We start from the raw sequence: 144,179 nt of genomic DNA, 5'->3' as shown, positions 1-144,179 counted from the left end.
ATGAATCGAGCAGATAGTGTAAATCTGCAGGTTAATATCATTGCAGAGATGTCCGTCAACTTACTGAAAGTGCAGCTACTGGGAAGAAATTAACTTTATTCCTCCAGGAGCCGCTGGTTTTCAGTTATAGAGGCGACCCCTTCAGTGTCCGCTTAGTACTCAGTGAAGGGCACTTCAGTGAGACCTCTGCACTTTGATTGACAGATTATTCTGCAGAGCATTGGAGCAGAATGAGGTGTCAATAAAAGTGGCAGGCGTGCTCACGATATTGTGAGCGGTGACTGTAGCAGCTCTGAGTGCGTCTGTATGACTGAAAGCCGGCGGCTCCCACAAGGAGTTAAATTCATTTCCTCCCAGTAGCTGCACTTTCAGTATGGACAACTTTGCAATGTTTTACTGCACTTGGCCATTTGAATGATGTGGGTCTGCAATTCCATCACAGCATATTTGCAGTAATAGGTCATTGTTGTTTCTTCTGAATACTGTAGCCCCAATTACTAATTCTTGAAAACCCTTGGAAAAACCAATTGCACAAATCCACATGAAGTCACTAGAATGTACTCAATTAGTCTTTCGAATCTTCTGCAGAATATAAACTTGTGATTGCCATATTAATGGGTTTGCACAAAGTGAATCACATATTGTTCAAGTTTCCCAGTCTGAACAAATATCTAAAAATTCAAGACAAATGCAATTTGCATCATTTTGATTTGCTCACCTCGAAAAGATTCAATTTCTCCAGGCCGGTGATTTTCTCGACAGTCTTAATGAGCGGGCATGGTGCAATCAAACACTTCTGATTTATGAAGGGGTGCATGACTCGTCATTAATCTGGAACGTCTGACGAGTGGTCTGCGTCACAGTGTGCGATCCTAGAAATCTCACTCCAGTATGGGATTGGAGTGAGATTTCTGCCATAGGGCATCCAACAGCTCGTCGCGACTTAGACAACCTGTGCAGTCATGCCTCCACCATGCTTCTTCACGTCCAAGCTCCACACATTTCATCAGAGTTTGGAGAGACTCTGAGTTGCACCTAAATTTGGTGACTTCAAAACATTTACACTCCTTTTTGGGTGTATAACTTTGAATAATCAAGGCCATTGTCGTTATGAGTCCATGCTGATGGAAATATGAAGGAACTGTCATGGGAACACGTGGATGCACAGATTTGGAATTACCGTATTTTTCGGACCATAAGACGCACTTTTTTCCCAAAAATTTTTTTGGGGAAAAAGGTGTGCGTCTTATGTTCTGAATGTAGTCAAAATATAGATATTATGGTGCTTACTGTGGTGGTGTCGGGCAGTGGCGGTGATTGAGTGTGGTCGTACTGCAGGTAGCGGGTGGCAGGGCAGGGAGAGGTATTACACACAGCAAAATCAGCGGCTCTGTCATTAATGCACTACGCTGCGTTACGCAGGAGTTAGTGGGCGGTCCCGGGCCAGATCACATGCTACAGTGACGATACAAAAGAGGTATGGACAACTCAGAACAGCACAGCGTGCAGTCCCCCCGGCCCTGCCTCTTTTGTATCATCACTGCAGCATGTGATCTGGCCCGGGACCGCCCACTAACTCCTGTCTAACACTGCCATAGTGAATTCATAACAGCGCCGTTGATCCCTGATGATCCTCTCCCTGCAGTGCGACCCCGCTCCCACCAAACAACAAACAGTGAGGCAAGAATTACCCTAGTTAAAGCACATACAGCAAAACACTACCACTGTGGTGAACTATAACTCCTAGCATGCCATAGAAGCTGCAAGACATGCTGGGAGTTATAGGTCTCAGGGAAACCACATGAAATAAATGTAGGGTGAACTATAACTCCCAGCATGCCATAGGAGCTGAAGGACATTCTAGGAGTTATAATATATTTTACCACATTTTTTGCTGCAAAAGTTTTTTTTCCACCTCTAAAACCTGGATGCGTCTTATGGTCCGAAAAATACGGTATGTACAGTCTTTTATAATCCTAGAAACCAGTTGATCTTGATTGCAAATAGTTGCAAAAAATACACATACATATGTATGTACAGTATATATATATATACAGTACAGACCAAAAGTTTGGACACACCTTCTCATTTAAAGATTTTTCTGTATTTTTATGACTCTGAAAATTGTACATTCACACTGAAGGCATCAAAACTATGAATTACCACATGTGGAATTATATACTTAACAAAAAAGTGTGAAACAACTGAAAATATGTCTTATATTCTAGGTTCTTTACAGTAGCCACCTTTTGCTTTGATGACTGCTTTGCACACTCTTGGTATTCTCTTGATGAGCTTCAAGAGGTCGTCACCGGAAATGGTTTTCACTTCACAGGTGTGCCCTGTCAGGTTTAATAAGTGGGATTTCTTGCCTTATAAATGGGGTTGGGACCATCAGTTGTGTTGTGCAGAAGTCTGGTGAATAAACAGCTGATAGTCCTACTGAATAGACTGTTAGAATTTGTATTATGGCAAGAAAAAAGCAGCTAAGTAAAGAAAAACGAGTGGCCATCATTACTTTAAGAAATGAAGGTCAGTCAGTGCGAAAAATTGGGAAAACTTTGAAAGTGTCCCCAAGTGCAGTTGCAAAAACCATCAAGCGCTACAAAGAAACTGGCTCGCATGAGGACCGCCCCAGGAAAGGAAGACCAAGAGTCACCTCTGCTTCTGAGGATAAGTTTATCCGAGTCACCAGCCTCAGAAATCGCAGGTTAACAGCAGCTCAGATTAGAGACCAGGTCAATGCCACACAGAGTTCTAGCAGCAGACACATCTCTTCAACCACTGTTAAGAGGAGACTTTGTGCAGCAGGCCTTCATGGTAAAATAGCTGCTAGGAAACCACTGCTAAGGACAGGCAGCAAGCAGAAGAGACTTGTATGGGCTAAAGAACACAAGGAATGGACATTAGACCAATGGAAATCTGTGCTTTGGTCTGATGAGTCCAAATTTGAGATCTTTAGTTCCAACCACCGTGTCTTTGTGCGACGCAGAAAAAGTGAACGGATGGACTCTACATGCCTGGTTCCCACCGTGAAGCATGGAGGAGGAGGTGTGATGGTGTGAGGGTGCTTTGCTGGTGACACTGTTGGGGATTTATTAAAAATTGAAGGCATACTGAACCAGCATGGCCACCACAGCATCTTGCAGCGGCATGCTATTCCATCTGGTTTGCGTTTAATTGGACCATCATTTATTTTTCAACAGGACAATGACCCCAAACACACCTCCAGGCTGTGTAAGGGCTATTTGACCAAGAAGGAGAGTTATGGGGTGCTACGCCAGATGACCTGGCCTCCACAGTCACCAGACCTGAACCCAATCGAGAAGGTTTGGGGTGAGCTGGACCGCAGAGTGAAGGCAAAAGGGCCAACAAGTGCTAAGCATCTCTGGGAACTCCTTCAAGATTGTTGGAAAACCATTTCGGGTGACTACCTCTTGAAGCTCATCAAGAGAATGCCAAGAGTGTGCAAAGCAGTCATCAAAGCAAAAGGTGGCTACTTTGAAGAACCTAGAATATAAGACATATTTTCAGTTGTTTCACACTTTTTTGTTAAGTATATAATTCCACATGTGGTAATTCATAGTTTTGATGCCTTCAGTGTGAATGTACAATTTTCATAGTCATGAAAATACAGAAAAATCTTTAAATGAGAAGGTGTGTCCAAACTTTTGGTCTGTACTGTATATATATATATATATATAGTATACAGTGCCTTGTGAAAGTATTTGGCCCCCTTGAACTTTTCTACCTTTTGCCACTTTTCTGGCTTCAAACATAAAGATATAAAATTCTATTTTTTTGGGAAGAATCAACAAGTGGGACACAATTGTGAAGTAGAACGAAATTTCTGGGATATTTTACATCTTTTTCACAAATTAAAAACAGAAAAGTGGGGCGTGCAATATTATTCGGCCCCTTTACTTTCAGTGCAGCGATCATATTGAAATGGAAGGAGTATCAGACCACTGCAAATCTACCAAGACCCGGCCGTCCCTCTAAACTTTCATCTCGAACAAGGAGAAGACTGATCAGAGATGCAGCCAAAAGGCCCATGATCACTCTGGATGAGCTGCAGAGATCTACAGCTGAGGTGGGAGAGTCTGTCCATAGCACAACAATCAGTCGTACACTACACAAATCTGGCCTTTATGGAAGAGTGGCAAGTAGAAAGCCATTTCTCAAAGATATCCATAAAAAGTCTCGTTTGAAGTTTGCCACAATCCACCTGGGAGACACACCAAACATGTGGAATAAGGTGCTCTGGTCAGATGAAATCAAAATCAAACTTTTTGGCCACAATGCAAAATGATGTTTGGCGTAAAAGCAACACAGCTCATCACCCTCGAAACACCATCCCCACTGTCAAACATGGTGGGTGGCAGCATCATGGTTTGGGCCTGCTTTTCTTTAGCAGGGACAGGGAAGATGGTTAAAATTGATAGGAAGATGGACGGAGCCAAATACAGAACCATTCTGGAAGAAAACCTGTTGGAGTCTGCAAAAGACCTGAGACTGGGTCGGAGATTTATCTTCCAATAAGACACTGATCCCAAACATAAAGCAAAATCTACAATGGAATGGTTCAAAAATAAACGTATCCAGGTGTCAGAATGGCCAAGTCAAAGTCCAGACCTGAATCCAATCGAGAATCTGTGGAAAGAGCTGAAAACTGCTGTTCACAAACGCCCTCCATCCAACCTCAATGAGCTCCAGCTGTTTTGCAAGGAAGAATGGGCAAGAATTTCAGCCTCTCGATGTGCAAAACTGATAGAGACATACCCCAAGCGACTTGCAGCTGTAATCACAGCAAAAGGTGGCGCTACAAAGTATTAACTCAAGGGGGCTGAATAATATTGCACGCCCCACTTTTCAGTTTTTAATTTGTTAAAAAAGTTAAAAATATCCAATACATTTTGTTCCACTTCACGATTGTGTCCCACTTGTTGATTCTTCCCCCAAAATTTGAATTTTATATCTTTATGTTTGAAGCCAGAAATGTGGAAAAAGGTAGAAAAGTTCAAGGGGGCCAATACTTTCACAAGGCACTGTATACAGTGGTGTGAAGTTTTGTTTTCCCCCCTTACAGATTTCTTATTCTTCAAATTGAACTCAGCTTCCCAAAGATATGATAAACCTCTGTTAATTTATGTTTTAAGGAAGGAAGGGGGGGGCAATCACTTTTTCACACAGGGCCCTGTAGGTTTGGATTTATTTTTCCCTTAATAATAAAAATCTTCATTTAAAAAAGTGCATTTTTGTGTTTCTTGTCTTATCTTCTTTGTCTGATACTTAAATTTGTTTCATGATCTGAAATATTTAAGTGTGACAAATATGCAAAGGAATAAGAAATCAGGAAGGAGGCGAACACGATATATATCCAGAAATAAAAATTGTTAAATGCTTTGCAAACAGGAAAAGTGCAAAAGTAAAAAAGTCTAAGAAACTCAAACCTTCAATGTTGACAAATTCCCATTTCATAAAAATTCCGTAAATAGAAAAATAAAATTGTTTCTCTATCTGTCTAAAAAATCAGTAAAAGTTTTCAGTACAATAAAAGAACGTTTATTAACCCCTTCATGAAGTGACCATTGTATTGTTTTTTTTATCTTTTGTCTTTTCCTGGCCCTTCTTCTAAGAGCCACAGCTTTATTATTTTTTTATGTCAATAAGGTCATATGAGTGATTTCTTTTTCTATAGTTTTGAATGACACCATTCATTTAACCATATAATGTGCTGAAAAAACAGGAAAAAAATTCTAAGTGGACTAAAATGGGGAAAAAAAAACACAATTCTGCCGCTGTTTTTCTAGATTTTCTTTTTAGAACATTCATTGTGTAGTAATTTTTTACATCTGGATTTACCAGTTAACCCTGGATACAATATTGCTATGTGAATGATTGCTAATTGTGAATTTTTTCTCCAATGTTTGATGCAAAAAAATAAAAGATTGTTAAAAGCTTTGTAAAAAAAAATAGATATAATATTACACAACACAATATGACCAAACACAAATAATAGTGCGATGTAATATAAATAGCAAGTTGGACATTTTGTTTGGTCCTGATTCTTTATGTTCAATAAAAAAAAATAGGTTACTTAAAAAAAATACTGAGAAAAACATGAATTAAATATTTAAAATTGGACTTTTAATAAATGGAAAAATAAAACACTTCATAGAAGTCTTACCCAGTCGCACCTGGCTGAAGCCTCGCATGTCTTCATCATCTGCAGAGTCCAACATTTATAGGTTTCTATCTCCCAACAGAATTCTCAGTCCTCGGTCAGATCAGGTCTGATTTTTTTTTCATCATCTCTCGCTTCATATGAGGATTTGGATGACTTCAATACCCAAATATAGATTTTCCACCTGATTTGCAAAAATATCCTTTTTGTAATTAGTCATAAAGTAAATAATAGAAATGTAATCTTAGCATTGCAAAAAAAAACATGCAGAGCTTTATTTCTTTATTTATTTATTTTTATTAGTATTTTAAATTAGTTTTTTTTTATTCATTTTTGGTACATATTTTTATGCTAAATTTATTATTTATTATTTTTTTAAAATTGTTGTATAATCTTATTTTATTATATCCAAATTTTTTCATTCCTTTTTTTTAACCCCTTCACGACCGATGACGTATATTATGTCACCAGACGTGTCCCAGCCTTTGATGCAGGCTCCGGCTCTTTCCCTGCACTTGATGGCTGCCGAGATCCAGATGTGGTTGTTAACCAGTTAAATGTCAATAGCTAATGGCGGCATTTAACTCGCGCCGGCTGGAAGTGTGGCGCCCGTGTCTGCAGCACAATAAAATGCCTGCATGTGTGATATAGTTTTATATGTATTGCCAGCTATGGTGAGGACTGGTTTCTCTGCAGTTCTAATTACATCCACACATTGTACCTGATCCCTTACTGGAGGATTGTGCACTTTTGACTAAACCAAAAGTGTGCATGATCCCTGAAGGGGGGGAGAAGGTGCTTCAGTAGAGCAGTGAAGATGTGAGGTGAAGTAGCAACATGGAGGTCCAGGTGAAGAGGAGCAGCGTACTCTCTTCAAGGACAAGCTGCATGAGGCAGGGTATCAGTCTTTAGAACCACAGAAATTTACAGAGTCTGTGGCAAAACTGAGAGATTGCTCGTTCTTCATATAACAAGCAGTAAAGTGCTTTGCCCAGGAGCTCAGCAACGCATAGAATGAGGGACACTGCTGCAAGAGAAAGTAAATATTTTCCGCATGATTCGAGCTGCTTGCTCGCTGAAAGGGATCACAGATCCAATAACTGTTCACCTTGGACCCCTGGGGATCCACGGAATTGTTTACCAGAGATATGATTAGCAGCAGGAAGGCTACATTACATCACAACAGAGAAACTGAGCTCTCACTGTGCAGGTCTGACCAAAACCCTGTATGTGAATTGTATAGAATCTTCTGGAACTGTTTGCAGAACTTCAATAAAAGGAACAAACTGATTATTACCCCATCTAACGCTGATTATTCTCTGCTGCACAATTCCTGTTCCAACTCCTCCTCGGAGCCAGCCCTGGTTGGGAAGGGTTAATCATCTGGCACTGCTCATCACCGGCTAACTCTCAGGGACCTTCATCAGTGCCGGCCATACCAGGCCGAACATCCTAACTGGCGCCACAAACCTTTTAATTATTCTATTATTAACCCCACAATTGATAAAGACTTTGACCAGCGCTTGGACTACTGTGCACCAGTACCATGACTGCAGCAGCTGGCCGGGGCGGCACAGAAGCACGTCACAAGTCCCGCCAAAAAGAGGCCCTGTCATGTGATCGCGGAGTGCCAATGGGTTGTCATGACAGCTGAGGGTCTGCAGAAGACCCCCGTGCCTGTCATCACAATCCTCTTGTGAATGTTGGAGATTGTGATTTTTGCTATACAGTCATATGAAAAAGTTTGGGCACCCCTATTAATCTTAAGCTTAATGTTTTATAAAAATTGGTGTTTTTGCAACAGCTATTTCAGTTTGATATATGTAATAACTGTTGGATACAGTAATGTTTCTGCCTTGAAATGAGGTTTATTGTACTAACAGAAAATGTGCAATCTGCATTCAAACAAAATTTGACAGGTGCATAAGTATGGGCACCTCACCAGAAAAGTGACATTAATATTTAGTAGATCCTCCTTTTGCAAAAATAACAGCCTCTAGTCGCTTCCTGTAGCTTTTAATGAGTTCCTGGATCCTGGATGAAGGTATTTTTGACCATTCCTCTTTACAAAACAATTCCAGTTCAGTTAAGTTTGATGGTCGCCGAGCATGGACAGCCTCTTCAAATGATCCCACAGATGTTCAATGATATTCAGGTCTGGGGACTGGGATGGCCATTCCAGAACATTGTAATTGTTCCTCTGCATGAATGCCTGAGTAGATTTGGAGCGGTGTTTTGGATCATTGTCTTGCTGAAAGATCCATCCACTGCGCAACTTCAACTTTATCACTGATTCTTGAACACTATTGCCAAGAATCTGCTGATACTGAGTGGAATCCATGCGTCCCTCAACTTTAACAAGATTCCCAGTGCCGGCATTGACCACACAGCCCCAAAGCATGATGGAACCTCCACCAAATTTTACTGTGGGTAGCAAGTGTTTTTCTTGGAATGCTGTGTTTTTTTGCCACCATGCATAACGCCTTTTTGTATGACCAAACAACTCAATCTTGGTTTCATCAGTCCACAGGACCTTCTTCCAAAAAGAAATAGGCTTCTTCCAATGTGCTTTTGCATACCTCAGCCGACTCTGTACTTGCAGAAACGGCTTCTTTCGCATCACTCTCCCATACAGCTTCTCCTTGTGCAAAGTGCGTTGTATAGTTGACCGATGCACAGTGACACCATCTGCAGCAAGTTGATGCTGCAGCTCTCTGGAGGTGGTCTGAGGATTGTCCTTGACTGATCTCACCATTCTTCTTCTCTGCCTTTCTGATGTTTTTCTTGTCCTGACACTTCTGGCCTTAACAAGAACTGTACCTATGTTCTTCCATTTCCTTACTATGTTCCTCACAGTGGAAACTGACAGGTTAAATCTCTGAGACAGCTTTTTGTATCCTTCCCCTGAACAACTATGTTGAATAATCTTTGTTTTCAGATCATTTGACAGTTGTTTTGAGGAGCCCATGATGCCACTCTTCAGAGGAGATTCAAACAGGAGAACAACTTGCAAGTGGCCACTTTAAGTAGCTTTTCTCATGATTGCATACACCTGGCTATAAAGTTCAAAGCTCAATGAGGTTACAAAACCAAAAAAAGTGCTTTAGTAAGTCAGTAAAAAGTAGGCAGGAGTATTTAAAACAAGAAAATGATAAGGGTGCCCATACTTATGCACAGGTCAAATTTTGTTTGAATGCAGATTGCACATTTTCTGTTAGCACAATAAACCTCATTTCAAGGCAGAAACATTACTGTGTCCAACAGTTATTACATATATCAAACTGAAATAGCTGTTGCAAAAACACCAATTTTTCTAAAACATTAAGCTTAAGATTAATAGGGGTGCCCAAACTTTTTCATATGACTGTACATAGCAATGCTGAAGCCCTATGCATAGCACAGGCGATCAGAAGATCGCAGTTTCAAATCTCCCAAGACAGGGGTGGGGAACCTCAGGCCTGCAGGCCGTTTACTGTGGCGCCCCTGGGGGTTCGACCGCCACAGGGATGTTGCACTTCTCTAATGGAGTGTAGTGTTCCTCCTCTGAGGTAAGAACAGTGTGATGGTCAGGACCCAACCTCCACATTCAAAACCACATTTATCCACCAGAGGGGGCTAGAATGCCTAGGTGCTGCCCTCCTGGTTACAGGGAGACTGGGGAACCAAGAGTTAAGGGAACCATTTAGTGGGTGAGGGTGGAGGATTCACATTTTAGTGACACTGTAAAATTCATATTTAATAAAAAGCCATCTTGGTTTTTGGTCCTTGTTAGTCAAGTCTATTGGCTGTCATCTACTGTGATCTCCCACCCTGAAAGTGGATCCTGTGTGGACCTGCAGCGGATGGAGGCACAGCCCTCTTACCCCGGCCTTGGGACGAGGGGTAGGTTGCAGACAAGGAATGTCTCAGCCCGGTCAAGGACCATGACCAAGAAGGCCTGGAGCTTAAGAGTGTAGCTCCACCGCAAATGGATCCCGGGGAGGATGCAGACGGAGCGGTGTACGCCACCTGTTCTCGCCAACCTGATATATTCAGAGGGAGTCCGGCTGCGAGAGGGGTACCAGCCCCCGACGCCCGACCTTGCTACTCTATGTCCTGGTCGGGGAAGCCCGGTAGGCCCTGAAGATCCCACCAGGTTAACGGAAAGAGCAGAGCTGCCACCCGTGCCCTTTTTCTGAGAGGAGTTTAGAGGGAGACCCGGCCTATGCACACACAGACAGGACAGTACTCGGTCTGTAGTTTTAGGAACACTCTGGTGCGGGATCCTGATCGAACGCTGGACTTACTCGGAGGTTGTCGGACACTCGTCCTTGGTGACCGCAGAACTCCGCGGGGAGCATTGAGTAGCCTTCCTTCTGCCATCTCTTATGTGAGTAAAGCCTTGGAAGTTCACCCCTATGGCCTCCGGACTCTTTATTCTGCGTCACACCACACTATGCAGACTTTCTGGACTACTACCCCCGTCTTCGTGTCCCTCTGCCCTGAGGCCTTGCTCCGCCTGTGGGGAGTAGTAACAACGATGGCCGCCATACCACCATGCCTCAGCGGACTGCAGCGGCGCTGGTGGCCTTCACCTGGTGCCACAGGTGGTGTAGTCGTAATTAGCCACTCAACCCAGATAAGCCCATACCATCCTTTTAATTGTGACGGCACGGAGCAGGTCCGGGCCACGGCTGCACCCCATCTCTCCAACTTAGGATCCGACTCCGAGTCCACCATCTCCCAGGGTAGGGCTTCGAGGCATCACATTACGACCCTAGATGACCTTTTATCTGGCCCCAAGCCAGATTCCTGGGGACTGCAGTGCTTGGGCCGACAACTGTATTTTGATTGCCACCGGCCCATTAATTTCGTATTGCTCTGTGAGCACGCACAAGCAGTGTTCACTACTGAATGCTGAGGCGCATGCAATGAAAGATTAGGTCCTTACTAGTGATGGGCGAATGTGCTCGCCACTGCTCGGTACTCGCCCAAGCACCACTAGGTAAGCTCGGCTCTCGGTGAGTATTTCCGGATTGCTCGGGCGGGAACTTGGGTCCCCTCCCTGCATGTTTGGTGCTCTTTAGAGCGCTAATGAACATGCAGGGATTGCCTGCCATGCACTGTAATGCCATAGCCATGTTGGTTGTGGGCATTACAGTGACTGGATGGCCGCACAGCGTCATCAGGTCTATATCAGACCTGGCACCACCATGCTCGTCACAGTCTACCCCAGTATCAAGCAGAGTAGGGAGATCTGCTGCTGCATCAGGGAAAGATTTGCTTGTTTATAGTTAGTATAGGTATTCCACAACATATATCTATATCCATATCCATCAAAATGAACAGTCCTTCTGAGGACTAATCCAGCTGCATATTTTCAGCGATGAAGGAGATAGCAGGAGTTAGGCAGGCAGGCAGGCAGGGTATGTGGCAGACTGCATGAGGGTCCATTGAACGTCCTGTTAGTATAGGTATTTCACTATAAATATATATATATCCATCTGAACTAGCAGTCCTTCTGAGGACTAATCCAGCACAAGAGGGTCCATTGAACGTCCTGTCTGCTGCTGCTGTAATAATTACAGATATTTGTAGACATAGACACAGGTATCAGGGGTCAGGGCAAATTTTTTTTTATCTTAATCCTGGTTATTTGCTTAAAAAGCAATCCAGAGTACACCATTTTTCTGCTCCATTTGCTTGTTCTCACTGCAGAAAAAAAGCCCTATCTGTTCCTTATTTCAGTGATAAAAATCCAGAAATTTGAACTGAACGTGGAAAATATTGGCCTCCTTTTCCATTCTGTTGCAGTGTGTCGGTGAAGCTATTCACACTAGGTCTCTGTGTAGAATAATATTAGTAAATTACAGGCCTGCTATTAAAAAAGTGGTTCTCTGTCAGACATATCACCCATAAGACTGTTCAAAAATCTTACATTTCTTCTATTTTCATTCCGTTGCAGTGTGTCGGTGAAGCTATTCACACTAAGTCTCTGTGTAGAATAATATTAGTAAATTACAGGCCTGCTATTTAAAACCATGGTTTTCTGTGAGACATATCACATATAACTGTGTTCCAAAATCAGTCCTTTCTCGTGAACATGGAATATATTGTCCTCCATTTAAAATGGGCAAGGTGCGTGGCAAAGGACGGGGAAGTAAACGTGATCTTGCATGCAGAGGCCGAGGACGTGGACGTGGGCAAGGTGAAATTGTGCCACAACAAACACCCACGTCTTGTTGCTCGACCTTCCTGTCCCAATTCCTAGGGGACCACAGAACACAAATATTGAACACAGAGCAGTGTCAAAATGTTGTTGGTTGGATAGCAGATAATGCTTCCAGTCACTTAGCCACCACCACCTCCACCCTGTCTTCCACACGGTCAAATCTCAGTAGCCGTGAGTTTGGACAGCATAGTCCTCCCCCTGATCCTCCTTCCTCCCACCATGCCAAGTGTCCGGAGACAACTGATCCCACACTTGGACACTCAGAAGAGCTGTTCACTTTTCCATTTGTAGATTTGGGCCTTTCGTCCGGCCAGCTTCAAGCGAGTCAAGAGGAGAATGCGTGCAGCAATGCCCAAATATTGGAGTAGCCACGGTCACATGAAGGCCACAGTGGTAAAGTGCAATTACTGTCACAAAAGGTAGATGATGATGATGAGACACCATTGCCAGAAAGTCAGGGGGAGGACTAGGGTGCGGAAGTGGAAGACGAGGTGGTGGATGATAAAGTAGCTGATCCAACCTGGCAAGGAGACATACAGAGCTAGTACAGCAGCACACAGGGTGAGGGAGGCGTAGCACCACAACAGGCAGGAAGAAGCAGTGTGGAAAGGCGGGAAAGTGTTTCTCGTAACGCCAACACAACGGAAGTTGCCAGCACAAGAGCAAATACGCAGTCAATGCCCCACAGGCCACACTACTAAATTCACACATTTCGCGAATGCTTACGCTCGAAATGTTGCCTTTTAGGCTCGTCAAGACGAAAGCTTTCCGCAACCTGATAGCGGTGGCCGTCCCTTGGTACTCGGTCCCCAGCCGCCACTATTTCTCCCGATGTGCCATTGCAGCATTACACGAGCACGTGTCCCACAATATTAGTCGTGCCCTCAAAAACGCAGTTACCGGGAAAGTCCACCTAACCACGCACACGTGGACAAGTGCTTGTGGGCAAGGACAGTACATCTCGCTGACGGCACACTGGGTTAATATAGTGGAAGCCTGGACCCAGTTGGACCTTGGGATGGAACACGTCCTTCCCATGCCTAGGATTGCAGGCCCTGGGTCAATCAGGTTTGCCCCCACATTCTACAGCTCCTACACCTCCTCCTTCTCTTCAGCATCCGTCTCCAAAATGACCACATCAGTCGTAAGCTGGAAGCACTGCAGCACTGCCTTGGCAAAATGGCAACAGGCTGTGCTGAAGCTAATATGCTTAGGTGACAAACCACACAACGCTGAAGAGTTGTGGAAAGCACGGAAAGAGCAGGCAGATCTGTGACTGACACCGCTGACCCTTCAGCCAGGCATGGTTGTGTGTGACAATGGCCTGAACCTGGTGGTGGCTGTGAGGCGAGCTCACACACGTACCATTCCTGGACCATATGCTTAACCTCGTGGTTCAGCGGTTTCTCAAAACCTACCCGGATCTGCTGGATATGCTTGTCAAAGTACGCCGCCTGTGTGCCCATTTTAGTCAGCTACAGCTTCCGCCACCCTTGCCATGCTTCAGCAGCATTTGCAGCAGCGTTTGCAGCTTCCAGCTCACAGACTGATCTGTGATGTCCCCACGCGTTGGAACTCTACATTGTAGATGTTGGGAAGGATTTGTGAGCAGAAGAGGGCAGTTGTTGACTACCAGCATCAACAAGGTCATCGGTATTCAGTTCAGACTCCACACATAAGACCTCAGGAGTGGACATGGATGTCAGACATATGTACCATCCTCCAAAACTTGCGGATGATACATTGCATTGCAGGTGGAGCACGATGAGATGGAGCAAGGAGCCATACAGGGTGATTCCACACAGCCCAGCCTCATCTCATCCCAATGTGGATTGGGTGACAATGAGGAAGAGGAGGAGGAGGAAGAACAGGAGCTAGCTTCCTGCGTTATAGACGGTACTACCTGCACATCTGTCATACCGTCTGTTCAGCATGGATGGCCAGAGGACAGTGAGGAGGAGGAAGAGGAGGAGGATGAGGGGGAGAGCATGGTAATTCGTCCTCTTGGTGAGGACATGGAAGTCTTGCCTCTTATCAGTCTGGCACACATGGTTGAATTTATGCTACACTGCCTTTCCTGTGACCCTCGTGTTTTCCAAATTTTGGGTGACAGTCATTATTGGTTGGTGACACTTGTAGGCCCACGCTACAAGGAGAACTTTCTATCTCTTATTCCTTTGCAGGACAGGCCTAATAAAATGGGGCAGTACCAGAAGGCCCTTGTTGCGAAATTATTAAAAAAATTCCCATCTGAAAACGCTGGCGTCAGAGGTTACAGTTCGTTGGACAACCAAGGAGCACAGGCGAGAGAGACACAAATGCAATCCAGCAGCGGCAGGGGAACACTGTCAAAGTTATAGGACAGTTTTCTCAGACCCTCCCATAGCACAAGCCCTAAGGCATGGGGTACTCTCACAAGGAGGGAAAAATTTCGGAAGATGATGAGGAAGTACCTTGCCAACCCTACTAACATCCTCCGTGATTCCTCTGTGCCTTATAATTATTGGGTATCCAAGCTGGACACGTGGCATGAACTGGCTCTCTATGGCTTGGAAGTCCTGGCCTGCCCTGCCGCTAGCGTTTTATCAGAGTGCATTTTTAGTGCCGCTGGTGGAATTACAGTTGATACGCGCATCCGCCTGTCATCTGAAAATGCTGACAGGCGGACTCTTATAAAAATGAACAAGGGCTGGATTGGGCCAGACTTCTCAACACCACCGAATGATAGCAGCGAAACATAAACTCAAATACAGTGTCTTTTTTTTGGGAAGGTCTAACTCTATTCCCATGCACCTCTGTCTTCACACCCAGACATGGGTATACGCTTCCTGATTTTGTCTATTTGCTCTTGTCCTCCTCCTTCTCCGCATCCTCATTCTCCACCACCATATCACCACCATATGTACCATATCAACATATCTATGTCTCTTGCAAGGGGCATTGGAGTTCCTCCAAATTTTTGGCAGCCGTTGCATTCACTGCATAGGCAAACAGTATGGGAGACCCACTTCCTAATAATGGGAACATTGTTTTCAGGAGGCCCTCCGACCTCTACGTCTCTTGCAAGGGGCATTGGAGTGCCTCCAATTTTTCACAGCAATTGCAGTCACTGCATATGCAAACAGTATAGGAGACCCTCTCCTTTCTAATGGGAATATGTCATACTCGTTACTGTGGCCAAGTTCTATGTGTCTTTAAATTGTTATAGAGGTTTTTCCTAAATTTTGGCAGTCGTTGGACTCACTGCATACCCTTTAACTGAATAGCAGACCCTCTCCTTTCTAAAAATGGGAACATGTACTCGTTACTGTGGCCCAGATCTATGTGACTTTAAATTGTTAGTGGGGTTTTTCCTAAATTTTGTCAGCCGTTGGACTCGCTGCATACACTATAACTGCATAGCAGACCCTCTACTTTCTAATGGAAACAGATTTTTACTGTGGCCCAGCTCTATGTGTCTTTAAATTGTTACTGGTGTTTTTCCCAAATTTTGGCAGCCCTTGCAGTCACTGCATACGCAATAACAGTTTAGGAGACCCACTCGTTAATAATGAGAACAACAAAGCATAGCTGGCTGATGGCTCTCTAACAATAGCGATGGTCGACTGCTGGCCCTATAAGAATAGTAAGGGATGCCCGATGGCCCTATAAGAATAGGCTTTGTGACTTTCAGAGTCCCTCCATCATAAATGAAACAGGATGTATCTGATGATTTGTCACACACCATATGGCCAGATAAGGTTATAAAATGTTAAAATTACATTTCCCAGTGAATGCATTTGTCTTAAAAAATAACGTAAAAAATAAATAAAAAAAAATAAAAACATAGTAAGATCTTTCTTTAGTATAAAAACCAGAGTCGCCAATGTAACCTCAAAGTAATCACATTGTTCAGCTCCTGCACCTCCTCATCCAGTTCGGCTTCCATCTCCAAAATGACAACATCAGTCACAAGCTGAAAGCACTGCAGCACTTCCTTGGCCAAGTGGCAACAGGCTGTGCTGAAGATAACATGCTTAATGCTTATGTGACAAACCACCCACCGCTTCAGAGTTGTTGAAAGCTGTAACACAACAGCCTGATCTGTGGCTTTAACCGCTGAACATACAGCCAGGCATGGTTGTGTGTAACAAAGGGCGGAACCTGGTGACGGAGAAATGACAGCCAGAGTAGATATGGTTTCCCTCTATGCCAGTCCTTTCACCGAGCTAAAGAACATGGCTGTGGTGAAATACAACTCCCACTGAGAAGCAGTTTCAGACTGAAAAACATTGGGCCCACCAGAAGATTTGATTCCGAGGGCTCACCTCTCTCCCCCGCTCAAGAGCCCCATAGCAGCTGCAAAGTTTGCGCTATCATGGATTCTCCTAATGGAGAAGTGTAAGATAGGGGAAGGGGAAAGTACTCCTACTTTCCCCTTCCCCTATCTTACATGATTATTTTGGTGGTGCACATCTGTGGATATAGATCTGATGAGAATAGACTATTGTGGCCTGTGAGTGGGTGGCTGGCTACATACTTGCGCTTCCATTCCAAGTAACAGAAAATTAAGCAGATGGTGGCCTCTACCATCATCATGGCCTCACCTCAGCAGTATGAACTCTCCTGAAGGAGAAGCCTGGGCCCACCGGAGGAGTCTCCGGTTCTCTGGTGGGCTCGTCCAACCATACCGAGAAGCAGCCCTGGCTAAGAAAAGTGTGTGGGAAGGTTCCCGGACACTCTATGGCTGCTTTTTTAATGTGGATTGGACGTGCTTATTCATGTTATTTCTCAAACCGCATTGCAGATCAGGCCATTGCCCAACTCTGTAGTCATAAATTTAAAGGCTCAAAGAAAGATGTTTGTGTGTCGAAGCACCACCGACAAGTGTGAGCTGATGTTGGACTGGCTGCCATTTCTTCTGCAACAAGCTGCATTAGAGGAGTTCCTGGGAGAAATGACACCCAGAGTAGATACAGTTTCCGTCTATGCCAGTCCTTTCACTGAGCTAAAGAATATGGCTGTGGTGAAATACAACTCCCACTGAGAAGCAGTGTCAGACTGAAAAACATTGGGCCCACCAGAGGATTTGATTCAGAGGGCCCACATATCTCCCCCACTCAAGAGCCCCATAGCAGCTTCAAAGTTTGCGCTATCATGAACTCTCCTGAAAGAGAAGCCAGGGCCCACCCAGAGATTCTCTGGTGGGCCCTTCCAACCCTGACGAGAAACAGCCCTGGCTAATAAAAATATGTGGGAAGGTTCCCGGACACTTTATGTCTGCATTTTTAATGTGGACTGGCTCCGTACCATACCTGGCCACATTCATGTGCTTGTGTTTAGGCGGTCCTTGCCAGTAAGTACACTGGGGAGGGCACGGGTAATGTTCTGGGACCCGCGCTTATGGGTGGCGGAGACAATACCAGGAAAAATAGTGGCGGCTGGGGACCGAGTATGGACATCTGGCTGCCGCCGCCATGAGGTTGTGAAAAGCTTCAGCCTCCACGAGCCTAAAAGGCCACATTTCAAGTGGAAGCAGCTGCCCAGAAATCTGTCAGTTTACTATTGCGGCCTGGGGGTGGGTGGCTGGCTGGCTGCATACTTGCGCTTGCATTCCAAGGAATGGGGTAGGGACAACTGAACGCTGCACTGGGACAAGGACGTGGACGGTGATTTTTGCAAGTCTGCAGCTACAGGTGCATGGCGGGAGGCATCTTCGCATGCGCCAAGGATCACTTATGATGGGCACACTTTTAGGCAGTGACCTGGGAGTCTTAGATGCACTTCCCCATGCTGTTCCCATGTCTTTTCAGCACTGTATGCATATGTCTGATGATGTGTCACACACTACATGGCCAGAAAAGGTTGTAAAATGTTAAATTGACATTTCCCAGTGAATGCATCTGTCTTGGTTGAAAGCAATGCAAAAGTGCAAAAACGCATCAAAAACGCTACGTGTGAACATAGCCCAAGGTGTGGAGTAGAGTTGAGCCACCCCCGTAGTGTTCGGGTTCGGTACGGTTCGTCGAACACCGGTGTGTTCGCCGAACTGTTCTTCGAACTGTTCGTTGAACACCGTCGAACACCGTTAAAACCAATGGCAGGCAAACAAAAACACATAGAAACACATAGAAAACACCTTCAAAGGTGTCCAAAAGCTGACAAACTGGTCAGAAGACACAACTAACACATGGAAAAGTGACAAGTACATATAGTCATGCGAAAAGAAAAGAGGTGGAGAAGTAAAAGGAGGGGGAGACACAGATATAGGCATGTCATGCCCTTCTAAAATCAAGAAAGGCTGGAGTAAAAATCTAAAATCAGCCTACCAACACCCAGACGTCGTGACAAGAAAATTAAAAAAAGAAATATCTTTAGGTAGAATGGCGGTTCCATTCAGAACACTTTCCATACAAGACGTAGTGGTATCCCCGTTGTGAGTTGTGCCAAAAACGGAACCCAATACATTCGGACTAATCCACCATTTGTCATATCCAAGTGGCAGGTCAGTAAACGACAACATCGACGCGGAACCAAGTACAGTAGTATATACTGTACATCCTTTGACAAGACAAACAGGCGGGTCAAGAAGTTGGGAAGGGGCACCCTAATGGCCAAAACAGACATTGATGCGGCGTTCCAGTTACTTACTACCTGTGCCACCGAATAGTGTCCACCTATTGGGCTGCTTCTGGGAAGGAGCATACTATATAGATCGCTGTTTGCCCATGGGGTGTTCCAGATCCTGCTCACTATTTGAGGCGTTTAGTTGCTTCCTCGAATGGGTTGTAATGAACATTTATAAGGGGGCACATATTATCCATTACCTCGACAACTTCTTATGCCTGGGCCCAAAAGATTCGCCACAGTGTGAATACACGCGGTAATCCACGTGTGAGAAGGAGAGAGCTGGAGGGAGAGCGGACACCACAGAGCCGAGGGGTTAGATGGAGAACGGAAGAAGGAAAGAGGGCGAGGGAGGTAAGGGAGTACAGTGGAAGGCCGACCTGAGCTCCCCCACGTTCCTGCTGGGTGGGGAACAGCCCTGGGAAGAAAAGCCGCTTGCGCATCCCTTTGAGGTTACGGGCACAAGAGGGCAGAGGGACTACACTGGAGTGCGAAGCCGACATGGCCAGTCTGTTCCTGCCCGTGCGACCTCCGTGTCGCCGGGTTTGTGCTAGAGCCGCGGTGGACCCTGACAGCCAGCCCCCCTCTCCCAATACTGGTGCCTGTCCTCTGGTGGGTCGAGCCCCACCACGGTGGGGGGGAGTAACATCTGCAGAAGAAAGACCATCTTCCAGCCAAACTAAGATGCCTACTTCTTTTAGTGGACAATGTGATACGATCCCTTTCTTACGAACACACCCATCGCTACAAATTTCAGATGCACAAAAACAGCAGGTGCTTCAATGGATATCAAGTGCTCCTTCAAGAGGGCTCTCCTCCACCTCAACTTCAACATCACAAATACTCCAGTCCTCAGAGGTGTCACCCCAATCGCACTTGCTTCCTCACAGCTCCAAGTCTCCATCTGCCCATCTGAGTATGGGGTAACACAGATGGTTGAGTCTGCACAGCTGTTTACTCATACTATAGCCTGGGAATCAGAGGTCGGCTCCAGAGCTTCTGTTAATCCAGACGAGGAAATGATCTGCACTGATACCCAGAATCTTTATGAGTCGGATCCAGGACCAGATGAAGAAGGTTCTGAGCATAATGTAGACCCTCGTTCCCAAACTGTAACTCCTGTTGGTGGAGACAATGATGAAGACGATGATGAGACTCAAATACCTGATTGGAGCGACAACTTGACTTTTCGGTCAGGGCAGGAAGAGGTTGGCTCTGAGGCTGACGGGTGTGAGAACGCACAGGGTGATGATGACGAGGTTGGAGATCCCACTTACTGTCAACCCACAGTCAGCCAGTCAATGAGGTCAGCAGAGGAGGTGGAGGAGGATGCTATTGACGAAGAGGTTAGGTTGAGCCTTCCTGGACAGAGACGTAGTACTGGAAGCACATCAACAACTGCATCCTCAAACACAACTCTGCCTCTGACCACAAGTCGTGGTGGCTCTTCAGGTCGCATGGGCTCTAAGCCTTGCATAGCCTGGGCATTTTTTCAGATCGATAAGGATGACCCAACTCGTGTTATCTGTAACATTTGTCACCAAACGCTAAGTAGAGGCCAAAAAATCCATAGTTTGAGTACTTCATGCATGAACTGTCACATGGATATGAAGCATAAGTTGCAGTGGGAAGCTCACTGTGCTACAATGCGGCCTAGCGGGCCGGGCCAACCACCGTCTGCCCCATCTTGTGCATCTGCGGCCTCTTCATCCTCTGTGACTGGGGGGACAGCAGTCACATATGTTTTTGGACACAGACCTGCCACCTCTTTACCCGCAACAGCCAGTGTGATTGGCAGGTCATCATTTCATTTGGAAGTGGAAACACCAGCTGGTGTTGAGCGCTCTCCGACATCGAGAGCACCACCTTTGGATCATGGCAACCTAACTTTTCCGCCTGTATCTTCCTCACAGACCGGCAGTTTGCCGGGGACACCCTACTCAACCCTGTCTAAGCACAACAGCCAGCCCTCGGTCCCTCAGATGTGGACAAGTAAAAGACCATTTCCTCCTAGCCATGACAAAGCTAAGAGGTTGAATTTCACCATCTGCAAGCTGTTGGCTACAGAAATGCTGCCTTTCCGCCTGGTGGACACAGAGGATTTTCGAGACCTTATGTCCGTCGCAGTGCCCAAGTACCAGATGCCCAGTCGGCACTACTTCTCAAAGAAAGGTGTGCCTGCGCTCCACCAGCATGTCGCACACAACATCACCGCTTCTTTGAGAAACTCTGTGTGTGACAGGGTGCATTTCACCACAGACACTTGGACGAGTAGGCATGGACAGGGGCGTTACAAGTCGCTGACTGGGCACTGGGTAACTATGGTGACAGCAGGACAAGGGGCTGCTGTCCAATTCTTGCCGTCCCCACGAGTTGTGCGTCAATCCTCTTTATCTAGAAGTTCCTCCACTGCTTCTGCCTCCTCAACCTCCTCTCGGTCCTGCACCTGCACCCAAAGCCTGTCTGGTAATGCCACCCGCTTTCTAACTGCGCAGAAGGAATTCTGCACACCTCCTTACTATGCTGGCAGTAGGGCTCAACGGCATTAGGCGGTGTTTACTTTGAAATGTCTGGGAAATGTGAGTCACACAGCTGAGGAGTTGTGGTCAGCTCTGGAGACCCAGTTTCATGAATGGTTGTCTCCACTGGACCTGCAACCAGGGAAGGCCGTGTGCGACAAGGCTGCAAACCTGGGTGCGGCCCTTCGCCGGGGCAATGTCACACACGTGCCTTGTATGGCTCACGTGTTGAACCTGGTTGTCCAGCAATTTTTAGCCCACTATCCCGGACTAGATGGCCTTCTGCAGAGGGCACGGTCGCTCTGTGCTCACTTCCGCCATTCGCATCCCGCAGCTCAACGACTTACATCTCTACAGAAGTCGTTGAGCCTGCCAGTTCACCGGCTGAAATGCGATGTGCCGACACGGTGGAATTCAACTCTGCACATGTTGCAGCAACTGTGGCAGCACCGACAAGCCCTGGTGCTATACGTTCTGACGTATAGCCTGGGTCAATGAGATCCAGAGGTGGGGCAAATAACGCTGCAGGAGTGGTCTCAGATCAGGGACCTATGCACCATTCGGCACAGTTTTGAAATGGCGACGAAGATGTTTAGTGCTGACGATGCCATTATCAGCATGACTATTCTTGTGATTTACATGCTGGAGCACACGTTAAAAAGAATTCGGAGTCAGGTGGTGGGACAAGAGGAGGTGGAGGAAGTAGAGGAGGAGTCGTATGCGGAAGGGATAACATCTCCAAGGTCCAGACGGTCGGCAGCACCAAGGCGGCAGGCATGTGAGGGTGGGGGAGAGGGATTAACCAGCGTGCATGTTAGCAGCCAAACTGTTGAGGAAGGTGCAGGAGCCGAGGAAGAAGTGGAGGACGAACTGGCGATGGGCATGGAAGACTCATCAGATAAGGGAGACCTTGATCACATTTCTGTTGTGCGAGGTTGGGGGGAGAGGGCAGAGGAAGGAAGCATGATTCTTACCTCGCTACCAACACAACAAGGACTTGGTCCTCCTGGATGCGCAAGACACATGAGTGCCTTCTTGCTGCACTACCTGCAACATGACCCTCAGATTGTCAGAATTCGAAGTAATCCCGACTACTGGGATGCCACACTCTTAGATCCCCGGTACAAAAGTAAATTTGCCAAAATAATTTCTGCCATAGAAAGGGATTCAAGCGTGCAGAAGTATCAGCAGAGGCTGTTGCAGAATCTTACATGTGCTTTTCCACAAATCACCAGTGGTGCATGTAGTGAATCTCACAGTTCTAACTTGCCAACCGTGGGACTGTCGAGTCTTCATTAGTGTTGAGCCACCCCCGTAGCGTTCGGGTTCGGTTCGGTTCGTCGAACACCGGGATGTTCGTGGAACTGTTCGTCGAACACTGTCGAACACCGTTAAAACCAATGGCAGGCAAACAAAAACACATAGAAACACATAGAAAACACCTTCAAATGTGTCCAAAAGCTGACAAACTGCTCAGAAGACACTCTCTTTAAAAAAGCCGGTCGGCTATTCAGCAGCGGCATACACCGGTACCCGACAATTTAGACAAGAAAGAATAGAGCATCACACATAGATTAGATAGATAGAAACATGTCAGTCACATATATAAGAAGTACAGTGATAGTGCTGATTACTGTACTTGTCATTTAGTGTTAAAATAAAGGATTTATTAAAAAAAAAATTGGCGTGGGGTTCCCCGTAATTTTAGTCTCTAGCGGAGGTTAAGCAGACGGCTGGGGCCGATGTTTGAAGCCTGGGAAGGGGGTAATACCCACGGAGCTTCCCAAGCTACTAATATCAGCCCCCAGCTGAATACCTAGCCTTTACTAGCTATTAAAATGGGGGACCCCCCAAAAAATGACGTGGGGTCCCCCCTATTTTAATAGCTAGCAAAGGCTAGGCAGACAGCTGGGGGCTGATATTAATAGCCCAGGAAGGGTGCCATGAATATTGGCCCCCTCCCAGGCTAGAAACACCAGCCGTCAGCCGCCCCAGAAATGGCGCATCCATAGGATGTGCCAATTCTGGCACTTAGCCTCGCTCTTCCCACTGCCCTGTAGCGGTGGCAGTGGGGTAATAGGGTTGGGGTTGATGTCAGCTTATAATGCCAGCTGACATCAAGCCCAGGTTAGTAATGGAGAGGTGTCTATAAGACACCCCCATTACTAACCCCTTAGTCAAAGTTGCTAAAAAACACAAACACCCAGAATAAAGTCCTTTAATTGAAATAAACACACAATTCTTTATTGTTCTAAATTAAACCATACCTACCATCACGCCCATTCCGGCTGAAGCCAACGATCTCCTGCAATAAAAGTAAAATAATAAAGCAACATCATCCTTACCTTTCCGTGGTTCCCACGACAGCTTCAGCTCTGCTACATTCACATGACAGGCTGGATCGTAGCCGAACGCTGCCATCCAGCTTGCCATGCGGCAGACACTGAGAAGCGCAGGCATGCTTGCGCTCCTCAGTGTCTGGCTGTGACGGCATAAAGATGAGCCGAGGTCATGTCCAATGAACTTAGCTCACCTCATGCACGTCACTGACACCGTGGGAAAATTCTCCTGCGCATGCGGTGAGTGCAGGATAATTTTCCCACGCTGTCAGTGACGTGCATGAGGTGAGCTCATGTCCAATGAACTCGGCTCACCTCAAGCATGTCACTGACAGTGTGGGAAAATTCTCAGCGCTCAGCGCTTGAGCAGGAGAATTCTCCCACGCTGGGATGGCATTGAGATGACAGGCTGGATTGCAGCTGAGCGCTGCCATCCAGCTTGTCATGCTTCAGAGACACTGCAGAGCGCAAGCATGCATGCGCTTCTCAGTGTCTATGAAGGATGGCATGCTGGATGGCAGCGCTCAGCTGTGATCCAGCCTGTCATCTCAATGCCATCCCAACGTGGGAGAATTCTCCTGCTCAAGCGCTGAGCGCTGAGAATTTTCCCACGCTGTCAGTGACGTGCATGAGGTGAGCTGAGTTCATTGGACATGACCTCGGCTCATCTTTATGCCGTCACAGCCAGACACTGCAGAGCGCAAGCATGCCTGCGCTTCTCAGTCTCTGCGGCATGGCAAGCTGGATGGCAGCGTTCTGCTGCGATCCAGCCTGTAATGTGAATGTAGCAGAGCTGAAGCTGTCCTGGGAACCACGGAAAGGTAAGGATGATGTTGCTTTATTATTTTACTTTTATTGCAGGAGATCGTTGGCTTCAGCTGGAATGGGGGTGAGGGTAAGTATGGTTTAATTTAGAACAATAAAGAATTGTGTCTTTATTTCAATTAAAGGACTTTATTCTGGGTGTTTGTGTTTTTTTTTAACTTTGACTATGGGGTTAGTAATGGGGGTGTCTTATAGACGCCTCTCCATTACTAACCTGGGCTTGGTGTCAGCTGGCATTATAAGCTGACATCAACCCCAGCCCTATTACCCCACTGCCACCGCTACAGGGCAGTGGGAAGAGCAAGGCTAAGTGCCAGAATTGGCACATCCTATGGATGCGCCATTTCTGGGGCGGCTGACGGCTGGTGTTTCTAGCCTGGGAGGGGGCCAATATTCATGGCACCCTTCCTGGGCTATTAATATCAGCCCCCAGCTGTCTGCCTAGCCTTTGCTAGCTATTAAAATAGTGGGGACCCCACGTCATTTTTTTGGGGGTCCCGCATTTTAATAGCTAGTAAAGGCTAGGTATTCAGCTGGGGGCTGATATTAGTAGCTTGGGAAGCTCCGTGGGTATTACCCCCTTCCCAGGCTTCAAACATCTGCCCCAGCCGTCTGCTTAACCTCCGCTAGAGACTAAAATTACGGGGAACCGCACGACAATTTTTTTTTTAATAAATCCTTTATTTTAACACTAAATGACAAGTACAGTAATCAACACTGTCACTGTACTTCTTGTATATGTGACTGACATGTTTCTAGCTATCTAATCTATGTGTGATTCTCTATTCTGTCTGTTATAAATTGTCGGGTACCGCTGCTGAATTGCAGGCCGGCTTTTTAAAAGAGACGGTGCATGAAAACACTAATATTTTTTTTAATAAATCCTTTAGCACTAAATGACAAGTACAGTAAGCAACACTGTCACTGTACTTCTTATATATGTGACTGACATGTTTCTATCTATCTAATCTATGTGTGATGCTCAGTTCTTTCGGTTCTAAATTGTCGGGTACCGGTGTATGCCGCTGCTGAATTGCCGGCTTTTCATGTTTCACTGTGAGCACTGTTCCCATCGATTTGGGCAACCAATGTAATGCCACAACCACCATGGCTGTGGCATTACAGTGAGTGGCAGACAATCTCTGCATGATTGGTGCTCTAAATAGCGCCAGACATGCAGGACACGCTTTTGGTGCACGAGCAGTTATCGAAAATAACCTCGAACAGCCGAATTTTTTGCAAATCGTTCGCGTTCGTCGAACGACTCGAACACCGCCCAAAACAGCTCGAATTTGAGATTGGCGAACAGTTCTAGTCGAACACCGCTCATCTCTAGTCTTCATCACTCAAACCATAACAGTAACACAGTATCTGCTGGTAACAGCAATTTTGTGGAATCGCTTCACCACTTTTTTAGACCATCCTTTGCAAGGCCACAGGAGACAAGAAGTCTGACACATAGTCAACGCCTAGAGAGGATGGTACAGGAGTATCTCCAAGTGAACATCGAAGCCATGACTGTGTCACTGGACCCTTGCTCATTTTGGGCTTCCAATCTGGAAAAATGTCCAGAGCTCGCCACTCACGCCTTGGAGATCTTGTCATGCCCTGCAGCCAGCGCTCTCTCTGAACGTGTGTTCAGCGCTGCTGGTGGTGTGCTGACAGATAAGCGCACGCGGCTGTCCACTGAGAATCTAGACAGACTCACGTTCATGAAGATGAACAAATCATGGATCCGCAAGGACTTTTCTACCCCTGTGTCATCCTGGGGAGACTAAAAGCTTGAGGATTTGGTAAAATCACCTCATCAACCATTTTAAGCAACTCTGGGGCAATTGATGCCACTTAAGTGGTGTCTGTGCCACAATTTTTGGAAGAAATGGAGACTCTTTTTGGAGTCCCCTTGCTGTGTTTTACGTGACTTTGGCATCGTCAATTCCAGGTGGGTTGGGTCGCTCCCCCCCCCTTTTAACCGTAAGAAACTACATACACTATGGCTTAGGGTAACACAGATGGTTGAGTCTGAAGAGCTGTTTACTCAGAGGTCTGCTCCAAAGCTTCAGTGTCTGCTAGTCAGCGTAGTAGCCCAGCTCTGAATCAAGCTGCACCGCCTGTGTATCTAATAAGAATTTTTAACTGCATCTAGCCTAGGCAGACTGTGGGGACCCCCAACCAAACCCAGACGCTCAGCCCCCCTACCGCCCCCCTTTCCTTGACAATACAATAATGTAACTCTTACAACTGGATGGGTGAGGATCGGTCACAGCTTTATTAACTCTTTATACTCATTCCATTAGAAAGGCATTTTATTTCTAAAATAATTCAGCTTGTTGCAGCATGCCCTGTGTCTCCACACCGGCAAGTTGGCCAACAAGTGAAACTCTCCAACATGTCCTTTCTATTTCCAGGCCACGGAGGATCCTGCTTACTCGTATGCAGGACTCTGACCCCCATCCATTACTCTTAACGTTTGTTCCACTCCATCCTGGAGTCCTGTCCAGTCCAATATCCATTAAGTGAACACCGTCGGGCCGTATGAGGCCTGCTTTATCTCCTTCCAGTTGTCGGTGTCGTATCACTACACCGCCTCTGTCTCTTCTAAATTTTGCCATCCGAATATTTATTACCCGCCTTGTCCGTTCGATGGCCGTGATGTCTCGCGCACCTTGCCATACCGCTATCGGCACAATCTCTGACCATACTATAGTTAGTTTTGTGAAAAATCCTCTGAAGCGCTCAGTGTCTAGTTTTATTATTGTGATGACCTAGGTCGTTTCCCCCTGCCTGTATAACTAAGATGACCGGACCTCTTGCCTCTCTCCCTACCTTGATTACCTCTATTAGTACCTGTGGCCATTGCAGGCCTCTAATACCTCTCCAGTTGAAATATGTGTTATGAAACTCTAATTTCCTCCCGCCTGGGCGGACTTTCGCCCTTTTTTCTGCCCAATATATATACGAGTGGCCTATCACCCACACTGTTGGCTTAGCATCACCTGTAAAAGAAACAAACCACGTTAGGATAACAAGTCCGGTCTTATGTATCTCGCCAAACACGTGGATCGCCATCTCCCTATCCTCTGAACTTCCGTTTCTGACAGTCCTGCTCTTGCTGCTTCCGTGGCCGCGCCAATGCGGAATGAGTGTGTCCCGTAATCTTTGGGGTGGTTCCCTGCTGATGTTAGGCATTTATTAAATATAACTTGGAACTTGTATCTTGATAATGGCATTCCATCAATGTGTGATAGGAAGAAATTACTTTGTGATCTGATGGTTATATATGTTTTTACTATTGTTACCCGACTCAGTGTACCGTTTGTGGGTTGTAGAAGTACCCAAGTGCCCCTGCCCGCTGGAACCGTTTTCGATTTGCGTATGCGTAGACGTAATGCATTATTGGCTATGACTACGTCCTGGTGTAATAAGCCTCCACTGGTGATAATTTTGGATTGAGGGACTAATTCGCTTATGCATAGCGCCCCGAAGAAGGCGATCGCAAATGCAGTAGACAGTAGTGTTGCTTCAAATTGTGAGTGTCATGTTAATGGTGTTAGGGATATGATGTGAGAAATCAGTTTTAGTGACACGGGACGGGATGTCTACACTCCTGACTTGGCTAATCCCTTTTCCACCCTTTTATGGATTGTCTGATGATGAATCTCTTTGTCACATCTCCCCAATTCAGTAGTTGAAAGTGAAATGCTACTCCGGTCAGACACCGCTGCGCTGACGCCCCTGATATGCCCCTCATCATTAGCTGGTGGAGAAATTCTATGGTGACTTGTAATCTGGCTTGTTCACATTGGTCAACCCGTCTGCCTGCTACTAGTCGTGTCCACTCTTCCCATGCCTTACCGTATGCTTGCCACGTCGACGGGGCAACTGTCGCTCTGATTAATGGCATCAACTATTCGCCACTAGATCCCATAGGGAGGGTGGGCAACTGTTGCCCGATGGGTGGGCGTTGGGGAGGAGCTCTGTGAAAATCTGCCAATTGAATTGTGATAAAGCGTTAGCAGCAGCATTAGACCCCTCAGCATAGTGGCTAACGTGGACCCATACATTGTGCTTTAGGCACAGGATTGCTAGCCGGCGTAGTAGGCCTAGCACTGGGAGAGACGATGATGCCATCTTATTAATGCAGTGCGCTAGGCTGGTGTTTTTTGTTATGAAGCGTATATTTTTGTTAGCCAGGCGCGCGCCCCATATTTCTATTGCTACCACTATTGGGAAGAGTTCCAGAAGTGTCTATTCTTTTGTTAACACTTGTTCTGCCCAATACGGCCATAAGCTTGTGCACCATTGGTTATTTAGTATCGCTGCATATCTGTACAGATGGGCTACTCCAATGAGTAACAGACACTGCTACAGGCCCAAAAGGTTTTACTTGGCTAGATGCAGTAAAAATTTGTTATTAAATACAAAGGTGGTGTAGCTTGGTACAGATGGGCTACTACAATGAGTAACAGACACTGCTACTATGCCCAAAAGGTTTTACTTGGCTAGATGCTGTAAAAAATTGTTATTAAATACAAAGGTGGTGTAGCTTGGTACAGATGGGCTACTACAATGAGTAATAGACACTGCTACAGGCCCAAAAGTATTTACTGGGCTAGATGCAGTAAAAAATTGTTATTAAATACAAAGGTGGTGTAGCTTGGTACAGATGGGCTACTCCACTGACTACCAGAAACTGCTACTATGCCCAAAAGGTTCTACTTGGCTAGATGCAGTAAAAAATTGTTATTAAATACAAAGGTGGTGTAGCTTGGTACAGATGGGCTACTCCAATGAGTAACAGACACTGCTACAGACCCAAAAGTATTTGCTGGGCTAGATGCAGCAAAAAAATGTTATTAAATACAAAGGTGGTGTAGCTTGGTACAGATGGGATACTACAATGAGTAACAGACACTGCTACAGGCCCAAAAGGATTTACTGGGCTAGATGCAGTAAAAAATTGTTATTAAATACAAAGGTGGTGTAGCTTGGTACAGATGGGCTCCTCCACTGACTACCAGACACTGCTACTATGCCCAAAAGGTTTTACTTGGCTAGATGCAGTAAAAAATTGTTATTAAATACAAAGGTGGTGTAGCTTGGCACAGATGGGCTACTCCAATGAGTAACAGACACTGCTACTATGCCCAAAAGGTTTTACTTGGCTAGGTGCAGTAAAAAATTGGTGTTAGATACACAGGTGGTGTAGCTTGCAACACAGATAGGCTACTCCACTGACTAACACACACTGCTAGAGGCCCAAAAGGATTGGCTTAGCTACATTTAGCCAAATGCTGTGAAAAACACTTGCACAGCACTGGCACAGACCTGCATGGCAAAAAGTGCTAAGAACTGCTGTAACCTAGCCCTCAAAAGGGCTGCAATTACAACTAGTCCCTACTCCCTAATCCTATCTGTCTATTTAAGAGCAAATTCGCTTGCAATTCACACAGTTACAAAGTATAGCACCCACAGCAGCAGCAGCGGTGCCGTCTAACACTCAGCTGCAGCAGTGAGAAAATGGTGGCGCTGGGGAAAATGGCTGGGTCTTATAGGGCAAGGACATGTGACATACACAGCCAATGACACATGCCCTTGCTTGTGTGAAAAAAAAGCACTTCGCTCCGTGTGTGCGCTGCTGATAGGCTGACAGATTGCACCTCCTCACTGTAAATGTGGTAAAGAAAAAAAAAATGGAGATCGGCATTATTTCTGCAGAGATCCATCCCCTGCCCCTCCCCCCACCCACTCTACACTGATTCTGTCTATTAACATTGATTAACAGTATTTCTGTGAAAAAATCCAGTTACGATTTTGGTGCACGGACAGTTATCGAAAATAACCTCGAACAGCTGGATTTTTTGCAAATGGTTCGGGATCGTCGAAAGGCTCGAACACCGTCCAAAACAGCTCGAATTTGAGATTGGCGAACAGTTCGAGTCAAACACCGCTCATCTTTGGTGTGGAGGAGTATTTTTGGTTTTGGTTATTTATTTTGCCTTCTATACAAGTCATTACCCTGGAAAGGATGTTCCTTAACATATTTCCCAGAAAAATCCATTTTGGTTTAGTTTTTGCATGTTTTATTGTGAGTCCGTAAAAGTGACGTAACACTCTGACAACGTTGTTGACAGCAGTGACCTGGAAGTCAGAAATGCTTCTAGGGGTCTTCCCCATGCTGATCTTATGTCATTTGAGCAATGTTCCCATCGATTTGGGCAATTTTTAGGCCCTTTGAAGACCGCCGGGGGGACGCCGGAACAATGCTCGAGTTTCCCATAGACTTACATTGGGCTCGTTGCTCGGGTCGAGCACCAGAGTAGTCCAATGTGCTCGACTCGAACAACAAGCACCCGAGCATTTTAGTGCTCGCTGATCACTAGTCCTTACACCAGTATCAGTGTCAGGACGTACTTTGTAGGCAGAGTTACCGTGCAATTTGTACGGCCCCCGAGGGATGGTATAAGTATCCAAATGGCGCTTGGCAGAAAAAAATTCCCCACCCTGTCCTAAGATGACCACTGAACACAGTAAAAAGAAAAAAAAAGTTTTAAAAAAAAATAACAAATTACAAAAAAACACAAAAGATCAAATGACCCCCCATTTGCCCCATTCAAAATAAAACAATTACATCTTTTTTATAATACACATATTTGGATATTTGGTATCGCTATCAAAATATATAGTAAATTAATTTGATCGGTAAACAGCGTAACATGAAAAAAATCAAAACGCCAAAATTACTTTTTTTGGTCGCGACAACATTACAGTTAAAGGCGATCAAAACATCGTGTCTACCCCAAAATGGTTTCAATAAAAAGTCAGATCTAGCCGCAAAAATATCCCCTCACCCGGCCCCAGATCCCGAAAAATGGAGACACTAAGGGTCTTGGAAAATGGCGACAAATGCAAAAAAACTTTTTTTCCTACAAATTTCAGATTTTTTTTTCACCACTTAAATAAAAAAGAACCTGTACATATGTGGCATCTGAATACTCGGAATGACCTGGAGAATCATAATGGCAGGGCAGTTTTAACATTTAGTGAACATGGTAAATAAAAAAACAAAAAAACAATCGTGGAATTGCACTTTTTTTTAAAATTTCACCACAATTGGAATTGTTTTTCCATTTTCCAGTACTCTAAGTGGTAAAATCAATGGTGTCATTCAAAAGTAAAACTCGTTCCACAAGTAAAAAACCCTAATATGTCTATGTGGACAGAAAAATAAAAGAGCTATGGCTTTGGGAAGAAGGGGAGCGAAAATGAAGATGTCGCAATTCTTAAATTGCCAAAGATATCCCGATGTAGAAAAAGTGTAACACCTAACAATGTAAATTCACTGGCTTTGTTGTGTTACAGTAAACCCTTGACACCATTTTTTATATGTGTGTTCCCCCATTAATCGCTCTAAAAAGTTTAACTATTTTTTTCTCCCCTTCTTAGATTTTTTTTTTTTTCGTGTTTCCACGGCCGTACAAGGACTTTTTTGTGAGTCGAGTTGAAGTTCTGAATGGCACCATTCACTTTCCCATATAAAAGATTTAAAAACTGGAAAACAAAAGTGAGAGGAAATAAAGAAAAAATGAAAATGCAGACATTGTTTTGTTTCATGGCATTCAGTGGGCAGCAAAATCGACCGGGCAACATAATTCTTTAAATCAGTTCTTATAAGATATTACCAAACTTCTATATTTTTTTATATATTTATTTTTCTACTGGGATATGGATGTAATTCAATCTTATATGCTTTTTTAAAAAATGTGTAATAATTATCCAAACTTTTTTTTATTACCTTTTTACTCCTAGGGGACTTGAACTTCTTTAACAGGAATGAAGACCAATCACCTTTTAAAGTTATTTGCAAAGTATCATAACTTTTGCTGGACAAAATTATTAAAAAATGAAAGTTTAGTTAGGCTATGTGCCCACGATGCAGAAATGCTCTGGATTTTTTCCTGAGCGTTTCTGCATCTCCCTGGATTGTACATGCATTTTTCCTGCCAGGGACATGCGGAAGTGAAGCGTTCTTCACATGCGTTTCCGCATGCATGTTATCAAGCGCTTTTCCAAGCAATTTTAGCATCACTAGGAAAGTGCTTGTCAACTTGGTCACACTATATAAATCCATGCAACCGGCAACCGGCATGGATTTATATAGTGTGACCAAGTTAATAGTTAAAAAAAAAGAATAAAATGGTAAAAAAAAAAAACATTATACTCACCTTCCGATGGCCCCCGGTCTCTTCTCCGGTCTCCCCGGTGGATCGCGTTGGTGTAAAAGGACCTTCCATGACGTCATTTAGTTATGTGACAGGTCACGCGACCGCCAACGTCAGCCGTCGCGTGACCTGTCACATGACTAAATGACGTCATGGAAGGTCCTTTTATACCATCGCAAGCCACCGGGGAGCCAGGACGCATTATACAGGAGACAGGAGGACATCGGAAGGTGAGTATAATGTTTTTTTTTAATTTTAAATCCTTTTTTTTTACAGGTACTATGGTACCCGGGTCTGGATGAGAGTCTCCTCTTCTCCAGACCCGGGTACCATCCGCACAGCGAATCGCTTAATATCCGCTTGTGCACATGTAGTTATGCGTATATTAAGTGATTCAATGCAAGTCAATGGCGGCAGTTACCCTGCGTGTCCGCAAAATTAATGGACATGCTGCAGATTTTTCGGCAATGATAATCTGCAGTGGAAATTTCCGCAGCATGTGCACAGTTCATGCAGATTATCATTGGGGAACATGGCAGACCTTCTACCAAGTGTTTTTTAAGCATTTTTGCAGCAGAATTGCCGCTGCGGAAATGCTTAAAAAACGCATAGTGGGCACACAGCCTTACTCTTTAAGTAATGCAGTATCAATCAAAATTAACAATCTCATTTTATTCTTACCTTTTTTCAGCCGCTCCATTTTTCTAACTAAATCAGCCTTAAAGTAATTAGCAGTTTTGGAAGCTTTTACATAATACTTGTCTCGAATGATCTGTAAAATCTCGCAGACCAAGTTTTCCCTGGATAAAAGTTTTCTATACCTTTTGTCCTGGGAAAACTTAAACCATTAATGTTTGTCTACCGGTAAAATCCTCAAAGAATCAAGTGAAACGTGAGGAATAATGGAAATGAAGACTTAAAACGTAACCCAACAATTAGTTTCTTTAACCCATTGTAGTGTGCAGTAATTTTTGGCTTTACTCGTACACCCTAACATAGTCTTTTTCTTAAATGTTTTTTAGCAAATTTTTCTGAGGTTTTTGGATATTTAAAGAAAAAATATGCCAAAAAATAATATTTTTAAGCTTTTATTTTTAGTGTGGACATTCTCTATTAGTGTATGTGGAAGCAGAACCCACATGCTTTCTGTGTGAGTATGCATGGATACAAGACTCATAGATTTTCTCTATGACTCTGGTAGCAAAAAATCAACAACATAATAAAGATGATCGAACAGCTTAAAATTAAAATTCACTGTTTTTGGTGAAATTTCAGAAAAAGTGGCAGAGAATGAATTCAAGGCAAATCTCAAAACTATAAAAAAGTTTTTCAACTCCACTTCGTAATAGACGTATTGTCCTGGAAGGGGTTGAAAAACATTAAACACTCTCACAAAGCCCCTTATCTGTCCTAGCAGCTGCAGCTCCCTGCCGGCCCTCCTCTGGCTTCCCAGGCTGGAAGCACCAGTTAAGAGGAGACTGACGCCGGAGCGGGGGTCTAGGAAGCCAGTGAAGGAAGCGTGATGAACATCAATTTTTATTGTTTTTTAATTTTTCTTTTTTTTTTTTTTTGCAAAAATACAAACAAACAAATTTTTGGCTGGATTTTAACATGTTGGATTCCCAGAGATTCGCATTCACTGGAATCCATGAATATTGGGAAATTCTAAATGAATTTTTTATAGTTAAGAATCAAATTGCTCATCCTTACTATCTATAGATCAAAGAGTAAAGTCTATTCTATTCCTGCTGCACACCGACATTTTATTAATCAGGTAGGTTTAGTTAACATTTTTAATAGGCTACATTAACTCTCTGTTTCCCTGTTAATCTTCTTCTCCCATTGTTGCTCCTCATTCCTCTGCCAATTCGTTTGACCAAATCTTCAAATATCCCCCCCCCCCAATGTAATCTCCAGTTCTGGTATTACAAATGGACTTGGAGTACATCAACACGTCCCCAACGATCTTCCAATTTTGCACGTGGGTTCAATGCTTAATTTCTCAATGCTGGCATATTGGATTACTACAGGACAGGTACCATTTTTAATGTTGTGGTAGGAACTAAACAGCCATTTCCCTAATTCCAGGTTCTCTTTGAAATATTTCTAGCTGAATGAATTCAGGAATCCGGCCTACAAAGTTGGCTTCGTCTAAGAAATGAAGAAGTTCACCTTCCTCATATGTTTCTGGAACACTTCATCTCGTATTCCATAAATTAAAGGATTGATAAATCTGGGTAGGCACAAGAAAAAGAAAAAGTTGGTTATGGGTATGAAGAAGAAATATTTAGTCAAATATGTATCAGTTAATGAGGATGTATAAGACATCATACAAAGTCCGAGTTGGAGGGCGTGAAGAAGGATGGTTTTATCTGCCTTGAATGACGAAGATTTCCCTGAACCGATCTTCCGAGCCACCACCATAACATTGATGTACGTGTAGAAGATAACGAATCCTACCAAGGAGAGACCGCTAATCTCATTAAATGACCTTAACTTAACTTGGAAATCATTCATTACAAATGCTGGCCATACACATACTAAGCTGGCAGAGAAGAAACCTTTCGGCATTGAGTAACACATGGCGATAAAGTCAAGGAGCTGCGGAGCAAGACTCACAATCCACATGATTCCTATGGCCAAAAGTGACCTTTGCACATTGCAGACTTGTGCATGTCTTAATGGATAGCAAATGGCAAGGTATCGTTCCAAGGACATGATGGCCAAGTTGTAGGGCGTAACCAGAAATGCACTTGCAGAGAATGTGACCAGAGCATAACAAATGGGCACGGGGATGTATACAAGAAAGATAGTCATAGGAAAGAGGAATATTAGCACAAATATCATCAAGGCATCATTTATGAGCATGTGGATGAAGAGGACGTAGCGAGCGTTCTCCCGAACATGGGGGCTGGTGAAGAAGGCGTGTAAGATGACAGTCACAAAGTAGATGAAGACACAGAAGGACAAGAACAAAATGGCAAGGAAGGTGTTCCTTACGATCTGCCTCTCTAGACTGATCACCTTGTTGCCGTCTGCTGTGAAGTTGACCATTATCAGAATAGTGGAGGAAATCCTTTTGGTTGAAGCTCCCCTAATGAAAAAAAAGCACAGATTTGAACTAATCAACAAGTAAAAGTTCTGCAATGGCTTCCTGACTACATTTGCTTGTCTACAGATTGTTACGCACACGCCCGGACTGACTGGCGTGAGCGTGGTTAGTGATCCCACTGGACCATGAACCGAGGAGTGCCTGGAGGGGTGTAACTAAATATCAACTCGGTCCAACCAAGGTCACACGGTGGCTCAGTCGACTCCATGAACCAGGGAGGAACCGAGCAGAGGGACCAGGTGCTACTCCAGGTCAGACCCCGGTCACAGCTGTTGACGCACACCGGGGAATGCAGGAACAGGCAGGTTAGGCTGGCATACAGACAGGTGGGTACTGGCAGACACGGCTGGTATGAAGACGGGTGAGTATTGGCAGGCACGGCTGGTATGCAGACAGGTGAGCACTGGCAGGCACGGCAGGCATGCAGACAGGTGGGCAATGGCAGGCACGGCTGGCATGCAGACTGGCGGGTACTGGCAGGTAGGAAAGCAGGCAGGATAGGGACCAGTACAGACTGGGACATAGGAACGGTGTCGCAGGTGCGGTGGACAGCAGAGCAGAGTGAAACCACAGATGCGGTGTACAACAGAGCAGGGTGAAACCACCAATGCAGTGAACAAGCAGAGCATAGCGAAACCGCCAGTGCGATGAACAAACAGAACAGAGCGAAACCGCAGGTGCGGTGAACAAGCAGAGCGGAGCAAAACCACAGGTGCGGTGACCAAGCAGAGCGGAGCAAAACCACAGGTGTGGTGAACAAGCAGAGCGGAGAAAAACCGCAGGTGCGGTGAACTAGCAGAGCAGAGCGGAACCGCAGGTGTGGTGAACAAGCAGAGCAGAGCGGAACCGCAGATGCAGTGAACAAGCAGAGCAGAGCGGAACCGCGGGTGCGGTGAACAAGCAGAGCAGAGCGGAACCGCAGGTGCGGTGAACAAGCAGAGCAGAGCGGAACCGCAGGTGCGATGAACAAGCAGAGCAAAGTGGAACCGCAGGTGTGGTGAACAAGCAGAGCAGAGCGGAACCGCAGGTGCGGTGAACAAGCAGAGCAGAGTGGAACAGAAGGTGCAGGCAGACAGGACAGGGCTCTGTTCACATGGAACAGACTGGAAAATACAGGAAGATAGTTAGAACACAGGAGGTAGAGACGGAGGCAGGGAAACGGGACAAGCAGAACCAGATACACACAAGGGACTTACAATGAAGTAGTGAGTGGACACAAAACTCACAAACAGAAGTACAGAGACAATGAGTTGGAGTTAGGTGCATGTTCAGACACTTCAGGAAAAGGGAAGGTTTGGACATAGAGACAAACAGGTAACGCGCTAGGACACTGTTCAGACAAGAACTGAACCAGGAACAAGATACAGGAACGAGCCTGGGAACTCAGCCCCCAGGGTGGCGGAAATAGACTAGAAGTCACAGATACAGACAACAGGCATGGGTATACAGCCCCCAGGGTGGCGGAACAGAAAAGATACAGGACAGGACCTGGCAACTAAGTTGCATAGAACACACTGAATGGAAGTGTTGCTCAGGCACCTCCTACTGGGTGGAGGGGGTTTAAGCATCCAGTGACTCACAGCAATAGGCTGGGGATGCATTAGGACTGTGCACACTGCAGCTTTAAGAATCAGGAAGCAACAGCACCGCCACTCTAAGCCAGCAGACAAGAGACATACAAACAGCAGGTACTGGAGCAAAGTGTGCAGCCTGGTCTGATAGGTAAGATTGCGGTCTTGCATGGTGGGAGATTGTAAGCCATGCAAGCACACCGCCAGGAATGTTACACAGATAGTGGCAAAACTGTTGCTGTACCTTGTCTTATGGTGAAAAAATTTATGGGCAACATACAAGTCAGGGAGGCTGGAAATCTTGTGATTGGTGCGCAACATTTTGTCCTATAGATAAACATTAAAGTTGCACAGAATTTATGGCAATAACAGAAATTGCAGACAACCAAATGGCCCCTGGAGACATCAGACTTTATCATATTTCCTAGTCCATACTTTCTAGGCAGATAAAATGGCTCCATCACATTTTTTCATACAGATCTTCTTTTAGCAGACCACGCTTCAGAACACCGTTTTCAATGCAATTTTCAGCCGTCATCTTGCACAGTTTTCCTTGCCCATGACTATTGTTTTGGCCCCTAATCTCCCTTTCTGAGGCCAATTACATTTGCATTCTCCATTTATAAGTCAGTGATCTCTGACAATACAAGATCATATGCAACATTGACGTTCATCTAAAATAACTAAAATATAAACACAATAATGTTATACTGTACTATGAGTTAGAGTTTGAGATACACGCCTAAGTTTCAGGAACTACCAGTAGTGGGTGAATGTTTGGGTGGGCAGCGTGACCAGGTCTGCAGGATATTGCTGTTATTGACAGGTGAGGGTGAGAAAGACGGTGACCAACAGAAATTGTTCACTGAGCAACTGAGATAGTGACCCTACATGGAAGACTGTTTAACCATCAAGCTTATTGCCTTCCTGAGACAAATGACAACCATTTATGCCGCCATCATTCCATCTTTCCTGTGTAGGAAATCGTCAGTTACATCCTGTATTGTACCCCAGAGCTGCACTCACTACTCTGCTAGTGCAGTCACTGTGTACATACATTACATTACTGATCCTGAGTTACATCCTGTATTATGCTCCAGAGCAGCACTCACTATTCTGCTGGTGCAGTCACTGTGTACATACATTACATTACTGATCCTGAGTTACATCCTGTATTACACTCCAGAGCAGCACTCACTATTCTGCTGGTGGAGTCACTGTGTACATACATTACATTACTGATCCTGAGTTACATCCTGTATTATACTCCAGAGCTGCACTCACTACTCTGCTGGTGCAGTCACTGTGTACATACATTACATTACTGATCCTGAGTTACATCCTGTATTATGCTCCAGAGCAGCACTCACTATTCTGCTGGTGCAGTCACTGTGTACATACATTACATTACTGATCCTGAGTTACATCCTGTATTATACTCCAGAGCTGCACTCACTATTCTGCTTGTGCAGTCACTGTGTACATACATTACTGATCCTGAGTTACATCCTGTATTATACCCCAGAGCTGCACTCACTATTCTGCTGGTGCAGTCACTGTGTACATACATTATATTACTGATCCTGAGTTACATCCTGTATTATACTCCAGAGCTGCACTCACTATTCTGCTGGTGCAGTCACTGTGTATATACATTACTTTACTGATCCTGAGTTACATCCTGTATTATACCCCAGAGCTGCACTCACTACTCTGCTGGTGAAGTCACTGTGTACATACATTACATTACTGATCCTGAGTTACATCCTGTATTATACCCCAGAGCTGCACTCACTTTTCTGCTGGTGCAGTCACGGTGTACATACATTACATTACTGATCCTGAGTTACATCCTGTATTATACTCCAGAGCTGCACTCACTATTCTGCTGGTGCAGTCACTGTGTACATACATTACATTACTGATCCTGTACTGATCCTGGGTTACATCCTGTATTATACTCCAGAGCTGCACTCACTATTCTGCTGGTGCAGTCACTGTATATGACGCGCCCCTGGGCCTGTGTCGCGCTGCGATGCGCACGCGGGAGCTTACCCGGAGCCGGATCTCTTGAGGGTTGTAGTCTCGTGGCGGCGACCCGGTCCGTGCCCAGGGAGTCAAACTGAGCGGCGATGTACTAGCAGTAGATGGTTGGTGACTACGCCACCCGTTGAATGCAGCTATGGAGCTGCTGCTGCAGGGCAGACCGCTGAGGCCGGTGGAAGGATGGTGCAGCGTGGATGGTATAAACCCCAACGGGAGGGGTATGGCCTCAGGGCAGCCGACGTGGATGATGGGGGTAGCAGGAACCACTCAGAGACGGTGCGGTGTAGTTCAGGGTCTTTACTGGTGACAAAGAAAGACCCTCCCGGAGTACTTGCTAGTGATAGGGGCCTGGTCAGTCCTTGAGCAGATGGGATTTCCCCTGGCCAGGCGGAGTTGTAGGCCTTCCCAACTAACTGTACTCTTCTGGCTACCTTGCTAGAGGCGGGAATAAGTAGCCCACGTCCCTGAGTGTACCGTGTGGTGCTCACCCGTATGGCCGGTGACTCGGGGCCTTCTAATGGCTTCCGCTCCACGATGGCGGTGCTGGTCCCACGCGTGTGACCGTGCCTTCGGGCTTCTGGGCCAGAGGACCTGAAATCCTCTGCCGGACGGTTTCTGCTGCTGGGTAGGAGTTAGTCCCCACAGCCTCGGACTCCGGGTCCGGTTAGAAATCTTCTCAGTCAGGGCGAGCTCGGCAGCTGCCAGCCCCTGACTCGTTGTAACACTGCTCCCCACAGAGCTCCTGATGTTTCTTGCTATGCTGCTTCTCTTCTCTACTCTTGTTCTGTCTTCTTTCTCACTCACTCTGCCTCAGCCCCGGGTTTATATAGGGGAAGTCCTTCCCCTCCCAAGACTGGGCAGGAGGTGTGGCATGCACAAGATCCCTGACCAAAGGACCTCCCACCTGCTCTCAGACGTAATATCTCTATCACTGTGGCAACCAGACCCCTGGGGTGTCACATATACATACATTACATTACTGATCCTGAGTTACATCCTGTATTATACTCCAGAGCTGCACTCACTATTCTGCTGGTGCAGTCACTGTGTACATACATTACATTACTGATCCTGAGTTACCTCCTGTTTTATACCCCAGAGCTGCACTCACTATTCTGCTGGTGCAGTCACTTTGTACATACATTACATTACTGATCCTGAGTTACATCCTGTATTATACCCCAGAGCTGCACTCACTATTCTGCTGGTGCAGTCACTTTGTACATACATTACATTACTGATCCTGAGTTACATCCTGTATTATACCCCAGAGCTGCACTCACTATTCTGCTGGTGCAGTTGACGCGCCCCCTGGGCCATGTTGTGTAGCGTTGCGCACGCGGGGAATACCCGGAGCCGGATCCGATAGGGGTAGTAGTCCTCGTGGCGGTGACCCGGTCCGTGCCCAGGGTGTCAAACTAAGTGGCGTTATTGGTATGATGGTATTAGTGTCCGACTACGCCACCCGTTGAATGCGGCTATGAAGCCGCCGCTGCAGGGCAGTCCGCTGAGGCCGGTGGTATGGATATGCAGCGTGGATGGTATAACCCCCAACGGGAGGGGTATGGCCTCAGGGCAGAGGATGAGAATGATGTTGGGAGAGATGGCGTGAATGTCCCAGCACTGATGGTGCCGGTGCGACGAGGAATCACTGAGACGTGCAATTGCAGTTTTCACAGCTTTACTCACAGTTCTTTATCAGGTCCCTTGTGCACAGTTAGGACCACCCGAGCCGTGCTGCGTCCACCAGGTGCGGGACTCGGCCAACTACCAGGCAGTTCCAGAGCGTGGTCCTGAGCTCCCCTCTCTTCCTTCCTACTGGCCGTCCCCACCAGGGACCCACCTTTGTCCGGCTCCCTCGGGCCTTCTGGTGGTGAAACCTTTCCCGGTTTCCCTGACCCTATATGGTATGCCTTCCTGGTGGATGTGGTGAGGGGTCGCACCAAAACTTGACCACGACCTCCGGTTCCTGGCTAAGGATGATTTGCCTCCACCAGTTTGGGATCCGGTACCCTGTTCTGCCAACCCTTCACCCGATATTCCGTGGGATCTTAGGGTTCCCTCTTTTCTTGCGTCTCTGGGCCTTTCATGGTGTTTCTGTTCCTTCCTCCTCTTACTTCTCTCTCTCCCTCTCTCTGCTTCAGGCCTCCACTCCAGGCCTGGCTCTGGAGCTGGGCCCAGACTGAGCCACAGCTCCCTGTCAGCCCTCTCTGGCTGAGCTCCTCTCTTCTTCTCCTCCTCTCTGGACTCAACCACGATCTAAGATGGTGCCCACCTTATATACCTCCTTCTGACACCCGAGCCCAGGTGACCAGCAACCAATGGGCTCCTACCTATGCCCAGAGTCCCTCCCCTGTCTGCTCCTACACCACTAGGATATTCCTCCCCCCTCCCCACTCCAGCCAGGGACAGACGCTGTCGTACCTGCACATCTATCTGGTGGGAGTACCGTTGATCTGTCCCCCGGAAATGGGGTGAGTGTAGTGCATGCAGCTAACTGAGCTCCGTTCCACACTCCATCCTTACCCGGGAGTGGAATACCACACCTCTGGATCGAGGTGCAATACTCCTGTAGCAGCCGAGTCCTCGGGGTGCTACATTGTCACTGTGTACATACATTACATTACTGATCCTGAGTTACATCCTGTATTATACTCCACAGCTGCACTCACTATTCTGCTGGTGCAGTCACTGTGTACATACATTACATTACTGATCCTGAGTTACATCCTGTATTATACTCCAGAGCTGCACTCACTATTCTGCTGGTGCAGTCACTGTGTACATACATTACATTACTGATCCTGAGTTACCTCTTGTATTATACTCCAGAGCTGCACTCACTATTCTGCTGGTGCAGTCACTGTGTACATACATTACATTACTGATCCTGAGTTACCTCCTGTATTATACTCCAGAGCTGCACTCACTATTCTGCTGGTGCAGTCACTGTGTACATACATTACATTACTGATCCTGAGTTACATCCTGTATTATACTCCAGAGCTGCACTCACTATTCTGCTGGTGCAGTCACTGTGTACATATATTACATTACTGATCCTGAGTTACATCCTGTATTATACTCCAGAGCTGCACTCACTATTCTGCTGGTGCAGTCACTGTGTACATACATTACATTACTGATCCTGAGTTACCTCCTGTATTATACTCCAGAGCTGCACTCACTATTCTGCTGGTGCAGTCACTGTGTATATACATTACATTACTGATCCTGAGTTACATCCTGTATTATACTCCAGAGCTGCACTCACTATTCTGCTGGTGCAGTCACTGTGTACATACATTACATTACTGATCCTGAGTTACATCCTGTATTATACTCCAGAGCTGCACTCACTATTCTGCTGGTGAAGTCACTGTGTACATACATTACATTACTGATCCTGAGTTACATCCTGTATTATACTCCAGAGCTGCACTCACTATTCTGCTGGTGCAGTCACTGTGTACATACATTACATTACTGATCCTGAGTTACATCCTGTATTATACTCCAGAGCTGCACTCACTATTCTGCTGGTGCAGTCACTGTGTACGTACATTACATTACTGATCCTGAGTTACATCCTGTATTATACTCCAGAACTGCGCTCACTATTCTGCTGGTGCAGTCACTGTGTACATACATTACATTACTGATCCTGAGTTACATCCTGTATTATACTCCAGAGCTGCACTCACTATTCTGCTGGTGCAGTCACTGTGCACATACATTACATTACCGATCCTGAGTTACCTTCTGTATTATACTCCAGAGCTGCACTCACTATTCTGCTGGTGCAGTCACTGTGTACATACATTACATTACCGATCCTGAGTTACATCCTGTATTATAGTCCAGAGCTGCACTCACTATTCTGCTGGTGCAGTCACTGTGTACATACATTACATTACCGATCCTGAGTTACCTTCTGTATTATACTCCAGAGCTGCACTCACTATTCTGCTGGTGCAGTCACTGTGTACATACATTACTTTACTGATCCTGAGTTACATCCTGTATTATAGTCCAGAGCTGCACTCACTATTCTGCTGGTGCAGTCACTGTGTACATACATTACATTACCGATCCTGAGTTACCTTCTGTATTATACTCCAGAGCTGCACTCACTATTCTGCTGGTGCAGTCACTGTGTACATACATTACATTACCGATCCTGAGTTACCTCCTGTACTATACTCCAGAGCTGCACTCAGTATTCTGCTGTTGCAGTCACTGTGTATATAAGTCATATAACCGTAGAGCATGTAATAAAGATGACATGACGCAGAATGCAATTCATTGCAGCAGACTATGTGTAAGCAGGTGATGCTATGAAGACTGCAGAATGCAGTAAGTTTAATAGTCTTTAATAATACAATGTAGCACACAATCATCCCGTGTTGTGTAATAATCTCGGCTAATATATTTGTTTCTTTTCGGCTTCTTGGCCTCTTGCATTTGCAGCATTTCTGGAACATTTCTGATACCTCCCTATATTTTGCTCCAGAGTTGGGTGTTGCTGGCGGCCGCTCATCACCTTGTGATCAGATTCTTTTACTTACCGTACAACAATTACATAAATTTTCCCATTTCCAGCAATGATCTTCATACTGCACATGTAGAGAGCAGGACGCGGGAGGAGCGGAGATCTGAGCGCTATATATCTGCTCTCAGTCCCGGGTGGATTTTACAGGATGAGCAAAGTCACAGATTGGTTTTGACATCGGTATTTCTTCTCTTTACATTAGCGCAGTTACATCCCACGAGAGAATACACCCGTACAGTTCATGCATATACATATGTCCTTATGGGATAAGTGATTAGTGCTGCAAAAAGAAAGATAGAGAAAAAAAGACAGACATATAGATCGATAGATTAGTATAATTTTGGTACCATAACTTGATGGTTACGGACTCTTAAGGCATGCCAGCTTGGTGGTTGTAGTACACTCTTGGTATCACTATTGCTGATACATTTCAGTCTTTAGAATACAGAATGTGTAACTTCTAACTTGCTCTTTATTGACATTCTTTTTTTTAGATTTGGTAACAATCGTAAAACACATACTCTAAGTGCTGATACATCCAAGTGACTATGTCCCGCTCTGCTGCTCCACGGGGGTGGAAAGGGAGCAATCTAGAGGAGGGCATAAGAGACCGAGGAATGAGGAGGCAAGAAAATGGTGTGATACTGACCACATGTAGTACCAAGAGACCTCTGCATTGTGGAGCAGCAGGCCTTTTCAAGGGCAGATTGATAAAGTGGCTAACTATCTTAAACTCTACTTCCATGCCTAACTATACAGAGGACTGGTGGGACATCCCTCTCAGTGATCTTTCTCTTCAAGTCTTGGACTTTCTTTGACTCCCTGGAAAGAAGAATTCTACAATGTGCAGCCAACGCTCCTCCTGCCACAGCTATATCTCTCTCTAGATAACCTTGCCCAGATATTCAGCCATCTCACACTGATACTAGCAGGACAACCCTTTCTTCTAGCACTCTGCCATTGATCTCCAGTAGATGTTTACAGCAGGAGGAACACATTGCCTAAACTCTTCCTGTCCTGACCAGAAATGCTTCGGCGGCTGGCTTCTCAACAAATACCGCGTTTATGAATATTGGTGCACAAAGATGCACAGATACTGGGAAAGACTCTCTACATGTTGTGATTGTAGCATTGTCCCTATGCATTACACCTTAATGGCCCAGTGTGAACATGGCCATCCCAGCAACTTCACATAATCTTCAAAACTGGAAGGCAATCTGAAAAATTTGAGCTACTTTGAATATTGTATTACTGAAGTGTTGTCTTCTCTAAGGTTTGAGGCTTCTTCCCTGTCTCAGGAGAGAGTTGGAGCCACCATGCTTCATCCACCGACTTTGCTTCAGCATCGGAGTGGCCATCTATTGGAAATTTTGATAGTCTGCTCCCAAAGGTGCATGGTCACTCTCAGCATATTTCTATCAAATTTTCAAGCACATCTTTTACTTTGAGTAACTTTTGACTTAACTTTGAGCATGGCATAAAAGAATTGAGTTGACAAAATACTTCACAACCGGTAATATAATAGTCCACTCACATTGCAGCTTCTTAGTCTTCAGAGTAATCTTAAAGAAGTTGTGCACTACTTTATGTTAATCCCCCAATATATCCCCCGCCTCCCCTAAGCCTTTTTGTAAATACCTTCCCTTGCAGATAACGCCTGTGAGCAGCACTATCGGTAGCTAACCACAGGCATCACGTGACCCCGCGCTGACATCATGATAACTTCAGTGTGCATAACTATACACCTCCCTAAAGTCAGTACTCTGTAGAGCCTCCTCTTGCAGCAATTACAGCTGCAGTCACTTTGGATAAGTCTTTATGAGCTTTCCACATCTGGCCACTGGCATTTTGCCCAATTTTCAAGATAAAACTGCTCCAGCTCCTTCAGGTTAGATGGTTTCCTGTAGTGAACAGGAATCTTCAAGTCTGACCACAGATTCTCATTTGGATTAAGGTCTGGGCTTTGACTCAGCCACTACAAAACATTTAAATATTTCCCCTTAAACCACTCATTGTTGCTTTAGCAGTATGCTTTGGGTCATTGTCTTGTTGGAAGATGAACCTCCGTCCCAGTCTCAAATCACTGACAGACTGAAACTGATTTTGCTCAAGAATATCCCTGTATATCACACCATCTATTTTCCCCTGGACTAGGACTATTTTTCTTGTCACTGCTGCAGAAAAGCATCCCCACAGCATGATGCTGCCACCATGTTTCACTGTGGGCATGGTGTTCTTGGGTGATGAGCTGTGTTGGTTTGATGCCAAGAAGTAAAATTTTGGTCTCATCTGACCACAGCACCTTCCTCCATACATTTGGGGAGTCTCCCATATGTCTTTTGGCAAATTCAAAATAAGCCTTACAATTTTTGTGTGTAAGTAAAGGCATTTTTCTGGCCACTGTTCCATAAAGGGCACCTCTATAGAGTGTATGGCTTATTATGGTTGTATGGACACATACTCCAGTCTCTGCTTGTGAACTCTGCAGTAGAGATGAGCGTTGTTCTACTCGAACTGTTCGCCAATCTCAAATTCGAGCTGTTTTGGGCGGTGTTCGAGCCGTTCGGCGAACACGACCAATTTGAGAAAAATTCGGCTGTTCGAGGTTATGTTCGATAACTGTTCGTGCACCAAAATCATAACTGGATTTTTTCTCAGTAATGATGAAAATTAATGTTAATACGCAGTTTGAGTGTACAGCGGGGTGGGGGGAGGGGCAGGGGATGGATCTCTGCAGGAACAATGAAGATCTCCATTTTTTTTTCTCTTTCCCGCATTTACAGTGGGGTGGTGCAATCTGTCAGCCTATCAGCAGCGCACACATGGAGCGAAGTGCTTTTTTTCACACAAGCAAGGGCATGTGTCATTGGCAGTGTATGTCACATGTCCTTGCCCTATAAGACCAAGCCATTTTCCCCGTCGCCACCATTTTCTCACTGATGCAGCTGCGTGTTAGACGGCACCGCTGTTGCTGTGTGAGCTATACCTTGTTAATTTCAAGCCAATTTTCGCACAAATCTACAGATAGCTTGGGAGTAGGGAATAGTTGTGATTGCAGTCCTTTTAAGGACTAGGTTACAGCATTTCCTACGACTTTTATCAGGCAGGTCTGTGCTCTTAAATAGAACAGTTGTGGGAGTAAAGACAAGTTGTAATTGGAGTCCTTTTCAGGACTAGGTTACATGAGTTCCTATCAGTTTTTGCCAGGCAGGTCTGTGCCAGTGCTGTGCAAGTTTTTTTCACAGCATGTGGCTGAATCTAGCAAAGCTAATCCTTTTTGGCCTATTGCAGAGTGTGTTAGTCAGTGGAGTAGCCTATCTGTGTTGCAAGATATACCACCTGTGTATAGAATACCAATTTTTTTACTGCACCTAGTGAAGTAAAATCTTTTGGGCATAGCATCATTCTATTAGTCCATCTATACTGACCTCCATCAGGTTGCAAATTAAAACTAATTTTTATCTGCATCTACCTCTGAAAAAATATTTGGGCTTCTAGCGGTGTGTGGGACTTGGTCTATTAGTCCATCTATACTGACCTCCATCAGGTTGCAAACTGAATATATTTTTTTCTGCATCTACCTCTGAAAAAATATTGGGCTTCTAGCTGTGTGTGGGTCTTGTTCTATTAATCCATCTATACTGACCTCCATCAGGTTGCAAACTGAATATATTTTTTTCTGCATCTACCTCTGAAAAAATATTTGGCCTTCTAGTAGTGTGTCGGACTTTCTCTATTAGTCCATCTATACTGACCTCCATCAGGTTGCAAATTAAAACTAATTTTTATCTGCATCTACAGTACCTCTGAAAAAATATTTGGGCTTCAAGCAGTGTGTGGGACTTGTTCTATTAGTCCATCTATACTGACCTCCATCAGGTTGCAAACTGAATATATTTTTTTCTGCATCTACCTCTGAAAAAATATTGGGCTTCTAGCTGTGTGTGGGTCTTGTTCTATTAATCCATCTATACTGACCTCCATCAGGTTGCAAACTGAATATATTTTTTTCTGCATCTACCTCTGAAAAAATATTTGGCCTTCTAGTAGTGTGTCGGACTTTCTCTATTAGTCCATCTATACTGACCTCCATCAGGTTGCAAATTAAAACTAATTTTTATCTGCATCTACAGTACCTCTGAAAAAATATTTGGGCTTCTAGCAGTGTGTGGGACTTGTTCTATTAATCCATCTATACTGACCTCCATCAGGTTGCAAACTGAATATAATTTTTTTCTGCATCTAGCTCTGAAAAAATATTTGGCCTTCTAATAGGGTGTCGGACTTTCTCTATTAGTCCATCTATACTGACCTCCATCAGGTTGCAAATTAAAACTAATTTTTATCTGCATCTACAGTACCTCTGAAAAAATATTTGGGCTTCTAGCTGTGTGTGGGACTTGTTGTATTAGTCCATCTATACTGACCTCCATCAGGTTGCAAACTGAATATATTTTTTTCTGCATCTACCTCTGAAAAAATATTTGGCCTTCTAGTAGTGTGTCGGACTTTCTCTATTAGTCCATCTATACTGACCTCCATCAGGTTGCAAATTAAAACTAATTTTTATCTGCATCTACAGTACCTCTGAAAAAATATTTGGGCTTCTAGCTGTGTGTGGGACTTGTTGTATTAGTCCATCTATACTGACCTCCATCAGGTTGCAAACTGAATATATTTTTTTCTGCATCTACCTCTGAAAAAATATTTGGCCTTCTAGTAGTGTGTCGGACTTTCTCTATTAGTCCATCTATACTGACCTCCATCAGGTTGCAAACTGAATATAATTTTTTTCTGCATCTAGCTCTGAAAAAATATTTGGCCTTCTAGTAGTGTGTCGGACTTTCTCTATTAGTCCATCTATACTGACCTCCATCAGGTTGCAAATTAAAACTAATTTTTATCTGCATCTACAGTACCTCTGAAAAAATATTTGGGCTTCTAGCTGTGTGTGGGACTTGTTCTATTAGTCCATCTATACTGACCTCCATCAGGTTGCAAACTGAATATATTTTTTTCTGCATCTACCTCTGAAAAAATATTTGGGCTTCTAGCTGTGTGTGGGACTTGTTCTATTAATCCATCTATACTGACCTCCATCAGGTTGCAAACTGAATATAATTTTTTTCTGCATCTACCTCTGAAAAAATATTTGGGCTTCTAGCTGTGTGTGGGACTTGTTGTATTAGTCCATCTATACTGACCTCCATCAGGTTGCAAACTGAATATATTTTTTTCTGCATCTACCTCTGAAAAAATATTTGGCCTTCTAGTAGTGTGTCGGACTTTCTCTATTAGTCCATCTATACTGACCTCCATCAGGTTGCAAATTAAAAATAATTTTTATCTGCATCTACAGTACCTCTGAAAAAATATTTGGGCTTCTAGCAGTGTGTGGGACTTGTTCTATTAGTCCATCTATACTGACCTCCATCAGGTTGCAAACTGAATATAGTTTTTTCTGCATCTACCTCTGAAAAAATATTGGGCTTCTAGCTGTGTGTGGGTCTTGTTCTATTAATCCATCTATACTGACCTCCATCAGGTTGCAAACTGAATATATTTTTTTCTGCATCTACCTCTGAAAAAATATTTGGCCTTCTAGTAGTGTGTCGGACTTTCTCTATTAGTCCATCTATACTGACCTCCATCAGGTTGCAAATTAAAACTAATTTTTATCTGCATCTACAGTACCTCTGAAAAAATATTTGGGCTTCTAGCAGTGTGTGGGACTTGTTCTATTAGTCCATCTATACTGACCTCCATCAGGTTGCAAACTGAATATATTTTTTTCTGCATCTACCTCTGAAAAAATATTGGGCTTCTAGCTGTGTGTGGGTCTTGTTCTATTAATCCATCTATACTGACCTCCATCAGGTTGCAAACTGAATATATTTTTTTCTGCATCTAGCTCTGAAAAAATATTTGGCCTTCTAGTAGTGTGTTGGACTTTCTCTATTAGTCCATCTATACTGACCTCCATCAGGTTGCAAATTAAAACTAATTTTTATCTGCATCTACAGTACCTCTGAAAAAATATTTGGGCTTCTAGCAGTGTGTGGGACTTGTTCTATTAGTCCATCTATACTGACCTCCATCAGGTTGCAAACTGAATATAGTTTTTTCTGCATCTACCTCAGAAAAAATATTGGGCTTCTAGCTGTTTGTGGGTCTTGTTCTATTAATCCATCTATACTGACCTCCATCAGGTTGCAAACTGAATATATTTTTTTCTGCATCTACCTCTGAAAAAATATTTGGCCTTCTAGTAGTGTGTCGGACTTTCTCTATTAGTCCTTCTATACTGACCTCCATCAGGTTGCAAATTCAAAATAATTTTTTTCTGCATCTAACCCAGCCAATAGTTTTGGCCTAATACCACAGTTTGGCCACTCAGCTCTGCTCGGTTACCATCCATTGTTTTTTTGTGCAAACAACTCCAGAGTTGTGAATTAGTTAACCACCAAAATGAGTGGAAAAAGGCCTGCTGCTGGTGGAAAGGGGAATAGGCGTGTTGGGAAGGGGAAAAAAGGTTGTGTCCGTGGGGTAGGTGTTAAAGCAACAGTAACATCTGCAGAAGAAAGACCATCTTCCAGCCAAACTAAAATGTCTACTTCTTTTAGCGGACAATGTGATAAGATCCCTTTCTTACGGCCACGCCAATCGCTACAAATTCCAGATGAGGCACAAAAACAGCAGGTGCTTCAACGGATATCAAGTGCTCCTTTAAGTGGGCTCTCCTCCACATCAACTTCAACATCACAAATACTCCAGTCCTCAAAGGTGTCACCCAAATCGCACTTGCTTCCTCACAGCTCCCAAATCTCCAGCTGCCCGTCTGAGTATGAGGTAGAACAGATGGTTGAGTCTGCAGAGCTGTTTACTCATACTATAGCCTGGGAATCAGAGGTCGACTCCAGCGCTTCTGTGAATCCAGACGAGGAAATGATCTGCACTGATGCCCAGAATCTTTATGAGTCGGATCCAGGACCAGACGCAGAAGGTTCTGACCATAATGTAGACCCTCATTCCCAAACTGTAACTCCTGTTGGTGGAGACAATGAGGAAGACGATGATAAGACTCAAATACCTGATTGGAGCGACAACTTTAGTTTTTTGTCAGGGCAGGAACAGGTTGGCTCTGAGGACGACGGGTGTGATAACGCACAGGGTGATGATGATGAGGTCGGAGATCCCACTTACTGTCAACCCACAGTCAGCCAAGAGATGAGGTCAGCAGAGGAGGTGGAGGAAGATGCTAGTGACGACGAGGTCAGGTTGCGCCTTCCTGGACAGAGACGTAGTACTGGAAGCACGTCAACAACTGCATCCTCAAACACAACTCTGCCTCTCACCACAAGTCGTGGTGGCTCTTCAGGTCGCATGGGTGCTAAGCCTTGCATAGCCTGGGCATTTTTTCAGATCGATAAAGATGACCCAACTCGTGTTATCTGTAACATTTGTCAGCAAAAGCTAAGTAGAGGCCAAAAAATACATAGTTTGAGTACTTCATGCATGAACCGGCACATGGACATGAAGCATAAGTTGCAGTGGGAAGCTCAGTGTGCTACAATGCGGCCTAGCCGGCCGGGCCAACCACCGTCTGCCATATCTTGTGCATCCGCGGCCTCTTCATCCTCTGTGACTGGGGGGACAGCAGTCACACCTGTTTTGGGGCGCAGACCTGCCACCTCTTTACCCGCAACAGCCAGCGTGATTGGCAGGTCATCATTTTCTTTGGAGGTGGTAACACCAGCTGGTGTTGAGCGCTGTCCGACATCGATAGCACCACCTTTGGATGAAGGCAACCTAACATGTCCGCCTGCATCTTCCTCACAGACCGGCAGTTTGCCGGGGACACCCTTATCAACCCCGTCTAAGCACAATAGCCAGCCCTCGGTCCCTCAGATGTGGACAAGTAAAAGACCATTTCCTCCTAGCCATGAGAAAGCTAAGAGGTTGAATTTCACCATCTGCAAGCTCTTGGCTACAGAAATGCTGCCTTTCCGCCTGGTGGACACAGAGGATTTTCGAGACCTTATGTCCGTCGCAGTGCCCCAGTACCAGATGCCCAGTTGGCACTACTTCTCAAAGAAAGGAGTGCCTGCGCTCCACCAGCATGTCGCACACAACATCACCGCTTCTTTGAGAAACTCTGTGTGTGACAGGGTGCATTTCACCACAGACATTTGGACGAGTAGGCATGGACAGGGGCGTTACATGTCGCTGACTGGGCACTGGGTAACTATGGTGACAGCAGGACAAGGGGCTGCTGTCCAAGTCTTGCCGTCCCCACGAGTTGTGCGTCAATCCTCTTTACGTCAAAGTTCCTCCACTGCTTCTGCCTCCTCAACCTCCTCTCGGTCTTCCACCTGCACCCAAAGCCTGTCTGGTCATGCCACAAGCTTTCTAACTGCGCAGAAGGGATCCTGCACACCTCCTTACTATGCTGGCAGTAGGGCTCAACGTCATCAGGCGGTTTTTACATTGAAATGTCTGGGAAATGTGAGTCACACAGCTGAGGAGTTGTGGTCAGCTCTGGAGAACCAATTTCATGAATGGTTGTCTCCACTGGACCTGAAACCAGGGAAGGCCGTGTGCGACAATGCTGCAAACCTGGGTGCGCCCTTCGCCGGGGCAATGTCACACACGTGCCTTGTATGGCTCACGTGTTGAAACTGGTTGTCCAGCAATTTTTAGCCCACTATCCCAGACTAGATGGCCTTCTGCAGAGGGCACGGTCGCTGTGTGCTCACTTCCGCCGTTCGCATCCCGCAGCTCAGCGACTTACATCTCTACAGAAGTCGTTGGGCCTGCCACTTCACCGGCTAAAATGCGATGTGCCTACCCGGTGGAATTCAACTCTGCACATGTTGCAGCGACTGTGGCAGCACCGACAAGCCCTGGTGCAATACGTTCTGACGTATAGCCTGGGCCAACGAGATTCAGAGGTGGGGCAAATCACGCTGGAGGAGTGGTCTCAGATCAGGGACCTATGCACCCTTCTGCACAGTTTTGAAATGGCGACGAAGATGTTTAGTGCTGACGATGCCATTATCAGCATGACTATTCCGGTGATTTACATGCTGGAGCACATGTTAAACAGAATTCGGAGTCAGGTGGTGGCACAAGAGGAGGTGGAGGAAGTAGAGGAGGAGGAGTTGTATGCGGAAGGGCTAACATCTGCAAGGTCCAGAAGGTCGGCAGCACCAAGGCGGCAGGCATGTGAGGGTGGGGGAGATGGTTTTACCAGGGCGCATGGTAGCAGCCAAACTAGTGAGGAAGGTGCAGGAGCCCAGGAAGAAGTGGAGGACGAACTGATGGAAGACTCATCAGATGAGGGAGACCTTGATCACATTTCTGTTGTGCGAGGTTGGGGGGAGAGGACAGAGGAAGGAAGCATGATTGTTACCTCGCCACCAACACAACAGGGACTTGGTGCTCCTGGATGCGCAACACACATGAGTGCCTTCTTGCTGCACTACCTGCAACATGACCCTCGAATTGTGAGAATTAGAAATAATCCTGACTACTGGGTTGCCACACTGTTAGATCCCCGGTACAAAAGTAAATTTGCAGAAATTATTCCTGCCATAGAAAGGGATGCACGCATGCAGGAGTATCAGCAGAGACTGTTGCAGAATCTTACATGTGCTTTTCCACAAAATACCAGTGGTGCACGTAGTGAATCTCACAGTTCCAACTTGCCAACCGTGGGACCGTCAAGTGTTCAGCACTCAAACCGTAACAGAACCACAGTATCTGCTGGTAACATCAATTTTGCGGAATCATTTCACCACTTTTTTAGCCCATCCTTTGCAAGGCCACAGGAGACAAGAAGTCTGACACATAGTCAACGCCTAGAGACGATGGTACAGGAGTATCTCCAAGTAAACATTGAAGCCACGACTGTGTCACTGGACCCTTGCTCTTTTTGGGCTTCCAATCTGGATAAATGGCCGGAGCTAGCCACTTACGCCTTGGAGATCTTGTCATGCCCCGCAGCCAGCGTTCTGTCTGAATGTATGTTCAGCGCTGCTGGTGGTGTGCTGACAGATAAGCGCACGCGGCTCTCCACTGATAATGTAGACAGACTCACGTTCATAAAGATGAACAAATCATGGATCCGAAACGACTTTTCTACCCCTGTGTCATCCTGGGGAGAGTAAAAGCTTGATGATTGGTTAAAATCACCCTACCAAACGTTTTAAGCTTTCAAATTACTAATCATGTTTATCTGTATCTTGACTGGAAAATAATTTGGGCTTTGTAGCAGTGTGCAGCACTGATCCTATTAGGCCATCTATAATAAGCTCCACCAGATTTAAAATTAAAAATAATTTTTAGCTGCATCTAGCCCGGAAAATAATTTTGGGGCTCCGAGATGCGCAAGACACATAAGTGCCTTCTTGCTGCACTACCTGCAGCATGACCCTCATATTGTCAGAATTCGAAGTAATCATGACTACTGGGTTGCCACACTCTTAGATCCCCCAAACTTTTCGATCAACCTTTTCATTTTAATAAAGACCAAAAAAATGGTCATTTTTGAAATTATAAGCATTAGCAGGTTGTTAGAAACTGAAATCAAACAGTTTTCAACTCAAAACTTTATTCTAGGTGATGTTACATTTTCACATAGGACCCCTTGTTCGAAAGGAGCTTCTGAACTCTCTCGTCCATTGAATTTGTCAGGTTTTGGATGGTTTCTGCTTCAATTGTTTTGCATGAGGACAGAATACCCTCCCAGAGCTGTTGCTTAGATGTGAACTGCCTCCCGCCATCATAGACACTCCTTTTAATGATGCTCCAAAGGTTCTGAATGGGGTAGAGGTCAGGGGAGCATGGGGGTCACACCATAAGTTTGTCCCCTTTTATGCCCATATCAGCCAGAGATGCAGATGTTTTATGTGCAGCATGAGATGGTGCATTATCATGCAGAAAAATGATCTTGCTGTGAAATACACGGTTCTTCTTCTTGAACCATGGCAGGAAGTGCTGTTTGAGAAAATCCACATACATTATGGAGTTCATCTTTAGCGCCTTCAGGGATCCTAAAGGGGCCGACAATCTCTCTCCCCATGATTCCAGCCCAAAACATTACTCCACCTCCTCCTTGCTGGCGCTGTAGCCGTGTTTGCGTGGGGTGTCCATCAACCAGCCATCCTCCACTCCATCCATCTGGACCATCGAGCGCTGCATGGCACTCATCCGTGAACAAAACAGTTTTGAAATCAGTCTTCATGTAATGTTTGGCCCACTGGAGCCGTTTCTGCTTGTGTGAAGTGGATAGAGGAGGTCGACAGGATGGCGTATGCACAGCTGCAAACCTCTGAAGGACCCTGCATCTTGTTGTACGGGGGACGTTGGAGGCACAAGCAGCTTCAAAAACTTGTCTGCTGCTATGACAAGGCTTTTTTGCCGCTGCTCTTTCAACCTGACGTAATTGCCTGTAGGAAAGAGTCCTCAATTTGCCCTTATCAGCATGCACACGTGTGTACTGTGAATCAGCTACATACTTCTTGATTGCCAAGACACTTCATCCTGATCATCGCACAATGTTGATTGTAGTCATGCCTTGACCTAAACACTCCACAATTTGTTGCTTCTCAGCAGCCGACATATCCTTTTTCTTTCCCATTTTGGCAGAAAATGTAGGCTGCTTAATAATGTGAGAGAGCCTTCTTAAGTAGTCTTGCCTTTCATTGGACACACCTGCCAAACTAATTAGCACAGGTGTCTGCAATTGCTTACAGTGATATAAAGAGCCCTGACACACATCACCATCAATGAGTTTAACTGACAAACAAACAAATTATTCCCTTATCACTCCTAAACACTTTTTGCATAATAATTTGGAACGCGGTGTACATGTGCTTTTCCACAAAACACCAGCGGTTCACGTAGTGAATCTTACAGTTCTAATTTGCCAACCGTGGTCTGTATGGAATTGTTCAATAAAGGGCCCAAAATTAAGATAACATAGATGGGAGAGGTCTCTATGAATAGGAATTCCTAAGTATTTGATACCCTGTGAGGGCCAGGCAAAGGGAAAGTTGGACTGGATGGAATCCTATATGGATTTGGGGAGGGAGACATCGAGGGCCTCAGACTTCGCTGCATTGATTTTAAAATTTTACCATGTAACAAAGTGATCTATTTCAGCCATAACAGCATGGATGGATATATGTAATTGAGTGATATATACTAGGACATCATCAGCAAATAGAGAGCACTTGTACTCGGTGCCTCCCACCTCAATCCACCTAATATTGGGGTTATGGCGAATTGATGAGAGCAGGTGCTCCGTCACTAGGATGTATAAGAGAGGGGACAGAGGACATCCCTGCCTTGTCCCATTGGTGATTGTGAAAGGTGATGAAAATGTTCTGACGCGCCCCCTGGGCCTTGGGACACCCGGAGCCGGACCCTTTTTGGTGGATGCTGGTGGTTGTAGTCTTCGTGGCGGCGACCCGGTTCCGTGGCTCAGGGCGGTCAAACCAGTGGCGGAACTATTTATGTGGTTTTGATGTTTAAATGTCCGACTACGCCACCCGTGGATTGCGGTCAGAGTGAACCGCCGCTACAGGGCAGACCGCTGAGGCTGGTGTTGTGGGTGCAGCAGAGCGTAGCATAACTCCCCACGGGAGGAGTATAGCCTCAGGGCAGTGTATGCGGAGGATGGGGGTGATGGTGCAGGGCAGCAGCAGTAACGACACGGAGTCAGTGATGCAGTCCAGGGCCTTTACTCACAGTTCTTATTATCCAGACCACGTCTGCAGGTAACGGCTGCCCACGTCGTACTGTGCTCACCAGGTGAGGGGCTCAGACAACTCCCAGATAACTTTGGAGCACTTCACAGGACCCCCTTTGTGTGTCCTTTGTCTGGCCTTTCTTACCAACACTTCTGTCCGGCTGCCTCGGGCCTCCTCTTGGTAAACTTGGCGCCAGTTTCCCTGACCCTATGTGGTGCCTTCCTAGCGGGTGTAGCGAGGGGCTGCGCCACATAAAATGTCAGAGCCTCCGGTTTCTAGCTGAGGGTCGTTTCCTGCCTCCACTAGTTCGGGGACCGGTCTCCCCCTTTGGCCTGACCCCTCCACGCAGGTGGATTCGGGCGTGCGGTGGCGACTCGCCCGTCCGCACCCCTGGGATTCCTTCATTCCTCGTTCCTGGAGCCTTCTCCGCTCCTCTTCCTTCCTTCTCCCTCTTCCAGGCCTGGGCCTCTGTTACTAGGCCCGCCTCCGGAGCAGAGCTCATGCAGAGCCCCTGCTCCCTGCCACTTCTGCTCAGACTTCTCTGCACTGAACTAAGATGGTGCCCACCTTTTATACTCCCTTCTCAATGCACCCAGGAACTGCTTCCTCCCTGCTCCTGCACTACAGGGTTCCCCTTCCTCAGTGTTCCCTCCCCCCACTCCAGCCAGGGACAGGGACTGTCGTGCCCATCTCAGGGGCATATTGGTCGCCCTGCCCCACGGCAATGTGGTGTAATGCATGCAGGTGTCGGGTCCTGATCCACACTCCATCCTTACCTGAGAGTGAGATATCACACCTCTGGGTGAGGTGCAATACGTCTGTAGCAACCGAGCCCTCAGGGTGCTACAGTTCCATTTATCTTCAGCCTAGGTGACGTATTGCGATACAGGGCCGTGATTTTGGCTATAAAAGGGTCCCCTAGACCCCTACCCCAAGCTTTTTAAGAGAATCATATATGGCGTGCCAGGAGACTCTATGGAATGCTTTCTCAGCATCCAACGAGAGTATCTAATTACAAATTTTTAACTGCATCTAACCCAGGAAATACTTTGTGCCTAGTAGCAGTGTCTGCTAGTCAGCGGATTATCCCGGCTGTTAAGCAAGCTACACCACCTGTAGTTTAGACACTTAATTTTTTCAAAGGAAATGCTTCGGGACCATGGGATACTCAGTGAAGAGCATCAGGAGGCACCCCAAGGCATAGGGGCTGGGACTGGCAGTAGGATGCCTTGCGGTGGACAGCCGAGCTCGATCCTTATAAAAGCTTTTTAACTGCAGCAGCTTTAGTGGACGCTACTGGAGCTGGAATTACGCGGCTGCTGGCATGAGACTTGCCCTCCAATAGATCCTTGTAAATGGATTTAAAGTGTATTCATTCAAATTAGAGAGACAATTTAAATTAAAAAGCTTAGAGCTGCCTCCACCACAGGGGGGCTCGCTCGACCCACCAGCGGACAGGCACCAGTATTGGGAGAGGGGGGCTGGCCATCAGGGTTCACCGCGGCTCTGGCACAAACCCGGCGACACGGAGGTGGCACGGGCAGGAGCGGACTGGCTGTGTCGGCTTTTCACTTTTTGGATTTTAGAAGGGCATGACATGCCTATATCTGTGTCTCCCCCTCCTTTTACTCCTCCACCTCTTTTATTTTCGCATGACTATATGTACTTGTCACTTTTCCATGTGTTAGTTGTGTCTTCTGAGCAGTTTGTCAGCTTTTGGACACCTTTGAAGGTGTTTTCTATGTGTTTCTATGTGTTTTTGTTTGCCTGCCATTGGTTTTAACGGTGTTTGAAGGTGTTCGACGAACAGTTCGGCGAACACACGGGTGTTCGACGAACCGAACCGAACTCGAACACTACGGGGGTGGCTCAACACTACTCTGCAGCTCCCTCAGGGTTACCTTTGGTCCCCTGTGCTTCCTCTCTGATTAATGCCCTCCTTGCCTGGGATGAGAGTTTTGGTGGGCGCCCTCTCTTGGCAGGTTTGTTGTGGTACCATGTTCTTTCCATTTAATGATAATGGATTTGATGTTGGTACGGGGGATCATCAGAGATTGGGATATTTCTTTATAACCCAACCCTGACTTGTACTTCTCAATAACTGTGTTCCTGACTTGTTTGGAGATCTCCTTGGTCTTCATGGTGTTGTTTGGAGATCTCCTTGGTCTTCATGGTGTTGTTTGGAGATCTCCTTGGTCTTCATGGTGGTGTTTGGAGATCTCCTTGGTCTTCATGGTGTTGTTTGGAGATCTCCTTGGTCTTCAGGGCGTTGTTTGGAGATCTCCTTGGTCTTCATGGTGTTGTTTGGAGATCTCCTTGGTCTTCATGGTGGTGTTTGGAGATCTCCTTGGTCTTCATGGTGTTGTTTGGTCAGTGGTGCCTCTCGTTAATCGTGTTGCAGCCTCTGTGGCCTTTCAGGAAAGGTAAAGTGTATATACTGACAGACATGTGACACTTAGATTGCACACAGATGACATCCTCTCTCTAAGCATGGGACTTATGAAGGGAATTGCTTGCACCAGAAATTTTTAGGGGCTTCCAAGTAAAAGGGGTGAATACATATGCAATTTTTAGTTATTTGATCCCATAAATTTATGCCTATTTCTTCTCACCTCACTAACTTAGACTATTTAGTGCTGATGCATCTGACGTGCCCCCAGGGCCTTGGAGTACTCGGCAGCCGGGCCTCTGGCTGCTTGCAGGGGTTATCACAGGTGGCTGGCCCGGTCCGTTACCCAGGGCGGTCAGTTTAAAAGGGGAATATGACTATATGGGGTTTTTGGGATTATTCATGACGCCACCTGTGGTGTCTGGTGAGGATCACCAGCTCTGCAACTGTCCTCTGAGGCAGATGATGGGGCAGCTTGAGATGGAACGGCTCCCCACAGGTGGAGCGGGCCTCAGGGCAGTGGATGCAAATAAATGGAGGTGCGCTGGGCGTTGTAGTGCAGGGAGGAGAATGGCACCAGCGAAATAATGGAGCGGAGGCGGTTCAGTGCAGTCATCCAAGAATTACTCACAGTTCTTAGACAATCCACAGGCGCACTGTACTGGTGCAAGCCTCCCGCGTCGCGCTGCGTTCACCAGGCAGGGTTCAGTCCTTCCTCAGGCAGCTTGGGCGTGCTTGGCAGAACCCCACTTTCTTATGTACCTCTCTAGACCGACTTCACGCTGGGTCTTTACTCCCTCCTGCCCTGCGCTTCCCACTGTGAATCCTGTTCGGGTGCTGCGAGGTCCCCCCTGTCCGTCGGAGTTGCACAGACCTGCTTGACCTTACTTGGATTGTAGCGGGAGTTTGACTAATGGCTATAGAAGCCAGAAGACTCCGGTTTTTCCAGCTGAGGCCTGAAGCTGCACGACTGGGCCAGGTGTCGGTCCCCTTCTTGCGGCCTAGATCCTCCTGACACTTGACAGGTTCGGGGTGTACGGGTGCCGCCTGCACTCGCCGTACTCCCCTAGGATCCCTTCTGTAGAACGGAGCTTCCTCCCTGCTCCCCTCCTGGGCCTCAGTCCTGGGCCCTTGTAGTGGAGCAGAGCTCCTACAGAGACTCTGCTCCCAGACTGTTCCTCTGAACTGTCCCTACACCAACTCTGCTCAACTCCTGTTAAGATGTCTAACTTTTATATATCTACTGTATGAGTGCTCCCATGAACTACTTCCTCCACCCACACCCACTACTGGTTCCCCCTAACTTTGGTTCCCCCCACCCCAGACAGGGTCAGGGCTCAGCAGCTGCGCTCTGCATGTTGCCCCTCCAGCCGGCCTGGAGTAGTGTAGTGTTGGATGTAGGAGTTGGGGTTCCGTGCAGCACTCCCTCCTTACCTGAGTGAAGGGAGGCATCAGTACCTCTTTGGCGACCGAACCCTCAGGGGCGCCACACATCAAACACAAATCAGATTATAAAAATATTTAAATGCAGGTTGTAATGTAACAAAATAGGTAAAAAGCCAAGGTGGGGGGGGGGTGAATACTTTCAAAAATCATTGTAGAGGGGAAAAGATTAAAAAGAAAAAAAAACTCAGTCGCCTAACTGCTCACCTCTCTATATGCCCCCTGATGCCCACTGTCCGGTCCTCTGAGCCGTCGTTGCATCGCATTTCCAGCTATGAGCAGGCTCTGGGTCTTTTAGTGAAAAGAAGTCTTGGCTTAGAGTAAACACCGGGCCAGAGATGCGATGGAGGCTTGGAGGACCGGATAGCGGGCAGGGAGCAGTGGTAGCGACTGGAGAGGTAAACAGTGAGGTGAGCAGAAGTATATATGTGTAGCGCCCCGAGGGTTCGGCCGCTACAGGGGTATTGCACCTCTGCCAGAGGTGTGGTATTCCACTCCCAGGTAAGGATGGAGTATGGACCAGGGCTCAGTTAGCTGCATGCAGCACACACACCCCATTTCCGAGGGACAGCTCAACGGTGCTCCCACTAGACAGAAGTGCAGGCACGACCGACCATGTCCCTGCTGGAGTGGGGAGGGAGGGGTGGAACACCCAGTGCTGTAGGGGCAGATAGGGGTTGGTTCCTGAGCGTAGGTAGGAGCCCATTGGTTGCTGGTCACCTGGGCTCATGGTCAAAGGAAGGTATAAAAGGTGGGCACCATCTTAGATCGAGGTTCGTTCAGCCAGAGGAGAAGACAGGGAGTAGAGGCTCTGTAGGAGCTCTACTCCAGGAGGGCCTAGTGAGAGGCCGAGGAGGAGGTGAAGGGGAGCTGAGATTCTGGCTCATCTCAGCTCCAAGAGAAAGGAACAGAAAGGAACAGAACAGGAACTGCAAAGAAGGAGAGACAGAGAAACAGAAGGGCTCAGGAATAGAGATGAGCGTTGTTCTACTCGAACTGTTCGCCAATCTCAAATTCGAGCTGTTTTGGGCGGTGTTCGAGCCGGTCGGCGAACACGAACAATTTGAGAAAAATTCGGCTGTTCGAGGTTATGTTCGATAACTGTTCGTGCACCAAAATCATAACTGGATTTTTTCTCAGTAATGATGAAAATTAATGTTAATACGCAGTTTGAGTGTACAGCGGGGCGGGGGGAGGGGCAGGGGATGGATCTCTGCAGGAACAATGAAGATCTCCATTTTTTTTTCTCTTTCCCGCATTTGCAGTGGGGAGGTGCAATCTGTCAGCCTATCAGCAGCGCACACACGGAGCGAAGTGCTTTTTTTCACACAAGCAAGGGCATGTGTGATTGGCAGTGTATGTCACATGTCCTTGCCCTATAAGACCAAGCCATTTTCCCCGTCGCCACCATTTTCTCACTGCTGCAGCTGCGTGTTAGACGGCACCGCTGTTGCTGTGTGCGCTATACCTTGTTAATTTCAAGCCAATTTTCGCACAAATATACAGATAGCTTGGGAGTAGGGAATAGTTGTGATTGCAGTCCTTTTAAGGACTAGGTTACAGCATTTCCTACGACTTTTATCAGGCAGGTCTGTGCTCTTAAATAGATAGATTGTGGGAGTAAAGACTAATTGTAATTGGAGTCCTTTTCAGGACTAGGTTACATCAGTTCCTATCAGTTTTTGCCAGGCAGGTCTGTGCCAGTGCTGTGCAAGTTTTTTTCACAGCATTTGGCTGAATCTAGCAAAGCTAATCCTTTTTGGCCTATTGCAGAGTGTGTTAGTCAGTGGAGTAGCCTATCTGTGTTGCAAGATATACCACCTGTGTATAGAATACCAATTTTTTTACTGCACCTAGTGAAGTAAAATCTTTTGGGCATAGCATCATTCTATTAGTCCATCTATACTGACCTCCATCAGGTTGCAAACTGAATATAATTTTTTTCTGCATCTAGCTCTGAAAAAATATTTGGGCTTCTAGCAGTGTGTGGGACTTGGTCTATTAGTCCATCTATACTGACCTCCATCAGGTTGCAAATTAAAAATAATTTTTTTCTTCATTTAGCTCTGAAAAAATATTTGGGCTTCTAGCAGTGTGTGGGACTTGGTCTATTAGTCCATCTATACTGACCTCCATCAGGTTGCAAATTAAAAATAATTTTTTTCTGCATCTAACCCAGCCAATAGTTTTGGCCTAATACCACAGTTTGGCCACTCAGCTCTGCTCGGTTACCATCCATTGTTTTTTTGTGCAAACAACTCCAGAGTTGTGAATTAGTTAACCACCAAAATGAGTGGAAAAAGGCCTGCTGCTGGTGGAAAGGGGAATAGGCGTGTTGGGAAGGGGAAAAAAGGTTGTGTCCGTGGGGTAGGTGCAGAAGAAAGACCATCTTCCAGCCAAACTAAAATGTCTACTTCTTTTAGCGGACAATGTGATAAGATCCCTTTCTTACGGCCACGCCAATCGCTACAAATTCCAGATGAGGCACAAAAACAGCAGGTGCTTCAACGGATATCAAGTGCTCCTTTAAGTGGGCTCTCCTCCACATCAACTTCAACATCACAAATACTCCAGTCCTCAAAGGTGTCACCCAAATCGCACTTGCTTCCTCACAGCTCCCAAATCTCCAGCTGCCCGTCTGAGTATGAGGTAGAACAGATGGTTGAGTCTGCAGAGCTGTTTACTCATACTATAGCCTGGGAATCAGAGGTCGACTCCAGCGCTTCTGTGAATCCAGACGAGGAAATGATCTGCACTGATGCCCAGAATCTTTATGAGTCGGATCCAGGACCAGACGCAGAAGGTTCTGACCATAATGTAGACCCTCATTCCCAAACTGTAACTCCTGTTGGTGGAGACAATGAGGAAGACGATGATAAGACTCAAATACCTGATTGGAGCGACAACTTTAGTTTTTTGTCAGGGCAGGAACAGGTTGGCTCTGAGGACGACGGGTGTGATAACGCACAGGGTGATGATGATGAGGTCGGAGATCCCACTTACTGTCAACCCACAGTTAGCCAAGAGATGAGGTCAGCAGAGGAGGTGGAGGAACCGGCACATGGACATGAAGCATAAGTTGCAGTGGGAAGCTCAGTGTGCTACAATGCGGTCTAGCCGGCCGGGCCAACCACCGTCTGCCATATCTTGTGCATCCACGGCCTCTTCATCCTCTGTGACTGGGGGGACAGCAGTCACACCTGTTTTGGGGCGCAGACCTGCCACCTCTTTACCCGCAACAGCCAGCGTGATTGGCAGGTCATCATTTTCTTTGGAGGTGGTAACACCAGCTGGTCTTGAGCGCTGTCCGACATCGATAGCACCACCTTTGGATCAAGGCAACCTAACATGTCCGCCTGCATCTTCCTCACAGACCGGCAGTTTGCCGGGGACACCCTTATCAACCCCGTCTAAGCACAATAGCCAGCCCTCGGTCCCTCAGATGTGGACAAGTAAAAGACCATTTCCTCCTAGCCATGAGAAAGCTAAGAGGTTGAATTTCACCATCTGCAAGCTCTTGGCTACAGAAATGCTGCCTTTCCGCCTGGTGGACACAGAGGATTTTCGAGACCTTATGTCCGTCGCAGTGCCCCAGTACCAGATGCCCAGTCGGCACTACTTCTCAAAGAAAGGTGTGCCTGCGCTCCACCAGCATGTCGCACACAACATCACCGCTTCTTTGAGAAACTCTGTGTGTGACAGGGTGCATTTCACCACAGACACTTGGACGAGTAGGCATGGACAGGGGCGTTACATGTCGCTGACTGGGCACTGGGTAACTATGGTGACAGCAGGACAAGGGGCTGCTGTCCAAGTCTTGCCGTCCCCACGAGTTGTGCGTCAATCCTCTTTATGTCATTTTTCCTCCACTGCTTCTGCCTCCTCAACCTCCTCTCGGTCTTCCACCTGCACCCAAAGCCTGTCTGGTCATGCCACAAGCTTTCTAACTGCGCAGAAGGGATCCTGCACACCTCCTTACTATGCTGGCAGTAGGGCTCAACGTCATCAGGCGGTTTTTACATTGAAATGTCTGGGAAATGTGAGTCACACAGCTGAGGAGTTGTGGTCAGCTCTGGAGAACCAATTTCATGAATGGTTGTCTCCACTGGACCTGAAACCAGGGAAGGCCGTGTGCGACAATGCTGCAAACCTGGGTGCGGCCCTTCGCCGGGGCAATGTCACACACGTGCCTTGTATGGCTCACGTGTTGAACCTGGTTGTCCAGCAATTTTTAGCCCACTATCCCAGACTAGATGGCCTTCTGCAGAGGGCACGGTCGCTGTGTGCTCACTTCCGCCGTTCGCATCCCGCAGCTCAGCGACTTACATCTCTACAGAAGTCGTTGGGCCTGCCACTTCACCGGCTAAAATGCGATGTGCCTACCCGGTGGAATTCAACTCTGCACATGTTGCAGCGACTGTGGCAGCACCGACAAGCCCTGGTGCAATACGTTCTGACGTATAGCCTGGGCCAACGAGATTCAGAGGTGGGGCAAATCACGCTGGAGGAGTGGTCTCAGATCAGGGACCTATGCACCCTTCTGCACAGTTTTGAAATGGCGACGAAGATGTTTAGTGCTGACGATGCCATTATCAGCATGACTATTCCGGTGATTTACATGCTGGAGCACATGTTAAACAGAATTCGGAGTCAGGTGGTGGCACAAGAGGAGGTGGAGGAAGTAGAGGAGGAGGAGTTGTATGCGGAAGGGCTAACATCTGCAAGGTCCAGACGGTCGGCAGCACCAGGGCGGCAGGCATGTGAGGGTGGGGGAGATGATTTTACCAGGGCGCATGGTAGCAGCCAAACTAGTGAGGAAGGTGCAGGAGCCCAGGAAGAAGTGGAGGACGAACTGATGGAAGACTCATCAGATGAGGGAGACCTTGATCACATTTCTGTTGTGCGAGGTTGGGGGGAGAGGACAGAGGAAGGAAGCATGATTGTTACCTCGCCACCAACACAACAGGGACTTGGTGCTCCTGGATGCGCAACACACATGAGTGCCTTCTTGCTGCACTACCTGCAACATGACCCTCGAATTGTGAGAATTAGAAATAATCCTGACTACTGGGTTGCCACACTGTTAGATCCCCGGTACAAAAGTAAATTTGCAGAAATTATTCCTGCCATAGAAAGGGATGCACGCATGCAGGAGTATCAGCAGAGACTGTTGCAGAATCTTACATGTGCTTTTCCACAAAATACCAGTGGTGCACGTAGTGAATCTCACAGTTCCAACTTGCCAACCGTGGTCTGTATGGAATTGTTCAATAAAGGGCCCAAAATTAAGATAACATAGATGGGAGAGGTCTCTATGAATAGGAATTCCTAAGTATTTGATACCCTGTGAGGGCCAGGCAAAGGGAAAGTTGGACTGGATGGAATCCTATATGGATTTAGGGAGGGAGACATCGAGGGCCTCAGACTTCGCTGCATTGATTTTAAAATTTGACCATGTAACAAAGTGATCTATTTCAGCCATAACAGCAGGGATGGATATATGTGATTGAGTGATATATACTAGGACATCATCAGCAAATAGAGAGCACTTGTACTCGGTGCCTCCCACCTCAATCCACCTAATATTGGGGTTATGGCGAATTGATGAGAGCAGGTGCTCCGTCACTAGGATGTATAAGAGAGGGGACAGAGGACATCCCTGCCTTGTCCCATTGGTGATTGTGAAAGGTGATGAAAATGTTCTGACGCACCCCCTGGGCCTTGGGACACCCGGAGCCGGACCCTTTTTGGTGGATGCTGGTGGTTGTAGTCTTCGTGGCGGCGATCCGGTTCCGTGGCTCAGGGCGGTCAAACCAGTGGCGGAACTATTTATGTGGTTTTGATGTTTAAATGTCCGACTACGCCACCCGTGGATTGCGGTCAGAGTGAACCGCCGCTACAGGGCAGACCGCTAAGGCTGGTGTTGTGGGTGCAGCAGAGCGTAGCATAACTCCCCACGGGAGGAGTATAGCCTCAGGGCAGTGTATGCGGAGGATGGGGGTGATGGTGCAGGGCAGCAGCAGTAACGACACGGAGTCAGTGATGCAGTTCAGGGCCTTTACTCACAGTTCTTATTATCCAGACCACGTCTGCAGGTAACGGCTGCCCACGTCGTACTGTGCTCACCAGGTGAGGGGCTCAGACAACTCCCAGATAACTTTGGAGCGCTTCACAGGACCCCCTTTGTGTGTCCTTTGTCTGGCCTTTCTTACCAACACTTCTGTCCGGCTGCCTCGGGCCTCCTCTTGGTAAACTTGGCGCCAGTTTCCCTGACCCTATGTGGTGCCTTCCTAGCGGGTGGAGCAAGGGGCTGCGCCACATAAAATGTCAGAGCCTCCGGTTTCTAGCTGAGGGTCATTTCCTGCCTCCACTAGTTCGGGGACCGGTCTCCCCCTTTGGCCTGACCCCTCCACGCAGGTGGATTCGGGCGTGCGGTGGCGACTCGCCCGTCCGCACCCCTGGGATCCCTTCATTCCTCGTTCCTGGAGCCTTCTCCGCTCCTCTTCCTTCCTTCTCCCTCTTGCAGGCCTGGGCCTCTGTTACTAGGCCCGCCTCCGGAGCAGAGCTCATGCAGAGCCCCTGCTCCCTGCCACTTCTGCTCAGACTTCTCTGCACTGAACTAAGATGGTGCCCACCTTTTACACTCCCTTCTCAATGCACCCAGGAACTGCTTCCTCCCTGCTCCTGCACTGCAGGGTTCCCCTTCCTCAGTGTTCCCTCCCCCCACTCCAGCCAGGGACAGGGACTGTCGTGCCCATCTCAGGGGCATATTGGTCGCCCTGCCCCACGGCAATGTGGTGTAATGCATGCAGGTGTCGGGTCCTGATCCACACTCCATCCTTATCTGAGAGTGAGATATCACACCTCTGGGTGAGGTGCAATACGTCTGTAGCAACCGAGCCCTCGGTGCTACAGTTCCATTTATCTTTAGCCTAGGTGACGTATTGTGATACAGGGCCGTGATTTTGGCTATAAAAGGGTCCCCTAGACCCCTACCCCAAGCTTTTTAAGAGAATCATATATGGCGTGCCAGGAGACTCTATGGAATGCTTTCTCAGCATCCAACGAGAGTATCTACTTACAAATTTTTAACTGCATCTAGCCCAGGAAATACTTTGTGCCTAGTAGCAGTGTCTGCTAGTCAGCGGATTATCCCGGCTGTTAAGCAAGCTACACCACCTGTAGTTTGGACACTTAATTTTTTCAAAGGAAATGCTTCGGGACCACGGGATACTTAGTGAAGAGCATCAGGAGGCACCCCAAGGCATAGGGGCTGGGACTGGCACTAGGATGCCTTGCGGTGGACAGCCGAGCTCGATCCTTATAAAAGCTTTTTAACTGCAGCAGCTTTAGTGGACGCTACTGGAGCTGGAATTGCGCGGCTGCTGGCATGAGACTTGCCCTCCAATAGATCCTTGTAAATGGATTTAAAGTGTATTCATTCAAATTAGAGGGACAATTTAAATTAAAAAGCTTAGAGCTGCCTCCACCACAGAGGGGCTCTCTCGACCCACCAGCGGACAGGCACCAGTATTGGGAGAGGGGGGCTGGCCGTCAGGGTTCACCGCGGCTCTGGCACAAACCCGGCGACACGGAGGTGGCACGGGCAGGAGCGGACTGGCCGTCTCGGCTTCTCACTTTTTGGATTTTAGAAGGGCATGACATGCCTATATCTGTGTCTCCCCCTCCTTTTACTCCTCCACCTCTTTTCTTTTCGCATGACTATTTGTACTTGTCACTTTTCCATGTGTTAGTTGTGTCTTCTGAGCAGTTTGTCAGCTTTTGGACACCTTTGAAGGTGTTTTCTATGTGTTTCTATGTGTTTTTGTTTGCCTGCCATTGGTTTTAACGGTGTTCGAAGGTGTTCGACGAACAGTTCGACGAACAGTTCGGCGAACACACGGGTGTTCGACGAACCGAACCGAACTCGAACACTACGGGGGTGGCTCAACACTACTCAGGAACAAGAAGGTGGAAGGGACCCTAAGGACCCACGAGAATCCAGGGTGCAGGGTCAGGCAGATTAAGGGTACCGGATCCCAAGTTGGTGGAGGAGAAACTACCCTCAGCCAAAGACCGGTCGTCGTGATCATCTATTGGTGCGACACCTCATCAAACCTGCTAGGAAGGCACCATATAGGACAGCGGAGGACGGGGCCCACGTTTAACCGCACAGGTCCGCGGCAGCTGGACAAAAGTGGGTCACTGGTGAGGCAGGCCAGAGAAAGGATAAAAGGGGGTCCTGTGCCATGCTCCTGAGCTGCCTGGGAGTTGACCGAGCCCCTCACCTGGTGGACGCAACACGGCTCGGGCGGTCACTGCTGACAGAAGTGACCCGGAACAAACGAACTGTGAGTAAAGACCCTGGACTGTAACTTGTTGTCTGTGTGCTCCTTCGCGCCTCCAGCACTATCAGCACCGGGACTCGCACTAGCACTGCCATCACTCCCACCATTCACTACTCTGCCCTGGGGCCGCACTGTTCCCGTGGGGAGTCACACCATCCCAGCTGCACACGTCATCGGCCCCAGCGGACTGCCTTGCAGTGGCGGTTCCTAATAACCGCAATCCACGGGAGGCGTAGTCGGACATTATTTGAAACACGTAGCAGACTACCATTGGCCTGACCACCCTGAGCCGCGGGACCGGGCCGCCACTACTACTCCCAGCGTCTCCCTATTGCCCGGTTCTGCGTGCCCCACGGCCCAGGGGGCGAGTCATATGCTATATACTAAATATACTAAAATGCAGATATGGTTCTGTATATAGTTCTCTGTTTCTCTTTGCTTTCTGGAGACTGCAATGATCTGTATCAAGAGCTGATCAAAAGGATTTGTGCTGTCCTGGTCCTGTTCAGCCTTCTGTATCTGCTGAAACAGGGCATTCTTCAGCGGCTGGCATCCTGGGCATTTACTAGTCCGGCATTTACTAATTCCTGCAATGTCATATTATATCATGATGCGTAGGGTCTATTGACTTGGTTTCATGCAACGTCACTGTGACATTACAACATGGAACCTAGTAAACGGCTGGCCGAGGTTGCCAGCCTCAGAATTGAAGATTGTCCCGGTTAGACTGTCATGTAGAACTGAACTGGATGCCGGTTTGGGGCATCACAAATCTTTTTGCACAACTCCCTAAATAAATGTAACATTTTTTTTACATTATTATAATTGTTTTTATGTTTCAGATTTTTTATTTATTTCATTTTACAGTTTTTTACACTTTTATTTGAATGAAAATATACAGGCAACAGAATATCAGTCCCCAAGGTTGTGGTATCCCAAGGTCAAACTGGTCTATCAAAGTAGCAGAGGATCATCCGGAGAGCTTGGGCTCTAACACAACAGGACCGGTCATGTGTTCTGTATTCTACGGCAGTCATATTTGGATCAAAGTGAAATTTACTTTACATCTTCTCATTTACAAAAAGATATTCTACACATTAAATACTGCTTGTATACAGGAGAAGGAGGCTTCCATCAATGCTGATCTAAAGAAGAACCAGAAGTCCAATACTATACATACCACAATCTTACCCAAAACCGGCTACACATTAAATGGATCTTAGTTAACTTTTACTAACACATGTTTTTATACCAGTTTAAGGCTTCATTTAGACGGCCGTAAAACACGGTCCGAGGATGGACTTGCCGCAGGTCTCCTGATCCGAACTCCTGACTTTAAATTTATTACGAGATACAAGACTCTAAAAAATTGGAATGTTACAAACTTAAGTATCTACTGTACATTTGTGTCCTTTCATTCTGATTCTGCCTGATATACAGTGGGGGAAATAAATATTTGATCCCCTGCTGTTTTTGTAAGTTTGCCCACTGACAAAGACATGAACAGTCTATAATTTTAAGGGTAGGTTAATTTTAACATTGAGAGATAGAATATCCAAAAAAATCAAGAAAATCACATTGTATAAATTAGATACATTTTTTACATTTTGCAGTGAGAAATAAGTATTTGATCCCTCTGGCAAACAACACTTAATACTTGGTGGCAAAACCCTTGTTGGCAAGCACAGAAGTCAGACGTTGTTTGTAGTTGGTGATGAGGGTTGCGCACATGTCAGGAGGAGTTTTGGTCCACTCCTCTTTGCAGATCATCTCTAAACCATTCAGATTTTGAGGCTGTCGCTTGGCAACTTGGAGCTTCAACTCCCTCCATACGTTTTCTATGGGATTAAGGTCTGGAGACTGGCTAGGCCACTCCATGACCTTACTGTGCTTCTTTTTGAGCCACTCCTTTGTTGCCTTGGCTGTATGTTTTGGGTCATTGTCTTGCTGGAAGACCCAACCACATACCATCTTCAATGCTCTTACTGCGGGAAGGAGGTTGTTGGCCAAAATCTCGCGATACATGACCCCATGCATCTTTGCTTCAGTACGGTGCAGCCCCAAAGTATAATGTCTCCCCCTCATGCTTCACGGTTGGGACGATGTTCTTAGGGTTGTACTCATCTTTCATCTTCCTCCAAACACGGTGAGTTGAGTTAATGCCAAAGAGCTCAATTTTTGTCTCATCTGACCACAGCACCTTCTCCCAATAACTTACAGAATCATCCAGGTTTTCATTGGCAAACTTCAGACAGGCCTGCACATCATGTGTCTTCTTGAGCAGGGGGACCTTGCGGGCACTGCAGGATTTTAAACCTTTAAAGCGTAATGTGTTACCAATGGTTTTCTTGGTGACTGTGGTCCCAGCTGCCTTGAGATCATTCAAAAGTTCCTCCCATGTAGTTTTAGGCTGATCTCTCACCTTCCTCATGATCAAGGATACCCCACGAGGTGAGATTTTGCATGGTGCTCCAGATCGATGTTGATTGACAGTCATTTTGTATTTCTTCCATTTTCTTACTATTGCACCAACAGTTCTCTCCTTCTCACCCAGCGTCTTACTTATGTTTTTTTAGCCCATTCCAGCTTTGTGCGGGTCCGTGATCTTGTCCCTGAAATCCTTAGAAAGCTCTTTGGTCTTGCCCATGTTGTAGAGGTTAGAGTCTGACTGATTGAGTCTGTGGGAAGGAGTCTTTTATATAGGTGACTATGTAAGACAGCCGTCTTTAATGCAGGTAACGAGTTGATTAGGAGCATCTAACCGTCTGTAGGAGCCAGAACTGATAATGGTTTGTAGGAGATCAAATACTTATTTCTCACTGCAAAATGTAAAAAAAATTATCTAATTTATACAATGTGATTTTCTTGATTCTTTTTTTGGATATTCTATCTCTCAATGTTAAAATTAACCTACCCTTAAAATTATAGACTGTTCATGTCTTTGTCAGTGGGCAAACTTACAAAAACAGCAAGGGATCAAATACTTATTTCCCCCACTTTATAAGGTCTAACCATCCTTTGGAGACTACACCCATTTTGGAAAATGTTGCATATTTCTCCCTTTCTTTCATCCTCGCTTGCTTTCTATCTATCTAATATTAATTAGTGACTTCCATCCAACTATACAGAGAAGTTCATCTTCTTTATATATTTTTGGAACACTTCATCCCTTACACCATAAATTAAAGGACTGATAAATCTGGGGATGCACATGAAGAAGAAAAAGTTGGTTATTTGTATGAAAAAGAAATAATCCCGCAGATAAGCATTAGTGAAAGAATATGAGAGAGACATCATACATAGTCCGAGCTGGAGGGCGTGAAGAAGGACGGTTTTCTCTGCCTTGAATGCCGAAGACCTCCCAGATCTGATCTTCCGAGCTGCCATCATAATTCTGATATAGGTATAAAAGATGACCAATCCCACCAAGATGAAGATGGAGATATCCACAACTGACCTTAGGGTAGCTTGAAAACTGTTCATTGCAAATGTTGACCACTGACATATCAAACTGGTGGAGAAGAAATTCTTTGGCATTGAGTAACACATGGCGATAAAATCAAGCAACAGCGGAATGAGACTCAGAAGCCACATGAGTCCCATGACCAAAAAAGACCTCTGCACGGTGCAAACTTGTGCATGTCTTAATGGATAACAAATGGCAAAGTGACGTTCCAAGGACATGATGGCCAAGTTGTAGAGTGTAACTCTAAACGCACTTGCAGCGAATATGACGAGGGCATAACATATGGGCACGGGGATGTACACAATGTATCTAACTACAAAAAAAAGGAATATTAGCACAGAAAGTAGCAAGGTATCATTTATGAGCATGTGGATAAACAGGATGTAGCGAGAGTTCTCTCGAACATGAGGAGTGGTTAAGAAGACGTGTAAGATGATTGTCACAAAGTAGATGTAGACACAGAAGGACAGGAGCATTAAGGTAAGCAGGGTGCTCCTCACGATCTCCGCGGTTTGAATGTCCGTCATGTTGCTGACCTCAGTGAAGTTAACCATCATGAGAATAGTCCAGGAAAACCTTCTGGTTGAAATTCTCATGCTAAAAAAGAGGACAGTTATGACAAGAACAAGTAAGAGTTAGACAATAGTTACCTTTAATTTGATGGTCCTCAGGTTGCGGTAAGAATGCAACACTGCTTTTCTTGTTGAAATTTTGAAAGTAATGGGAGAAAGACAACTTGTGAACAAATGAAATGGACCCTAGAGATATCTGAGTCCTAGTGAGGAATTCTGCTTCTTCCATTGACTAAAAGTTTGTATACACGTTAGATTGCTGGCAAAGGGTCGCTCCACCTATGTCTCAACTATCTCCCAAATCCTTACTAAAATACAAGTGGCAGATAATTGCACTATGCCCATTTAAGATGACACTTCCTAGAACTGAGATTACATTTAAAACAGGCAAAAAAGCAGAATTTGTAGGGAGATTTTAGCTGTTAAAACTCCAAAATTTAGTTTTGGCTGCAAGTCAACGTCCCCAACCACCATTTACCATGCAAGAAGTAAAAGAGCCATTACATTATAAAGTGAGACTCATAAAGCGTCATCATAACTCATAGAACTTGTCTCCCCCTCCCCAGCAATGTGGTTCTTGGTACTTTTGTTACCTCTGCGCCCCATATAGGTTTTGGATCTGGGGGATTACAGTTGTCTAAAGCCGGAGACGTACATTAAAAATCACAGAGCCCCATCCAAAAAAAAGGTCTAATTTCCACCTCCCCCCTAAAAATATGTATATATATTACATATGTCTCCAGACTTTTATACACAAGCAAAAGGATATGCACTGTGGCGAGAACAGCCCCTGAAACTGTGATGAATAAATCTATGAGTGGGAAACAGAGCACACGATAGGGTGGTACCCTGCGGAAGGAGAACGGGTAAATGCTGGTTACGCTCACCTGGTAGAGTTGTGACCGGCACAACTCCTATGTAGGCATGAAGAAAAACAACGGCGGCTGCCCCGTGGCTGGTGGATGAGTTCTCCAGGAGATATTGGATCCAGTTGGGTGAACACGTAGGTGGGCTGCGCTGCTGGAGTAAATCAATTCTTCAGAGATGATGATGATGATGATGATGAAGAAAAGGCTTTTTATTCACAACGCGTTTCAATGTCGTACCCGCATCTTTATCAAGTGAAAGAACCAAATGTGCAAAACATGGCAACAGATAAGTTTTTAAAGGCCCAAAATGAAAGCCAATTACATAGGGAACACCCACAGGAACACTTAAACCAATAGGGAAATTGGGGGGGGAGGGAAATATCAACTGGCAATTTCAAATTTATTAAAGTTAAAGAAAAAAAATAAAAGGACCATAGTTATTAATGATAAAATCAATACATTCCTATCATAGGAGAAGTGGGAAAAGAACCCAGGATGGACCAGTGAATAGAAGCCAGAAAGGGAATATTTAACCGAGGCACCACCTGGGCAGATGATGGAAAGGGGAAAGAGGAAAGAAGGGAACTATATATATAAATGATAACATATTAATAAAGGACAAGTTCTTGAGGAGAAATGATTGGAGTTTAGTAGAAATGGGACCAGAATCCAGGATGGACCAGTCGATAGAAGCCAGAAAAAGGACATTTACCGAAGAAGCCACCAAGGTAGATGAGGGAGAGGTGATAAAGAAAAGGGAACTAAACAGATACTGTAAATGATAAAATGTAAATAAATGAATAAAGGAAAAAGTGTTGAAAAGAAAGTAGTAAAAAGAAGAGTGCAGGAGAAATGGGATTAGAATCCAGGATGAGTCAGTGAATAAGAACCAGAAAGAACAAAAAACAGAGGGGCCGCCTAGGAAAAGGAGCTAGAGGCACCAAACAACAAAATAACAAAATGCACATACACACAACCCCTGGCAAAAATTATGGAATCACCGGGCTCGGAGGATGTTCATTCAGTTGTTTAATGTTGTTGAAAAAAAGCCGATCACAGACATGGCACAAAACTACTGTAAAGTCATTTCAAATGGCAACTTTAGGGCTTTAAGAAACACTAAAAGAAATCAAGATAAAAAATGTGGTACTCAGTAAGGGTAATTTTTTTCAGACCAAGCAGAGGGAAAAAATTATGGAATCACTCCGTTCTGAGGAAAAAATTATGGAATCATCCTGTAAATTTTCATTTCCAAAACTAACACCTGTATCAAATTAGATCTGCTCGTTAGTCTGCATCTAAAAAGGAGTGATCACACCTTGGAGAGCTGTTGCACCAAGTGGACTGACATGAATCATGGCTCCAACAGGAGAGATGTCAATTGAAACAAAGGAGAGGATTATCAAACTCTTAAAAGAAGGTAAATAATCACGCAATGTTGCAAAAGATGTTGGTTGTTCACAGTCAGCTGTGTCTAAAATCTGGACCAAATGCAAACAACATGGGAAGGTTGTTAAAGGCAAACATACTGGTAGACCAAGGAAGACATCAAAGCGTCAAGACCGGAAACTTAAAGCAATATGTCTCCAAAACAGGAAATGCACAGCAAAACAAATGAGGAACGAATGGGAGGAAACTGGAGTCAATGTCTGTGATCGAACTGTGAGAAACCGCCTGAAGGAAATGGGATTTACATACAGAAAAGCTAAACATAAGCCATCATTAACACCTAAACAGAAAAAACAAGGTTACAATGGGCTAAGGAAAAGCAATCGTGGACTGTGGATGACTGGATGAAAGTCATATTCAGTGATGAATCACGAATCTGCATTGGGCAAGGTGATGATGCTGGAACTTTTGTTTGGTGCCGTTCCAATGAGATTTTTAAAGATGACTGCATGAAGAGAACATGCAAATTTCCACAGTCATTGATGATATGGGGCTACATGTCAGGTAAAGGCACTGGGGAGATGGCTGTCATTACATCTTCAATAAATGCCCAAGTTTACATTGATATTTTGGACAGTTTTCTTATCCCATCAATTGAAATGATGTCTGGAGATGATGACATCATTTTTCAAGATGATAATGCATCCTGTCATAGAGCAAAAACTGTGAAAACATTCCTTGAAGGAAGACACATAAGGTCAATATCATGGCCTGCAAATATAGTCCGGATCTCAATCCAATTGAAAATCTTTGGTGGAAGTTGAAGAAAATGGTCCATGACAAGGATCCAACCTGCAAAGCTGATCTGGCAACAGCAATCAGAGAAAGTTGGAGCCAGATTGATGAAGAGTACTGTTTGTCACTCATTAAGTCCTTTCCTCAGAGGCTGCAAGCTGTTGTTAAAGCCAGAGGTGGTGCAATAAAATACTAGTGATGTATTGGAGTGTTCTTTTGTGTGTTAGTTTTTCATGATTCCATAATTTTTTCCTCAGAATTGAGTGATTCCATAATTTTTTCCCTCTGCTTGGTCTGAAAAAAATTACCCTTACTGAGTACCACATTTTTTTATCTTGATTTCTTTTAGTGTTTCTTAAAGCCCTAAAGTTGCCATTTGAAATGACTTTAGTTTTGTGCCATGTCTGTGATCTGCTTTTTTCAACTACATTAAACAACTGAATGAACATCCTCCGAGCCCGGTGATTCCATAATTTTTGCCAGGGGTTGTATAAATAATATCAATGGATGAAAAAGAATAAAAAGTGTTAAAGAGCATGGAGTGGAATGATTGGAGCTTGGAGGACAGGAGAAACAGGATTTACCAGTGAAGAGAACATTTATCGGAAGAGCAATCGGCAGAGATGGTGGTAGGTTAGAAAAGAGAAAAAGGGGGTGAAAGTTGTGAAACAAGGAATAGGCGGAGAATTACAAGTGAGATAATGTTACAAAGACTCGAGAGAAGATGAGACAAGGACTCAGATGAAGGTGCAGTGAGAAGAGCTTGTATAGGACTCGAGTGCGATAAATATTGGCCTGAGATGGGGTTTTGGGCAGTGAATGGTGATAAGACATATTGTGATATATAGAATTAAAAATGGGGCTAGTAATACAAATGTACATTAAAATAACAATCAGAAGGGTAATAAAATACATAAGAAAGAAGATTTGTGACCCTATGGAGTAACTGTACAGAGATAAAAATATTGTGTGTATATAAATAGAATAATTAAATAAAATAAATAATTAAAAATCTCAGTAAGTCCATAGGGTTTAAGAGTGCTGATCCTGTATAGCCAATATATTTCTTTTCTCTTCAAGGTTTCCATAGGGTTTAGGAGTTCAAGGGAAATTGATTTAATTGATGTTATGGAGATGCCTGTGGCATTCTTACCGTGTACCAGCACTCAATGCCGGGATAAACCAAGCTTCATGAAACCTTTTACAATATTGGACGGATGAGAATTAAACCTTTGGTGTAGTGTCTGGGTGACATAAAGTTGTTTTTCTTTAACTTTAATCAATTAGAAATTGCCAGTTGAACTTTCCTCTTATTCCCGATTTCCTATTGCTTTAAGTGTTCCTGAAATTGTGATAACGGACAGGGTGGAGGGGACTCGGTGCTCCTTGGCCACCCAGACTCACTGGCCCCATAGAGAGTGGTGGTCTGGTGCTCTGGACGGTACGCCCCTGTCTAAAGCCCTCCTGTAATGGTTCTAAAACAATTCTACCTACCCCATTATCAGGTTCTTCTACTTACTGTACGAGGATTACATAAGTCTTTCCATTTACATCAACAAGCTGCATAATGTATTTATAGAGAGAAGGATACGGGAGGAGTGAGGGGCTGAGCGCTATATATCAGCTTCTCAGCCCCTGATGGATTCCAAAGGATGAGCAATGTCATAGATTAGTTTTCACAACGCAATTTTGTCTCTGAACATTATGGAAGTAATAACCCACAAGAGAATTCAGCCTTACAGTTGTTGAACCTAGATATATCCTTATGGAATAGGTGAGGAAATCTGCAGCATAAACACAGAAGGTAGATAAATAAATAGATAGCTAGACAGCCTTTCTTGACTTTTGATTTTTGCTGATGTTTTTTCCTCTAAATTCATCAAAATGACTTACGCGATTTATGAATTTTTCGGCAGAATATTACCTTTTTTTTCTGCCTTTAACTAGCTTTATGACTTGCTAGCGGGAAAAGTCTCACGTTTTGCAAAAATGTCACAAAAAAATGAGTCAAAAAAATCTAGCGTACTTCAAATCACTCTAAGAGAGGACTTGGAGTCAAGTTGAGTTAAATTTTGCCACTTTTTAGAGAAATTGCATTTCATGAATCTGTCTAGTTAAAAGAAAAAAAGGGATTGCTCTCAGTGGGAAAAATAAGACAAGCTTGTAGTTATGATACCTTTTAATGGCTAACAAAAATAAAATAAATGATGTTACTAGGCAAGCTTCTGGGACTTCTTAGGTCCCTTCTTCAGGCATGATATAACAAAATATCTTAAGAAACACAAATATATGCACAAAAAACAAACAAAAGAAGCCTAGATGCATGGCATAATCAATGGACATTTAAATAAACAAACAAACTGAGCTCAGAGAATGAATCTTTAATTGGATTAGATTAGTGGTGTGAAGTTTTATTTTCCCAATATCCATGTAAGATCAGAGACCTGGTGCCCTCCTGTCTCTTGAGCAGATTCCTCAGATTTTGTAGTGAGTTATAAATCCTGACAGATTTAGTCCTGTGAGAAGGGAATCAAAGACTCTAATCAGTTTGTATTCCCAAACCCTTCAATGTTTTTGTGATTTGAAGTTACCTTTTAATATGACTACTTTCATGTTGTTGATGTTGTGTCCTGGAGCACACAAATTTTTGGCCACCGGTAAATGTTTATTTTTGTGTCTGTAATCGTGTGGCATTGAGACCTCATCCTTGCTCTCAGTTTTTGTCTTGTTTCTCCCACATAGAGACCCCCAATAGGACATATAGTGCACAGAATTAAGTACACCACATTGGAAGAGGAACATGCGAATGTCCTACTGTGTGTTGGGATCTGATGAAAGGGTAGTTTTCCGGCAACTCGTGAAATTGACTTAAAAAATAGCCTTTATTTTGAAAAAATTAAAAACATGAGACCATAGTGCAAATAAAAGCGTACAGAGGCTACAGAGGTGTGTTGGGATCTGTATCCTGTCTTTGGTCTCTACATGAGTGCAGGTTTTGCAGCTCTTCACATTGCAAGGATATGTTCCTCTTTGTGTATGTGAGGGCATTGAACTTCGGATCATGATTTTCTTAAATTTGTAGGTTGCCTGTAGCATAGCAAGGGAGGGTCTTTGAATATTGTAGCAAATAATAAGAGAATAGAAAGGCAGCAACTCACCAATCCTGTTTCAATTAAAAGTCGTTAAATCCAGAAAAACTGCTGATCCATCAAGTGGTACATTGCAAGGCAAAAGTGAGCAGTGCGGGGAGAGGGGAAGTGGACGACGTCCGTTTCGCACCTGTGTGGTGCTTGTACAGGTCCAAGAGATTGGACAGCCCAGCTTCATCTCATCCCAACGTGGATTGGGTGACAATGAGGAAGAGGCGAAGGAAGAACAGGAGCTAGTTTCCTGTGCTATAGACGGTACTACCTGCACAACTGTCATACCATCTGTTCAGCGTGGATGGCCTGAGGACAGGGAGGAGGAGGATGAGGAGGAGAGCATGGTCAGTCGTCCTCTTGGTGAGGACACGGAAGTCTTGCCTCTTTGCAGTCTGGCACACATGGCTGAGTTTATGTTACGCTGCCTTTCCCATGACCCTCGTGTTGTCCAAATTTTGGGTGACAGTCCTTACTGGTTGGTGACACTTCTAGACCCACGCTACAAGGAGAACTTTCTATCTCTTATTCCTTTGCAGGACAGGCCTAATAAAATGGGGCAGTACGAGAAGGCCCTTGTTACGGAGTTATTTAAAAAATTCCCATCTGAAAACGCTGGTGGCAGAGGTCACAGTTCGTTGGACAACCAAGGAGTACAGGCAAGAGAGACACAAATGCAATCCAGCAGAGGCAGGGGAACAGTGTCCAAATTCTGGTACAGTTTTCTTAGACCCTCCCATCGCACAGGCCCTGAGGCGCGGGGTATTCTCTCAAGGAATGAAGTTACGGAAGATGGTGAGTGAGCACCTTGCTGACTGTACCAACCTCCTCCATGATTCCTCTGTGCCTCATATTTATTGGGTATCCAAGCTGGACACGTGGCATGAACTGGCTCTCTATGCCTTGGAGGTCCTGGCCTGCACTGCCGCTAGCGTTTTGTCAGAGCGGGTTTTCAGTGCCGCTGGTGGAATTATAACTGATAGGCGCATCCGCCCGTCAACTGTAAATGCTGACAGGCTGACTCTTATAAAAAATGATCAAGGGCTGGATTGGGCCAGACTTCTCAACACCACCGAATGATAGCAGCGTAACATAAACTCAAATACAGTGTCTTTTTTTGGGAGGTCTAAATCTATTCCCATGCACCTCTGTCTTCACATCCAGACATGGGTATACACTTTCTGATTTTGTCTATTTGCTCTTGTCCTCCTCCTCCGCATCCTCATCCTCCACCACCATATCACCACCATATGTACCACATCAACATATCTACGTCTCTTGCAAGGGGCATTGGAGTTCCTCCAAATTTTTAGCAGCCGTTGCTTCATTGCATAGGCAAACAGTATGAAAGACACACTTCCTAATAATGGGAACATTGTTTTCAGGAGGCCCTCCGACCTCTACGTCTCTTGCAAGGGGCATTGGAATGCCTCCAAATTTTTGGCAGCCATTGCAGTCATTGCATATGCAAACAGTATGGGAGACCTTCCCCTTTCTAATGGGAATATGTCGTTACTGAGGCCCACATCTATGTGTCTTCGAATTGTTAGTGGTGTTTTTCTTACATTTTTTGCAGCCGTTGGACTCACTGCATACCCTATAACTGAATAGCAGACCCTCTCCTTTCTAATGGGAATATGTTGTTACTGTGGCCCAGCTGTATGTGTCTTTAAATTGTTAGTGGGGTTTTTCCCAAATTTTGGCAGTCCTTGCAGTCACAGCATGGGCATTACCACTATAGGAGACCCACTCCTTTATAATAGGAAACATTTTTTTTACTGAGACCCTCCTCTATGTCTCTTCAAAGGGGTATTGGGTTGCGCCCAAATTTTTGGCGGCCCTTGCAGTGACTGCATACGCAATAACAGTATAGGAAACTCACTCATTAATAATGGGAACAACAAAGCATAGCCGACTGCGGGCCCTTTAAGAATAGTAAGGGCCACCTGATGGCCCTATAAAAATAGTCTTTGTGACTTTCAAAGTCCCTCCATCATAAATGAAACAGGATGTGTCTGATGATGTGTCACACACCGCATGGTCAGATAAGACTGTAAAATGTTAAAATGTCATTTCTCAGTGAATGCATTTGTCACGGTTGAAAGAAATGCAAAAGTGCAAAAATGCATCAAAAATGCTACGTGTGAACATAGCCCAAGGTGTGGAGGAGCATTTTTGTTTTTGGTTATTTATTTTGCCTTATATGCAAGTCATTACCCTGGAAAGGATGTCCCTTAACATATTTTCAGGAAAATCCATTTTGTTTTTGTTTTTGTATGTTTTATTGTGAGTCCGTAAAAGTGGCATAATACCTCTGACAACATTGTTGACAGCAGTGACCTGGGAGTCAGAAATGCTTCCAGGGGTTTTCCCCATGCTGTTCCCATGACATTTGAGCACTGTTCCCATTGATTTGGGCAATTTTTAGGCCCTCTGCAGACTGCCGGGGGGAGCCGCCAGAAAAATGCTTGAGTTTCCCATAGACTTACATTGGGCTTATTACTCGGTCCAAGCACTCAAGCATTCCAATATGCTAGACTCGAACAACAAGTACACAAGCATTTTAATGCTCACTCATCACTAATAAAGATGTCAGAAGAACAGATTTCTAAAGCGCGCACCCGCAGACCACTTTTAGCCGCCATTAATGCAAAGATGGATTAGCTGGGGGAGAAGGAAGCTGAAGACGTCATGGGGACATTCTTCCAGGAGCTAACACAGTTTCTAACCGGGTTGAAGTTGGAGGATAGAGGGGCGGCGCCAATTACCAAGAGCGGGAATCTCCGTCTGCAGACAGAACTACAGGAATTGAAGGAACAATTCAAAGCCTTAACAACAGCCCTGCAATTGACCAAAACCTCTGAATCAGTGACAGACTCTGACAGAACCTTTAGCTCGGGTTAGATAAATTAGGAAGACAGTCCTCTCTAGTACCACAAATCACCATAAAGAAAGAATTCAAGATCCTGGGACAGATTGGAGAGTGTGAGCAGAAAGAGAAACTGTCTTATATGAACTTGTTGCACCAGATCTATGCAGGACTACAGAAAGGCTACCAGCCAGATGAGATCGTTGAGGGGGTGGTGAAAACAATCAGCCCAGGACTGAACCTCCATAGTATGCAAGAAATGAAAAGTTAATTGACCTTGCAACAGGTGAAGATGATTTTAAAAGGGCACTATAAAGAAGAGAGTACTTCAGAATTGTTCCACCAACTCATTAACATCTCACAGAACAATAATGGATCACATTGTAGGTGACTGTGTAATGTTGTACCATCTTGGGTATATGCTTGGACTGTTCTATCTGTTTATTGTCCGCTTTGTGGTTCAATAAAGTATTGCCACGCTGTTTTACCCACACCCTGTGTTGTCTGAGTAGTGTTACGCCCACGGAGTGCCAGAGGGATGGCCGCCGGGGTCCCCTTGATACTGCACAGCTCACTTCGAATGTCGCGGATCTCGTGACATATCTCTCGCACCCAGTCGGGCTCATTGCGGGTTGATTCAGGAGTGACCACTTCATGGCTCCAGACTGTGGCAGTGAGAACAGGGATCTCTTTCTCCAAGACTCTAGCTTCAGTCCCGACCTCAAGGAAGCCTAGATCAGGGATCAAGCGCATTCGCTCCTTTAAGATCTGTTTCAGGGAGGGATCCCTCAGGCCAGCAATTAATTGGTCACGAAGCCCTTCATCTAATGGTTCTAGTTCTCGGCGCCGGTCTCGAGTCTTCTTGACGATATTGTCTGTCCCTTCCTGCAATGCATTAACATACTGAGTTATGGTATCATTTTCCTCTTGGACCGGCTAGAACAACCACGGACAAAGGTGCCCTAGGTCTGTGGTATCACCATGCATGTCCTCCAAGAATTTTATCACTTTGTCCACAGTGTCATGGTCCCTAGGTGGGCGGTACATAGGTCTGCCGGGCCTCCCCATCAAGGGCCAGGAGGGCCAGCTCGGCCTGGGCAGAAGGGGTCAGGGGATACATGAGCAGCATACTTCTCAGCCTCTCTAACCAGTCCCACATTGACACGCTGCTCCCCATAAACTTGGGAAGATTGCTGAGCATAGCCCCCAATGGTATATGTCCCTTACTGGACTCGGTCACGGACTGTTCCACCATCTCTGTGTCTTAATGTTGCATTCTGCCGACTATGACAAATGTAACACAGGTGCCGAAATGCACCACGAGGCAGAAACAGTCAGGGATTGATATAACTACTTTATGTATAACAATTATTTTAAAGGAGTTAGAAACAATGGAAATCAACAGTAACTTGAAATAATAATAAGGAGTCTTTCCGTAAGTAACAGTAAAGTTCTTTTCTGTAGTGCGGTACACCCAGTCGTGGGAGTCACCACGTAAGTTCTCTTTATCTCTAAATGGCCCTAGCGGGGGTCACCAGTTCTTCCCGCTAGGCCACAAGTCTCTTTCAGATATAGTCAATCAGATCCCATTTAGCCTCCCACGCAGCAGCCGGCCCCCTCCCAATCTGAAGTCCTAATCCCAATTGTCATGTCCTATCACTAGTGCACCTCTCCTGTCGCCATCTTCTCTCAGCTCTTCTCGGCTTGACTGTTGATGGTAGTCTCTCAGGTTTGGGGCAGGGGGGTCCAGACCTCGTCTCTTGACAGGCGAAGTCAGATTCTGGAAGCTTAAACAGCGAAGGGAGCAGGTCCTGGCCCTGCCCATCATATTCAGAACTCAGGGCACTTCTGTGAGGGGTCCGGAACATGTCAGGCGGTATCCGACGCTTAGGTGATGCGGGCCTCCTGCTGAGGTCTGTCACACTGGGCTCTGCAGCACCTCTAGAACATGTCTGTTCTGCTCTCTGACTTGGCGCCAAATCTGCCTGCGGTTTGGCACTCAGGGCTTTTATATTCAGGAAATCCCTCCTGTGGGTCACCTGATCAGGTCCGGAATCTGAATTTACTCCCCCTTCAAATCTTCTAGCACAACTTGGTTCTGCTTGATTTCGAATGGCCAGCAGACGGCAGTGTTTCCTCACTAATGGCACATCCTGCAAGGGTTCTTCAGAGATTTTACTGCATCCTATTACAACTTCAAGGATGGAGCTTATGGCTGTCACTGAGGTGAAGGGCAGCCATATTAATATATGTATTACTTTAATTTCACTGTGATTTTTTATGAAATGTATTTTGTACATTGATGTTCAGTTGTTATTCTCACTGTAACAGATGGTAATAAACAATTGAGATGGAAAATTTACATTTTTCCTTTAGTTTCCCAATAATTGCCCAATATTTTGCCCACAGAGATATTCTCCTAAATAAGACAAAACTGCACAGCAACTTTCTTAAATATTGTGGTTTCAGGTTTATTAATTTTTTGGATTGATGACAGCACTGGAGATGTTCAATAATAAGATTAATTATCAAAAATACAAATCTCCTAATAATTGTGCCCAGTGTAAAGAGACACAAGGAGACCAGTGCCTGAGTGTAAGGGACTGATAATGGATAATGGATGTATTAGGCTGTAAGGCTATGTGCCCACGATGCAGAAATGAAGCAGAAAATTTCTGCAGCATTTCTGCATCTCCCTGGCAGAAAAAACGCATGCAGATTGTGCATGCGTTTTTCCTGCAGAATACATGCGGATTCACATGAGTATCCACATGCGTTAACGCATGTGTTTCTGCATGCGGACTGACAAGCACTTTCCAGGCGATAGCATCACTTGGAAAGTGCTTGACAACTAGGTCACACTGTATAAATCCATGCAAACAGCATGGATTTATATAGTGTGACCGTAAAAATAAAAAAAATAAAGCTATACTCACCCCCGATGCCCCGCCGCGTGTGCTGTCGTGCTCCTTACTGGTTCCTTCCTGGCTTGCCGGCATCTCGCGAGACAGCCTGTGGTCACATGACCGCGACGTCATCTCAGGTCCTGGAAGGAGAAGCGCTGCAGGGGCCGCCGGACAGGTGAATATAAACTTTATTTTTTATTTTATTCTTTTTTTACAGGTACAATGGTACCCAGGTCTGGATGAGAGTCTCCTCTCCTCCAGAACTGGGTACCATCCGCACATTGAAATGCATATTATCCGCTTGTACAAATGTACAGACACAGATTCTATGCGTCTCAATGCAAGTTTATGGCGGCGCTTCCGCAAAATTAATGAACAGGCTGCGGATTTATGAGCGCTGCAGAAACGCTGCGGAAAAATCCGCAGCATGTGCATTGACATTGCGGAATGCCATTGGGGACCATGGGGTGCGGATTACCATGCGTTTTTGATGCGTTTCCACTGCGGAAATTCCGCAGCATAAACGCATGAAAAACGCATTGTGTGCACGCAGCCTAAGAGTAAGATTGCCAGTCATATAAGGGCAGCTCCTTGGGCAAGAAGAAGCAAGGATTATCGAAAAACGACCATTGTCCTGGTGTGTGCTGCAAAACCCCTGTTTGTCAAGCACCGTTTTCTAAAAAATAAAAGTTTGTTGCTTGATTTGGGAGTGTTATCCTGTTCTTACCATATTTTTGCGATACACATTGCAGAGAGAGGGGCTGAATCAAGAATTAAGAGAGAATGTGCAGTGATGTAATAAGAGTGAAACAAAGTTTGTGTTGGAGAGAAGTGCAAGCCCATCATCATTTCATATAACAACTGTCTATCACTGTTCAAATTGTTGCTTAATGGGAGAAAAATAGTAACCATTAAGCGCATTGCCTTCTGTGTACTTCTTCATTCCTTCCTCCATCTCTCTGCAATCAGGTGTACATTTCTCAATAAAGTGCCAACTTGCAAACAGTAACATGAGGGACCCGTCCCAAACCCTCAACGGTAGGCCCTGGGGTGGCTGCAGGGCTTAGATGATCCAGATGCTGGACCTCGTCTTCGGCCACCTCCAACGGGTTTTTGTTCTGAGGTACACGTTGTAGTTCTTATAAAACCAATAAGGGGCACCTGAAGAGGCGCAACTATCTACAAGAAGTGGCTGCTCCCAGTCCTCAGCCGGTTAGTCTTTGGACCCGTTCCGGGTAACTTTAAATGAAACTTTGAAACCTTTCAACTTTTGATTACACCCTTCCGGGCAACTGGATAAACCGTTAACTTGCAGTGTCTCTGAATACCCTGACGGGTAACTTATTTACAGTTAAAGTTCAGTTCAGTCCCATCTACTGCACTCAGTAGTGGTGCTCCCTGTGGGGAGGCTCTGGTTCATCACGGGCTGACCCAGCCGGGTCTTCAGCATGGTGGGACTCTGTCTCCACCCGATGGACATTGAGGGCATACCAGCCTCTTACTCCTCGGTGCCTGGTGTAGGACACGGTGTCCCCGGGATACAGGTCTCGATCTGGGTGTCCCTCTGACAGGCGGGACTCCACGTCCCTTCTGTTTACGAAGAGGTCCGTGTCTGACGGCGGGTCCCAGATGAACCCCCATCCCGCGTCCAAGTCGAACTTCACCACGGTCCCGGTAATTCTGGGACCACGAGCCGCTCGCTTGTGATGGAGGGTCCGGGCCTTCTCTTCCAGATTGCTGGCCTCAAGTCGCGCCCATCGCTCACGCCGTTGTTTCCGCTCCTTCTCAAACTTGAGCAGCTGTTGGTGGCAGAATTCCTTGTGGTGTGCTGCAGCTGCCCTGGTCTCCTGGGAGAACCCCATTAGATCTTCCCCTGAGTGCTCCCACTCAAATTGGGCCTCCTCCTCTGGTACCTGGGAAGCGGCGGCGGCGGGCTGTAGAGCGGACAGGAGTGAAGGCCGCTGGTCCTCCACCTCCACGGACCAGTCCCAGGTGGAGCGCCCGTACACCCCTTCGGGTGTCAGAGGGGGCGGCTCCTGCAACAGACATAGGAGCGGGCCGGCGTCGCTGGCTGGAGCTGGTTCCGGGGTCTGGAGGGTATTTGGAGCTTGCGCGTCCTGTTATGCGCATGGTGGGCACGTGGCGGTCTCGCCCTGATTTAAAGGGCCTGGCTCTGGCGTCGGGAGTGGGGCTGCTTCGGTGACGCCCGGGATCTGCAACTCCACCAGGGGGCCCAGGGGCAGGTCGACGCTTACAGCGTCCGGCACAGGAGGACTTCTCCTACCTGCTCCTGTGGTCGCTCCTGCGTCAGACGCGGTCTCCTGATCCCAATCCCGGTCCCCGGAGGCTGGGGCGTTGCCGGTGCTGGGCAGCGCTGCTGGCTGCCGGGCCGCCATTCTCTGCTCCATCTCCTTCTTCCAGTCCGCGATGGCATCTCGCTGCGCCCTGGCCATCCTCCGGCCCAGATCTTCCATGCCGGCGTGGAGGAACTCGGTATCCTTCTGGGGGAGCTTGGCCACCAGCTCCTCCAGGGTGTAAGGCGCTTCGGCTGGCAGCATGGTGCTGGCAGGGTCTCCGGAGCTGCCACGGTCCATCTCCTTTCCCGGGTGCGGCCTGCCTGGACTGGTCCAGACCACACCCCGTCTCTCAGTTTTCTTGCCTTCCCTCCCCTTTCGGGGGCGGTTCCAGGGCAGTCTGCTGTTGGTCACCTCAAAGGGCAGCCCCCCCACGTCGATGGACACATCCACATACATGATCACTGCTGGTTGGGGCGGGCTCCGCTTTTGGCGCTATTCTGGGACCTGGCCCATGATGGGAGGTGACTTTTGGTAGTTGTTTGGCTGACACATAATGGCGTCCATTCTTCAGGGGTGGACGCCACATTCAGTAGAAAACACAGTCTCTTAGGCACACAATACCCAATGGTAGCGGGTGGGTTACGTATCCTGCCGACTACGCCAAAGTTGACGCGCCCCCTGGGATTACCCGGAGCCGGGCCTAGTAAATGCTGGGGGTTGTAGTCACTGTGGCGGCGACCCGATCCGTGACCCAGGGTGGTCAAACCAGTGGCAGTCTATGTGTATAGGTTTATTAGTCCGACTACGCCACCTGTGGATTGCGGTTATGGAGAACCGCCGCTGCGGAGCAGTCCACTGAAGCTGGTGATATGCGCAGCAAGTGTAGTGCTGGCGCGGTAAGAAACACGGAGACAAGGTGATGCAGTCCCAGAGTCTTTACTCACGGTTATCAGTTTCCAAGTTACACTGCAGATCATAACTTCCCACGTCGTGCTGTGCGTACTCAGTGAGGGGCTCGGTCCACCCTCAGGTATCTCCAGAGCACTTTTCAGGACCCCGTTCTGTGTACCTTTCTCTGGCCTCTCTCCTTGTACCTCACACCTAGCGGCACCTCTGTCCAGTGTCCTCGGGCCTTGGCGGGCGACGTGTGTTCCATCCCCTGGCCCTATGTGGCTACCTTCCTGATGGCTGGTGTGGGCGGCCAGCTGACTTAAAGTGCTGCAGCCTCCGGTTCCCAGTTGAGCCCTGGAGTCTCTGCTGGTTGAGGGATCCGGTTCCCTTCTTCTGGCCTGACCCCCCTACCTCGTGGCAGCGGCGGGCGTATGCGTGGCAGCTGCACGGCCCGTACCCATGGGTTCCCTTCGGTTCCTCTCCTGGAGCCTTCCTGCTCCCTCTTTCCTCTCCTTTCTCCTTCAGGCTCAGGCCTCTTGACTAGGCCTGCCTGTGGAGCAGAGCTCGTACAGAGCCCCTGCTCCTACACTTCTCCTCACCACTACTCACTAACTAACTAACTAACTAACTCTGATCTAAGATGGCTACTCTCTTTTATATGCTCCTACTCCAGTGCGCCCAGGATCTACATCCTCCACCCATCCACTACCTAGTTCCCCCTCTCTAGGTGGTTCCTCCCCACTCCAGCCAGGGATCAGGAACAGTTGTGCTTCCCCACAGGAGCATTGTCGCCCTGTCCCCCGGAAATGTGGTGTAGTGGATGTAGTGTTAGGGTCCTGAGCCATACTCCTTCCTTACCTGAGAGTGAGATACTACACCTCTGGATGAGGTGCAATACCTCTGTGGCGACCGAACCCTCAGGGGTGCCACACAAGCCTCATTTTATCTACATGTGAAAATGTGTTGATCCCCAGTGTGCAGAATTATTAGGCAAGTTGTATTTTAGAGGATTATTTTTATTATTGATCAACAAGTTGGAGTGTTTTTTTTTTAGATTTGGCTATCTTAGGAGGATACCTGTTTGTGCAGGTAACTATTACTGTGCAGAATTATTAGGCAACTTAATAAAAACCAAATATAATCCCATCTCACTTGTTTATTTTCACCAGGTAAACCAATATCAGTGCACAAAATTTAGAAATAAACATTTCTGACATGCAAAAACAAAAACCAAAAAAATTAGTGATGAATATAGCCACCTTTCTTTATGATGACACTCAACAGCCTCCATCCATAGATTCTGTCAGTTGCTTGATCTGTTTTCGATCAACATTGCATGCAGCAGTCACCACAGCCTCCCAGACACTGTTCCGAGAGGTGTACTGTTTTCCCTCCCTGTAGATCTCACATTTTATAATGGACCACAGGTTCTCTATGGGGTTCAGATCAGGTAAACAAAGGGGCCATGTCATTATTTTTTCTTCTTTTAGACATTTACAGGCCAGCCACGCTGTGGAGTAGTTGGATGCATGTGATGGAGCATTGTCCTGCATGAAAATCATGTTTTTCTTGAACGATACCGACTTCTTCCTGTACCACTGCTTGAAGAAGTTGTCTTCCAGAAACTGGCAGTTGGTCTGGGAGTTGAGCTTCACTCCATCCTCAACCCGAAAAGGTCCCACAAGTTCATCTTTGATGATACCAGCCCATACCAGTACCCCACCTCCACCTTGCTGGCTTCTGAGTCGGAGTGGAGCTCTCTGCCCTTTACTGATCCAGCCTCTGGCCCATCCATCTGGCCATTCAAGAGTCACGCTCATTTCATCAGTCCATAAAACCTTTGAAAAATCAGTCTTAAGATATTTCTTGGTCCATTCTTGACGTTTTATCTTATGTTTCTTGTTCATAGGTGGTGGTTTTTCAGCCTTCCTTACCTTGGCCATGTCCCTGAGTATCGCACACCTTGTGCTTTTTGATACTCCAGTAACGTTGCATCTCTGAAATATGGCAAAACTGGTGGCGAATGGCAGCTTGGCAGCTTCTCGCTTGATTTTCCTCAATTCATGGACAGTTATTTTGTGCCTTTTTTGGCCAACACGCTTCTTGCGACCCTGTTGGCTATTTACCATGAAACGCTTGATTGTTCGGTGATCACGATTCAAAAGTTTGGAAATTTCAAGACTGCTGCATCCCTCTGCAAGACATCTCACAATTTTGGACTTTTCACAGCCCATCAAATCTCACTTCTGACCCATTTTGCCAAATGCAAGGAAGTTGCCTAATAATTAAGCACACCTTATATAGGGTGGTGATGTCATTAGTCAACACCCCTCCTCATTACAGAGATGCACATCACCAGATTTACTTAATTGGTAGTTGGCTCTCAAGCCTATGCAGCTTGGAGTAGGACAACATGTATAAAAAGTATCAAAGTGATCAAAATACGCATTTGCCTAATAAATCTGGACGCGGTGTATAACCGGAACATCAGGGTCCATTACATTCTTCATCAGCATTCCCTTCTTGTACATTTCTCTACTCTCACTTCTAATGTCCACCAGCATCATTTCCAGGAGATAGAGAGGTCCCTGCTGACCACAAGAACATATACTCTGCAGGTGAGAGAGAAGACCTCGCTGACCATAAGAGCTTACACTCTACAGGAGAGAGAGGACCCTGCTGACCATAAGAGCTTACACTCTACAGGAGAGAGGACCCCACGACCATAAGAGCTTACACTCTACAGGAGAGAGAGCACCCCGCTGACCATAAGAGCTTACACTCTACAGGAGAGAGAGGACCCTGCTGATCATAACAGCTTACACTCTACAGGAGAGAGAGGACCCCACCACCATAAGAGCTTACACTCTACAGGAGAGAGAGGACCCTACTGACCATAAAAGCCTACACTCTACAGGAGAGAGAGGACCCCGCTGACCATAAGAGCTTACACTCTACAAGAGAGAGAGGACCCTGCTGGCCATAAGAGCTTACACTATATAAGAGAGAGAAGACCCCAATGGCCATAAGAGCTTACACTCTACAGGAAAGAGAGATGACCCTGCTGAACATAAGAGCTTACAGCCTACAAGAGAAAGAGAACCCCGCTGCCAATAAGAGCTTATGCTCTACAGGAGAGAGAGGACCCCGCTGACCATAAGAGCTTACATTTTACAGGAGAGAGAGAATGGACCCCGCTGGTCTTAAGAGCTTACAACAAACAGGAGAGAGAGAGGATCCTGGTGAACATAAGAGCTTACACTCTACAGGAGAGAGAGAGGACCCCACTGACCATAAGAGCTTACACTCTACAGATGAGAGAAGAGAGGGAAGACCTCATTGATCATAAGAACTTACACTTTACAGGAGAAAGAGGAAAAGAGAGAGGGAGAGGACCCCACTGACCATAAGAGCTTACACTCTACAGGCGAGAGAGAGGACCCCGCTCACCATAAAAGCTTACACTCTACCGGAGAGAGAGCCTTACCCAGTGACTCTGGAGATGGAAAATGACTATTACGTATAAACTGTACTCCGCTGGGTACTGCTGTTCCGTGATGGCCTTAGTACTGCCCATCACTGTACAAGGTGCGATCATCCGCTTGATGTCATAGCTGCTGCAGGGCATTATTGAGAGTCCCACCCATGAACGCAATTGACGTTTGCCTGATTTTTGATGCTTCAGCAGTTTGGGAAATGGTGCCAAGGAAGGTTTTTTTCTGCGAACCCCAAAACTCTAAAATATTTGAATTTGTGTAAAACCATGAATTTCAGGAAATTCAACTTGAACGCTATCGTCCTCGAATCAATCTACCCAGCTCTAATGTCTATCAGTTTTGCTTCTTCTCCTTCAGCTGCCAGCACACTCTTCAACTTTTATCATCTCTTCTAAGTGTAGGGGATCAGCTCTTTTATTGGACATTGATTACACTGTGACTTTAAGGCATCATGCTCCCCTCTGAGTCTTGTGTTATGACTAGTCACCTCCTCCTGCTGTGGTTGGTATGTGCAGAGAGCAGAGAAGAACCAGGAAGTAGATACTTGTGTGTGTGTGTGTGTGTGTGTGTGTGTGTGTGTGTGTGTGTGTGTGTGTGTGTGTGTGTGTGTGTGTGTGTGTGTGTGAGACGTAACAGGGAGAGACTCCTGCAGATTTCTGATCACAGAGACTATAAAGAAGACACTGTTACTCTATGGAAAGAGAAGATTACGGACTATAGCAAGTTTTGTTGTTTGGGACTTTGTCAAGTAGAAGTGAAATTTATCCTTTTCCTGAAGAACATTTTCCCTGGAGATTGAGGATTTGAGATAACACATAACACAGCGTGTCAGCCATTTCTGTGAGAGTGAAACAAGATTTGCCTGCCGTCTGCAAGAAAGAGATCCCGTATACAAGAAAAGGACTAAACTGAATTCATCCGGCTCTTTCACCCCAGGAACAAGCGACAGGCCGCCACCTGTGCATCATCTGCGCAACCGTGAGTGACTCATCAGCGTCAACTGTTAGGGTTTAGCGTAGGTTGCTGTAGCTAGAGCGCTGTAGCAGTATGGCCCAACTAGCAGAAAGCCATATAGGTAGCTCAGAGTAGTTTGTGACAGTTGTTGTGCACTATTTGTTCTGAGCTTTCTTTGCCATAGCTAGAGCATAGTTTGTGATGACTTGTTCCAGCTATATCTTCCTATGTTCATGTTGATAATTAGAGATGAGCGGTGTTCGACTTGAACTGTTCGCCAATCTCAAATTCGAGCTGTTTTGGGCGGTGTTCGAGCCGTTTGACGAACCTGAACGATTTGCAAAAAATTTGGCTGTTTGAGGTTATGTTCGATAACTGATCGTACACCAAAATTGTAACTGGATTTTTTCTCAGTAATACTGTTAATCAATGTTAATACGCAGTTTGAGTGCACAGCGGGGCGGGGGGAGGGGCAGGGGATGGATCTCTGCAGAAATAATGCCGATCTCCATTTTTTTTCTCTTTCCCGCATTTACAGTGGGGTGGTGCAATCTGTCAGCCTATCAGCAGCGCACACACGGAGCGAAGTGCTTTTTTTTCACACAAGCAAGGGCATGTGTCATTGGCTGTGTATGTCACATGTCCTTGCCCATATTAAGGAGGCATTACCATTTTCACAGCTATGCAGAGTGGGTCGCATAGTTAGCGACGACGATACACGGAAGTCTAGGTTGGAGGAAATGAGGCTAAAATTCAAACATAGAGGATATCCAAATCATGTATTGTCATATCCACGACCTTTTCATCAGACAAGACAGTGTTTGGGTCCCAGGGTAGCTCTTGTAAATACATATCATCCCTTTATACATCTATTTCATCAAATAATTCGGAATCATTGGTCATTACTTGGTAGATCTTATCCAGATATTCTGGAATTTATGTCACCTCCCTTGATTTGTCACAAGAGGGCATCGAATCTCAGTAGTGTTGAGCGAACATGCTCGACACTGCTCGGTACTCGCCCGAGCATCACGCTACTCGGGATGTTCGGCGAGCACTGAGCATTTCCGGGTTACTCGGGTGGAAGCTCGGGTCTCCGCCCTGCATGTTTGGCGCTCTTTACAGAGCCAATGAACATGCAGGGATTGCCAGCCAGTCACTGTAATGCCGCAGCCATGTTGTTTGTGGGCATTACAGTGATTGGCTGGCCGCACAGCGTCACCTCGAGTATTTAAAACCGGGCGCCGCCATCTTGGACACAGTCGCTCCGGATCAGACAGTGTAGGGACAGCGCTGCTGATTTAGGGAGAGATATATCCTGCAAAATAGTTAGTGTAGGGTCTGTAAAGGCTGCCAGATCAAACAAACAGTCCTTCTCAGGACTAATATCCATCCCAGGTATATCAGGCAGGCAGGCTGTATAGGAGACGCAGTGGTTATACCAGCAAATGCTGCATTACAGTCCTGTGTGCTGCTCCTGTTGCTGAAATTGCTGGACTTAGCTCCAGGTCCCGGGGGCCAGGAAAAATCCTTTTTTTTCATCTAAATCCTCTTTTTTTTTTCCTCCTTCACAATGTACTAATACCCATCTTATTAACCTTTTGGGTCCCCCCCCCCCCCAAAAAAAAAGTGTGCCTCTGATTTTTCAGACACAAATATATCTGTTGAAAATAGTCTGGTGTAGGCCAGAGAAATAGAAGTGTGGTTTTGCAGTTCTATGGGTCATTTGTATCTAAAAAAAACAGTTTGAGTGTGTCGCTCACTGTTCAGCCGCAAATATATATATTTAAAAAAGTCTGGTATACACCAGTAAATTATTACTGTGGTTTTGATGTTCCACGGTAAAACATCTCTATTATCCTGTTTTTGGCATTTTTTGCTGTATAAAAATAATAATAGTGTCTCCCTGATTTTTCAGACACAAATATATCTGTTGAAAATAGTCTGGTGTAGGCCAGAGAGACAGAAGTGTACTTTTGCTGTTCCACGGTAAAAAATCTCTATTATCCTGCTTTTTGCATTTTTTGCTGTAAAAAAAAAAAATAATAGTGTCTCCCTGATTTTTCAGACACAAATATATCTGTTGAAAATAGTCTGGTGTAGGCCCGAGAAATACAAGTGTGGTTTTGCAGTTCCACGGTACAAAGCTCTGTATTATCCACTTTTGGGCCATTTGTATCTAAAAAAAACAGATTGAGTGTGTCGCTCACTGTTCAGCCGCAAATATATATATATTTTAAAAAGCCTGGTATGCACCAGTAAATTATAACTGTGGTTTTGCTGTTCCACAGTAAAAAATCTCTATTATCCTGCTTTTGGCATTTTTTGCCGTAAAAAATAAATAGTGTCTCCTGATTGTTCAGACACAAATATATCTGTTGAAAATAGTCTGGTGTAGGCCCGATAAATACAAGTGTGGCTTTGCAGTTTCACGGTTCAAACCTCTGTATTATCCACTTTTGGGCCATTTGTATCTAAAAAAAACAGTTTGAGTGTGTCGCTCACTGTTCAGCCGCAAATATCTCTATTTAAAAAAGTGTGGTATACCCCAGTAAACAATAACTGTGGTTTTGCCATCCCACGGTAAAAAATCTCTATTATTCAGGTTTTGGTAGTTTTTTCCGTAAAGAAAAACAGTAGTGTCTCCTGACTGTTGTGACACAAAAATATATCTGTTGAAAATAGTCTTGTGTAGGCCCGACATCCCAGTGTGGTTTCGCAGTTCCACGGGTCAAATCGCTGTACTATCCAGTTTTGGGCCTTTAGTATCTAAAAAAAAAGCAGTTTGAGTGTGTCGCTCACTGTTCAGCCGCAAATATCTCTATTTAAAAAAGTGTGGTATACCCAGTAAACAATAACTGTGGTTTTCCTCTTCCACTGTTCTAATCTACTCTTTATTACCCTTTTTCCATTGATAGTGCAAGTGTAAGCTATTTTACTTCATTTACAATGGGCAAGGCGCGTGGCAAGGGACGTAGAAGTGGACGTTCTGGTGATGGTTAGTGCAGAGGACGGGGCCGTGGCCAAGGTGAAAATGTGCCACAACCAACAGCCACATCTTCTCGCTCCCACTTCTTGACCGAATTACTAGGGAAGCACAGAACAACACCAGTATTGAGAACTGATCAGTGTGAACAGGTTATTAATTGGATAGCGGACAATACTTCCTGTTACCTGGGCACCACCACCTCCGGTCTGTCTTCCACACGGTCAACTCTTAATAGCCGTGAGTCTCGACCGCATACTCCTCCTCACCCTGATGCTCCTTCCTCCCACCATGCCGAGTGTCGGCAGACAGCAAGTGATCCCACACTTGGACACTCTGAAGAGCTGTTCACTGGTCCATTTCCATATTTGGGCCCCTCGCCTGATACGCTTGAAGTGGTGGAAGAGGAGATCCCATGTTGCGATGCCCAAATATTTGAACAGCCACGGCCACAGGAAGTCGACGTTGGCAATCTGTCACAAGAGGTGGACGATGACGAGACACAATTGCCAGGAAGTGAGGAGGAGGATCGTGGTGCGCAAGTGGAAGAGGAGGAGGTGGTGGATGATCTAGTAACTGACCCAACGTGGAAGGAGGACATGCAGAGTGAGGCCAGCAGCACACAGGGGGAGGGAGGCAGAGTACCCCAACAGGCAGGAAGAAGCAGTGTGGTGGCCGCAGACAGAAGGCAGGCAACCGTTCCCCGTAACACCAACACGAGGGACGTTGCCAGTACAAGCAGTAGGTCTTCCAGAGTCTGGAATTTTTTTAAAGACTCTGCTGATAACCCCAAAAAGGCCATATGTTCCACCTGCCATGCCAGCATCAGCAGGGGTGACAAAACTACCAGCCTGACCACCACCAGCATGATCAGGCACATGGCAGCAAAGCACCCGACTTTGTGGGGCGAAACCCAGGGTCCACGACCAGTGTCAGTGGGTGTCACCACTGCTTCTTCCACTGTTGTGTGTGCAATAGAACCCCCTGTTGTGTGTGCAAGGCAATCCCCTGTCCATACTGCATGTAAAGATGCCCCCTCCTCTCAGTCTTCACTTGTTATGGCAGTTTCTCAAGAAACAGCATCAACGTCCACGTCCACGTCCCACCGCAGCGATCAATTGTCCATATCCCAGACCTTTGAACGAAAGCGGAAATTCGCAGCTAACGCCCCACAGGCCACAGTCCTAAATTCGCACATTTCACGACTGCTTGCATTGGAAATGCTGCCTTTTAGGCTGGTGGAGATGGAATCCTTCCGCAATCTTATGGCGGTGGCCGTCCCTCGGTACTCAGTCCCCAGCCGACACTATTTTGCCCGGTGTGCCATCCCCGCACTACACAAGCACGTGTCCCAAAGTATCTGTCGTGCCCTCAACAACGCAGTTACTGGGAGAGTCCACCTGACAACGGACACGTGGACAAGTGCTTGTGGCCAGGGACGGTACATCTCTCTGACGGCACACTGGGTAAACATAGTGGAAGCCGGGACCCAGTCGGACCTTGGGACGGAACACATCCTCCCCACACCGAGGATTGCGGGCCCTATGTCAGTCAGAGTTGCCCCCACAGTGTACAGCTCCTGCGCATCCTCCTCCTCCTCCTCATGTTCAGCCTCCATCTCAGATATCACCACATCAGTTACAAGCTGGAAGCATTGCAGTACTGCCTCCGCCAAGCGGCAACAGGCTGTGCTGAAACTCATAAGCTTAGGTGATAAACCTCACACTGCTTGTGAGTTGTGGACAGCTGTGAAAGAGCAGGCAGATCTGTGGCTGAGACCGCTGAACCTACATCCCGGCATGGTCATGTGTGACAATGGCCGTAACCTGGTGGCGGCTCTGAGGCGAGGTGAGATCACACACGTACCATGCCAGGCTCATGTGCTTAACCTCGTGGTTCAGAGGTTTCTTAAATCGTACCCCGAGTTGCCAGATCTGCTCGTGAAAGTACGCCACCTGTCAGCTCATTTTCGCAAGTCGGCTACAGCTTCCGCCGCCCTTGCTGTGTTGCAGCAGCGTTTGCAGCTTCCGGCACACCGACTGGTGTGTGATGTCCCCACATGTTGGAACTCTACCCTCCACATGTTGCAAAGGATTTGTGAGCAGAAGAGAGCAGTTGTGGAGTACCAGCTGCAACAAGGCCATCGATATTCACGTCAGACTCCACACATAAGACCTCAGGAGTGGACCTGGATGTCTGACATATGTACCATCCTGACAAACTTTGAGGAGGCCACCAAGATGGTGAGTGGCGATGACGCCATCATTAGTGTCAGCATCCCACTTGTCTGTGTTTTGCAATGCTCTCTGCAGAGAATTAAAGAGGAGGCATTGCAGCCAGAGTATGATGAGATGGATCAAGAAGCCGTAGCGGGCGATTACACACAGCCCAGCCTCATCTCATCCCAACGTGCATTGGGGGACAATGAGGAAGAGGAGGAGGAGGAGGAGGAAGAACAGGAGCTGCTATCATGCGTTGTAGACGGTAGTACCTGTACAAGTGTCATACCGTCGGTTCAGCGTGGGTGGCCTGAGGACAGTGGGGAGGAGGAAGAGGAGGAGGAGAGCATGGTCAGTCGTCATCTTGGTGAGGACACGGAAATCTTGCCCGTTACCAGTCTGGCACCCATGGCTGACTTTATGTTACGCTGCCTTAACCGTGACCCTCGCGTTGTCAAAATGTTGGGTGACAGTCATTACTGGTTGGTGACACTTGTAGACCCCCGCTACAAGGAGAACTTTCACTCTCTTATTCCTGAGGTGGAGAGGTCTACAAAAATGGGGCAATACCAGAAGGCCCTTGCTGCAGAACTCTTAAAAAAATTCCCATCTGAACATGCTAGCGGCAGAGGTCACAGTTCGTTGCCCAACCAAGGCGTACAGGCGAGAGAGATGCAACTCCAATCCAGCAGAGGCAGGGGAACACTGTCAACGTTTTGGGACAGTTTTCTGACACCCGCCCAGCTTACAGGCCCTGAGGCGCGGGGTACTCTCACAAGGAGTGGAAAGTTTCAAAAGATGGTGAGGGAGTACCTTGCCGATCGTACCAGCATCCTCCGTGATTCCTCTGTGCCTTTTAATTATTGGGTATCCAAGCTGGACACTTGGAATGAACTCGCTCTGTACGCCTTGGAGGTCCTGGCCTGCCCTGCCGCTAGCGTGTTATCGGAGCGTGTTTTTAGTGCCGCTGGGGGAATTATAACTGATAAGCGCACTCGCCTGTCATCTGACAATGCTGACAAGCTGACCCTTATCAAAATGAACAAGGGCTGGATTGGGCCAGACTTCTCATCACCACCAAATGACAGCAGAGTAACATAAAGTCAAATCCACTGTGTTATTTTGGGAGGTGTATTCACATGCACCGCTTCACACCCACACATGGGTATACGCTTCCTCGTTTCGGCTGTTTAATCTTCTTCTCCTTATCCTCAGCCTCCACCACTATACCACCAGGGTGCCAGCATTGCAAGTTCCTCCGTCCTAATTTTTGGCAGCTTTTGCTGGGAAAGCATAAGCAAATACCATGGGACACCCACTCCCCAATAATGGGACTTATGTTTGTAATATGCTGTACTGCATGGCTCTTGTAACGGGCATTGCAAGTTGCTCCGTCCTAATTTTGGCAGCTTTTGCTGGGAAAGCATAAGCAAATACTATGGGAGACCCACTCCCCAATAATCGGACTTATGTTTGTAATATGCTGTACTCCATGGCTCTTGTAAGGGGCATTGCAAGTTGCTCCGTCCTAATTTTTGGCAGCTTTTGCTTACAAGGCATAAGCAAATACTATGGGAGACCCACTCCCCAATAATGGGACTTATGTTTGTAATATGCTGTACTGCATGGCTCTTGTAAGGGGCATTGCAAGTTGCTCCGTCCTAATTTTTGGCAGCTTTTGCTTGCAAGGCATAAGCAAATACTATGGGACACCCACTCCCCAATAATGGGACTTATGTTTGTAATATGCTGTACTGCATGGCTCTTGTAAGGGGCATTGCAAGTTGCTCTGTCCTAATTTTTGGCAGCTTTTGCTGGGAAAGCATAAGCAAATACTATGTGAGACCCACTCCCAAATAATGGGACTTATATTTGCAATATGCTGTACTGCATGTGACGCGCCCCCTGGGCCGTGTGTACACGTGTGTGGGATACCCGGTGCCGGGTCTCTGGGGTCTGTAGTCTCCGTGGCGATGACCCGGTCCCGTGGCTCAGGCTGGTCAAACCAGTGGCATTCTTTCTTAGGTTTTGAGGTTAATTGTCCGACTGCGCCACCCGTGGATTGCGGTCAGGGAGTACCACCGCTGCGAGGCAGACCGCTGAGGCTGGTGTTGTGTGCGCAGCATAGAATGGGATATCTCCCCTCGGGAGGAGTATAGCCTCAGGGCAGTGAGTGTGGATGATGGGGGTGATGGTGCACGAGCGCAGCAGGAACGACTCAGAGTCTTTGCAGTGCAGTTCAGGGTCATTACTGATGATTATAAGGTAGACCCTCCCGGGAGTACTGGCTAGCATAAGAGGCCTGGTCAGTCTGTGAGCAACAGGAGTTCCCCTGGCCAGGTGGAGTTGTAGGCCTCCCCGTCTGTCTGCACTCTTCCTGGCTACCTTGCTGTAAGCGGGTAGAAGTAGCCCACGTCCCTGAGTGTACCGTGTAGTGCTCACCCGTATGGCTGGTGACTTGGGGCCTTCTGTTAGCCTCCGCTCCACGACGGCGGTGCTGGTCCCTTGCTTGTGACTGAGCCTCCGGGCTTCTATGGCCAGAGGACCTGAAATCCCCTGCCGGCTGGTTTCTGCTGCTGGATATATAAGTCCTCACAGCTTCGGACTCCTGTGTCCGGTTCCTATTGTCTTCTGCCAGGGCGAGCTCTGCTCAGCTTCCAGCCCCTGGTCTTTAGCTCCTAGCTCCTACAGAGCTCCTTGCTGTTACTTTCTCTTGCTCTCACTCTGACTCTGACTGTTCTCTGACTCACTCAACCCCGCCCTAGATCCAGTTTATAAGGGCAGAATTCTCCCCTCCCAGGACTGGGGCAGGAGGATGTTGCATGTTTAAGGGATCCTGACCAGGAAACCTCCCACTTGCTCTCCGACGTAATATCTCTATTACTGTGGTGACCAGACCCCTGGGGTGCCACACATGGCTCTTGTAAGGGGCATTGCAGTTCCTCATAATTTTTGGAAAGCCTTCCATTCACTGCTTAGGCCAACAGTGCACGGGAGACCCAGTTGCTATAAATCAAAAAAAAGGTTTAGTTAACGCCCTCTGACCTCCATGTCATTTCCAAGGGGCATTGGAGTGGCTCGAAATTTTGGGTAGGCATTGCACTCACTGTATGCCCTATAACTGTGTAGCCGAACCGCTCCTTTTGTTACAGAAACATATCCTACAAGACATATCTGGTTGACTGGCCTGATATTGATGTGAATGGTCCCTGTTCCTCCTGCTCTTTCTCCTTTGCCACCACCTCATCCATCATTTATCACCTGAAGCTTTGTTTTAACGGGAGTCATAGAACTGGGATAGTAGCAGGAAAACATCCAGCAATCCTCGGAGGAGGTAGGATATGCGCAAAAACGCGGACCACCTCAGGCCTAGCCGCTACTACATACATGCGCTTGCATTCCAAGAAAACAAAGCAGATGCTAACTTCTATCATCATCATCATGCTCCTCACCTAGGCACTCTCAACTCCCCTGATGGAGAAGCCAGGGCCCACCTGAGGAGTCTGGTTCTCTGGTGGGCTTGTTCAATGCTGCCCTAAAGCAGGCCAGGCTAAGAAAAGTGTGGGGAAAGGTGACAGGAGAAATCAGGGCAGCTGGGGACCGAGTATGGACACCTGGGCGCCACCTGGCGGCTGGGGACCGAGCGTGGACACCCGGCCGCCGGGCGGCTGGGGACAGAGTATGGATACCTCGCTGCCGAAGCGGCCATGAGGTAGTGGCCAGCTTCGGCCTCCTCCAAACTAAAAGGCCCCATTTCAAGTGAAAGCTAGCAGTATGGTATTGCAGCCTGCGGGTGGGTGGGTGGTTGGCTGCATATTTTCGCTTGCATTGCAAGGAATGGGGGAGGTACAATTGAACACTGCCCTGGGACAAGGACTTGCACGGTGATAGTTGCAAGTCTGCATCTTCTGATGCGGCAAGGATCACTTCTGATGGGCACACTTTTAGACAGTGACCTGGGGGTCAGAGATGCTTCCAGGGGTCTTCCCCATGCTGATCCCTTGTCTTTTCAGCACTGTATGCATGTGTCACACAGCACATGGCCAGATAAAGTTGTAAAATGTTAAAATGACATTTCACGGTGAACGCATTTGTCACGGTTGAAAGCAATACAAAAGTGCAAAAACGCATGAAAAATGCTACTTGTGAACATAGCCCAAGGTGTGGAGGAGTATTTTTGTTTTTGGTTATTTATTTTACCTTATACACAAGTTTTTACCCTGGAAATGAAATTCCTTAACATATTTCACAGAAAAACCGTTTCAGTTTCGTTTTTGAATGTTTTATTGTGAGTCCGCAAGAGTGACTTAATACCTCTGACCACGTTGTTGACAGCAGTGACCTGGGGGTCAGAAATGCTTCCAGGGGCGATCCCCATGCTGTCCCCATGTCTTTTGAGCACTGTCACTATCGTTTTGGGCACTTTTTAGGCTTTCTACAGACTGCCGGGGGTGCTGCCGCAAAAATGCTCTGGTCTCTCATAGACTAACATTGGGCTCGTTGCTCGGGTCGAGCACCCGAGTATCACGGTAAGCTCGGCCCGAGCATCGAGCACCCGAGCATTTTAGTGATCGCTCAACACTATCAGTCGTCATCTTGGTGAGGACACGAAAGTCTTGCCCGTTACCAGTCTGGCACCCATGGCTGACTTTATGTTACGCTGCCTTAACCGTGACCCTCGCATTGTCAAAATGTTGGGTGACAGTCATTACTGGTTGATGACACTTTTAGACCCCCTCTACAAGGAGAACTTTCACTCTCTTATTCCTGAGGTGGAGAGGTCTACAAAAATGGGGCAGTACCAGAAGGCCCTTGCTGCAGAACTATTAAAAAAATTCCCATCTGAACACGGTAGCGGCAGAGGTCACAGTTCGCTGCCCAACTAAGGCATACAGGCGAGAGAGAAGCAACTCCAATCCAGCAGAGGCATGGGAACACTGTCAATGATCTAGGACAGTTTTCTGAGACCTGCCCAGCTTACAGGCCCTGAGGCGCAGGGCCTGTCTCACAAGGAGTGGAAAGTTTCAAAAGATGGTGAGGGAGTACCAGCGTCCTCCGTGATTCCTCTATGCCTTTTAATTATTGGGTATCCAAGCTGGACACTTGGAATGAACTCACTCTGTATGCCTTGGAGGTCCTGGCCTGCCCTGCCCCTAGCGTGTTATCGGAGCGTGTTTTTAGTGACGCTGGGGGAATTATAACTGATAAGCGCACTCGCCTGTCAACTGACAATGCTGACAAGCTGACCCTTATCAAAATGAACAAGGGCTGGATTGGGCCAGACTTCTCATCACCACCAAATGACAGCAGAGTAACATAAAGTCAAATCCACTGTGTTATTTCAGGAGGTGTATTCCCATGCATCGCTTCACACCCACACATGGGTATACGCTTCCTCATTTCGGCAGTTTTTTGCTCTTCTCCTTATCCTCAGCCTCCACGACCACTATACAACCAGGGTGACCGTGGTCCATGTTGCCAGCATTGCAAGTTCATCTGTCCTAATTTTTGGCAGCTTTTGCTTGGAAGGCATAGGCAAAGACTATGGGAGACCCACTCCCCAATAATGGGAATAATGTTTTTAATATGCAGTACTGCATGGCTCTTGTAAGGGACATTGCAAGTTCCCCCTTCCTAATTTTTGGCAGCTTTTGCTTGGAAGGCATAGGCAAAGACTATGGGAGACCCACTCCCTAATAATGGGAATAATGTTTTTAATATGCTGTACTGCATGGCTCTTGTAAGGGGCATTAAAATCGTCTTGTTAAGCTACTGTGACCTCCACGTCTCTTCCAAGGGTCGTTAATATTGTCTTTTTATTCCACTGCGACCTCCACCACTCTTCCAAGGGGCATTGATATTGTCTTTTTATTCCACTCTGACCTCCACCACTCTTCCAAGGGGCATTAAAAGCGTCTTGTTAAGCTACTGTGACCTCCACGTCTCTTCCACAGGGCGTTGATATTGTCTTTTTATTCCACTGTAACCTCCACCACTCTTCCAAGGGGCATTGATATTGTCTTTTTATTCCACTGCGACCTCCACCACTGTTCCAAGGGGCATTAAAACCGTCTTGTTAAGCTACTGCGACCTCCACATCTCTTCCAAGGGGCATTAAAACTGTCTTGTTAAACCACTCTGAACTCCACGTCTCTTCTAAGGGGCATTAAAACCGTCTTGTTAAACCACTCTGAACTCCACAGCTCTTCCAAGGGGCATTGACATGTTGTTTTTAATTACCTCTAACCTCCACGACTCTTGCAACGGGCATTGCATTTCCTCCTAATTTTTGTCAGCTTTTGCTTTTCAATGCATAGGCGAACACTAAGGGAGACCCACTCCCAAATAATGGGTAGAAGGTTTTTAATACGCTGTAATCCACTTCTGTTTCAAGGGGCATTGCAGTGCCTAATAATTTTTGGAAAGCCTTTCATTCCCTGCTTAGGCCAACAGTGTACAGGAGACCCAGTTGCTATAAATGGAAAAAAAGGGTTAAGTTAAGGCCCTCTGACCTCCATGTCACTTCCAAGGGGCATTGGAGTGCCTCGAAATTTTTGGTAGGCATTGCATTCACTGTATGCCTTATAACTGTGTAGCTGAACCGCTCCTTTTGGTACAGAAACATATCCTACAAGACATGTGTGGTTGGCTGGCCTGATATTGATGTGAATGGTCCCTGTTCCTCCTGCTCTTTCTCCTTTGCCACCACCTCATCCATCATTCATCACCTGAAGCTTTGTTTTAACGGGAGTCATAGAACTAGGATAGTAGCAGGAAAGCATCCAGCAATCCTCGAAGGAGGTAGAATATGCGCCAAAACACTGACCACCTCAGGCCTAGCTGATACTACATACATGCGCTTGCATTCCAAGGAACAGAAAGCTAAGGAGGTGGATGGCCTCATGATCATGAATAATTTACTCGTTGTGTAGGAGGCCGACCACTGCTGCTGTCTACCTTCTGAACTTTGTGTTAAAGCCTGATTGACCCAGGACCCGCAATCCTCTATGTCTGGAGGACGTGTTGCATCCCACTGTCCAACTGTGTCCCGGCTTCCACAATATTAACCCAGTGTGAAGGCGTCAGTGAGATGGACCATTCCTGGCCACATTCACTTGTCCACGTGTTTGTGGTTAGGCTGTCCTTCCCACTAAATGCACTGGGGAGGGCACAGGTAATGTTTTGGTATGCGCGCTTGTGTATAAGGCGCACCGGGACAAATAGGGGTGGCTGGGGACCGTTTATGGCCACCCGGCCACCCCCACGCGGCTGGGGGCTGTGTGTGGGCACCTGGCCGCGGGGCGGCTGGGGACTGAGTATGGACACCCGGCCGCCCCCTGGCGGGTGGGGACCGAGCGTGGACACCCGGCCGCCGGGCGGCTGGGGACTGAGTATGAATACCAGGCTACCGACGCAGCCATGACGTGGTGGCCAGATTCCACCTCCACATGCCTAAAAGGCCCAATTTCAAGTGCAAGCAAGCTAGCAGTATGGTATTGCAGCCTGGGGGTGGGTGGGTGGCAGGCTGCATATGACGCGCCCCCTGAGCCAGTGCTGTAGTGCGGCGCGCGTGCGCGCGGGGAATACCCGGAGCCGGATCCGATGGGGGTAGTAGTCTTCGTGTGGCGGTGACCCGGTCCGTGCCCAGGGTGGTCAAACTAAGTGGCAGTTACTGGTATGATGGTATTAGTGTCCGACTACGCCACCCGTTGAATGCGGCTATGAAGCCGCCGCTGCAGGGCAGTCCGCTGAGGCCGGTGGTACGGATGTGCAGCGTGGATGGTATAACCCCCAACGGGAGGGGTATGGCCTCAGGGCAGAGGATGAGGTTGATGTTGGGAGTGATGGTGTGGATGTCCCAGCACTAATGGTGCGACAAGGAAGCACGGAGACGCGAGGGTACAGTTCAGGGTCTTTACTGATGGTACAAGGCAAATTCCCCCGGGAGTACTGGCTAGTAGTTGGGGCCTGGTTAGTCTGCGAGTAAGCCGGAGTTCCCCTGGCCAGGTGGAGTTGTAGGCCTTCCCGTTAGTCTGTACCCTTCCTGGCTACCCTGCTTTCGGCGGTTACAAGTAGCCCACGTCCCTGGGTATACCGTGTGGTGCTCACCCGTATGGCTGGTGACCTGGGGCCTCCTGTTAGCCTCCGCTCCGGGATGGCGGTGCTGGTCCCTTCGTTGTGACTGAGCCTCCGGGCTTTTATGGCCAGAGGACCTGGAATCCCCTGCCGGATGGATTCTGCTGCTGGATATATCTTAGTCCCCACAGCCTCGGACTCCTGTGTCCGGTTTTAGTACTTTCTCCCAGGGCGAGCTCTGCACAGCTCCAGCCCCTGGCGCTTCTCCTTGGCTCCTACAGAGCTCCTGATGTCTGTCTGTCCCTGTTTCTGCGTGTCCAGACCAGACTCCGTCTCTGTCTGGAACTCCTCTCTCTAACCCTGCCTCAGCCTCAGTTTATGTAGGGGAAGTTCTTCCCCTCCCAGGACTGGGCAGGAGGTGTGGCATGCTTAGGATTCCTGCCCAGGAGACCTCCCACCTGCTCACAGACGTAATACTGCTATTACTGTGGAAACCAGACCCCTGGGGTGCCACATTCCCCCCTTGTGAAATTTAGTACTCCCGGACTAAACATATTTTTTTTAAAACATAACAGGGTATAAACAATAACAATTAAATACATGAGATGGTCACGGCGTGTCCGTAACCGGGAAGCAATAAGGGTGTCCATTTCACCAAAGAACAGGGAGCCGTAACCAGGTAGGGGTCTGTCCTGCCCCGAGTCTTTAACAGTCTTTAGTCCATTCCTGGGTTACGCTCCAAACATATTTACAACAGAGTTCCGGTTACTCACTGTCCATAACCTGTCAGTCCATATAAAGAAATCTGTAACTGAAAAACATAATTAGCAACGGCTACAACAAAACAGGTAAACATAAAATAGTTAAAGCAATTAGCCAACTTAGATTCTCCAACGTACGGGCATCTGGCCTCTGGTAACCCTAGTGGACCTACGGAGCTCACTAACTGGTCCTGCACTACAGGGTGTAGGAGGTGTTATGGGCAGGCTGGGCAGCTTTCTGCGCACTCTTTGGCTCACTAGGGGCACGACAGGCTCACTACTAGCAGAGGGTTGATCCTCCTGTACTGCTGGTGTGGACTCTTCTGCCTCTTGGGCCGGCTGCTCTTCCAGCTCTTCCGGTTCCTCTGTAGGCACTTGAGGGGCTGGCTGGAGAAAGGTGAGGACGGGTACCACGACAGCACCGTTTACTTGTGTCCAAGACCGGGGGAAGTCTCCGAGTACAGTCCTGATCATTTCTTCCCTTTCCTCTGCGGGTCGAGGGTTTTCTTGATCTTCTTCTTCAGGGTTTTGCAGCTGCTCGGGACACTTCTTCAGATGGTCTCTGGAGACAACGGCTGTGGTTTCTCCTCCATCCTTACTGATCACGCAAATCTTTGGGTTCTCATGGCTTGATGGCAGTACGGTGTACGGGTCCTCCTCCCACTGGTCGTCCAACTTGTGGAGCCGTCTTTTCCTCTTCAAGACCTGCTCTCCAGGTACCAGGGGAACAGCGGGAGCATACTGATTATAAGCCCTCTCTTGCCTTTCTCTAGCTTGAGACAGACTTCGCTCCACGCTCTCCTGCACTTTCCGATACTGCTGCTGCCGTCCTGTATCCCAGTCTGCCTCTGGCGAGGTGTCCTCGGGCGTCAGGACTCCCATATCCAGGTCGATAGGCAGCTTACCAGGTCTCGCTCTCATTAGGTAAGCCGGGGTACAGTTGGTAGAACCTACAGGGATGTGGTTGTATAGGTCCACCAGATCAGGCAGCTTCTCAGGCCACATACTGCGTTCTTCCAGGGGCAATGTTTTCAGGAGGTCTATCACCACCTGGTTCATCTTCTCGCAGAGTCCATTAGTTTGTGGGTGTTACGGCGTTGTTCTTATCTTCGTGCAGCCATACAGGTTGCAGAACTCCTGGAAGACTTCCGCTTCGAAGGCTGGCCCTTGGTCTGTCAGCACTTGGTCCGGGTACCCGTGTGGACGGCAGAAGTGCTGCTGGAAGGCTCTAGCTGCTGTTTGAGCCGTTAAGTCCTTGACCGGGACCACCACCAGGAACCGGGAGTAATGATCTACGATTGTGAGGGCGTAGACATACCCAGATCTGCTTGGAGCCAGTTTCACATGGTCCAGGGCTACCAGTTCCAGTGGCTGTCGGGTGATGATGGGCTGCAAGGGAGTCTTCTGGCTGGCACGGTCCTTCCTTCTTAGGTGGCACGGTCCACAGTCTCTGCACCACCTCTCGATGGCTCCTCTCATGCCTACCCAGTAGAACCGTTCACGCAACAAGAACTCCAGCTTCTTCCACCCGAAATGTCCTGCTCCGTTGTGGTACGCCTCCAGAATCATAGCCGCGTCTTGTCTGGGGACCACTACCTGCCAGGTCAACTCATGTGTTCGAGAGTTAACCATTCTCCGGCACAACTTCTCCCTGTAGAGGAACAGCCTACTTTTCTTCTTCCACAGTTGCTTAGTCTCCTCTGGGGCGTCTGGGTCCAGACTGGCATCGGCTTGGGTCAGCATTTCCTTCACCAGACGGACTGCGGGATCACTGTCTTGCGTCTCCGCCCAGTTGTAGTGGGGCAAGGGATTGAACGTCGCGGAGCGCCTGTCCTTCACACGGTGGGAATACAGGGTAATCCCATGACGGTGGAACACAGGGAGCTCAACTTCTTCCAGATCTTCTGGATCTTCCCCTACGTCCGGTAAGTTCGGCATTCTAGACAGGGCATCCGCGTTGGCATTGGAGCGTCCTGCCCGGTATTTGATGGTGAATTCAAAGTTGGACAGGCGAGCCATCCATCTCTGTTCCAGAGCACCGAGCCTTGCAGTGTCCAGGTGTGTCAACGGGTTGTTATCCGTGTACACGATGAATTTGGAGGAGGCAAGGTAATGCTTGAAACGTTCGGTCACTGCCCACACTACTGCCAGGAACTCCAGCTTGAATGAGCTATAATTCTCAGGGTTCCTCTCGGTGGGTCGTAGCTTTCGGCTAGCGTAAGCGATTACCCGTTCTTTTCCTTGCTGGTTCTGGGACAGCACGGCTCCTAGCCCGATGTTGCTTGCGTCCGTGTGGAGGATGAAGGGCTGGCTGTAGTCTGGATATGCCAGGATTTCATCCCCCGTGAGGGCCATCTTCAGCTGGCAGAAGGACTCCTCTTCCAGCTTTTCCCACCTGAAGGGCGGCTTCTGGTTTTTGGCTTTCCGAGATTGACCTATCAGGAGGTCCTGCATAGGGGCTGCCATTTTGGTGAAACCGGGAATGAATCTTCGGTAGTAGCCTACCAACCCGAGGAACTGCCGCACTTCCTTTATGCTGGAGGGTCTTGGCCAGTCCTTAATTACGGTGATCTTATCAGGGTCGGGAGCCACTCCGTCAGCACTCACCACGTGTCCCAGGTATTGCACCTTTGGTTTCAGGAGGTGACACTTGGAGGGTTTCACCTTTAGGCTGTAGTTTGCCAGAGCTTCAAACACTTCCGCCAGGTGTTTCAGGTGGTCCTCGTAGGTCTTGGAATAGACGATGACATCGTCCAGGTATAACAGGACCGTCTCGAAGTTCCGGTGTCCCAGACAGCATTCCATCAACCGTTGGAAGGTTCCTGGTGCGTTGCAGAGCCCGAACGGCATACAGTTAAATTCGCTGAGACCCATCGGGGTGGTGAATGCGGTCTTCTCCCGGTCTGCCTCTGCTACAGGAACCTGCCAGTACCCGCTAGTGAGATCCAAAGTAGAGAAGAAGTTAGCAGATTTTAATGCAGCTAAGGACTCTTCTATCCTTGGTAACGGGTACGCATCTTTGTGTGTGATACGGTTGACCTTCCTGTAGTCTACACACATTCTCATAGTGTTGTCCTTCTTTTTCACTAAGACTAGTGGAGCTGCCCAGGGGCTACAGCTGTCCCTGATTACCCCAGCCTCCTTCATGTCTCTAAGCATCCCCTTGGCGTGTTGGTAGTGTGCAGGGGGTACGGGTCGGTATCTCTCCTTTATGGGAGGATGGTCTCCCGTGGGGATGTGGTGTTCTACCCCCTTTACTCGCCCGAAGTCTAACGGGTGTTTACTAAACACTCTCTCTTACTCTTGAACCACCCGATAGACTCCTTGTTTCTGGTGTGAGGAAGTGGAGTCAGTACCCAGATGTAGTTGCTGACACCAGTCCTCCATTGGTTTCTTAGAGCCGTTACCTTCCTCTGGTTGAGATGCAGGCAAGGGTTCCACGGCCTGTACAGAATTCTGGTTTATGGTGAACAATTTAGCTAGCGTGGCATACCGGGGCAGGTGTACTTCTCTCTCACCGATATTTATGATGCGAACGGGCACCCTCCCATGGCGTACATCGACCACCCCCCGTGCTGTCAAAATGGTGGGCCTACTGTCTGAGTAGACGGGTTCTACCATTGCTTGGTAGTCTCTACCTCTTAGACCAATAGCTGCCCGGCACCAAATCATCATTTCACTTTTCGGGGGCATGGCAATAGGGAAAGGGTCACACATTCTCACGCTACCAATCTCACCACCGGAGAGTTCCCTTTGTTGCCGTCGCATCAGTGCCCGGATCTCTTTTTGGAGCACTCGCTGCTGGCCGGAGCTGGCGTTCTTGGCAACCTGCTGTAAAATGAGAATCACCTCTGCAAGACAATTTTCAATCACATTAGTTCCTAGAGTTATCTTTGGGTGACTCTCGCGCTTGTCAATGTCTGCAATGATCAGTCCCTGTGCTGCCAGTTCGACTTTACCGATTTTAATGGTCATCTCTTTAAATCCGATCTGTGGCACGGGCTGACCATTGCTGGCGATGATACTCAAGTCGTCGTCTGGGTAGCGGGTTATATCCGAGTCATTCCAGTACTGCTTGAAGAGCACGTACGGGATGGTGGTGACTTGTGACCCGGTGTCAAGTAGGGCACTCATAGGAATGCCATCCAGTACTACAGGTAAGATTGGACGTCCTCCCACGTATTTGTCACGCCAGTTCGATGGGCCTGGTGATCTTATTCCTAGGGGTTGGCCCTCTACCCCAGGTTGTGCCAGTTTAAAAGGACAGTACCTTGCCATATGTCCGGGTTAATTGCAGCGGCGGCAGATGGGTTGTCCGTCCTCGTTGTATCGGTCGCTGGGTCTTCCTCTGGCCGGTGGGGTCCTCCTTGGTCGGCGCCACGGGATATCCTCCGGTCCGGATGCCAGCTGGATCTTCCCTGGAGTAGAAACCTGTAAAGACTGCACAGTTCGGGTTAGCGCGGCAACGCTTTTAGTTAGCTCTTGGACCTGATGGTGCAGGTCTGTAGCCGGGTCATTGTTTAAAGCCTGCGCATCAGCTCCCACAGGCCCTGCCGACAAGGGCGCCGTCTCCTGGTGGTAAATGGTAGCAGGGCGTTTGTGGGTCACAGCGCCACCTGGTGCCGGTTCTCGGAGCACCCGGATGGCTCTGTCCTTGAACTGTGCAAAGTCCAGATGAGGGTTCTGTAAGGCCATTGCTCGCAACTGGGTTCGGTGGGCATTGCAATGTAGACCCTCTATAAATTGTTCAGTCAACAGCTTGTCTTCGTTTCCCACGCCGTCAGGGTCGACCTGCTTAATGGCTCTCAGGGCCTCTTGTAGGTTTAGTGCATAGTCCCTTATATTCTCATGTGCTCGCTGCTTGCACCCGTAGAATCTAAGCTTGATCTCGGCTGAGGTACGGGTATCAAAGGTGTCCTTCAGCCGGGCTAGTATCTCTGCGACAGTCCTCCTCCTCCCAAGTGGCCAGGACTTTACCTCCCTTTGGGCTGCCCCTGTTAATTGAGCCACCAGGATGCTCACTTTTTGCTCTTCTGTGAGGGGGTACACCTGGAAGAGGCTATCCAGCCTTTCTCTGAAGTCATTTAGGGTATGTGACTCCCCTGAGTACTGGGGTAGCCAGGCTGCCCCCGGGATGTATGGCATGGTGAAAGGCATGACCGCAGCAGCGGTGGTGCTGGCGGTGGCTGTAGCAGTGAAGCTCTCCTCCGTATCCGACATCCTCCTCCCCCCTAGTGGACCGTGGCCTACCTTGCGATGATCCTCTTCCGTAGGCCGCGGCTCCGAAGTGGATCGTCAGGGTTGAGGACCTTCCGTCGCGCTCCTGTGACGTCGGCGTCTGCTGGGCTCCTTCCAGGACCTTACGCAACGTCCGGACGTGAGGCGGGGCTTCAGTTCTCGCGCGCTTTCGGAGTCCACGCCCCTCTTCTTCCCGCGCGGCGTCCTCAAGATGGCGTCCAATGGCGGGAAGACTCCACGGATGGCGGAAAGAAGGCAGAAGATGGCGTCGGATGGCGGGAAAACTCCACGGATGGCGGGAAGAAGGCAAAAGATGGCGTCGGATGGCGGGAATCTTCACCACAGGTAAGTTTAACAGTTCTTTTTCAGGCGCGCAGTACCCGGTGGTTGCGGGCACGGAATCCTGCCGACTACGCCAAAAGTTGACGCGCCCCCTGAGCCAGTGCTGTAGTGCGGCGCGCGTGCGCGCGGGGAATACCCGGAGCCGGATCCGATGGGGGTAGTAGTCTTCGTGTGGCGGTGACCCGGTCCGTGCCCAGGGTGGTCAAACTAAGTGGCAGTTACTGGTATGATGGTATTAGTGTCCGACTACGCCACCCGTTGAATGCGGCTATGAAGCCGCCGCTGCAGGGCAGTCCGCTGAGGCCGGTGGTACGGATGTGCAGCGTGGATGGTATAACCCCCAACGGGAGGGGTATGGCCTCAGGGCAGAGGATGAGGTTGATGTTGGGAGTGATGGTGTGGATGTCCCAGCACTAATGGTGCGACAAGGAAGCACGGAGACGCGAGGGTACAGTTCAGGGTCTTTACTGATGGTACAAGGCAAATTCCCCCGGGAGTACTGGCTAGTAGTTGGGGCCTGGTTAGTCTGCGAGTAAGCCGGAGTTCCCCTGGCCAGGTGGAGTTGTAGGCCTTCCCGTTAGTCTGTACCCTTCCTGGCTACCCTGCTTTCGGCGGTTACAAGTAGCCCACGTCCCTGGGTATACCGTGTGGTGCTCACCCGTATGGCTGGTGACCTGGGGCCTCCTGTTAGCCTCCGCTCCGGGATGGCGGTGCTGGTCCCTTCGTTGTGACTGAGCCTCCGGGCTTTTATGGCCAGAGGACCTGGAATCCCCTGCCGGATGGATTCTGCTGCTGGGTATATCTTAGTCCCCACAGCCTCGGACTCCTGTGTCCGGTTTTAGTACTTTCTCCCAGGGCGAGCTCTGCACAGCTCCAGCCCCTGGCGCTTCTCCTTGGCTCCTACAGAGCTCCTGATGTCTGTCTGTCCCTGTTTCTGCGTGTCCAGACCAGACTCCATCTCTGTCTGGAACTCCTCTCTCTAACCCTGCCTCAGCCCCAGTTTATGTAGGGGAAGTTCTTCCCCTCCCAGGACTGGGCAGGAGGTGTGGCATGCTTAGGATTCCTGCCCAGGAGACCTCCCACCTGCTCACAGACGTAATACTGCTATTACTGTGGAAACCAGACCCCTGGGGTGCCACACATACTTGCGCTTGTATTGCAAGTTATGGGGGAGGTACAATTGAACACTGCCCTGAGACAAGGACTTGCACGGGGATAGTTGCAAGTCTGCAACTTCTGATGCGGCAAGGATCACTTCTGATGGGCACACTTTTAGGCAGTGACCTGGGTGTCAGAGATGCTTCCAGGGGTCTTCCCCATGCTGTTCCCATGTCTTTTTAGCACTGTATGCATGTGTCACACAGCACATGGCCAGATAAGGTTGTAAAATGTTAAAATGACATTTCCCGGTGAATGCATTTGTCGCGGTTGAAAGCAATGCAAACGTGCAAAAACGCATAAAAAATGCTACTTGTGAACATAGCCCAAGGTGTGGAGGAGTATTTTTGTTTTTGGTTATTTATTTTACCTTATACACAAGTCTTTACCCTGGAAAGGATGTTCCTTAACCCCTTTCCGACCTGGTCAGTAATAGTACGCATCAGGTCGGGAAGGCCGGTTCAGCGGGGGCTCCGGCGGTGAGCCCGCACTGAAGCGAGCACATGTCAGCTGATTATTGGAATCGCAATCCACCCGCAGCTGTTAACATGTTAAATCTCTGACAGTGGCATTTAACTCGCGCTTCCGAGAGTCCTAAGCCCTGCCCACAGTGACCCCGTCACGTGATCGCGGGTCACCAATGGGTGGGCCTGACAACTCAGGGTCTGCAGCAGACGCCTGTGGTTGTCATGTCTCAATTGCTATGAGCGCCACCTAGTGGTCAGCGTTCATAGCAAGTGAGCGTTTCTCCTGCATACAAGCGATCTGCTCATCGCTTGTATGCAGTAGAAGCAATCAGACAACTGCTGCTTCTAGTTTCCTCTGGAGACTATAGAAGCAAGCAGAAAGTGTAAAAAAAAAGTTTTTAAAAAAATAAAAAAAAATAAAAAATATATAAAAGTTTAAGTCATCCCCCTTTCGCCCCATTCAAAATAAAATATATATATATAAAAAGAAAAACACATACACATATTTGGTATCGCTGCGTTCAGAATCGCCCGATCTATCAATATAAAAGAAGAATTAATACAATCAGTAAATGGCGTAACGAGAAAAAAATTTTAAACGCCAGAATTAAGGTTTTTTGGTCGCTACAACTTTGCAATAAAATGCAATAACGGGCGATCAAAACATCGGATCTACCCCAAAATGGTATCAATAAAAACGTCAGCCCGGCACGCAAAAAATAAGCACTCACCTGGCCCCAGATCCCGAAAAATGGAGAAGCTAAGGGTCTCGGAAAATGGCGTCATTTTTTTTGTTTTTTTTAGCAAGCTTTGGATTTTTTTTTCACCACTTAAATAAAAAAGAACCTATACATGTTTGGTGTCTATGAATTCGTAACAACCTGGAAAATAATGATGGCAGGTCAGTTTTAGCAATCTGTGAACGTGGTAAAAAAAGGACCCAAAAAAACAACTGTGGAATTGCATTTTTTTGCAGTTTCACTGCACTTGGAATTTTTTTCCCATTTTCCAGCACACGATATGGTAAAACCAGTGATGGTGTTTAAAAGTACAACTCGTCCCGCAAAAAATAAGCCCTCACATGGCCATATTGAATGAAAATTAAAAAAGTTCTGGCTCTGGGAAGAAGGGGAGCAAAAAAGGAAAACACAAAAACAGAAAGACCCATGGTCGTTAAGGGGTTAACATATTTCACAGGAAAGCACTTTCAGTTTCGTTTTTGAACGTTTTATTGTGAGCCTAAGTGGCTTAATACCTCTGACCACGTTGTTGACAGCAGTGACCTGGGGGTCAGAAATGCTTCCTGGGGCGATCCCCATGCTGTCCCCATGTCATTTGAGCACTGTCACTATCGTTTTGGGCACTTCTTAGACTTTCTACAGACTGCCGGGGGAGCCGCCGCAAAAATGTTCGGGTCTCCCATAGACTAACATTGGGCTCGTTGCTCGGGTCGAGCACCCAAGTATCACGGTGAGCTCGGCCCGAGCTTCGAGCACCCGAGCATTTTAGTGCTCGATCAACACTAAATCTCAGGAATCGATTGGTTAGAGCCGATATTGGCTCAAAGATACGGGTTAATCCCCAGACTTTTTTGGCAACTCCCAGAAAGGGGACTTACCCTTGTTTACACTTTCCACAGTGTTCTAACATTATCAAGGGTGATCATTTTACCCATCCCAGGTCAGGCGAGAAATTCTTTATTCATGGGTTTCATACTTGCGACTCTTCTTTCGCAGTATATTTGATTAAGTGCCCTTGCAGTCTCGGATATGTTGGTGAGACCACCAAACATATCCGGGACCGTATATCCCATCTACTATAAGATGTAAAAAAAACAGTTCTTCCTATTCCTGCTCATTTTGTGTCGGCTGGACATAATGTCTCTCAACTTCGTTTTCAGATCATTGAGACAATACCACATCTAAGACGGGGTGGAAATAGGATATTAAAATTAAAAGAAAGAGAGGCTTTTTGGATCTTTCGCCTTAATACCTTGGAGCCCTATGGCCTCAATCGTGAATATGATATTTTATATTAGGACCTTCTTTTTTTCTTTTATATTTGGGGTGGCATATTCCTGGTGATATCAATAAGCATGACATGTATTGCATATGTGCACAATATAAATTATGGTCTTTTAATATATTGTATTCTGACTGAATTGACATTTGTATTAATATATATATATATATATGTATTAAATTGTTTTTTCCTTGTTTCAAGCACCATAGGGATCTATGAGGCATCTGTTATCTACCTACTTAAGGTTTTTCTGGATTTTTCTTTATTATTTCCGTTTTTCATTTTCTGTTTCTATTCTATCTATCATGTACACATTATACATAGGTGCTCAGTTTTACTCTACTGCTTCCTAGCTGAAACGCAAATCGCGCATATACAATTAGATACATCGTCCAAGCCTTACTTTCACATGGAGGTGACGTCACTTCCTCCGTATGGAACGCTTGTGGAACGCACCTAGCGCTACTTCGTCTATGGCTTCCTAGCTGAAAGGCAAATCGCGCATGCGCAATTAGACATATTGTTCAAGCCTTACTTTCACATGGAGTCGACATTACTTCCTCTGTATGGAACGCTCGTGACACGTATTTAGCGCTAGCATCGTCAGCTGCTTCTTCCCCTTCATTTATTTGCGCGTATATTTAACAGCAGCTAGGCTTCTGTCTTTTCACAGACAGGCATGCTTTGCATGCAGTAACTACACCACATATCTTTGAGCACCGAGCATTACCGCAGGTAATCATTTATCTGTTCACTGTTTTTTCTTTGGTCTTTCTTTTTCCTTGTTCCCTGATATCTCTTTCACTTTTGCATTGATTCACAATGATAGACTATGTCATTTATCTGGGACTTCATGTAGGTGGATGCTTTTACCCATGATCTCAGGTTTCCTGATTTATGTGATCTCTCATATACCATTTTTTCTATTTTTGTTTTTTAGTTTCTACGAGGTCATACTGTCTGCTTCGTGTTGGTTAAACATATCTTTTATCAATATGCCAATGAGTTTATGTTTTCTATATATTTATATTTATTTTTGCATATACTTATGACCTTATATTTGAATGTCTCTTTAGATAACCTTGATAAAGGCAATAGCCGAAACGTTGGATGGATTTTACGGTCTTCTATTTTTGGGTCGCTCTGAAATAAAATTTCTTTTTGGCATCATACTAGTGTTCCTTTATCTGTGCCGAGGGTATATACTATATATGCTATTTTTCCCTCTGAGCACAATCCATTGTCCGTGCGAATCCATTTTGACTTTAGTTGTAATTGCAGTCCTTTTCAGGACTAGGTTACAGCAGTTCCTAGCACTTTTTGCCAGGAAGGTCTGTGCCAGTGCTGTGCAAGTGTTTTTCACAGCATTTGGCTAAATGTAGTTAAGCCAATCCTTTTGGGCCTGTAGCAGTGTCTGTTAGTCATTGTAGTAGCCCATCTGAACCAAGCTACACCACCTAAGTATCAAATAAGATTTTTTTACTGCATCTAACCCAGTAAATCCGTTTGGGTCTGTAGCAGTGTCTGTTAGTCATTGGAGTATCCCATCTGAACCAAGCTACACAACCTGTGTATCAAATAACAATTTTTTACTGCATCTAACCCAGTAAATCCTTTTGGGCCTGTAGCAGTGTATGTTAGTCATTGGAGTAGCCCATCTGAACCAAGCTACACCACCTAAGTATCAAATAACAATTTTTTACTGCATCTAGCCCAGTAAATCCTTTTGGGCCTGTAGCAGTGTCTGTTAGTCATTGGAGTAGCCCATCTGAACCAAGCAACACCACCTAAGTATCAAATAACAATTTTTTACTGCATCTAACCCAGTAAATCCTTTTGGGCCGGTAGCAGTGTCAGTTAGTCATTGGAGTAGCCCATCTGAACCAAGCTACACCACCTAAGTATCAAATAACAATTTTTTACTGCATCTAGCCCAGTAAATCCGTTTGGGTCTGTAGCAGTGTCTGTTAGTCATTGGAGTAGCCCATCTGAACCAAGCTACACCACCTGTGTATCAAATAACAATTTTTTACTGCATCTAACCCAGTAAATCCTTTTGGGCCTATAGCAGTGTCTGTTAATCATTGGAGTAGCCCATCTGAACCAAGCTACACCACCTAAGTATCAAATAAGTCGTGGTGGCTCTTCAGGTCGCATGGGCTCTAAGCCTTGCATAGCCTGGGCATTTTTTCAGATCGATAAGGGTGACCCAACTCATGTTATCTGTAACATTTGTCACCAAAAGCTAAGTAGAGGCCAAAAAATCCATAGTTTGAGTACTTCATGCATGAACCGTCACATGGATATGAAGCATAAGTTGCAGTGGGAAGCTCACTGTGCTACAATGTGGCCTAGCGGGCCAGGCCAACCACTGTCTGCCCCATCTTGTGCATCCTCGGCCTCTTCATCCTCTGTGACTGAGGGGACAGCAGTCACACATGTTTTTGGACGCAGACCTGCCACCTCTTTACACGCAACAGCCAGTGTGATTGGCTGGTCATCAGTTCATTTGACATCGAGAGCACTACCTTTGGATCAAGGCAACCTAACATGTCTGCCTGCATCTTCCTCACAGACCGGCAGTTTTCCGGCGACACCATACTCAAGCCCGTCTAAGCACAACAGCCAGCCCTCGGTCCCTCAGATGTGGACAAGTAAAAGACCATTTCCTCCTAGCCATGACAAAGCTAAGAGGTTGAATTTCACCATCTGCAAGCTCTTGGCTACAGAAATGCTGCCTTTCCACCTGGTGGACACAGAGGATTTTCGAGACCTTATGTCCGTCCCAGTGCCCCAGTACCAGATGTCCAGTCGCCACTATTTCTCAAAGAAAGGTGTGCCTGCGCTATACCAGCATGTCGCACACAACATCACCACTTCTTTGAGAAACTCTGTGTGTGACAGGGTGCATTTCACCACAGACACTTGGACGAGTAGGCATGGACAGGGGCGTTACATGTCGCTGACTGGGCACTGGGTAACTATGGTAACAGCATGACAAGGGGCTGCTGTCCAAGTCTTGCCGTCCCCACGAGTTGTGCGTCAATCCTCTTTATCTAGAAGTTCCTCCACTGCTTCTGCCTCCTCAACCTCCTCTCGGTCCTCCACCTGCACCCAAAGCCTGTCTGGTAATGCCACCCGCGTTCTAACTGCGCAGAAGGAATCCTGCACACCTCCTTACTATGCTGGCAGCAGGGCTCAAGGGCATCAGGCGGTGTTTACTTTGAAATGTCTGGGAAATGTGAGTCACACAGCTGAGGAGTTGTGGTCAGCTCTGGAGACCGAGTTTCATGAATGGTTGGTTCCACTGGACCTGCAGCCAGGGAAGGCCGTATGCGACAATGCTGCAAACCTGGGTGCAGCCCTTCACCGGGGCAATGTCACACACGTGCCTTGTATGGCTCATGTGTTGAACCTGGCTGTCCAGCAATTTTTAGCCCACTATCCTGGACTAGATGGCCTTCTGCAGAGGGCACAGTCGCTGTGTGCTCACTTCCGCCGTTCGCATCCCGCAGCTGAACGGCTTACATCTCTACAGAAGTCATTGGACCTGCCAGTTCACCGGTTGAAATTCGATGTGCCGACACGGTGGAATTCAACTCTGCACATGTTGCAGCGACTGTGGCAGCACCGACGAGCCCTGGTGCAATACGTTATGACGTATAGCCTGGGCCAACGAGTGGTCTCAGATCAGGGACCTATGCACCCTACTGCACAGTTTTGAAATGGCAACGAAGATGTTTAGTGCTGACGATGCCATTATCAGCATGACTATTCCGGTGATCTACATGCTGGAGCACACGTTAAGCAGAATTCGGAGTCAGGTGGTGGGACAAGAGGAGGGGAAGGAAGTAGAGGAGGAGTCATATGCGGAAGGGATAACATCTCCAAGGTCCAGACGGTCGGCAGCACCAAGGCGGCAGGCATGGGAGGGTGGGGGAGAGGGATTAACGAGGACGCATGGTAGCAGCCAAACTGTTGAGGAAGGTGCAGGAGCCGAGGAATAAGTGGAGGATGAACTGGTGATGGGCATGGAAGACTCATCAGATGAGGGAGACCTTGATCACATTTCTGTTGTGCGAGGTTGGGGGGAGAGGGCAGAGGAAGGAAGCATGATTCTTACCTCGCCACCAACACAACAAGGACTTGGTCCTCCTGGATGCGCAAGACACATGAGTGCCTTCTTGCTGCACTACCTGCAACATGACCCTCGGCTTGTCAGAATTCAAAGGAATCCCGACTACTGGGTTGCCACACTCTTAGATCCCCAGTACAAAAGTAAATTTGCCTAAATAATTCCTGCCATAGAAAGGGATTCACGCATGCAGGAGTATCAGCAGAGGCTGTTACAGAATCTTACATGTGCTTTTCCACAAAACACCAGTGGTGCACGTAGTGAATCTCACAGTTCTAACTTGCCAACCGTGGGACTGTCGAGTCTTCATCACTCAAACCATAACAGAAACACAGTATCTGCTGGTAACAGCACTTTTGTGGAATCGTTTCGCCATTTTTTTTACACCATCCTTTGCAAGGCCACAGGAGACAAGAAATCTGACACATAGTCAACGCCTAGAGAGGATGGTACAGGAGTATCTCCAAGTGAACATCGAAGCCATGACTGTGTCACTGGACCCTTGCTCATTTTGGGCTTCCAATCTGGAAAAATGGCCTGAGCTTGCCACTCACGCCTTGGAGATCTTGTCGTGCCCCGCAGCCAGCGTTCTCTCTGAACGTGTGTTCAGCGCTGCTGGAGGTGTGCTGACAGATAAGCGCACGCGGCTGTCCACTGACAATGTAGACAGATTCACGTTCATAAAGATGAACAAATCATGGATCCGCAAGGACTTTTCTACCCCTGTGTCATCCTGGGGAGACTAAAAGCTTGAGGATTTTGGAAAATCACCTCACCAACCATTTTAAGCAACTCTGGGGCAATTGATGCCACTTAAGTGGTGTCTGTGCCACAATTTTTGGAAAAAATGGAGACTCTTTTTGGAGTTCCCTTGCTGTGTTTCAATGACGTTGGCATTTTTAATTACAGGTGGGTCGGGTCGCTCCCCCCCCTTTTAACCGTAAGAAACTACATACACTATGTCTTGGGGTAACACAGATGGTTGAGTCTGCAGAGCTGTTTACTCATACTATAGCCTGGGAATCAGAGGTCTGCTCCAAAGCTTCAGTGTCTGCTAGTCAGCGTAGTAGCCCAGCTGTGAAGCAAGCTACACCGCCTCTGTATCTAATAACAATTTTTTACTGCATCTAACCCAGCCAATCATTTTGGGCTAGTAGCAGTGTCTCGTAGTCAGCGGAGTTGCCCATCTGAAGCAAGCTACACCGCCTTTGTATCTAATAACAATTTTTAACTGCATCTAGCCCAGGCAATACTTTGGGCCTAGTAGCAGTGTCTGCTAGTCAGCGGAGTAGCCCAGCTGTTAAGCAAGCTACACTGCCTGTATATCTAATTACAAATTTTTAACTGCATCTAGCCCAGGCAATACTTTGGGCCTAGTAGCAGTGTCTGCTAGTCAGTGGAGCAGTCCAGCTGTTAAGCAAGCTACACCACCTGTGCTTTGGACACTTAATTTATTCAAAGGAAACGCTTCGGGCCCCCGGGACACTCAGTGAAGAGCATCGGGGAGGCGTCCCAAGGCAGAGGGGCTGGGACTGGCGGTAGCACGCCTTGGGGCGGACCGCCAAGCTCTATCCTTATAAAAGCTTTTTAACTGCAGCAGCTTTAGTGGACGCTACGGGAGCTGGAATTACCGCTGCTGGCACCCGACTTGCCCTCCAATAGATCCTTGTAAAAGGATTTAAAGTGCACTCATTCAAATTACAGAGCTTAGACCTGCCTCCACCATGGGGGGTCTCGACCCACCAGTGGACAGGTACCAGTTTTGGGAGAGGGGGGCTGGCCATCATAGTCCACCACGGCTCTGGCACAAACCCGGCGACACGGAGGTCGCACGTGCAGGAACGGCCTGGCCATGTCGGATTCGCACTCCAGTGTAGTCCCTCTGCCCGCTCGCGCCTGTAACCTCAAAGGGATGTGCAAGCGGCTTTTCTTCCCAGGGCTGTTCCCCGCCCAGCAGGAATGTGGGGGAGCTCAGGTCGGCCTTCCACCGTACTCCCTTGCCTCCCTCGCCCTCTTTCCTTCTTCCGTTCTCCATCTAACCCCTCGGCTCTGTGGTGTCCGCTCTCCCTCCAGCTCTCTCCTTCTCACACGTGGATTACCGCGTGTATTCACACTGTGGCGAATCTTTTGGGCCCCGGCATAAGAAGTCGTCGAGCTAATGGATAATATGTGCCCCCTTAGAAACATCCATGACAACCCATTCGAGGAAGCAACTAAACGCCTCAAATAGTGAGCAGGATCTGGAGGTGCCATGGGCAAACAGCGATCTATATAGTTTGCTCCTTCCCAGAAACAGCCCAATAGGCGGACACTATTCAGCGGCACAGGTAGTAAGTAACCGGAATGCCCCCTCAATGTCTGTTTTGGCCATTAGGGTGCTCCTTCCCAACTTCTTGACCCGCCTGATTGGCTTGTCAAAGGATGTACAGTATATACTACTGTACTTGGTTCCGCGTCGATGTTGTCGTTTACTGACCTGCCCCTTGGATATCACAAATGGTGGATTAGTCCAAATGTATTGGGTTCCGTTTTTGGCACAACTCACAACGGGGATACCACTACGTCTTGTAAGGAAAGTGTTCTGAATGGAACCGCCATTCTACTTAAAGATATATTTTTTTTTCATTTTCTTGTCACGACGTCTGGGTGTTGGTAGGCTGATTTTAGATTTTCACTCCAGCCTTTCTTGATTTTAGAAGGGCATGACATGCCTATATCTGTGTCTCCCCCTCCTTTTACTTCTCCACCTCTTTTCTTTTCGCATGACTATATGTACTTGTCACTTTTCCATGTGTTAGTTGTGTCTTCTGAGCAGTTTGTCAGCTTTTGGACACCTTTGAAGGTGTTTTCTATGTGTTTCTATGTGTTTTTGTTTGCCTGCCATTGGTTTTAACAGTGTTCGACGAACAGTTCGATGAACAGTTCGGCGAACATACCGGTGTTCGACGAACCGAACCCGAACACTATGGGGGTGGCTCAACACTATTGATAATATCTTTATTGTAAATATTGTTATTTTCATCTCCCGGCATATAATTCCTTTGTACATAATGAAGCCGGAGTTTTGTTTCAGCCTTCTCGTCTGCTGTCCCATACTTGAATCTGCCTTGCGGTGTTGTTTGGACACCGCTACAAGTGGTGCTGCGAGCAGGGTACGGTCACAGAGATAGAGATGGCTGACAGCAATGTGGGTAATGTGAGTGCCGCAGGTAATGGTGGAACCCCTGCAAGGGCCCTCCCTATGAGCACGTTGTTTAGTGTTCTGCCCAAATTTGATGGCCAGAATATACACCTGACAGACTGAGTCACCAGATTTCAGAGTGCTGCCAAGATTTATAATGTCAGCCCAGAACTACAAGTTGAAATCATTCTGGTCGCCCTGAAGGGTGAGGCGCGCAGAAATGTTTTCTTGCAACCGGAAATCACACGTAGCATCTTAGAAGAGATGGTAAAGTTTCTGGAAGAGATATACAATGAAATGTCTAGTGCGGGTCACCTCCGGAAAAAATTCTTCTATCAATTGCAGCGAGAAGAGGTGGGAGTCTCCCAATATGCCATAGCGTTGCAGAAAGTACTTGCAGAGGTAAAAAAGAAGGAGGCAGACGGAGTAGGCGTCATGGGATCTGTAGACCGGATATTACGAGAACAATTTATTCTGGGACTCTTCAGTACTTCCCTGAGACAGATTCTGCATGAGCAAGTGAGAGTGGATCCAGCCAAATATTAGCAGAAGCGGTGGCCCGAAGTAAGGAAGACAGCTGTGCCTCTGGAGTGGAGCGTACTCAGTCCGTCACAACTGTCGGAGGCGGAGGGAATGAAGAAAACCTGTTCAGGGTAGTGCAGGGCCTGCAGAGTTCCCTGAATATTATGTAAGAAAAACTGACATAAATGGAAAGGAGGATAGGAGGGAGCCAGCTTCGTTGCTGAGATCACATACTTGGCCCTAACAGATCCTTATCAGACCTTCCCTCAGGACCCTGAACCTAGACCTATGTACACTAGTCTGTTGAACCCTTATGGTCCCCCGCCTACAATGTCTGTGGGTTGGCTGTGTTATCAAGGTCCTCAATATCCTCCACCAGCTGTCCCCCGGCCTGAGCCACTCTACCCGAAGCCCTAGCGTTCTTCACAGTGGTTGGATGTCAAGGGCCCCGCCCACATGTGAATGAAGGGAGGGACGTCAGGTTGCACAGTGCTGGCGATGTGGAAGTGAAAGACATTTCGCTAGAATGTCAGAGCGATTTTCAGGTATGTCCCGCGCCGCTGTTAAACTTCCAGCCCCTGCAGTAGTGGAGCGTACTGCAGGGGAGGTAGAAGGACAAACCACCCAGCACAATTCTGAACATCTGGTTGTAGGCTGTCCCATCCTGCGATCTGAGTTCGAAGGAATCCCAGTGGGCTGTTTGGTGGATACCGGATCACAGGTGACGACTATGCCCGAGTCATACTTCAATGGTTACTTCCAGGTGATGGCCAAGCCAGAGTAGGAGATGTTAATTCGGGTGACGGCAGCTAATCAGCAACCGATCCCAGTCACGGGGGTCATGTGGATGAACGTGCGGTTATGTGGACAAGATGCTAGAAGGAAAGGTATCCTGTTGGTCCCTGAACCATTTAAAAAAGATGTACCAGTGATAATGGGTATGAATAATCTGTGGGAGTTAGACCAGATCATGTTCACTAAACAGGGGCCTTGCTACTGGAAACAGGCCATCCCGCATAAGCCCACTCAGAAAGCATTTGTATGGCTAATCCGCATTTGTGGGAGAAGAGCGTCACAATACACCAGTCTGTGGGAATTATCCGAGTGCGCCCCTGAACCTCCCTGCTGGTCAGGAGACCATTCTCCCACTGCCCGTCGGAACTTTCCGCAACCTTGAAGGTATGGAGGTGGCTATTGAACCAGTGGACCTAGGTGAAATAGACCAGAATGTCCTGGTGGCCCAGACCCTGGCAGAGGTCCGAGAAGGGAGAGTACCCATCCAAGATGTGAATATGGGGCAGAGAAAAGTCCATTTACCACCGAGAGTGGAGCTGGCCCAAGTGTATCTACATCGAAGTGAAGTGTTGAGTCCGAGAGAAATGAATCTAGCTCCAGTAGATGCTTCAGTCTGGACTATGGCCGTCACGGATGAAGAGAAGGGGGCACCGACTCCAAAATGGAATGGGCGAGCCCTCCTGACTCAGATGGGGATGGATGTGAAAGCCCTAAATTCGGATCAGATACAAGCAGTGGAAGCAATGCTGTGGGAGAATCAGGCAGCGTTCGCCCGTCATGCTGATGACTTTGGCTGCATGGACACCATTACTCATGAGATACCGACGAGGGACACTCCTCCAATTCGAGAAAGATATAAACAGATACCCCCTAAGCTGTACCAAGAGGTGAAGTCCCTTCTGAAACAGACGTTGGATTCGGGAGTGGTACAAAATTGTCAGAGCCCATGGGCAGCACCAGCTGTGCTTGTCAAAAAGAAGGACGGGACACTTCATTTCTGCGTGAACTACAGGCGGTTGAACGCGTGCACCATGCGAGATTCATACCGCCTGCCCCATATTGAAGAGTCTTTGGCGGCCCTGGGAAAAGCAAAGTACTTCTATACTCTGGATTTGGCTAGCAGGTACTGGCAAGTGCTGGTGGCACAAAAGGACAAGGCAAAGACTGCGTTCATACTCCCAATGGGACTGTTTGAATTTAATAGGATGCCGTTCGGATTATCCAACGGGCCGGGGACGTTCCAGCTGTTGATAGAGAAGTGTTTGGGTGACCTAAACTTTGAAGCTACTCTGATATACCAGGATGATATCATCGTTTACTCTGCTACTTTTCAGGAGCCTCTGGACAGACTCGGGCAGGTCCTCGGACGATTGCGGACCTAGGGCCTGAAGATGAAGCCGAAGTACAGTAGTGTCATCTTTTCAAGAAACAGATCAAGTACCTGGTCCACAAGGTGTCTCAGGATGGAGTCTTGCGTTCCCAAGCTAAAGTTGCTATGATACAACAATGGCCAGCACGTAGAATCCGACGGGAGTTAAAGGCCTTCCTTGGATTGACCTGGTACTACTGGCAGTTCATCAAAGACTATGCAAAAATAGCAGGCCCGCTGCAAGAGCTACTGAGAGGGACTGCTGGGGGACCAAGAAACCAGGGCATACCCTGGGAACAGAAACAGGAGGAGGCCTTCCAGACACTGAAAGATGCCATGACATCATCCCCCATCTTGGCCTACGCAGATTTCGACCGACCGTGGCAGTCTTCATGGACTAGGAGCAGTCCTCTCACAGATTCAAGATGGGCATGAAACAGTCATGGCCTATGCCAGTAGGTCCTCGAGGGATACAGAGTGGAACCCCCGTAACAACAGCTCCTTCCGGCTGGAACTTCTTGCCCTAGTATGGGCCATGACGGAGAAATTCGCAGAGTACTTAATGGGAGCCAAGATCTAAGTGCGAACGGATAACAACCCGTTGGCCCATCTGGACACTGCCAAGCTGGTGGTCATGGAGCAGCATTGGGTTGTCCGTCTCGCAAAATTTAACCTTCAAGACTCCAGAAGAACGTGATGAGCACCTAGAAGAAACGGAGATCCCAGATTTCTGCAAATTCACACTTATCGCGGAAGCGGCACAGTCAAGGGGGGAGGCTCAACCTCTACCCAAGTCACTGGAAGGACTAATGAAGAGTGGGGTTGGGTCCAAGATGAGGAAGCAGGGTTGCAGCCAGTAAAAAGCTGGGTAGTCCAAGGAAAATGGCCTAACAAGGAAGAAAGAGCTGCCCTAGATCTCGAAACGAAGTCCGTGATACGCCAGTGGGATAGATTGAAAGTTCGAGAAGCCATTCTATACCGCAAGTGGCAACAGCCTGCTGACTTAGAGGCGAGATGGCAAGTAGTAGTCCCTGGAAGACTGGCTCAAGAAATTGCCAAAGAAGCTCATGAGTTTGGAGCTCACTTCAGCCCGGGAAAAACTTACAAGTAGCTGCAGCATTATGTATATTGCCCCCGACTGGAGGAGACTGTTGAAGAAGTGTGCCGACAGTGTCGAATGTGTGACCTCACCATAAAAACAGAACAAAGAGCACCTATACAGACCATACGGACCCTGGAGCCACTTGAAGTGTTGATGATAGATTACCTCCTAGTGGGACAACTGATTAGAGGCCCACAGTACTGCCTGGTAATGACCGACCACTTCTCCAAGTTTGTGGTGGTCACCCCGACTCGGGACCAGGCAGATGAGTCTGCTGCGCGAGCCGTCTGTCAGGATTTCATCTGGGTCTATGGGTGTCCGAAGCCGATCCATTCAGACCAAGGAGCGTGTTTTCAGGGTAAAGTGATGGAGGAACTGTACCGACTGTATGACATTGATAGGTTCCGAAGAACCCCATATCACCCCCAAGGGAATGTGGCCTGTGAGAGCTTTAATCAAACTCTGCTTCAAATGTTGAGGACATTAAAAGAAGACAAGAAGACGCATTGGCCTGACTGTGTACCCAAACTAGGTTGGACCTATAACAATCGGGTCCACACCACCACAGGTTATACCCCATACATGCTACTGTTTGGTAGAGCCGGACGAGAATTCATCGAGCTAAATCTGGAACAGCCAGAGGATCTATTTGAACGATCTACCACCTCCTGGGTGAAAGAGCATCGGCGACGACTTCAGACAATCCGCCAGCTAGCAGGCCAGCGACTACAAGAGAAGGTGCACAACAGTCAACTGCCAATTCAGAAAATTCCACTTGAGCCTGGAGACCGAGTGCTGGTGCGGGAAAAAAGCCCCAAAGTGATCAAGAGAGTGTATCCCAATGGTCCAGTGTACAAAGTGCAAGCTGAAAATGAGGAGTCTTGTCGGAGAACTCTACATAGGAATATGTTTCGACCATGCTGCTCTGAGGATCCAACACCTGTCCCAAGAGTTACTCCTCCTGCTCCTTCACCAAGATCGGTTTCCCTGACAGTGACTTTGTTGAAGACTGGTGGACCGTTCCTGAGTCCGCAGAAGGTCCCCAGTCAGTGGGAGTTGATATTCCTGACATGGATGCATTGCCAGCTCGCAGACAGGAGGAAACCACGGCTCCAGCCATACCTTCAGTAGAAGAGGAAAGTCACACGGCTGTTATGCCTATGGAGGACAGTCAAGATCTCAGGAGATCCAGTAGGCCTAATGGAGGGATTCCACCAGAAAGGTATAATGCTGATCAGTTAATGCTGATCAGTTTATTTGGTCCACTCATATGTATTGTGATGAACGTGGTCCTGTGTTGTATACCGCTGCATGAAACCTTTATTTCTTTCAGGGTTATACAGCGAGGTTGAGGACGGCCGTCTTTAAGTGGGGAGGCATGTAGGGGATTTGCTCTTTTATTGGACATTGAATACACTGTGACTTTAAGGCATTATGCTCCCCTCTGAGTCCAGGAAGTAGATACCTTGTGTGTGTGTGTGTGAGGTAACAGGGAGAGACTCCTGCAGAGTTCTGATCACAGAGACTTTAAAGAAGACACTGTTACTCTATGGAAAGAGAAGATTATGGACTATAGCAAGTTTTGTTGTTTGGGACTATGTCAAGTAGAAGTGAAATTTATTCTTTTCCTGAAGAACATTTTCCCTGGAGATTAAGGACTTGAGATAACACACAACACAGCGTGTCAGCCATTTCTGTGAAAGTGAAACAAGGTTTGCCTGCCGTCTGCAAGAAATAGATTCCATATACAAGGAAAGGACTCAACTGAATTCATCCAGCTCTTTCACCCCAGGAACCAGCGGCGGCCGACATCTGCTCCTCATCTGTGCAACTGTGAGTGACTCATCAGCGTGAACTGTTAGGGTTTAGTGTAGTTTGCTGTAGCTAGGACGCTGTAGCAGCATGGCCCAACTAGCGGAAAGCCAGATAGGGGATTAGCTCAGAGTAGTTTGTAAAAGTTGTTGTGAATGTTTGTTCTGAGCTTTCTTTGCCATAGCTGGAGCATAGTTTGTGATGACTCGCTCCAGCTATATCTTCCTATGTTCATGTGTCACACCAGGAGTAAGTACAACACAGAGGGAAAAGGGAGAGGGAGCCCAGACACTAGGGAAATGGGAAAGTGGAGACCTCCTAGTCTGGTCTAGCGTCACCCTGTCTCAACTAACGTCCCTATATAGCCTCCTCAACTATCGCCGATCACAATCCTCGCCCTACTTTCCCTGGCGTATGGCTATGGCTAGGGATGGAAGGAGATAAGCGCTAGACAACCTCCACTAAAACTCTAAAGACAACAAGGGTAGACAAAACAGGGGAAAATGGCTTAGCTTTACATGAACTCCAAATGTGCACACAGCCTCAAGCTCCAGAGAGGACGAGCTACTGCTCCTGCTATGCTTCACAAGTACAAATGAATATAACCAGCAACGCCCTCTCAGGCACACCAGGTATATATACACCCAGGCCAGAGAGCAAATTAGCAAAAGAGAGGTAGTCGCTAGGTTCTAAAGACAGCCTCCTATATAAGCAGCTGTCTGCAATGCCAAACGTGGAGATCTCCTGCAACCCACTGCAGGGCGACTGTCTGTCACCTCTGACACACCCGTGACATCATGTTGATAATATCGTTATTGTAAATATTGTTATTTTCATCTCCCGGCATATAATTCCTTTGTACATAATAAAGCCGGAGTTTTTTCAGCCTTCTCGTCTGCTGTCCGGTACTTGAATCTGCCTTGCGGTGTTCTTTGGACACCGCTACATAAGAACACCATTCAAGCTTTTGACATTCTCCAACAGCATTTATGTTTCTTTAAGAATTTTCTCTTTTTGTAATGGCTTACTTCATAACATTAAGTCAGGTTATAACTTGTGCCTCTCCTGCACTAGCCTGATCCTCAGCAGTTACTGGCTTTTGAGGCCTAATACAAAGTGATCTTGGAGTATCTTATCCACTTTGGTAAAGGATATATCCCCCAGTTATTCTATCTTCTGTAAAATAGTTGTCAATTCTTGCAGAATAGGAGGGAAGTGCTCTCCCCTTCTACTGGGGAGGGTGTGCTCTACTCAGAAAATAAATTTGATAAAGTTGTCGTGAGCCTCCTGCTTGTTATGTCATTTTGGCCAATTAGAGGAACAATAACAAGAGGAGTTTTATGTCTAATATGGACATATTCTACCCTATTGATTTCACCTAATAAGTTCCAGCTAATGAATAGTATTATTGCTAAATAGACTATAATTATACATTTGAGGCTCTTACATTTTCATCAAATTGTGTGCGCCCACCTGCCAACGACAAGACTATCGCCTCAAAAGAACCCTACACTAACAGGCTTACTTGTAATGGCCTAGGCCTAAAACTGTAAATGGCAGGTGGAATCTATCCAAAAAATATTTGAAATCTATTAGAAAACCCACTTGCACACGTGTAATGGTCAACAAAAACCAACGTACTTTGAGTGCCAAAACTCGTGGTAAGAATTGAGCGGGTTCCAAGTGGTAAGAGAAACCTTTCTTCGAAAAGGGGCCAATGTGCTGAACATATGATGTGAGCAAAATATGATATAGTGCAGAAAGTCCTTTTTTGAAGAGTCCAGTAGAAATATTTTACATGGAATTGCTCAAGAGGCACCTTCTCCATGTCCCTCAGTGAGCTGCCCACAGTGCCTGTTCCACGGAGATGGACAAATTCTTCACCCACCTACATAATAACAACAACCTGAATTCTTTTCATTATGAAGCCTTACTGCACCAAGTTTCCATATGCAAACCATGCCCCCGAGAATAACACACCCATCCTGATCCAAACGTCGATCAGAACAGCCTCACGAAAGCCGAATCAAGGAGGAAATAAGGACCAAGAGGACTGTAGCAATGACTAAAGGAACAACATAATAACATCACAAGCGATACTGATGCTATATCAGAGCATACAGAGAGACTACAAAATGCACTATCTATGGAAATAGCATAAAACCTCAAAAACAGACAGATCCTGGGCCAATACAAAACAAATGTCCATAGTCTGGTCATCGAATCAGGGCAGGATAGGGAAATCGAGCATTTGTAGGTGAGACCTGGTGTTTCAAGGGACCTTCTGGCATATAGAAAACACCTGTAGTATATGCATTTGGTAGGTTACGGCACCAGTACAGATGTTGCATCGGGGCAGGGAAGCTTTTAGTTGCACCTTTGCTGTGCACAACACCTCAAAAAGACAATAACTTGTAGATACAGTATATTGCTCAGGATGCAGAGTTTTACAACACCTATTTCCCATATGGCTTCCCTAGTGTCATGTCCTTACCCTCATTAGAGTACGCTGGATATCTATATGCATCACACAGAGTCCATGATAGATGAGTAACGCTTCATTTTCATTTTCGTTACTCAGATTGCAACTGTGAATTCGGGACACCATGTAATCAGCTTTTTCTCTCTTGACCCTGTACTAGTAAAAGAACCAGGTAGGACAACCCCTTTAAGTATGACAATGTTGATCTTTTTTATTTATTATCCTCATAGAAAATAATACTGTAGTTTACATACTGGCTGCACAAAAGTCTGATGCTTTCTTTTTTTCTGTAGCTCACTCGGTCAGTTTTTCTGTACAGACTGTGGCAAGATGAGCAGAGTTATCTCGTTATCATTAGAGGGTAATAACAGTTTAGTTGTATATGGAAGCCTTCGATAAAGCAGGATAGTACCATTGTATACTAAACACAAATAAGGTTCTGTGTTCAGCTCCGTTTTCTTTTTCTGACTACCTTGGAGGACTAAACACAGAATATGAGCAGCACAAATCATTATGTTATATTCATAACATTCAATTATGCAAACATTAATAATGTATTGATTATTTCACATTTTTGATTATTGAGAGTCTACACATTTTCTAGTTTCACAAATGTTTACATTCCACAAGAGTTTTACATTTTAATTATTCTCTTTCTTATGTTTCTTGTTTTCATTTTTACAGTTTTACATGGTTCTCGGAAATGGAAACACACAGAATATCAGTCCCCAAGATTGGAGTATTGTTCACAGACATCTCAGATGTGGCTTCTCAGGTCCAAACGAGACTATCAAGATAGCAGCAAATCCTCCTGTGAGCTTTGGCTCTATGACAATAATAGCACTGTTCACATGTTCTGAATAGATTATTTCATGAAATAATTTTAAAAAAATTGACGTGGGGCTTCGCACTATATTTGTGTCCAGCCAGGTACAGCAGGCAGGGACGGGCTGCCCCCAACTCCCAGCTGCCTATTTGTACCTGGCCGGACACAACAATATAGGGAAGCAATTTTTTAAAATTATTTCATGAATGTCATGAAATAATTTAAAAAAAAAATACGTGGGGCTTCGCCCTATTTTAGTGTCCAGCCAGGTACAACTAGGCAGCTGGGGGCTGGAATCTGCAGCGCAGGGAGGCCCAAGCTTTCTGGGCCCCCCCCCCCGCTGCAAATTGCAGTCCGCAGCCGCCCCGGAAAATGGCGCGTTCATAGAAGCGCCATCTTCTGGCGCTGTACCCAACTCATCCAGGGCCCTGGTGCGGTGGCTCACTGGGTAATAAAGGGGCTAGGGCCAGCTTGGCATTATCAGCTGGCCCTAAGCCCGAAATTCATGGGGTCACGCCAATATTAGACATAACCACCTTGAATTTCTAGGAAAGTATTTAAAAAAAACACAACACCCAGAATAAAGTCATTTAATTGAAATAAACACACAATTCTTTATTGTTCTAAATTAAACCATACTTACCATCACGCCCATTCCAGCTGAAGCCAACGATCTCCTGCAATAAAAGAAAAATAATAAACCAACATCATCCTTACCTTTCCATGGTTCCCAGGACGGCTCCAGCTCTGCTACATTCACATGACAGGCTGGATCGCAGCCGAAAGCTGCCATCCTGCTTGCCATGCCGCAGACACTGAGAAGCGCAGGCATGCTTGCGCTCCTCAGTGTCTGGCTGTGACATCATCCAGATGAGCCAAGTTCATGTCCAATGAACTCAGCTCACCTCATGCACGTCACTGACAGCGTGGGAAAATTCTCCTGCGCTTGGCGTGAGCGCAAGAGAATTCTCTCACGCTCACGGCAAGCGCAAGAGAATTCTCTCACGCTCACGGCAAGCACAGGAGAATTTTCCCACGCTGTCAGTGACGTGCATGAGGTGAGCTGAGTTCATTGGACATGACCTCGGCTCATCTTTATGCCGTCACAGCCAGACACTGAGGAGCACAAGCATACCTGCGCTTCTCAGTGTCTGCGGCATGGCAAGCTGGATGGCAGATTTTGGCTGCGATCCAGCCTGTCATGTGAATGTAGCAGAGCTGAAGCTGTCCTGGGAACCATGGAAAGGTAAGGATGAGGTTGGTTTATTATTTTATTTTTATTGCAGGAGATCGTTGGCTTCAGCTGGAATGGGCGTGATGGTAAGTATGGTTTAATTTAGAACATTAAAGAATTGTGTGTTTATTTCAATTAAAGGACTTTATTCTGGGTGTTTGTGTTTTTTTTAGCTTTGACTATGGGGTTAGTAATGGGGGTGTCTTATAGACGCCTCTCCATTACTAACCGGGGCTTGATGTCAGCTGGCATTATAAGCTGACATCAACCCCAGCCCTATTACCCCACTGCCACCGCTACAGGGCAGTGGGAAGAGCAAGGCTAAGTGCCAGAATTGGCACATCCTATGGATGCGCCATTTCTGGGGTGGCTGACGGCTTGTGTTTCTAGCCTGAGAGGGGCCAATATTCATGGCACCCTTCCTGAGCTATTAAAATCAGCCCCCAGCTGTCTGCCTAGCGTTTGCTAGCAATTAAAATAGGGGGGACCCCACGTCATTTTTTCGGGGGGGTCCCCCATTTTAATAGCTAGTAAAGGCTAGGTATTCAGCTGGGGGCTGATATTAGTAGCCTGGGAAGCTCCGTGGGTATTACCCCCTTCCCAGGCTTCAAACATCTGCCCCAGCCGTCTGCTTAACCTCCGCTAGAGACTAAAATTACGGGGAACCCCACGCCAATTTTTTTTTTAATAAATCCTTTATTTTAACACTAAACGACAAGTACAGTAACCAACACTATCACTGTACTTCATATATATGTGACTGACATGTTTCTATCTATCTAATCTATGTGTGCTGCTCTATTCTTTCTGTTCTAAATTGTCGGGTACCGCTGCTGAATTGCCGGCCGCCTTTTTTAAAGAGAGTGTCTTCTGAGCAGTTTGTCAGCTTTTGGACACCTTTGAAGGTGTTTTCTATGTGTTTTTATTTGCCTGCCATTGGTTTTAACGGTGTTCGACGGTGTTCGACAGTGTTCTAACGTGTTCGACGAACAGTTCCACGAACATCCTGGTGTTCGACGAACCGAACCCGAACACTACGGGGGTGGCTCAACACTATATTCTACACCGAATACTGCTTGTGTACAGGAGAAGGATCCCTCCACCAATGCCTGGACTAAAGAAGAACCTGAAGATGAATACTATACAAACTGCCAACCTGCCCAAGATCTAGCTAACTTTTACTAAAAGATATTTTTAACACCAGTTTAAATAAAAAAGGTAAATTGAGTGATTGAGACAAATTCATTAAAAAATGTGTTGCATTATACCTGAAAGTGGGCATGTAGATGTGGGACCCTTCATTCCTATTCTGCTTAAAATATGATACAACAATCCTTTGGAGACTGCACCCATTTTGCAAAAAGTTGTAAAGTTTGGCCTCCATTTTTTTTCTAGCTTCATCCATCCATCCATCCATCCATCCATCCATCCATCCGTCTTTCATTATTTAGTGCCATCCATCAAACTATACCGAGAAATTCATCTTCCTTATATATTTTCGGAACACCTCATCCCTTACACCATAAATTATAGGGCTTATAAATCTGGGGATGCATATGAATGCAAAAAAGTTGAATATGGGTATAAAATAGAAATATTCCCTCAAGTAAGCATTAGTGAATAAAGATGAAAAAGACGTCATACATAGTCCGAGCTGGAGGGCGTGAAGAAGGACGGTTTTCTCTGCCTTGAAAGCAGAAGACCTCCCAGATCCAATTTTCCGAGCCACCACCATAACTTTGACATAGGTGTAAAGGATGACCAATCCGACCAGGATGAAGGTGGTGATCTCCATCAATGACCTTAGGGTAACTTGAAAACTGTTCATTGCAAATGTTGACCACTGACATATCAAACTGGTGGTGAAGAAATTCTTCGGCATTGAGAAACACATGGCGATAAAGTCAGGCACCAGTGGAATGAGACTCAGAAGCCACATGACTCTGATGACCGAAAGAGACCTCTGCACAGTGCAGACTTGTGCATGTCTTAATGGATAGCAAATGGCAAAGTAACGTTCTAAGGACATGATAGCCAAGTTGTAGGGTGTAACCCTAAACGCACTTGCGGCAAGTGTAGCGAGGGCATAACATATGGGCACGGGGATGTACACAATATATATAACTACAAGAAAGAGGTATATTAGTACAGAAAGTAGCAAGGTATCATTTATGAGCATGTGTACAAATAGGATGTAGCGAGCGTTCTCCCGAACATGAGAAATGGTGAAGAAGACGTGCAAGATGATTGTCACAAAGTAGATGTACACACAGAAGGCCAGGAGCATTAAGGTAAGCAGTGTGCTCCTCACGATCTCTGCGATTTGATTGTTTGTCTTGTTGCTGACCTCAGTGAAGTTGACCATTATCAGAACAGTCCTGGAAAACCTTCTGGTTGAAGTTGTCATGCTAAAGAAAAAGGACAGTCATAACCTAAAGAACAATCAACAGTTATCCAATGGTTACCTGACCACATTTGATAGTCCTCAGGTTGCGGAAAGATGCAACATTGCTTTTCTTGTTGAAATTCCTGAAAGTAATGGGAGTAAGACAACTTGTGGGCAACCAAATGGACTCTGGAGATATGAGAGTCCTAGTGAGGAATTCTGCTTCTCCTAGTGACAAAAAGTGTCTATGCACATTAGATTTCTGGCAAAGTATCACTCCACTGTTTCAACTGCCCCCGAAGCATTACTAAAATACAAGGGGCAAGTAATTGTATCATGTCTTTTTAATATGACACTTCCTAGAATTCAAATCCCATTTTGCACAGGTGAAAAAGCAGAATTTAGCTCTGGCTGCAAGTCAACACCGCCAACGACCATTTACCATGCAGTAAGTATAACAGCCATCACATTATAAAGTGAGACTCAGAAAGCATCATCACAACTCACAGTACTTGTCCCCACCTATCTGATTCCTGCTGCTACTGTTACCTCTGCACCCATATAGCTGGGTTTTGCCTCTGTGGGATTACAGGTGTCTAAAGATCTACTGTAAGGCTAGGTTCACACTAGGCGTTTTTTCAGCTTTTTTATGCAAATTTGCAGCTTCATTTTACAGTACCAGCAAAGTCTATAAGATTTCAGAAATCTCATGCACGCAGCTTGGTTTTTGTTTCATCAGTATTTTGTGCTTTGCATGTTTTTTTGCAGAATAGAGCAGGACACTTTTTTTGGCATTTCTTCAGTGTTTTTTTGGCATTTTTCACCCATTGAAAGTGATGGGTGGTGAAAAAACGCTGAAAAAAACGCCTAGTGTGAACATAGCTATCAGGTTTTGCTGCATTTTTAGTGCAAAACAAAAAGTACAGCTGTATGTGAAACTACTTTATTTTTGTGATTTTACCATCTTGTCTTGTTCACCTGAGATGGCAGTTTGGATTAGTACCGTTTAATTAAATTAGTGATGTGTATAGTGTAAACATTGGCTGAACTAGGTGTGAGATTGAACAATACCTGTTGCCCACGGAGGTGTGAAATTGGACAATCTCTGAGCAACTCAATGGCAGACCATAGTGTGAGAATAAATAGTGTCCTACAAACCCAATGCACTGCCAATGTCTTAGAAAAACTATTCCTGAACAATTCACCTCCCCCATTGTTATATTTGTAATTCTGGCTAATATGGTTTCACATATGTCTTGCATTGGTGACCTATGTTCATGCTACTGTGGTGGAAGCAAAGCTGAACTTTGGAATACTGAAAAACGCAGCTAAAACACACCAAAAAACGCACCAAAACCTGCATTTTTGACGCAGCTTCTTGCCTGTCAAGAGATCAGGTTTTGCAGAGAAAAAAAGCTGAAAAAATGCCTAGTGTGAACATAGCCTTAAGGTTCTACCTACCCCATTATCAGGTTCTTCTACTTACTGTAAGAAGATTACATAAGTCTTTCCATTTACATCAACAAGCTGCATAATGTATTTATAGAGAGAAGGATACGGGAGGAGTGAGGGGCTGAGCGCTATATATCTGCTTCTCAGCCCCTGATGGATTCCAAAGAATGAGCAATGTCATAGATTGGGTTTGAAATCAAAATTCTGTCTCTGAACATTATGGAAGTAATAACCCCCAAGAGAATTCAGCTTTACAGTTGTTAAACCTTGATATATCCTTATGGAATAGGTGAGGAGATCTGCAGCATAAACAAAAATTAAAGAAAGGTTGTAAGAGAAGATAGAAAAAATTATCGATCGATTAATAGATAGAAAAGATCAAATTTGATCAGCATTTCTTAAAGAACAAAGCAAATGTGAACTGGTGCATTTACATACCAAAGATAGTCGCAGCCACTGTGTGCACCAAGATATGTAAAAATGTGAAATATATGAATATTGCACTGAATTACTGCCGTAGAGTAATAGAGTTATAATACGATCCAATAAAGGTATGCATTATTATGGCTGATGGGCATATAATTAGCTAATTTGTGTTTTAAGTGTCTGTAACGACTGTGCTGGATCCTGTCCTCTGTGTTTTCGGTTCAGCCACACCTTGGTTGGGGCCGACACATGATAGCTACAATCCTTTTTTATTCCTGGGACTTTTGGTGCCTCTAAATCAAGAAGCTATGGGGTTAATTCTTATCTGGTTTAGATTTCTCATTCTCTAGAGCTCTGGGGAGGGACTCTCTGCTATTTAGACGCCTGAACCTCTGACTTCCACTGTCAGTCAGTAAGTTCAGCTTACCTGGTCTATATCCTTTTTGCTTGCTCCTGTTTTAACTTTCTCATCCCTTTTTCTGATCTCAGCTTGGATTTTGACTACCCGTTGCTTTTGGATTCTGTCCTTGACTTGACCTCTTGGTATTGATCCTGCGTGATGACCTTTCTTGCCACCATCTTGCTCCACCAGTCAGCAGCTGGCTCTGAGGTACCAGCCCAGGTCCCTGTGTAAATCCAGATTCCTGGACAAAGGTTAAAGGGTTAAAGCCAGGGCAAACCCTGGGATCTGGTAAATGGAGTGGTTAGTGCAAAGCCTGTCTATGAAATCCTTATGAACAGCTTCCAGGCAACTACGAACAGTGTCTCCCCTAAAAGCATATGGCGCTAGTCACCTAAGGATTTCTTAAATGCATCCAATTCCAGTGAAAAATCTGTTCCAAAAAATGAATTTAATTTCTCAAAGAAAAAATGTTAAAATACAGTACAACACATTTTGGCAGCTATTTTAACAGTGCAACCTCTTCATCAGGTAACAAAAAACAAACAACATACAACATTTTTTTTGTTACCTGATGAAGGCTGCACTGTAAAAATAGCAGCCGAAACGCGTTGTACTGTATTTTATCATTTTTTCTTTGAGAAATTAAATTCATTTTTTGGAACACTGGAATTGGATGTATTTAAGAAATCCTCAGGTGTCTAGCGCCACATCCGTTTGGAGTTTCCTTTTCACTCAGAATTTACTACCTATGTAGATCCGAATCAGGATCAGTACATAGTTCTCCAAAGTGAGCTGCACACTTTATTGGACTATACAAGACACGGAGGAGAGGCGCCTAAAGAATTGATTCCTTGAGAATCTCAACGTGCATTTCTTACTGATTAAAGGTGAGCATAACCACAACGAAAATAATTCCTAGAGCTTCTATCGTAGAGCTCTGAGCATTTGTATAGACAAAGAGAGAGAGAGAAGTGTGTTCGAGTTGAGGTCGGTTAAGCAAGAAGTCCTCCCTGTGATAGGAGTCCGTAGCAGGTGCATTGAGGAGTCTTCTTGCAGAATTGTGGAGGCCATGGTTGGTTGGAGAAGTGCGTTTCCTTGCATGACGGGACTTTTACCTCTGATCCACTCGGTTACCCATGTTTTGGCCACTTCAGGAATGAATCAGATGGAAAGAGATAAGGTTTCCTCAGAAGTTTAGAGGCCACGGTACATGGTTTGTAATTAAGCAGAAATACAAAAAGATTGAAGAACTTGAGAAGAAATTTGAAAGTTGCAATACCAATCATTCAACAAATAAAAAATACCTTAAACATAACCTACAAAAATACAGAAGTAGTAGCCATGATAATATATAAAAATACACTTTATTTGAACAATAGATACAAGATAAAATTGAATAAGAAAGGGGAAAATCAGATAGGGCTACAGAGACGGGTCAAAATGTATTACAAATGTATTAATAGGATTAATTAAAGCATACATTACATTAAGGTCACCTTCCATGAGATGAATTTTAGGTTGACAGGTTGGCATTATTTTATGTAGAGATGTTTACCAATGGGGTAGACATTCTCCTGTCAAGAGGAAAGCAGCAGAATGGTGGTACTTTATTACTATAAGGGGCCCAGGATGGGGGACATTATTACTGAAAGGGGCTCATTATGGGAGGCATTATATCAGAAAGGGACATAGAATGGGGGACATTTTTACAGGATGGGGACATTATTACAGAAGGGGTCCAAGATGACAGACATTATTCCAGGAAGGGACCCAGGATGGGGGACATTATTCCAGGAAGGGTCCAAGGATGGGGGACATTATTTCAGGAAGGAGCACAGAATGGGGGATATTATTACTGGAAGGGGCTCAGGGTGGGGGGCATTACATCAGAAAGAGTCATAGGATGGGGGACATTTTTACAGGATGGGGACATTATTACAGGAAGGGGTATGTTAAGGGGACGGTTGCAAACAACTTCATTAAATAATGGGAAGCAACCGAACCTGGGGTCCGCGATGCAGTCTGGAGGACTGCGGCCGAACACTTTCCGGGTAAGAAGGTAAAACAACCAACAGAAATAACAATCCCTTCCGTGTTACTGCACACCGGAACAGGAATAGGGATTCGAACTATCTCCATTAACCGCACGAGAGATGTGGCACAAATAATGTATCCGTAGCCCTGTTTACTGCACAGGGACTACGCAGCAGGCGCTAGGATGCGTGTGTGATTCACGCCGGCGTATACGTGCTCCCAGCCAGCGTGCTACCGGACTGAGGAATATCTCTCCACGTGGCTTACAGGCGGTGCCGGGAATACGGCATCTGCAGACTGCTCGGGGTGTATGGTGACCCCTTTGTCGGAGCCAGACTGTCAGACGAAGCTACCTGCCTCCCTCCATCTAAGGCTGCCTATCCCCCGCTAAACCTGCCTGACAGAAGCTAAAGGACACGTGAAGCCCAAACGACCAAGCGTCCACACTATTACATCATCATAGCTCAATGATCAAAGCGCGCCACCATGTTTGTGGGCGGGCTATTTAAAGATTAAGCCTTGCCCACCGTCGCCTTATTGGTGATGTCACCCGTGACCAATCAGGCGGTGCCAGGTCACGGGATCAGCTGACTCCCAAACCACCAATCACGGTCCGCCATGTCACGGGCATGCTCAGTGCAGTGAATCCTGGACTTAGGCTGTAGCAGCCCTATTTCCCGCCTCAACCTACGCTTCATGTTGCTAGGAACAAAGACCCAAGAGACAACCTGTACATCTTGTGCACCAGCTAGGCGTTGGGACCAATGATGATGCTGAGCAGCATCAGCCACAGCTGTACTGGAATGGGAGACCACAGAATCCACTGATGGTTCTGAACCCATTTCAGATCCAGCAAACACCCAACACCTAACATTATCTGCCTCCACTTGATGCTCATCTTCCTCAACGAGCAGGGGAGCAAGAATGTGGTCCACCAGTTTCCAGGAACAATCCTCAGATCCATGGCCCCTCCAGTGTACTAGGCAACATTTTTTCCCACGAAAGATCTTAGACCCCATAATAACCTGCACCTCGAGATTATCACCCCTGGTGTCTGTAGCAGGTTGGGGTTCAGTGAGTTTTGTCAGGCGAACGGGCTTAAGGAGCGACACATGAAAAGTGTCGTGACTCCTCAGGTGTCGTGGTAACTGTAAACGGTACATTACTGGGTTTATTCGGGCCAGAATTTTGAAAGGACCAATAAAGCAGGAGGCAAACTTAGCAGATTCCCCGCGTACTTTAATATTGCGAGCCGTGAGCCACACTCTGTCGCCCGGATAGAATACGGGAGCAGGACAACGAAGAGTGTCAGCCAACTCTCTCATTCGATTCTTGGAAGCCAATATAGCATCCTGAGTATGGTCCCAAACCTCCCACGCCTCCAGAGCCAAATCTCTGACCCCAGGTTCCATAGAGGGAACTGGCATAGGAACCGGAATGCGCAGATGTTGGCCATTATTCAGAAGAAGCGGAGTCAGATCTGTGGAGTCCGCCACGGATAACGGGTGGAGAAGACCAGCCGGACTTTGACGGGATGATTTACCTCTCACACAGGAGACACACCCAAGAACATATTCCTTAACGTCCTGGTGCCACCAGGGCCACCAATAGGACCGTTGAAGGAACTTTGTGGTACGTTTGACCACAAAATGAGCTCCGATCTTAGGGGCATGTGCCCAGGAGAGCACCTCATTTTGTAGATTAGGGGGAACGAACGTCCTCCTCAAGGGGACTTGGTTTAAGGACACTGGAGCCACCCTCCGCATACTTCCCGAAGGAACGGTGAGCCTGGGCTCGTCATCGTCCTCAGCCGTATCCATGGACTGGGACAAAAGGTCTACCCGAGGGTTCTTTTTGATATAATCTGACAAGACCTGGGTCTCGGGGACAGATAGAGGATCTGTGCCGGGGGCCACATCGGTAGAAGGCTCAGAAACTACCCTCCGGGTGACTGTAACCATACACTGAGACACACAATTCTCACTCCAGGAAGAAATTCTCCCCGTATTCCAGTCAATGTGTGGAGTGTGACAACGTAACCATGGAAGACTCAATAGCACCTCATCTAATCCACCGGGAATAATAAGAAAGGAGATAACCTTCCGGTGACCCTGAGGAAATGACATGGTGAGGGGAATCGACTGGTGGGTGATTTGCGTGACCAGGAGTGAACCATTGACTACCCTAATGTTCATTGGTCTTGGCAGTAACTCTATAGGGATGGCGTGCTTCTGGGCAAACGTAGATGACAAAAAATTGCCATCGGTGCCAGAATCCACCCATGCCTTGGCAGTAACCGTGGTTGCTCCAAAGAACAATGTCACCTTATACAATAATTTGGAGGAAGAAACCCCAGAATCTAACACACCTCCTCCAACGGCAGTTAGACACACTCATTTTCCAGACTGCTTGGAACCCTTATTAATGGGGTACTCCAAGAGATGTGCAGGTCGGGAACGAGAGGGGCTAGACTCAGTCTGGGATATATCCATAGCCTCAGGTTCCGGGTCAGGAGTCGCGGGTTTGGAAATGGGTCTAGAGAATGATGGTGCCAACCGACACTGAGGTCTGGGGACCTCTAGCTCTAATTTGTGTTCTGCATGACGCAAACCTATTCGGTTAGCGAGAGAGATTAACTCCTCCAGGGAGGTTGGAATCTCTCTGGTAGATAGAGCATTTTTAATGTGCCCAGCCAGACCCTTGCAGAACACAGGGATTAAAGACCGCTCAGACCAATTCAATTCAGCCGCTAAGGTTCTGAACTGGATGGCATAATGGCTGGCGGTGACTGAACCCTGGACCAATGCAAGAAGCTTAAGAGCCGTATCATGCGTGACCTGAGGACCTAGGAAGACATTTTTTAGGGCTGTAAGAAAGAGACCTGCATTAGCCACTACCGGGTCACTCCGCTCCCACAAGGGTGTAGCCCACTCCAAGGCCCTGTGAGAAAGTAACTAGATGACAAAACCCACTTTGGCCCTTTCGGAGGGGAACCGTGACTCCATCATCTCCAACTAAATGGAGCACAGATTAATAAAACCCCTGCAGGATTTGCTGTCACCAGAAAATTTTTCCGGGAGAGCAAAACGGAGTAATGGGGCGATTGCAGCTGCCGCAGCATTCACCGCAGCTGAGTTATCCAGATTGGCTGCTTGAGAAGCTGCCTGGGTAGCTTCTGCAGTGATATCAGCCACCGGGGCAGCTTGTTCCAGAGTCCTAAGTCTGGCCTCAAGTTGCTGTATATAGCGCTGCAGTTGCTGGTTGTCAGCCATGTTCGGCAAGACCCTGGAGCTCTGATACTGTTAAGGGGACGGTTGCAAACAACTTTATTAAATAATGGAAAGCAACCGAACCCGGGGTCCGCGATGCAGTCTGGAGGACTGCGGCCGAACACCTTCCGGGTAAGAAGGTAAAACAACCAACAGAAATAACAATCCCTTCCGTGTTACTGCACACCGGAACCGGAATAGGGATTCGCACTATCTCTGTTAACCTGTTAACCGCACGAGAGATGTGCTACAAATAATGTATCTGTAGCCCTGTTTACTGCACAGGGACTACGCAGCAGGCGCTAGGATGCGTGTGTGATTCACGCCGGCGTATACGTGCTCCCAGCCGGCGTGCTACTGGACTGAGGAGTATCTCTCCACGTGGCTTACAGGCGGTGCCGGGAATACAGCGTCTGCAGACTGCTCGGGGTGTATGGTGACCCCTTTGTCGGAGCCAGACTGTCAGACGAAGCTACCTGCCTCCCTCCATCTAAGGCTGCCTATCCCCTGCTAAACCTGCCTGACAGAAGCTAAAGCACACGTGGAGCCCAAACAACCAAGCGTCCACACAATTACACCATCATAGCTCAATGATCAGAGCGCGCCGCCATGTTTGTGGGTGGGCTATTTAAATATTAAGCCCTGCCCACCGTCGCCTTATTGGTGATGTCACCCGCGACCAATCAGGCAGTGCCAGGTCACGGGATCAGCT

The 144,179-nt window shown here is 46.7% G+C and overlaps 3 protein-coding genes and 1 long non-coding RNA gene across 5 annotated transcripts; 1 reads left to right on the top strand and 3 right to left on the bottom strand.

Moving 5' to 3' along the window:
* Positions 1-35,060: 35,060 nt before the first annotated feature.
* LOC141244077 (odorant receptor 131-2-like) lies at positions 35,061-35,998 on the bottom strand. Its single transcript, XM_073668975.1, has one exon. The coding sequence runs from the start codon at positions 35,961-35,963 to the stop codon at positions 35,061-35,063; it is 903 nt and encodes a 300-aa protein (XP_073525076.1). The 5' UTR covers positions 35,964-35,998.
* A 36,247-nt stretch (positions 35,999-72,245) lies between these two features.
* Positions 72,246-73,118, bottom strand: LOC141244063 (odorant receptor 131-2-like). The gene has a single exon (XM_073668969.1). The coding sequence runs from the start codon at positions 73,116-73,118 to the stop codon at positions 72,246-72,248; it is 873 nt and encodes a 290-aa protein (XP_073525070.1).
* Positions 73,119-92,298: 19,180 nt separating this feature from the next.
* LOC141249312 (uncharacterized) lies at positions 92,299-134,697 on the top strand. 2 transcript variants are annotated; one of them, XR_012312127.1, is made up of 4 exons: positions 92,299-92,794; positions 131,537-131,609; positions 132,122-132,250; positions 134,467-134,697. It is a non-coding gene; the product is annotated as an uncharacterized lncRNA (long non-coding RNA). The 2 variants fall into 2 exon arrangements; XR_012312121.1 differs by lacking the exon at positions 134,467-134,697 and having other exon boundaries at positions 132,122-132,837.
* A 265-nt stretch (positions 134,698-134,962) lies between these two features.
* LOC141244047 (odorant receptor 131-2-like) lies at positions 134,963-135,862 on the bottom strand. The gene has a single exon (XM_073668968.1). It carries the CDS (start codon positions 135,860-135,862, stop codon positions 134,963-134,965), a length of 900 nt encoding a protein of 299 aa, XP_073525069.1.
* Positions 135,863-144,179: the final 8,317 nt, after the last annotated feature.

This window comes from Phyllobates terribilis, unplaced genomic scaffold (assembly GCF_046119375.1).
Source record: "Phyllobates terribilis strain yellow unplaced genomic scaffold, ASM4611937v1 Scaffold_2__4_contigs__length_985480577, whole genome shotgun sequence".
In the NCBI taxonomy this organism is placed as follows: Eukaryota; Metazoa; Chordata; class Amphibia; order Anura; family Dendrobatidae; genus Phyllobates; species Phyllobates terribilis.
Note: the sequence above shows the minus strand (reverse complement) of the source record. Positions and strands in the feature narration are given on the sequence as shown.

Excerpts from the sequence above, each read along its gene's own strand:
- LOC141244077 (XM_073668975.1), bottom strand. The coding sequence starts at position 35,963 with ATGGTCAACTTCACAGCAGACGGCAACAAGGTGATCAGTCTAGAGAGG.
- LOC141244047 (XM_073668968.1), bottom strand. The coding sequence starts at position 135,862 with ATGGTCAACTTCACTGAGGTCAGCAACAAGACAAACAATCAAATCGCA.
- LOC141244063 (XM_073668969.1), bottom strand. The coding sequence starts at position 73,118 with ATGACGGACATTCAAACCGCGGAGATCGTGAGGAGCACCCTGCTTACC.